A 121896-nucleotide genomic window follows, 5' to 3' on the forward strand; every position below is an offset into this window, starting at 1 on the left:
TAAAAGCTGCCTGAACGTGACCTGCGTGGATAAACTCTCGCTGAGTCTGAGAAGATGGGCAGACTCAGACTGGGCGAACTCGAGGGTAATTATACCCGATCCGAAATGTGGTTGACTCTCACAGAGCCAAAACAGCGGGAGAGCATCGACGCTGCCCACGGCGTGATGTGCCACCACTCCACGAGCGGCGGCGGTCAAAAAGAGGAGCAACACGTGCTGTTTCGCCCGAAGGAATGCGTTTCACAAATTTCTAGTCTCGCCTTTGAGAAAAAAAAAAAAGATTTCCTTTCCCGTCTTCTGCAGTGATTGCCACACAATACGTCCGCTGGGTTTCACTCAGGTGTTAGACATGTTAGGGTCTGGGTTGCACACACCCAAGACAGGAACCAAAACGCTTCCAGGATATTTTCACCGAATGGACTTTTTAATGCAGATACATCGTGCATCTGATGCTTTAAAACACTGCAAAAGATTGTGTTGCTTTAAGAAAAGCCTGTCTGTCATTTGTCCCCTCTATAGGGAGGTCAGAGGTCAGCTGAAGTCTTACCAACCCTGCCGCCTCCGTGTGCTCTACATAGTTCTGTCGCCCTCTCCATGTCCTGTCAACAGTTGATGCACAGGCCATGTTAGCTGCACGGGTGGGAGTCATTCCCTTTGTGGTCAGCAGCTCCATGAGCTCTCTGGGGTAAAAGGATTATTCACCCCTCTCCCACACTCTCTGTCTTTCTTCTCTCTGTCTCTCCTCCCCTCAGGGCTCGCCTTTTGAGTGTGTCCCTCGATGCTCTTCCAGTTGCCTTCTTGATCTTGACCCATCTGTGGCTCATTGCGAATCGCTTTTTAAGTCTTTGTTTAGTTTCTCTTTTTTTATTCGTTTTTTATTCTGTCACTCTGTCTTTCTGTTGCTCCGGTCATAATCCCTCTAAACCGACAGTTTCTTCTTCTTTTTTTTTTCCTGTGTTACCCGCATTTTGGCATGTTGTTCCTTCAAGATGCTTCAAGACACACACACACACACACACACACACACACACACACACACACACACGCACACACACTCGCGCACACAGACACACACACACGCGGGGGGCTCTGACAGATGCGTCCAGAACAGGCCTGGCTTAAGTCTCCAACCTCTCCAGCTGGGGGAAATGGTAGGGCAGCCAGGTTTCCAGAGATGGCATCATGCAGGAATGTCTTTCATCACAGCAACACATCCTGCAACATCCTCACTTGACCCCGCTGCCAATACCACTAGACGTACACACACAAGCACACACACGCACACACACACACACATCAATGCATGCACAACTTCCAGAGCTCCACCTGAAGCCTTTCTAATAGGAAAACAACAACAGGAAAAGAGTCCAGGAGAGCAAGGTCACCGGTATGCCAAGATGTTAAGGCATTCTTGTAATGTGTATACCCTTGTGTGTGTGTGTGTGTGTGAGAGAGAGAGAGAAAGAGAGAGATAAAGACAGAGAGAAACAGATAAAGAGGCAGAAAGGTGGGAGAATCTATTAATAATGAACAAATGAATCAATTTCGCTTGTGTGTGTGTGTGTGTGCACAATTACATACACATGCATGAATGTACACACACACACACACACACACACGCACATCTTGTTCCATATGACAGAGTAGATGGTGCTCTTTTATCCCTGCTGGATTTTTATCTGCTGGTTCCAGAATCAGTCCAATCCAATTTATTCCGTCCTTCACCCTCGCCGAGTCATTTACGCCTGCTCTAATTTCCGTATCATTTAATTCTGCTCCCTATCTTCATCTCCCGCCCGTTTTCTCCTGACACCACACTTGGAGTTCTGATTAAAAAAAAAAAATTCAAAATGAAGAAGAAGTCAACTGAAAAAGTTGCCAAAGACACACATTGCAGGGTTTGTTGCTGCACGATGGGGTTAATGCAAATTCAGGAGTCAAGGCAGGTGACTGCTGAATGTCACCCTGGTTCATAAGAGGGTTTACCGCAGATTGGCTGTTAACAGTAAAACATCTAATTGGCCAGCGTCCAGTCTGAATTGAATTTAAGCTCCATGAGTTGCAGTAAAGTACAGTCATCCCAGCCGCCAGAGTAAAATGGAGGCACTAGATGTTCTGCAAACCAAAGATACATTCACTTTGTGAGTTTCACTGGTTCCATTTTAACATTTTTACAATACGTGTCATCACACGCTGAGAAGACATGTATGTATGGGCTGAATTTCACGTCAGAGGGAGGGAGGAGGGGGTGGTGGTGGTGGTTTGACAGCGCGGCGAGAAAGTTGCCAAGCGAGAGGCTGCGGTTCAAAACGGTGTTTCGATATTAGTAAGCGTGACACCAGACACCGGGGCCAGCGACACCAATAGACTCAATAAACTCATTAAGAAGGCTGGCTCTGTGATGTTGTTATGTGATGTTGTATAGTTGTATAGATTATTATTTTTCATAGATGTATATGCATTATGTATATATCTTGTTTTCTATTTAGGTTATGTACAGTGTGTTTTTCTTTTTTTTTCTTTTCTTGGGGAGGGACCCACTGCTGCTGTGACAATATAATTTCCCAGTCTGGGACCAATAAAATAATTCTATTCTATTCTATTCTATTCTATTCTATTTTATCCATCTGGACAACTCCCAGCCATGTCTGTGGTGACAGAACCAAATAAGCCAAGATGTGATCTGTTCCTCACCCAACCCAACTTTTCCTTGTGCCTGAACCCAACCAGAGCATTAGCACAGCGCCGCCACGACATAACACTCAAAACTGAACATAAAACCTGAAAGATGCACGTATGCAAATGTAAAGTTAATATATTAGGATAAATCAAAGTTTTAACTCGTCTGTGGCTTGTAGAAAGATAAATAAAGGTGTAATAATAAGAACTGGCCACCTGTCGAATTCACAGTCCAAACAAATAGAGGGGCAGCGTATCACCAGAGGTAACTGTAACTCTTGTTAGCTAGTTAGCTCAGTTAGCCCAGCAGCTAGCGGCCCTATCAGCTGACTCAAGTCAAGCCAAGTCTCACCCGAGTCAGCTAGCTGGTTAGCATGCTAACCTCACTATATAACATCTGAAATCTCAACACAACTCATAGACATAACATCATAACTGTTATTTCTTCACATTCTGTTGGTAATAGTTCATTTCATAAAAGCTTCTTACGTGTAGCACCTTCAGATGAAATGCAAACAAAATAAATAATGTAAATAATCATTATTTCGTTGCCTGTTTTTTTAGTTTAGGTTCTAATCTTTTATCAGTTAAATATGAATAATTATTTTGAGCAAGTCAATAAGATTCTATTGTTGCAAAACGTAGCTTAAATTCTTCAAATACCATTCTATCAAGAGTCTGGATTATTGCCAGATTTTTTGACAGAGCCCAGCTTGGTGTGAGTGCAGCTGGTCCAAGAACACGGAGATGACCTCCAAAAGTTGCTCCTTTGTCCTGGGGGAGAGTGATGTGCCAAGTCCCCGGTCTTGTGCGCCCTGCGAGCGAGCGCCGACTCTGGCAGCGATGCCTCTCCTGAGAAGGGTAGGAGTTCTGCAGGCCATCTGGGAAAGCTCCAGGAGGATTCTTGGGAGAGCGTGGCGCTCATCTGCGAGGGCCTGGAATCTCAAACTGCAACATAATCATAAACAGAAATTACACGCACATGAACACGCCAGGACTTGTAAAAGTTGCAAATCCAAACGTGAAGAGCCTTTAAGGAACACAACAACAAAGACTGAGTGCAATGTGTACTTTGTCTATACAGGTCTGACTGAGAGAAACTGATTAAAAAAAAGAGAGAGCTCGTTCTTGCACTTTGAAAACACATCAGTAAACTCTGATCAGTAAAAGACTTCATCAGGGCACTCTGTCTGTTTTTGCTTCGTTGCCCCCCACACACACACACACAAAAAAAAGCAAGTTTATGACATGAAAATGATTCGACGGATGAAAGAGAATTTTTTAAGATGCCGAAACTCAATTTTTTTTTTCTCTTAATGGTCAATTTAAGTGGTGCTTAAAACTGTACTGCTTTGAAGTCTTTGAAATTTTAATGACGACCTTGATTCTTGTGCGAATCAAATGCTCCAGCGGGGAGGGGAGCGCACATCAATGTTTTCTCGCTCACGTTTAAGAAGGCCCCGCGCGCATGAACGAAAAAGTTGGGCTGTCCGACATCGTCTTCAAGGACACCGGTGGGTGGTGGATGTGGTAATTAATTACTCGGTGACGATGTAAACATTCCTTTTAGAAGTCGCGTTTTAAGCAAACTGGCTTGTTAGTGTTTATCTCGCCTTGGCAGTTAAAGCTGCTCTGGAACGCGTGATCTCTGATTTCAAAGGTAACATCACATACGTTTCGTGAAAAGAAAGTATGTGTGATATACGCAGACCTCTTCATTGTTTTATCTGTTGCGGAATGGTACGTAAGTCTGTTTATATGTCTTCTATTATATACCTAATTCAATGCGGTGGTGTGTTAAATCTTCAGACTACTCTTTCATCTCCCTCTCTCGCTCCAAGGGTCTATTGATCACGCAGCACCGTGGTCAATGTTACAACCAGCCCCCCCACATTCTCTGCTTAATGTAGTCAATAATCGTAATGGTGTGATCAGTGCGGCCCCCCGTGAAATGGCTGCACAGCTGCGACTGCATCATTCGACTGGTGGCAGAGCAGGGGGCGGGTGGCAGAGGAAAAAACGAGAGATTCTGAGTGGGACCACAGTGAAATTGGATTAAGTGATGGATGGGTGAATGGATGGATGGATGGATGGATGGATGGATGAATGGATGGATGGACAGATGGACGAGTAAGTGATGGAGTGGGTGAAATGCATGATCGGAGGCTTGAGATTTCATTTAGAAAAGTGTGGAGGAATAAAAAAAAAAAATAGTCTGGTTTACAGCGTAACAGATGGGAGGATTGATGGAATGATGGGAGAACGGAGGCGCTGAGGATAGAAAGGAGGGGGGGTGGAGGACTCTTAAAGCATAGTGGCATCCAGGCGTCCCAGAGGAAGGAGATTAATGGCGTGTGCCTCTCCGTCACAGTGGCACTTTGTGCCAGGCGCCCCCTCGTAAAGCACACCCCACACATCTGGCACGAGAGCCGGGCAGGGGCACCGATCCTTCGCTCTGCCTCTCTTTCACTGTGACTCCGGAGGTGGGAAGATCCTCTTGGCGCAGCTATACTGTGTGTTTACAGAAACATAATCCTGCCGGAGAATGTGTCATATTCTGACTAATGACTAGTTTACTGTCTTATCTGCGCCTCTGAGATGACCATGTGATACGCCACTATGAGGACAGAATTGTTTATCAAGCTCCTTTGTGTTCACCAGATGTATATCTGTCAATTAAAGCACTTAGTCGCCAACCTATTGGGAATGGCGTTCCATGTTACCCTCGTGTAGACCCGGTAATGCAATTACCATGTTAGTCAGTGATAGGATTACTCTCATATTGAATGCAAATTAATCCGAACAAGTATATGGTTTTGGTTGGGGCGCGCGACTGAGGCCATATCTCCAACAAAAATGTCAAATGTTTATTTTACATTACATGTATTGAGTTAATATTTTTCAGAAAAAATAATTCTCTCTGCCTTGATTATATTCAGTGGCAGCTGTGACACTGAATTACATTCTTATGCTGCACAGAAGCTGTAGGTGGTAAGTCGTGGTGAACAGTGGGATGAACAACGCACACAGCTTTGAGACTTTCAAAATAAAACACCCTGTGCAGAGATTCACCAGCACAACAAAGATAGAATTACAGACAGTAAACACACCTCAAACAAAGGAAGGAAGAAAATATTTAACAAGAAGCCTACTCACCCATGGCAGAATCACAGAAGTAAAAGTGACGAAAAGAGCACAATCGGGCAGGCGTGATGCTCCGTTTCTGAAACACTCCCAAACGGGAATGAAGCCAAATGGCGAATAGAACAAAACTGCGTCGCACAGGTGAAGTCTCAGGGACGTGACTGGTGGAATCGAGGCATCAGGCATAATTCCGGTTTGTGAGCTGGGTTTGCATTGTGCATCCCATCCTTATGTTAGGTTGAGGCTACACGTGGTTATCATCAGTGAAAGTTTCTGTTTTTTGGTTGAATCTTGAAATTCAATGCAAAACTTTCCATGCTCAAAGTCACTGTTGGATGTCATAGGTGTTCAGAATTTAAATTGACCTGACCTTTAAAAAGTCATTTGAGTTGCCTTGGACTTGGAATGACTATGCTTCAGATGCAGGACTGGATGTGTTGCTAAAACTTATTACTTCTTCATTTTCTCCTCACCATTACAGCGCCTTAAACTGTGTTGAACCCTTCTCAGTTAAGATGTCCGGTATGAAGTGTCAGTGCTGCTCTGGCGGCTTCCAGCTAGAGCCAACCAAAGTGAATGATCCGAGCTCAGTGAAAGCTGTTTGACACTGTCCGAATGGCAACTTGTCATATAGAGATTTGAATTAAATGCTGTTTGAGAGGTGTTGAAGAGTGTGTGTTGGGTGGTGAGAGGTGAGCAAAGGGTTGTGTGTACTGTATCAGTGCTTATATGTGTGTGTGGGATGAGTTTGAGGTTCACTGAAACTGTTAAGTAGACTGTAGCAGGATATGTGCATGCACGTTTTTGAACACAGAGTGTGTGTGTGTGTGTGTGCCCTCGCGGCCATGTGTGGATAACCTATCCGAGGGTTGGAGGCGATCAGTCTCTGGTGGATTACTGTCGGGCGCCGGAGAGCGGGAGCGTTTGACGGATCGGCCTCCCCCACACTCGGGACGCTACGTTCCTACACAGATGGCGTAATTAACGGGAGGCGAGCCAGGGAGGGAAATTTATCTTTGATCAGCACCTTCGCGCCAGATTGTCATCTATGTTAATATGATGATAGCATCAGTGCGCACGCGTGCGCACACACTCGCATGCACACACACGGCAAGAGATGGATGGTGATGGAATAGAGGCTAGGCAGCAGTCAGCCCTGAGGATATAGGGTTATGTGTGCAGTCACACGCGTACACAGACACACACATACACACACACACACACAGAGTCTCCTCCTAATCCTTTGTTCACTGCATGGCACTGAACTCCCCTGCTGCGAGGAGAGCTGGGATGATCTTTGGAGGGTGCCTCAGACAGAATCATACACACGAGCGTGCACACACACACACACACACACACGACTGTTTGTTGTAGTATGTATGCAACGATCAAGAAAAAGCCACTTCAGAGTTGAATTACCACTGTTTCTGTTCTGGAGTCAAAGATAAAAAAAAAAAAAAAAAAAGAAATACTACTTTAATACTGACTGCTCACATGATCAGTAGACGGAACATGAATTTGAAAGAATTTCAATAGCAACCATGAGCGTAGCCTCAAAAAAGACATTGTGTGTATGCATGTGCTTGTGTGCGCAATTGTTCCTGGGTTTCTGTGTGTGTGTTACAGTTTGTCACAGATGAGCTCCGCCACATGCATACTTCCACCCCAGTGAGATATTATGAGTAATGGCGTGTACGTGTAATGGCATGTGCCATAACATCTGGGCTACGGGCGGCCAGAGGAGAGAGGATGAGAGAGGGGAGGCTGAGAGAACAGACAGAGGTGGGGAGAGGTAGGTGGTCCGCCAAGTCTCCGGAGACCGTCCGCGTGCCGTGGAGGTAGCAGGAAGAGCCGATAGCGGGAGCTGATGCTGACGCGGAAAGGTGGAAAAAAAAACGAGAGAAGGGAACTGAACAGAAAAATCCAAAGAGGTCGCTTGGAGGTCAAAGTAAGACAGAGAGGAGAAAGTAGAAGTGATGAGGAGATAAAAGGGAAGAGGATGGGGTGAGCTGGTAAGTTTGGGAGGAAGGGGGAGCGCATCGGAGGGTTTGAAAAAAAACACTTTCCGAACACGCCGACAGGCAGGCAGGCAGACAGAAAGGTAGGCAGACATGCAGACAGACAAAAAACACGGGCAGACAGACAGCAGGGAGAACAAAGGCTGTGTTCCTCCGCCTCGCTCTGCTGCTCCCCAGTCCATCTGCTGCTTCTGCACACAGCCTCCGATCTGTTTCACACTCATTTTCAGCTATCACGCTCCTCCATCCTCTCCTCCATTTCCCTCTCTCTCTCTCTCTCTCTCTCTCTCTCTCTCTCTCTTTATCTCCCCGAACTCCTCTCCCCTGGCGTTCACACGCACGTTACATTTTTGCTCATTTTCATCCTCAACTTGTTCCATCCGTCCTCCCCACACTGTACCAACCAGACCTCCACGGTTCATCTTCCTCTTCGTTTCTATCCGCTACTTAGTTTGACTTATGAAACAAGCAGCAGCTTCAGGAGACGATGGGAACCATTGACATATAGACATTACAGTACAGGAGGAGGTACTGCGTTGCTTAACCAATATTAGACATTATCGCCACAAATAAAAGTGACGAGGAAACAGGGTGAGCATGATTGCTTTATGGCACGAAATCTGAAAATGGCACAGCAGAACACAACAGGGCACAGAGAAAATGTATATACCATAACAACTGTAGATAAAAATTAAGAAAGGGATATACTGGTTAAGCAAATTGCAGTTTTCAGAAAATTGGATGTCAAAACAGTTCAAAATGCTAAAAGTATACTTTTAAAGCCCAATCTTTCCTAACCACGGAACAAAGCCTGAGATGGGAGAACATGTAGACTTTACAGATGTTTGCTTCTGTTGAAAGGGAGGTCATGTGTGTTTTGAATTCTGCGGTTGTTAACCTAGCGGCCAATGTTCTTATTATATTTTGAGTATACAATACAGTGGGGACGTTGTCATGTTCGTTTCTTCATGAATTCTCAATGATTCTCACGGGCCTAAGTTGTTTTTTTTGTCACACACTGGGGAGACTGTGAAATAATCATTACAGTTCAGTACCCTAGCTATTTGATACCTTACAAAGGATTGTAGACACAGCGAGCAGAGTCGTGTGTGTTCTGATTCATGCCACTTTTGGGGGCAAACACCAGGGTCAAGACCGCATTTGCATGAAAATGTGTCTACCTAACCTTGGGCCTTGGGCTCCCTCATACATCCTATAAGTGCCTCTACCCTCCGCCCGCAGTTGCCCGCCTGAAGCAAACAATAGCCAAGAAAACATCAGCTCGCTTGACTGATGCACTTATGTCATCACTTGACGTAGACAACAAAAGGAGTGGTGCAGGTAGAGAGGGTGGGGTGCAATGGGCGGGGAGGCTGTGCTGGTGCTGAAGTGCGAAAATCGCTGTCGCTCAATTTGACTTTCAGTCAGGATCACTCAGAATCTCAAGATGTCAGGATGCGCAAAAATAACCAATATATTTTTGGCTGAAAAGTTAGACGGTAGTGTTCACAAGTTTTCCCACTGAGCCATTTTTATTTGCTGCGATATGTTCTGATGTAACCACAGGATCGGGCTCTCTTGTGCAGCCGATATTTCATATTCACATATTTCACCGTCATTCTATCAATGTTGATAATATCATACTTCCTTATTTTTAAAGCCTTGCCAAGTGTGTGTGTGTGTGTGTGTGTGTGTGTGGGGGGGGGCAATAAAGTCATTGGTCAAAGAGAAAAAAAGAAAAAAAGAGGAACAACTGGTTCCTGCCAACTAAAACAGGCACAGCTGTGCACCAGTGCCCTAAAAAAAAAAAAAAATCCTTCTGTCAAACACCTGAAACTCATTTTGCCTGAGCTGGTGGAGATGTCTGGAGTTCAGAGTGTTTTTAGGGGGACGCTTACAATCTCTCCGGAGAGAAAACGAGAAGATCGAGTCGGTGAGTGTGTGTATGTGTGTGTGTGTGTAATTTTCAATTATAGGACACAAAAGGAAAACAGAAACAAACAAGATTTCTGACCTTGCAAACTTTTAACACAATTTCAGTCACACGGACACGGTCTCCTTCCGTGCGATGAGCTTCCGTTAGTTTAAAGTGTTCCCGTGTATGCGTGTGGAGAACAGGAAGCTGTATGCACGAACATAGATGACCGCCGTGCATAATTACGGGCCAGAGTTATTCGGCCTGCCGCGCCTGTGCATCATGCGTGTCTGAATGTACATGCACACGCGCTCCTCATCTGGGTGTTTACATGCTTTTGCGTGCACGTGACCTCTCGCATCATTTAGTCGCTGGTGGCTCTCCAAACAGGGCCGCCCCTGCGACAGCCCATAATACAGTGTATAATAATGGGAGATTTGCTTTCATGAGCTAAGCTCCGGGAATGTTTGGACCTCCCATTTAGACTCAACAGGAGCTTGGCACCGACTCCGCACAGGTGCAGAGGAGAGAGAGGAGAGAGAGAGAGAGAGAGAGAGAGAGAGAGAGAGAGAGAGAGACGGGTCCTGCGAACAACATTCAACATCTGTGTCAATGGCTGTTGCACAAATTTTTCACCAATAAAACGGAGAGCATGGGGAAAGGGGCGAGTCGAACAGAGAGAGAGGGATAAGGAGCAGAGCGGGGATTCAACATCTGTCAGTGTCTGTTATGCTTTCTACTAAATTGAGAGAGAAACAGAGAGGAAGAAAAAAAAGGGGGGGGGGGGGCTAGGAGCTTAAAATAGCAGAGAGAGAAAGTTGGTGGCTAGCCAAGCCTGGATGAAGCAATTCACTTCCAGCTGTTGTACTGTTTGTGTATCAGGGAGAGGACAGGAGGGGGAGGCAGGGAGGAACGGGAAGGTAAGAAGCTCCTGAAGGTGGGGAAGCAGGGAGAGGACGGTTAAAAGGGAATGCGGCATGTAAGCAGGAGGAGGTGAGGACACGGTGGTTGCACATGTAACGCTGTAAGAAGGAAATCCACCGCTGCCTGCAGGGTGAGCTACAGTGTTTCGGTGTGCGCCTATTCCTGGCTCCGTCTCTTACCTGGACTGTAACACTCAAACTACAGCCTCCACTGACTGTTCAACTTTTTTCCTTCATGCGCACATCCAAAAATACACCCACTTATCCCATGTAAGAGCCTGTCCCAGCATGCTTTCAACATTAGGCACATGCTCGGCAACCCAATAAACACAGGTCGTTACAAATGTTGAAAAGAAGTCTTGAACTGCGGTCGCTGGCTCGGCGGCTTTGTCAACCTAACTCCCCCAAAGGAGTCGGGGGTCACAGCCACGTAACGGGAACGCGATACAACGCGCAGTGCAGAACTGTAAATATGGTACGTAGCTTCCTGTAAGGTGGCGTGAACGTGAACACATCGATGGTTTGCAGAGACGTTAAATTCTTCTGGCAACTGGGGTGATCCAGGACAGGTCAGCAATCTACTCACAGGTCTGTACTTAACTTGAACTCAGGAGCATCTTGCTGTGATGGAATAGTGCTAAATCCGCACCTACCGCATGTGCCGCACATTAACTGTTAGTATCCGTCGCAAAGAGTGAGCAAAAAAAAAAAAACAACTGCGAGTAGTTGCGGTTTTGTTAGATTTCATACAAAAAGGAGGATAACATCTGCAGGATTTTAGTTTCTGTATGGAGAGCACTAAAAGTCGAGTAAATGACGATGAGAATGGGTTTGTGTGGAGGCGCTGCATGTCCTTGAGCAATAACACGACCAGATTAACCCATCTGTGGGTACCGAATTTGAGTCTTTTTTTTTTCTTTTTTTTTTCCCCTCTGGTGGCAAACAACATTAATATTTACAAAACAAACCACCTCCTATTTTTTGTTTCGTTATTTTGCCATTTTTTAAATGAAAAGGAAAGAAACAGTCCATTTCGCATCACAAGAAAGAGAGAGAAAGATTTCTCTTTCATAGCGGCACCATTTAAGCCTCCACTGATTCCGCCTCTTTCATCTTTTATAATAAGCTCTGAAAAACATTTTTTTTTTTTTCCCGCTCGGAAAGCACGCAGGACACGCCAAATTGAAAATATTGCCTTGACTTATAAAAAAAGAGAAGCAGCCAGTTAATAAAAAAAAAAAAAAAAGTGGCTTCAGTATACATGAGGGACATCTTTTGACATCATGTCCTCGTTCGGATTTTAACACCTTCTGTCAGCTGTGACTGGTTCTTTTATCCGAGCGATGATCAGCGAGCTTCTGTGAGTGAATGTGAATAATCTTGCATGTTTTTTCCTTTCTTTTTTTTTTTCTTTCCACCACTCTCTAGACCTTGATACATAAGTGGCAAATGCTGTGGGAAATGCTGTTTATGATGAAATCATCAGGCTTTTGAAATTTGCCAAACTGACAGGCTTGAATGGGGGGCTGAACAGGTGGAAAGTAGCGCATTTGCACTTGCGATTGATTGCATGTCAGTATTAAAACCAGGCTTTTTTTTTTTTTTTTGCCACAAAGAGGTAATTTATTTGAGATATTTCATTCTAGCGCCAAAAGGCCTAAAAAATGAAGCAATTTAAAGCGGAGGAGACTGGAGGCGGGAACAAGCACAAGTAATGAAATAATTCATTTAAGAAAGTATTTGCAAGTTTTTCTTTGCATCGTTTGTTGCTAGAGTCTAAGTATTCTTGTCTACAGCTCCAAAAGTTGCCTGGAGTCGAGACATCCAGCCAGAGGGTTTCTTTTTTTTTCCCTCTCTGAACGATTTCCTCTTCTTTGAGTACCGCGCATCGACAATGCCTGTAAAGATTGCTTCCTGGCTGTTACCCATGCATAGAAAACGCTGCCACAATGTCGTGGATTGCACCCAATGCATAGAAAGCAGATATGACTGTCGTTATTCATTATTATTTTTATTTTTATTTTTTTTTGTGAACATGTTTTGGGAGTCTGTCAATACTGATAATGATGACAGTCTTTTGTAGTCAGAGAAAAGGTGTGTGTTTGTTCACTTTGATTTCCTCCCAGTCCCTTTATGTGCAGTTTATGTTTTCACTCACATTTAAAGAACAACAAAACTGCAAGGATGGAGGAATTATTTTTTTTCTTCTTCTTTTTTTTATCCTCTTCTAATGTGAGGAACAAAATTGTGGGTTTTTTTTTTCTTCTTTTTAACACCCCGACAAGATGAGAGGCAAATAGATCGATATGAGGCTGTGGAGTGTGTGTGTGTGTGTGTGTGTGTGTGTGTGTGTGTGTGTGTGTGTGTGTGTGTGTGTGTGTGTGTGTGTGAGCGGCCAACTGGAGCTTGGATGAAAGTGTGAGCAAGTGATTTGTGTTGGAAAGAAAGCGGGTCCGCTCAATCCACCCAGACAGATAAAGTTAAGTAAGTGGGATATTTTTCAGGATTGTAAGTGTAAGTGCAGCAGTGGAAATCTAATATCAACTTGAAGGGGACAACAACATGGAATTTTCTCACTAGCAGTCCCCTGAAGGGGGGGACGCCACGAATAGTGCCCTAAGTCTGCTAACGAACGCCCCGTCACCATGCTGGCTGAGGAACGCTAGGATTTGCTACTGCAAGCACCGGCGAACATTATCATGGCCCGATGGCAAACTAACCGTAAAGAGTGAGCTGCGATTCAGTGCAGGCAAAATGGAGACTGACTGAGACTGATGACTAAAATGGGTTTGTATTGTGTTAAGTGGGAGAAGTAAAAATGTTAAACAATGCCAATCTATAAGTCAAAAATGGTTAGGGGGGCCCCTCCAACCAGTGTTCAAAATGTACCAACTCCAAACCTTGTGTTCACATTAGTGGAATTTAAAAAAACAGAGCAATTGTAATATCTAACACTACAACAACACTGTCAGATTGTAAATATCCCTCATTATAACACATCAACAGATAGAGAAACTGAATGGCATGTGCCAATGTGGGCCATCAGGGGCCCCTTCTCCCAAAATTCTTTTCAGTTCTGCATTCACCATTTTCCTAATGGTGTGCCTCTGTTTGGTTGACTGCTTAGTGGAGGTTAGCTACCAACAACGATGCATATGAACACATACTTGGCAAAAAAAAAAAAAAAAAGGCCATTCTGATTCTGACCAATTCCACCGATGTTTCTGCCCTCCTTCTTTGCACACTCACAAGTTGTGTGAGCGTACGCTTTTCAAACACACACACTTTCTCCGGTCTTCTAGGCAGGCTATTAACCTGTCTGCCTGCTGCAGCATCTCTATAATTTGGACGTCAATTATTTGAATTCAACCTGCCGGCACGTGGCGAGAGAAATGGTCCTTGGCACTCATTCCGGACCCAAAAAGGACCGACTGCTAACGCATGCGGGCTAATGTGAGTACCGGGTACTGCAGGTTTGACACTGGGCCCAGCACGCTGAGTGGATAATTGTATATGCGATGAGAAGGGTGGGTGAAGAGGAAGGGCTGGCGTTTGATTAACAGTACGAATGTTATAATAAATTGGCCATCAGTTGTGTTACTGTAAACGGGGACAGAGTGGCATTTCTTGTACTATGTGTATCTTACAGTAACAAAGCCTTGGACAGTCATCCTGGACAAAGGGCCATAACTTCACTTTCTATGGTCAAAGGGGACGTAAAAACTGCATGTGTAGACTTTTATTTTTTTGAGTGTTTAATGGCTGTCTTTATTGTGTTTGTATGTCTGCAAGATCAAGCCAAAAAAATGAAAACAATACACAGATCCATATTGAAAAAGGATGAACATTTCGCCCTTTCCTCCCGGGCTAATACGAACCATGCACTCCCCCTGTGAAAGGCTTGCCAAGAACAAAATGGTAATGGTGGAACGTTGAGGGGGTGCGCTTGATTATTTATTTGTGCTTCAACAGGGGGAAACCGGAGCTCCGTCACCACTATGAAGCTATGAGTCATAAAAGCCTGTTTATTTAGAAACCAGAACTTGCCGCTCGACAGGCCGTTACATCTGGTGGCAATTATATCATTCAGCTCTCCATCCCACATGCTGAATTCAACTCATATGTGGGAGTTGCATCACAACAGTGTGTGCATGTGTGTGTGTGTGTGTGTGTTCTACATGCCTTGCTACATGGTTCTACTTGTGATCTGAAAGCAAAAACACACGTCAGTCCAAAGCCTTTTTTTGATTTGATACCTTGGAGGGGATTTCAAATGCAAAACAGCATATTTTGACGTTTCCGTCCCTGATCGATGAGCTTTTGCCCTCTGACTGAGAATGGCTGCATCAATAACTTTTCCATCAGCTTTTATCCCTAAACTGAATGAGCGGTGGGTTTCAGAGGAATGGCGTTGGTTTCTATTGTGGCTTCTTTTCTTCTGGGGCTTCGGTTCAGCAGCTGCTTCCCGCCTTTGCTAGAACAGAGCTTGGCCGTCGAGGGAAAACATCTTGTTTCATTTTAGCCGCTCTGTTGTTAAAGGACTTGGAGCGCTAGCTTTCTCATCTTCTCACCGCTCGCTCACTTGCCTCCTCCTCCTCCTCCTCCTCCTCCTCCTCCATCTCCATCCTCCCTTTCCCTTCTCCTCACCTCAGGTCCTGTCAAACCTCTCACCGGGGGAGACGTGGAAGGTGTGTGGCTCCTCGGTGAGCTCTGCGCTCGTATGTGTGTTGCGGCGTTCGCGCGTGTTGAGCATGTTCTATTCTATTCGTGCGTTCACGTGCTTCCGTGTGACTCAGTGTGTGCTCTGTTTAAACCCACTGTCTCCAGAGCCTTACAAGGCTCCCTGTGTATAATTGGTGACCTATTACTTTCTGCCCATTGCATTTGACAGATATGAATTGGAGACTGCCAAGCGGACATGCTGATTAATGACAACCACAATTGGTACCTTTTAATTGCCAGGGATGAGAAGCCAGGCACAGCGGAGAGAATGACGAACGCTCACACACTTTTTGCACACGTCTGTGATTACAGGGTTGGAGTGTGATTGTGTGTCATCTCCGTCTCTGCTCGTTCGAGCCATTTCCTGACACCAGGGTGGAGTCATTCTAATCAACCAATGGTATATCCAGCTGTTCTCCAATGATGCTACGTTCCCTGTGTGCGTTTTCATGTATATGAGCCCGTGGGGGGGGGCGAGTTGGGTCTGCAGGGAAATGGAATGTAATGTGTGTGATTTAGCACACATCTGGTCATGTGCGCTCCTTGAGGGAGAGAAGAGTTATATTAGCACACAGCACACACACTCCAACAGATCCACACACCGCTAATTAACCTGGTGCTTCTCACAGCTGCTGGCCCCGACTTTGCTCCTGCCAAGACGGACGTGGGTGGCTCTTCAACCTAAATCAATCGGCGCTAATTGCCGGTCTGCGCTCCCCTGCGTCTTTACCTTGCTGCCTGTCAGCATCCTATCTACCTGTCTGATTTGACGAGTAACTCCCACATCTTTCGAGCTACAGTGATCGCTCAGGCAGTGTTTTTATTTTGCCACAGTGTCAAGACATTGAGCCGCAGACTGGCTGTGCGCTTATCTGTGACCTCTAGCAGTCGTCAAGCGTCTGAACGAGGTAATGTGTGGACAAATTCATGTGTGTGAAATAGCTTAGTATTTTACTCACTGCACTTTATGTCCTTACTCACTGGTGGACTCGGGGATGGGGGTCCAGGGGTGACGATGTGCTCCCATGTTTGAAGAAATGCCAAGCAAGTGCCCTCTTTCATGCCCCTTTGGTAGACAAAACACAATAAAGTGCCCTTTTAGACAAGCGGTGAAGTGTCCTCTGTTCATGACTTTCTGTTCGCTGGCCACCCACCGCGTACATATGGTGCCCTTTTTTATTTTTTCCTCCCCTGCCCCTCAAACATCCTGAGTTCGCCACTGCTCTCACTGTGCAGGAGTTCACGTTGAGGCTGCCGAAACTATTCATCATATTAGTGCTGAGTGCATAATGGCTCAGTGATCCAGGGGCGAAGCTGCACACTTTAGATTTAGCACTGAGGTTTGGAGAAGGGCGAGGATCCGGATGGATGTTTAGACGAGTCTCCCCTTGCAGTTTTCTGCCTCTTTTACAGCCTCTCTGGCTCGCTAACCTATTCTTGTTGCAGATGCCTCAGATCAATTACACTCACTCCATCCACAGCTCGCAAGCCAACAAAGGACGGTCTTGTCATCAATAAGCATGTTGCCAGGAACCACGGCTTGAGAGCAGGACCAAGAATGGAGGTGGAGCCGAGGGGATTTATATGCAGGAAAGCTCCTTGCAGCCAACAGCGCCTTAAAAGGGGATAGGTATGAGGAGAAAGTAGCTGTTCTGTGTCATTTCCACAAAAGCAGACATCTGTCTTCTTTTGGCATCTTTCTGCACGCTGACAGAGGTCATGAGTTTGTGTTGTTAAAGCATGAGCGTAACAGCGATTCTGTCAAGCTCAATGGAATGATACGAATGCAAAAAGAAAGGCAAAGATCTCGCAGACATAACAACAGAAACATGAAAGAAGCGCCAGCAGAAGTCATTAAATTGTGAGGCATGCCGTCTACAGATGGCCATTCATTTCGCCTCAGATAGACAATGTAACTCAGAAATGCATGAAGATCGGTGTTTCCAACACATGGCTACCCATTTGAGCATTTTATAGGCCACTTTTATTCTTTAAATCCAACATTGTGATCAGTTAACAAGGTGACAATCTGCAACAGCCGTTTAGCATGCTAATAGCTAGCTTTGGCCCCTCCTATCATGTACTATCACTTCGAACCACAAGCGGTGATAGTCCAATGGCCTCTGTAGTTTCACCTGGGAGATATAAAAGTGACTACTTAGTATTATAAGTAAACAAAATGTAACTGGTCTTTTTCGCTTCTCTGCTGCCAAGAGTCATATTTCTGATTGGAGTCACTGTAAATCACCTCCGTACTGTCATCAAACTGGCATCTGTCAGTCTCAGAGGCTGTGTTCAGTCCCAGTCTGGTGTCCAGGGAGGCCGTTTGTCTGAGCTTGTTGCCTGTCACGATTGCCCCAATCATCTGAAGTTGTGGTACGGGCAGATTGGTACGGGTACTTGGTCAGGGCATCTAGTCCCTTCAGCCAAAGATAACTACAGCAAAAAAATAAAATAAAATCCACTTTTAGTGAGTAGGAGCACGCGGCTATGCTGCCTCCTATAGTTTGGAGCTACCTTTGAATTCTGTCTGTTCTATCTTACAAATTACACCTTTAACTACGTGAGCTTGTTTCACTATTGTCTCCCCTCGTTAGCTATTAGCATACATATTAGCCAAGGCTTCAGGTAAAGACATTTGGCAAAGGGGAGGAGGGATTATTTGCATGTGTGCGGCAGGAGAATTTGGAGAGAGTAAGTGGGCCCCCATGGCTCCCTCCTCCACCCCTTCCCTCAGACGGAGCTCTACTTTAAACAGCTGGAGGAGGGTCGCAGAGAGGCTACCGGGAGGAGGGGGGGGGCACCAAAGAAAAGGCGGGGGCGTTGCGGGTTCTTTCACTGGAGCGCTTGTGTGGAACCGTAAATCCATCAGCTATATTTCAGCGTGGATGGCAGCGCTAATAGACGCATGTAGTTAATATTTTATTAAGTGCATGATGTGTGTGTGAGCTCAGGGGAAGGAGACAAGGGGTAGTTTGATGGTGACACACCAGACAGTAAAATGCGGTGGCAGTTATGAGAGAAAGTGTCAGTGAGTGCAGGGAGGAAGACAGACTGTGACTCCATCCCATAATTCCTGTTTTGTGTGTGCTGCTGTAAAACGTGCCAAAATGCAGGAATTGTGAGGAAAGATGTGACAAAGTGTAGCTTGTGTGATTACAAGAGGACGATTCATTAAGGCTGAATGATATGACCATAAAACAATATTGAAATATTTTAGACTACATCATGCTATACTATGATGTTTTGAAATCTTCTCAAAAGCACTAAACATATAAATGCTAGGTCTCAGTGACAATGGATCATATCTAGTATCTACCACTTGCCTCTATATCACTGTTGTGATATTACTGTAAGGATGACTTTTATTGATACTTCTATGAACTATAAAAGGAGACATTTTCAAGTTCATTTTATTTGGTAACACTACAGTTGAATAGGTTTAAATGCTTTAATGCTTAAAAAGAAACTCTGTCTGAAGTACTCCTGTTTCTTTAAGGCCCCTACTGAATACCAAGTCTCCTCTGATTGGTCAGCTCACACACGCCTGACCAAGCGACACCATCAATAACAGACCCGCGCTAAATAAATTATTACATGCCAAACTCACAGCTAGCCCTTAATTATACAAATGTGTGACATGGTGAGGTAGTGTGAAGTCACAAAGTCACGCAATTAAAGGCGGGACTTCTGACGAGGTGTTCAGGAGCAGTGTTTTCTGTGGGAGAGAGAAGCTTCTGTTGGTGCAGACTTTGACCTTTTTAACTCTCAGGCTTTTTCACATGCACAAGAACACAGATAAAACACTGGAGGACGGAAAAAGTGAGAAAGCATAATGACTCTCCTTCAACACGATGAGATTTTTTTGGATAAATAAACATCAGTAATGTTTCCTTTTTAGTTGTGCGATTTCGTAAACGTTCGAGATAGTGATTGGTGACTGGATACGATGAAGATGACAGGAATGAATGCGGTGTAGAGGCTGTGAGACGTGTGTGTATAATGAGCATGCACGAGTGTGTGTTTGCGCGCGTGCGCATGTGTGTGTGTAGCCCTCCAGAGTGTCTGCTTCCCACATGGAAAACCTTGCCATTCTGGGCTTTTTTTCTGCCTCATAGACTCACAGCTGCTTTCCCCTATTTGAGGAGATTTGTCAAAACCGATCCGGTGCAATCAAATCCATTTCAACGTTAACGCACGCTCCATAGGAATGAGAGGGCGCCAGACAAAACTGGCACATAAGCACACACCTTTACTCGTACGTGAAAACAATCAGATTCAGGTGTGTTGTTAAATCCTCTGTATGAGCGCCATTACATATATGAGTGGCTCTGTCTTACATAGGAGATTTGCTTTTATTTGGCCATCGTATGGAATAAAATAAAAATAAACCACAGTAAAGTAAATAAAAGCATTCTGGAGGCGTTTCCTCCTCCACATCACTGCTTTTTTTTGGCCATTAGCAGGCTTGTGAAATGAAGCACTGACCAGCATGGAGTCGGGTCATGCTCTATCTAACCACCCACCTCGAGGCTTTCACAGTCCCAGAAAACCCTCCTAAAGTCAAGGGGACCGGGAGCAGCACACGCCGGGGCGGTCATGGACGGCTGTACACCGACTCCAGAGGATGACTGGAAGGCAGAGAGAGACAGACTTCAAACCCAGATGGGCTTTGATACGGACTCTGAACTGGTCCCTTGTCATCTAATGGATGGTGGCAAGAGAGAAATGGAGAAGGGTGGTGGGGTGAAGGAGAGGGAGAGGGGAAGGCGAGAAAAAGGCCTGGGGAGTTTTTGAAGTGAATATACTTGTATCATGATCAAAGAAAAGCCGAGAGAAAAGAGAAGCGGGAGAGCGACTGAGGAACTGTGTGCCCTTCAGACTTTTTTTTTTTTCAGCCGGAGCCGAAGTTAAGTTAAACTTTACTAAACGCTTAGTTCCAAAAGATTTTTTATTCTTAATTTTCAAAGAAACAAATATGAGGAGGAGCTGCAACATTTTTGTGCCACAAACCCTGAAGGGAGCAGTTGAATGTACTGTTAAACAAACTACTTGTTACAGTGACCTGACTCTAACACTCAAACGTCTTTAAAATATACAGACTTTGTGATCAAGCTGATGTGTTGATGCATGTTCGACACATTTACTGTACATCAGATATCCCCCAAGTAGGTACCTCATGTAGCCTCGAGGTCAAATTGCGTGTTCGTGTGTGTGTGTTGGGGGGGGGGGTTTATGGTCTGTGTTCTGACATCTGTTTTGGGTGAGAGGGCTAAATGGGTCTTGGACGGGCTCAATGACCAACTGTCTGTCCCAGAGCGCAAAAGCTTGACACTGTGACCGCTAAATCAGCCCAGCTGAAAAGCTGCCATCCAAGCTGGACTGTCTGTGTGTGTGTGTGTGTGTGTGTGTGTGTGTGTGTATACTGTGTATTTTATGATGCTGTGGGGACAAAAATCTGTTCACATCATTATTAGTGAGTGACTAACCTCCCATGTGTGGAACAGTATCTGGACATTTACGTTAATGGCGCGAGGTTGTGTTTCGAGATGGAGCGGTTTAGGTTAATGAATGTTGCGTCGCCTTACTATTGAAAGCAGCTTGTCACATTACAAGATGACTGGCATTAATAATTAACTTGTTACGTTACAGAGTTACCTAGTGTGAAAAGGTAACCCCTTAGACCTTTTGCATTTCCAATAATGAAAACCCCTTGTTGCTGCTCACATTGTCCAGAGGAAGCGCATTTTACTTTCAGTTTATTGACTATACACCGACAGTGAAAAGCATATCCACAACCCAAAATCTGCAACTCTGTACAGGAAGGACTGACACAATGACTCCTTCACAGATTTTAATATAAATATATTAGTTTATATGCTTCATATTTGATTACAAAACATCAAATTGAGTGGGTTCAGGGGCACATCAAATTTCACAAATTCATAAAACAATCTTTTGCAACAAAAAAGCTGATCACAATGTTAACTTGGGTATGAAATACAGCTTTAGTGGCTGACTCAATAAAAACAAGAAAGCACATGCTCATATAACCTACTTAAGTCATGTGTCATCGTGGGACCAATCAACTGGAGCCTGCCCTTTCTGCTCTGACCATCTTTCTCGTGTTGCGTTGCGTTACACGTAACAAAAATAAATCTGAATAGTTGAACGCGATGCTTTGTTTTGTTTGGCAGTGCAAGTGTTTAAAACCAGATTTGATTAGATTCAACTCTGTTGTCATTGCACAGTATATTAGTATTCAGACAATGAAAGGCAGTTTAAAGGTGCACTATGTAGTTTTGGAAAAAAATACTCTAAAAGTGAATATTAACAATATTTCAAAGGAAATAATACACTCAATGAAAATCATTGTTTCCTCTGAAATGTGGTTATACGACACCATAAAGAAGTGAAATAAGAAAGGAAGGAAGCGGAGGAAAGATGGGTTTACGGGTAAAAAGTGGTCTTTGGAGGAATACTTGTTATCTCGCTGCCTGAGCAGCACTCAGTCCTCTCTTGCTCCCTCTCTTATTTCCTCTCCTCTCCGCTCATTTTGCAGTGGGAGCAGAGGTGGTGGGAGAAAATGTGAGCTCCAGATGTCGAGCCTTCGCTGCAGATGTGCTCACTTAGAGGCCAAGAAACACTAATCTGCCTCGCTGCGCACACACACACACACACACACGCATAAGCATGAAAGTGAACACACACATGTACATCAGCCTGTATTTGAAAAAGAGGAACCGCGGGGCTGATCACAACTTTAAAAACCACAGAAACACAAAAAATGCATCAGGCCTACTTAAATCTCTGGAGCAGCCTGCCTTCTGCGTGCATCAAGGATTTGGGGTGAAAAGTGTCTCTGCTGCTTTTTATTTACTCAACAGTCACTAACCTCTGACTGCAGAATAAAACACACACACACACACACACACACACACACACACATACACTCACACGGAAGCCTAATGGTTTTCAAAATGGTTTCAAATATTAATGTTTCCTCTGTTCGCTACTTACATGCCTCGTGGCCCATTATTGTAGAAACAAGCTGCGTTCGAGAGACCTCGGCTAGCCTGGTCCAAGGACTTGATGCTAATGAAATGAGCGAGGAACTGCAGCATTGAACCACTTGCATTAAGGCCATTACAGAGAAATAAAATATGGGAACAACCAGGCACAGGAATCCAATTCCCACTTATGTTTTGTGAAGCATTTTTCATTGTAACAGGCATTGGACTTGTTCCGGTGAAGATGACAGCTTGACAGGAATAAACGCTGCAGCAGAAAAGGCTTCGAAACAGGCTGTTTTTTTCATCCACACTTTTAACATCTTACGATGATTCTAATGTGAAATGCCTTTGTGTACTTCATGTTGCTTTTGAGGGATGTAAGCAGAAAAAATGCAGTAGAATTTGGGCTATGGGATGTCTTCAAGTGACTTGTATTTTATAACAAACTGCAGATAGTCTCTCCATACTGTAGTGAAACAGGAGAAATGCGGCAAATCATGGCATTTGAGAAGCTTAAGCAAGGCATTTTGCAACACCTAAATCATCAAAAACATTGCCAAGTATCTTTTTGGTCATTAGATTAATCAACAACATAAAATAAATACAATTTCAGTTGATGAACCTGTTTTCTCCATGCTGCAGTTGACGTGTTTGCTGTTTCTCCGCAGCCTCAGCGTGTAGGTACGGGTGAATAGGTGGAGCTACAGAGCCGCTTTGGAATATTCAGTAGAGAACAGCACATCGACATCAAGGTGAAAAAACTAATACTTATGCGTGTGTGTGTGTGTGTGTGTGTCCTGGGCCTGTTGCTCATTATTCATCCTTGTGTCCTCCCGTCCAATGATTATTGATCGGGCCACGTTAAGTATGGAGAGGGCACCTTATGGTGACAGCTTGACTGGTGCTGCAGCGCCTTGATCTTCTCTGAAGGCGGGGAGAGACGAAGGGAGGGGTGGGTACGCTCTCGTGTGAAGGTGGAGGAAGATGTTTGGGAAGTTTGACGTGCCTAAAAAAAAGCGTTCCTGCGAGCGGGGGTGAGGGCTTTCGGAGAACTTACCTGCACGTGTTAGTCTCATAACTGGACTTCCAGCCGGATGCGTGCGTGTTTTTGGATTGCTGTAACAGAGGACTCATGAGGGCGCAGTCACTCCTGCACACATTGTACTGAGCGTGCTCCCCTTCACTCAGCAGAAGTGCAAAACAGTGAGTGAGCTTGGTTTATGCATGACAAGGGGAATGGTATAAATGATGATGATGATAACGATAAGAAGAAGTTCCAAACAGGATACAAACGCAAGTACTCTGAGTGAAAGTCCCTTACTTTAACCCACTCAGCCACATCTGCTTCATCCAGATGTGGTTTTTCGGTGCTGTCTGGTAAACAGTGATGATATTCCAGGAACAACACCAACATGATTCGCAAATTTATGACCTCACAGCAGCTGGATAAGCCTTTGTTATCATGTTTTTAGGAACAATAGCGACACGGCGATATCAGTGTATTTTCAGTAGCACAGGTGCTCTCTAGCAGAGAGAAGATGTTAATAAATAGTTGGATTAATTGATGATCAAACTATTAACATGTTCTGTTTATCATAGGCTCCCTTTTTATTGTATTTCTTTGTTTTATCTATTTATTACTCATTCGTTTTTGTGTCCACATATTAGTGTATGTTTCAGCCTGTCTGCACGGCAAGCTGTCTGAATCTGGATCTGGTTTATGAAACATTACAGGAATATTATAGCCTATTACAGGAATACTGCAGGATATGATCCTCTCTTGTAAGAACCCCTTTAACTTGTGACATCTGTCCCTGCTGCATAGGATCGGCAGCATCACATCTCTATGATCCTTCTCAATTTGATCAAGCTGTAACTACTCTACTATATATATATATATATATATATATATATATATCTCCAAGTAGACATAAGGGGCACGACTGAGAGAAAAAGGCACAATTACAAATCCTTCTGTGACTTCAGCACCACAGACAGCACCATCAATAAACAGAGCAGTTGGACTACTGATGTTTCAGAGTCATGGTCAGGGCTATAGATTCTCACTCGCGCAAACTCCAGTCCGTGAAAGGATCAATGAGCCGGGCAGAGTAGACTGACAAAAGCTCTGCCCCCAAAACTCCCTCTGCCACCCAGGGACGGGGGAGGTTAACAGGGAAGACGCCAACTTCGAATGGCTTCCCTCCCCGTCCCCCTTTTGAAAAATCGCCCACCGAGGGCAACTGTTGTCTTACCCCGAGCCGCAGCTCACGCTGCACACGCTGGGGTTTTTAATTTAAAGCAATTTCCTCGTCCCTCGTGTCGAGTGTCTTTTTAACTTAATCGTCGATGCTTGAAAAACCTGAGTCAGATCTGCTATGAATTTCGCCTGAGAAAAGGCTGAATCTACTTATTGCGTCTATTGACTCTGCTTGTTTCCCTCAGTGGGGTCGGATTGCCACCGATAAGAGCCCCGCTATTCATTCTGTTGGATTCGGAATGCCGCCCGTTGGCTTGCATCGGTGCCCTCGTGTTTGTTTTCTCCACGCGGGGAGATGAGTCAACTGATTGGCAGTCAGACGGCACACTACATGATAGCACTAAACCTTGGCCCGGGCGAAGCTGTTCAATTATTCACAGAAAGGGCAAGAAAGAGAGGGAAAGAAAAGAGGGGAGCGTGGGTGTCTGTGTGAGTGTGAGACAGAGAGGGAAAATGAAATGAGACAGCCAGAGAGAGAGAGAGAGAGAGAGAGAGAGGGCGACGTGAAGAAAGACGAAAGAGGCCGATCCAAATGCCGAGCATCACCTGTTATTACCGGATGAAAAAGATCTGCTTCTTATTATCACCCACCTTCATTGGTTGTGAGCGCTGCCTAATGCCTTAATCTAGCCGCTAGCCGCCGCCACCCACCACAGTGCGAGAGACGCGCAAACGCAATAAGGCAGCACCACCTCTGCCAGCGCTGCACACAACATGCACCAACACACACACTCCAAGCTACTCCAGCATATGGGTCAGATCTAATCGCAATAATTTCATTCCCCCCCCCCCCCCATCAGCTCCGAGCCAGATAGACTAAGTCCCATTTGTAGCCACTGCAGCGCTACTGGAAGGAAATATGACAGATAAGAGGACTCTTGTAATAAGGCTGTGTGGCTGTGTGGATCTGATAAATGAAGAGAGCTTTTTGCCAGTTAGCTGGAGAAATATATATTGTGGAACGGTGGAAGGAAAAGAAAAAAGCGCGGTCGGTAGCTTTAGGATTTCGGGAAAAAAATAAATAAATAAATGAGGAAACAAATTAACTTTGTTGATTAGCGGCAAGATGGAGGAAGCCGCTTGGAAATGACTCGACGCCGCTTGGGAAATCTTTGCGAGCGCGAGGCGGCGTTCTGATATCAAGGAGGGAAGGGGAGAAAAAAAAAACAGAGATGTTGTAAGATACAGTGAATCCTCGTAGGCATCTTTTCACCGACAGAGTCACTCCTCTCTCTTTCAATAACGAATCTCTTTATCTCTCACACACACACATACACACACTTTCCGTTCAAGAAAATGCAGCCTTTTCAGCTGTTCCCGCTTAAAAGACAGATGTGCAGCGCTGCTCGTGACGGAAAGTGTAATATCTGTTTAGAGAACAGGCCCCGCGTCGTGGCCATATGGTTTTCGGTGGGAGAGGTGGAGCCGCTCGAGTGGAATTCGAAACGTAAATAGAACAAAGGATTGTGGGAGGTGGTTAATTTCAGCTGTTTCCATGGCAGGTAAGCTCTGTCGGCAGTGAACCGCACAGCATGTGAAAGTGTGTTTGACATGCTTTGCATAGTTCTAGAAACATGCACGAGAAAAGGTTCAAAAAGAAAAAAAACAGTAAAGACAAAGTTGCACCACAAAAATCACAGTGACTATACTGCTCATTTTCAGGTTCAATTGTTTTTTTTTAATTTATTCTTTTTTTTTTTTTTTTACTACTAGGATAGGTTCAAATGCTTGAATGCTCAAAAAACGTCTTAGACACTTGGTTTTAGCTCCTGTCTCTTTAAAGCCCCCCATCCCGAATACCCAGCCTGCTCTGATTGGTCCCCTCACGCATGCCTGAGCCAGTGGAACTCTGTTGTGTTTTCAGCCTCCATTTAGCCTCAGTTCTACCTTGTATACACATGTAATACACTATGCAAATGTGTGACATAGTGTGATGTCATGGAAGCAGTTATAGAATTAAAGGCGGGACGGCTGACGAGGCGTTTCAGCGGCGGCGTTTTCTGAGGCAGTGAGGCCTTGTTTTTTAACTTAATGGGCCTTTTACGTGCTCAAGGAAAATATCCAGAACGCCGGAGAACAACAAGAGCATAATAGGTTTCCTTGAAGAGCAAGGCTGCAGGAAACAGGGGAAGAAGTGGGCTGAAATAAGGTCTGAAGAGTCTCTGAAGGGGCTGTTTGTCTTTCATGAGGGAGAGTTCCTAGATATTTTCTCCAAAGCATATTCCAATGAAAACAGGTCAAAGGGAAAGTCAAGGAAGTTCAGCTCTCCTTCTCTCTCTCTCTCTCTCTCTCTCTCTGGAGGAAACGCTTCAGTGCGTCTCAGAGAACCGTCCATGCGTGATCCAACACATAAACAGTCACCTCGTCAGTCACCTTGTCAATCAGTTAGTCAGTCACTCAGCAAGCCAAGCGCGCCAGTCCACCATCCAGCCAAGCACCCTGGTCGTCCACCTATCCGTTCCCCTCTCATCCGCCGCGGCGCCGACCAACCCGGTGTCTCCTCCACTTACTGATGCCCGTCACCACCCCTGCAGCCGTTCGAAGCTCTTGCGCTGTTTGACTGTGCGTCTCTCCCCAATCCTTTTTTTTCTTTTTCCGTCCCGTTCAGAGGGAAGATCTGAGCGTTGCAGTCGAGGCTCCACTAAACTAAATCCGACGAGGATGAAAGGAAAAAAAAATATTTGGAACGTGTTGAATATTTAAGGCACTCATTTAGTGCGACTTGACGTGGAAGTGATCAAATTGCTCATGAAGCAAGGATGTTTCGAAAACTTTATTCAACAGGAGAGCTTAAAGGTGCATTGCGCAGTTTTGGGGGAAGAAAGTTTAATCAGAAGAAAGAGAAAGTCTTCATGCTTGAACAAACTGAATAAGCTCTGTTCATTTTCATCACTGAATAAACTGAATAACCAAACTGACTTCAGAGGACAACACATTTCATATTGTTTTACCACTGCCACCTCTTCTAGCTTCAAACAGTGTTTTGGGGACCTTGCTTTTCCTCTGAGTTTGAATTTCACCCCCAAAACTACGTAGTGCCCCTTTAACAGCTGCAACACCTATCCGTCACCATCAGCGCCAGTGTAACACCAGATGCGTCTTTGTACGCAAATCAAGGGATATGTGTATTGTTTTAGCCACTTCCACTGTCCGCATATAGATTCAGAATCAAAGAGAGGAAAAAAAAGGAGAAATTGTTTCTGTCTTATTTCTGCTCTTTAGAAAAAAAAAACGAAGGGAAAAAATGAGTGTGCTTGTGAGGCCACTGAATTGGCATAATTACATGGGTTTAAATGCAAATTTACAATGTGCTTATTAATTCTATTCTGCTCATTTCAAATGACTGACTGCACTTAATTAAATCAGATTGATTAGACCTTTTCTCGACTTTCCCTTTACAACCACATAATTATGACAAATAGAGCCACTTGACACCCAATTTTACAGCCGAGGACCGAGCTTTCTTTCCTCTGCCATTCAGGGTCTTTCAAGTGCCGCATGTGGGATCTACCGGCGGGTCACAATAACGTCGAAATGGGCCACCGCATTATCCTGTAAGAACGCTGTTTATTTCCAGAGGGATTAAGGCCACTGACCTGTTGTTCATGTTCGAACGAACCGCACAAATCTTACATCAGCCATCTTCTCCACCCCCATTCCAGTCTCCAGTTGTCGGAAGGATTGTTCTTGTTCCATTGCGTGACGCTCCTCATCAGCACGCCCACATGTTTTGTGAGGAACGGGTGACCACACTGGTTAGTGGACGCTGGTTTCATGATGTTGAGTCATGCCAAGCTCCTGAACTAAAGCCAGGATGTAACACATGATGCAGGCATCACTTCGAGGCCGTTTCTTTAAAGGTGCAATATGTAAGAATTAGCCACCTAACTGTATGAATGCAGAAACTGTTAGCTTGTTAGCTCCGTTAGCCGTGCAGGTAGCCAGACTACAGAGGGAGTGTTGGGAGAAAAGAGGTCTTTCAGGCCCCGAGGGCTAGCTGGTTAGCATCTTCAGTAGATATATATCTGCAACACATTGCATAAACATCCTTGACATAGCATCAACTTAACGGTTATTTTATCACATTCTGTTGGCAGTTTTAGTTAATTTGTAAATGTTTTACATACTGGCCCTTTAATGTGATAGTATTCCTCGATTTAAACTCCTTTAAGGTGCATCCTTAGTGGCATTAGCTGTCCGTGCTGGCTGTATTTCCAACAGTCTAATGAGCACGCATCATTTCTGTGTTCACCACAGTGTCCTTCTCAGCGCGAGACAGCACCAGACGAAAAAAACACCCAAACTAGCAGCTCTCTCGTGATCCTTTGTCTAATACAGTCGAGCGAGGTCGTGCGAGTCCATACAAAGGAACTGGAGGGGGAGGAAAAAAAAAAAAAAAAGAGCCACTAAGTGCATAAACTTTTTAATATTCTTTTGTCGACGCAGTTACTCCTCTTGAATATTAATCATTCCCAAACAGTGCTAATGGCGAGCCGAAGACAAAGAGAAACACGAATGATAATTATGTTGAAGGGAGGGGAAAAAAAAAAAAAAAAACAATATTCAAAAAAACACATTGAAAAGAAATGTAATGTTTAAAAAGCAGCGCCCCAGGACCTGGCGAGTTAATGGCTGAAAGGGCTCCTGCTCCTCAAGTGTTTTTCTGAGCTTTGATTGCAATTTGGAGGAGGAATTATCTCATCGGGGTGCGTGGGTGGAGGGAGGTCGGCTCTGGCTGTGAAGTGCTTGTCATTACCAAGATCTCTCCCTTTCTGTTTTCCCCCGTTCCCTTTGTCTAACTCTTTTGCCCTCTACCCTTTGTCTCGCTCCTCCGGTTTGTGGGTGTTCTGCAACTGCAGCTCGACGGTGTCAAAATATTAGTGGGCGCGCGACCCGACACACACACACACACACACAGTCTTCTGCGCTCTGCATTTATATATCGAATGTTATGCTAAAAGACGTGTTGGAAGGGCTTCGGGATGTTCATTTGCAGGGAAATCTGACGGTTTATGGTTGAACAATAGTGAGAGCACAACTCCACGTATCTACACCCACATACCTGCAGTGCGTGTACTGTCACGGTCGCTCACTTGCCAACGTGCACATGCTTTTTATTCACCGATGTACTCCATCAAGACAGGTTCATTTTCCACACACCCCCCACCTCCACCTCCACCTCCTCCATTGATTTGACAATCACTGTGTAATCTCGGTCTTAAACGACTCTTTTTCAAAATGCCGTGGGCACCAGGGTCGTGATATTTTCCCCTTAATTACCGCGTCGCGTTATCGCCGTAAAGCGCTCTCCACCTCTCTCCCACTTCTAATTGCATTGTACCGATGGCCGTGACACATCCTCGCATTCGCCCCGACGCACCTCGCGTGCGAATGCGTGCACGTGAGCAACAAACGGAGAGGAGACAGCAAAAGATGCTGGAGAGAGACAGCGCCACTCATTAAAGAAATGCCTATCATGTCCACACTCACTGCACATATGTGAACTAAAACCTTAACACGTGGGCAGAAATTTCAAGTGATGACATTTTCACAAGGTGAGTTTCGGATGTGACGTGAATTGTTTTGTTTTTTTCGCCCGTGGATCAGAATTTCCGAGCATGGCACGTCAGAACCACGCGAAAAATCAGCTTCTCCTCACGGGATCTTAACATTTTCACACATGACAAAAACATGCACGTGACAAAAACATGTGAAAAAAAAAAACGTATAATGGAACTTGTAACCAGGGAATTTTTCACGTAGGAGTCAAAATGACACGCATTCATATATATAACGGGCTTGTTTGGCGTGCCGTTTAAAGGAAAACACGGCACGCGAAATCACATTAGATTTGTTTCTTCAAAATGAAAGTAGAATGATGTGTATAGGGTGTGGTGTGTATATGTGGCCCCTGCATGCACACAGGTGATTGGGTTTTTTTCCATATGTGAAAATTTCCACATTTACATTCTCACATGTGAATAACATATGCTCCGAAGAAATGTGCTATATTTCAAATGCAGACACGAGCCCAGACAGTTGAAAAGTAACTATTTATATGAATCATCAGAGCTTAACACAACAGAAAACACTGGAATATTTCCTCTGCTCTCAGTTTGAAACATGAAGACGCTTTTTTGTGTTGCGAGCCAAACAACAGACGAGACATGCCGCTAAAGGCTAAATTACTAATAAAGAAAATAAACACCTATGCTGAGAACACTGTAACTTTAAACCTGCATCGCTGGTATCAGTCCTGAGCTTACTTCTGTTCGCAGTCACGATGAATCCTCCCGGCAATCGCACACAGAGAGGGGGTTTCTGCTTGATATAAATGGGTTAGACGAAATATTAGAACAAACTGTCAGCATTAACTCAACTCAACACCTCAATTACAACAAAACTGATCCTTATAAACATTCAGGAGGCTGTGATTTGTTGTGTTAGACTGCATTACTTTTGGCTAGGTGCTAGTCAACTCTCTGATCAAATAGTGTGTTTCACAATCAGGACATTGTTCGATAGGTTTGATCAGACACTGGCTGTGTTACCGCCTGTAGCTATTCATTTTGACACCCATGTTCACCTGCTTTCAGTCTGGTGTTTTCGCATGTTCCAGCAGACTCAGGCTGGTGGGAGGCATGTTCTGTGCAACTGGCTCATTAGAGCAGGCAATTTAGCGGTGAGCACCATAATAATTTGTAAGCCTATGTGTGTGTCTAAACAAAGATAAGATGATTTCTGAGAGAAATTGTTGTGTCAATTTATTTATTCATTTATTTTCTTTTTTTTCAAATCAGCAGATTCAAACCTGTGGTAACTGTGGTACACACAGCCGTGGATCGAACACAAGCAAACGCTGTGTTAATTTATCTGCATTTGTGATTTAGGTCAATCAAAACAAGTTTATGTCACCAGGAACAAATATTGCAGAGAAAAGACATTCAAACGTCATGTTTATTTTCGAAAAGGAGTCACTACATTTCCTGTTGGAAAAAAAAAATACACTCAAATCTAAATTGGTATTTAGATTATCATCGTTCATTGTCTACACAGGTGACATTACTTGCCTGCTGTTTAGCTGAAGGTGAGACGTTGGAATTCATGAAGACATTTTTTATAAAATGTGAAATTCTTGGCTTTCCCATTTTAAACAGTCCCGCTCTCTCCACCAACGCATTCAACTTGTCAAAGCCATTATGAGGTCTTTCCAGTGGTTTCAGTGTGGGACTGGGAGGGATGAGGGCTCGGGCGGGGGGGGGTTGGCGGGGCTGCGGTTCCACCAGGTGGGCTTTTTGCTAAATGACCGCCGCTCGCTTAATGTGCCCATTAAAGTCAGTGAAGTGGCGATATTGTTGGACATCCCGTTCCTGTGCGCCCACTGTATGAACCCTGGCGCGTGGTGTCCATTTCTTTTTACTCCGCTGCTCTCTCTGTGCGTCTCTCTCTTCAAACCGAAGCCATTACACTACAGCAGTAGGAGTCATGTTATGTGGTATATAACTCTTCCAACACTTTGCATTTCCCCAGCGTGTCGAAAGGGCCATTACGGAGCAAAGCGTGGTGGGTTTATGTAGTGGGGTACGGAGGAGAGTGAGACATTTAAGATCATCTATTAAATGAAAAAAAAAGGTGAAACACTTCAGGGGCTGCACTTTTTTAATACGGAGTACGTGCACTATGTACTGTGTCTGTGTGTGTGTGTGTGTGTGCATGTGTGTGAGTTAAAGGAGGAGGGCATTTAAAAAAAAAAAAAAATTAAATGGAGGTTTGAGTGCTTTGTATTGAGCCAGAAGTCAGGAGGAGCGGAAAATAAGCCGATCGAAGGAGGATTTGTGTTCAGAGTTGAAGGTCAGCGCATCAGAGCCATTAGAGTCGCCCTTTAACATAATGTACGCTAAATGCTAAGTAATGCCCCTCGAGTAAAAGAAGTTACTTACGGTTACATGAAGCATGTCTCTGCACGAGTCTACATCTATTTCTACGACTAAATAGTCAAAATACAGTAGCATGTTACACTCTATGCCCAGGACTTTATTGCCACTGCGGCGCCCAGACAGCAACAAAAAGAACTGCCTCCTCAAGATTATGTTTAACACACAAATAAGAAATATTTTTTAAATATAAAAATCAAATAAAATCTGCAGTTTACAACTTTATTTAAATGTTAACATATTTATTTATTGTTGACTGTTAAACAGGTAAACTAAAATTTAAATGAATGAGGGTAATAATTAATTATGTGGCATTTTAATAATTGTGTTTGTTTGCCAAATATTAAAATGTATGTTTAGGGGGGCACCAAAGACATACATATATATGTCGTACATATAGAGTCTGCCTCGAGTAATCTATCCGTTTAATCCTGGATTTAGGCTGTATGTACTAGCTCTCCAACCTCTCATAAGTTTGTGATTTTATGTCAGCTTAAAACATTTCATAACAAAGTCTTAATAACTAAAAACTAAGAGTTAATCTTTACAATATTAACCCCAGAGGGCAATAAGCTAAGACAGCTAACTAGGCTAGAAAAGCAGCTACTGAGAAGGGACCAGGGGATAAAAACTGCATTTATCAGGTGCATCCAGTGATTGGAAATCAATCAGTGACAATTTTTCTCATCTCTCTTTCTCTCAGTCATTAGAATAAAATCCTCACTTGTACAATATTATTATTATTATTATTATTATTATCAATTGCATTTGTGTTTGCATGTGTGTGTGAAAAGCTACTTTGGTTTATCTGTGTGAAATTGACATTAGTGCTTGGTAAATGCTTTTAGAAAGACACCGTCTTCGCTAGAGATGCTGGGCAGAACAATTTTGCACGCCCAGCGTATGGGCTGAGAGGGCAGTATAACACTGGATGCCACAGTCACGTAAAGTGAGGCAGTCATCGGTCTGTTTTGGTTAATGTGCCTCAGGTCAAACACAATTAACCCAAATATGGAGTCCGTCCCGTGCCTTTCAGTCAGTCATTCTGACCCTTAGATATACAGATTAAATGCCTCCAAAGTAGCTTATTATCTCTGCGCTGGGCTATTTGTTTTACAGCCATTACGCAATCAATCAAAATGACTTTTAAATTGAATTCTGAACATCTTCCATCTTCAAAGTAAATCCAGCTGCTTCCTTTATTTTCGCTCCAGGAGCGAGGGAAAGATCTTTAGGGCAAAACAACGTCACACAACAGGTCATCTTTATTCATAGCTCTGAGGGTATCCTACATCCTCATCTGTTGAATAATCGGCATTCATGCTGTCCCATTACTGACGCGCTATTGCCATATGCTATTATTCCCCGTTGAAATGGAAAATAAAGCTATATGGCTCCTCCATGTGTTACTATAGCTACCATATTGCAGCTAACCATCCACACTAACATGCTGTATGCATTACAGGCATCACCATGCCATAGGTACTGTCCAAGGTCACATATATGCACAATACCCTGCAAACAGAACACATAAGACTTCACTCACCCTGGTGACTTTGTCAGCGGCTGCGATGACGTGGGGGGGGTGGATTGCTTGAAAGTGATGAGAAATAAACATTTTGGGTGCGATGGCAGGGTGTGTCCATTTGTCAGCGTGTGTGATTGCATCAGCGTGTGGGCACATTTATGTGTTTAAGCGAGAGCATGTAGCACGTTGGAGGCACCGAATAGGGGTTAAGATGAATCGAGGTGCATGCGCGTGGGTGCCGTGCGCGCGTCCGCGCGCGAGCGTGACTTGGGTGCGCGTTGCTCGCAGCCTTTGATGACCTTTGCGTGTTGCCACTGTGAGCAGAGTGACCCGGCTGTACTCATTAAAACCAATGGAACGGATCGTTCCCCGCTAATTGTTTTCCTCTGACAAATGGCTCCTCTGACTCCTGAAGACTGCTGCAGGGGCCCTGCCCGCCTCGAGCACACTGACTTCACTAATGAGAACTGCCGCTCTGTGAGTGAGTGTGTGTGTATGTGTGTGCGAGAGCGTGTATTTGTGTATACTGTATTTGTGTTGCCAGCCTCCCTCGCTGTGCACCGGCATGTGTAAAGTCGGATACACTGCTACATTAGGCTCAACATAAGCCATTAAGACATTTCTCTCTTGTCAATCACCCTAACACCGAGATATTGTTAACACATTAAGTATTGTATCGAGCTGCTTAAAAAGTCATTATTTACAGCCGAACACGTTCCATGCAATGTGGGGACGGCAATTATTCCACTGAGCTAAAGGTAATTTTATCCTCATTTAGACTGCAGGTAAATATTTTTACTGTGTCAGCTCTAGCATTTTATTTGTCCTCATTAAATCAGGTGTCTGCATTCACATCCAATCTTTCTCTTTCAGTTGCGTCAACACACACAGCGTAACCTTTCGTCCAACACATCCTCTGAATTAAAGGCACAAAAAGCATTGTAATGCTCCCCAGAAGGACACCGATGAGCCTGTTCTGATCTGATGCCCCAAAAGTAAAACTCTTTTTTTCTGGTCTAATTTTTTGGTTAGGTTTCAGCACCGAAATGACTCGGTTTGGGAACTATCAGAATTGTCGTTAGAAGACGCAGGTCTCACATGTCAAAGACACCAGGTCCTCCAAATTAAACTACAACAATTAAAAAGGACAACATACAGGCACATCATCTGGTCTAAATTGCTGGTCAACCACTGTCTCCTTCGATTAATTAGGGTTCAAACTCGGCGGGCAAATGCTTCCCAAGGAATACGTGCCACATTGTGGCGCAATTATGAAAGCAATTTTCAAAAGGCTGCAGCCGAAATACAGTAAGGCTGATTAAATTTAAAATAGGACACACAAGTCCAGTTCATGATGCTTAACAAAAAAGTCCCAGGTGCATGCGGGGCTGCCGTGATAGATTTGGTGCTAACTAGCATAAAACTGAAAAACAGTGAAGTGACTTTTACTTTTTCAGATTCGACTCAATAAACAACAAATTGGGCATACAGCATTGAGGTACTAAGATACACATATCTTACAAAATCAGTCAGAAAACATGTTGGCTATCAAATATCGCCTTGTCATAAGAGCCAACCATTGGTCCAATCATCTTAAATCTTGGTAGATATCTTCAGGCCGTGTGGGGAATATGTCAAGTTAAGCATTTTGAGCCATGGAGGACGCCAAAAAAATAGCAAAAATAAGCACCTCAGCAAGTGGTGGGCAGAATTTCGTTGTAACCTGCACATTGCAGCATGTGACTTAAGGTTCAACCATTTGAGCAGCTTGAGTGAAACCTGCTAATAATATCACCATGCAGCTATTTTGTTTAAGTTGGTGTTTTAAAAGGTTAGTTTGGATCCAAAGTATTGTGTTGCCCCCCCCCCCCCCCCCCCATCCACAGCAGTACATTGTTTAGCTTTGGAGGTGGGACCACTCCAGTCTGCTTCTCCAAACCCTTTATGGTTCGGTTAGATTTGGACACAAGCATGACTTGGTTAGGTTTAGGGAAACATCACAGATTGGCTCAAAATAAGGTCCTTGTTAAGGTTAGGGACACATTGAGCTTCATTAAGGTTACTGTATCTTCATCGTCCGTCAAGGTTCCGCCATTTTCTCCCCTTTACCTTTCAGCCACCTCTTTAATTTGCGCTCCATCTCCCTGTGCTTCCTACCACACACGGCCCTCTTTCTCTTTCCGTTGTCCTTCTCTCTGCTTCCACCTGTTCCATGGTCCACTGGACGACTGTGAATCCTATTAGGGGACAACCCTCAGCCCCTCCCCTGCCACACTACCTGGCACTAATCCATCAGAGGGGCAGTCAGGCTGTGCACCACCCCGCCACCCACCCATCCCCGATACCCGCCAGTGCCCAGTGCTGCAGCAGAGGCCCCAGCTGGGGGACCGCCAAAGCTCGGTCGTTATCAGATGACGGATAGCTTCATATCAGGTGTGCAAAGCGGGCAAGCATTGGCGAGGGCCATCTGGCCGATGATTTCGGGGAAGTTGGGAAGTCAGGTCCGCCAGCGAGGTATGGTGAGGCGGGTGATGATGATGGATGGGGTCGGGGGCCATCGCAGCCAATCACAGCCACCTTTGACAGCTGTTGTACGTACATGAGTGGAAAAACTGTTTCACAGCAACCACAGAAGTATGCAGGCACGGTTAGACACCTGCTGTGGTATGACTATTTATTTCTCACACACTCCGCCGCTCTCTCTCATCTCCTCGCAGTAATCTTTCTGCCTCCTCTATATTTCCTGGTACACGCTCTTCCTTCGCCTGTCTGCGCGGTGCATTTGCTGCTCTCGACCCAAGTAATAAAAGGTCCGAAATCTCATTCCAACATGCCGCGGCATCATTGTAAATCCAGCACCTAAGGTGTGAGTACTGCCTCGGTACCTTTACATGAGGTTCGGTGAATGTAGCGGGCTCCCTCAGAGGAAGTTTTGTTTGGTTAGGTGGTGTGAGGATAGAGCTACATCAGGACACTAATTCCACGACAGAGTGCAACTACAATTCAATGTGCATACACTTTTGAGAACCTGTGGCAGCGTGTTAATCTGCATCTATCTAATCTATAAGTATAAAGCAGTTATCATAGTATCACCCGATAAAGATAGGAGAAATGAACCCACCGTAAAAGGAAAGCCGCGTTTTGTCGCCATCGTACATACGTGCCGCCAGCGTATCCTTGTGTGATGAGGAATAAACGGTGAATATGTGCTCCTGGAACACTAGCGTTCCCCAAGACAAAGGAGCACTGTTAGGTGTTTAATTACTTTCCGAGTTGACGAGCAGTCTCATCTATTGAATTCTACTGTACATTTGTTTCGCCAACATCAAGTGGCTCAGAGGACGACTCATCAAGCCGGTGACATTATAACAAAGGGATTAGCACAGCTGTTGAAAAGGAAGCTATGAGGGTAGGAATTACAAAGGGCAACACCTTCGCATGGCAGCGAGGGAGATGCCTATATTGGGTTTTCGTAACTGAGCTTTCCTTCTCGTTGGATGAAAACTGGAGCTCCCGTGCAGTTTATGCGTATGAGCAGTTAATTTTACATGCCTTTTTTGTGTTCGGGCTGCGCATATAAAGCCCCGAGGAAACATAAAGCGTACCTGGCTTCCTAATTTGCCTATGCAACTGGAGAACCCTCCGGAGAATGTCGCAAAAGGTCTCATTGACTGAGTACACTTCCAGTTGTTAAAACACGGCCCCGTCTTGGCAAATTAATTCACTTCACATCATCCCCCCGGTGCGAAATCAGAACTCAAGTTTCAGAGGTTCCGCTCGCTTCCAGAAGGGAGGACTTTCTTCCCGACCGACTGATGAGGAAAGCACGAGAACATTTCTCATATCTTGCCTGTCAGGTTTTTTTTTTTTTTTTTTTTTCTTCTCAGGACCAGAGGGAACGCAGGAGTGATGGGAAGAGGAGGAGAGAGAGAGAGAGAGAGAGAGAGACGGGTGACGTGGTGCGCGAGCGAGCAGGGAGACGTGTTTTTCACGCGTTCAAATCAAATGCACAGAGAAAACTATAGCACCTCAAAGGATTGTGGGATACCCTCCAGGCCCCGGCACAGAAGCGATGACAGATGTATGCATATCTGATATTTTGGGACTTGACGTACGTGAGGGCGATTGGGGATGTTTTGATTTCTCCTCTCTTTTTCTCGATTGTCACAAAGAGAAACATCTCCTAAATGACAACCCCTTTGTTTGCCCATCAGACATGGAGTTTATCCTGTAATACACTGTGACATAATAAGACATCCTTATCTGCAGTCTGATTTGAGAGTCATTGTCTTACACGCGTGCAGGCTGTCAGGATATTTAGCCAGTCTTCCTCAGAAGTTGGAGGGACTCATTTGCATTCCGGTGGAAGGAGGCAAGGTTGTCAGTTTTCGCCCACTTAGTTCTTCTCCTCTGCTACACGAGCCAGACGGTGGGTTGAATTCCATAATACCCCAGTGTGTGAGCGCGATCCCTCTCCAGACACTGTACCTGCATAAGATGCTGCACTGCAGCTGCTATCCCATCATGCAGCTCTGTCTCTATTCCTCCCTCCCACAATCCCTTTCTGTCTCCGTCAGAGGACTGACTGAGGAATTCTGTTTAAATTGTTGAATTTAACGTAGTGCTTTTCAGACTTTCTCCGGGACTTGTAGAATAACATATGAGGCGCCGAAAATGTAAATATTCTCATGTTTTGATGATGATGTAATCAAAGAGTCGAGTCAAGTTAAATGAATTAGAGCCCGACTGATATTCTTCAGTTTGACTGAGCATCAGATGGCTGTCTTGCAATCTGTCGATTATTGGAGAATCGCTGCGTCGTTACACCGTCATTATTGTGGCCGACGTATCGTTAATTGCTCGGTGATTCCCACCCCGAATGTCGGTAGAGCAAGGCGATCATATAGACACGTTTTTTGACCACAGTATTCTAATGAAATTATAGTTGGGTGGAGGAAAATAACTACAACACAGAGTTGTAGGAATAGAAATGTCAGTTACGGTTACGGTATCATGCAACAGTGTTCTTCAGGAGATGTTTATGGACGTGTCTGTGTGCTGAACCTAATAACTCACACATTTTTTTGTATACACAGTGTTATGTTTGACTTCAGCTTCGACTTATGGGCTGCACCAAATGGGACAGTATAATAGGAGATCAGAGGCTGTGCCCACACCGCACAGCACTGCAGTAGTATTGATGCTCGGCGCTCAAACGCAATCAAAGCAAGTGGCCGATTTAATGGTCAAGGTGTCGCCTATGGCTGTTTACATTCACCCGAGAGAGAAAATTGGCCAATATACATATTTTTTTTAATTTACTCCAGTTTTTCTGAATGCTAGTCACCAGGGTGGAGAAGTCATGTAATCACAGCTCGAGAACAAAAGTTTATTTTGTCTCACGCCATAGACAGCAGCCGCCAGAATCAACGAAAGCGAGCATCTGATATGAACGAAAAAACCCCAAACTTTCTGGACCCGAAAGCAAGACTCGAGAGTTAAAAGTTCACTTTCAACTGCAAAAGTCGATATGAGACGGGCGAGGGATGGCGAGGCAAACTCTCAGCTGGAGATCACGCGAAGCAGGCAGAGACGGAGGCGGGAATGATAAGCTGGTAGCGCACCGGAGAATGAATGGGAACGGGACTGCATGTGAGCCGCAAGGCTAACGGGGGGTGGGCAGGTGGGGGTCAGGTAGGGCGAACAAAGGGGTTCAGCGGGGATTGTTCTGGCTTCGACTCCACTACCTCACTGTTGAAGTGTTTATCTCAATGCCCCTCGCTGATATGCATACAGCAGTGAGTTACTCTGGCTGCCTCTCGTCTCTTCCTGTTGCTCTCGATGATGTTAGGCCGCTTCAGGCAATGCTGATCTGCTGATCTAATGCCAGATAATTATGGGGGTTCGAATGGCACTTGTTTACTGTCAACTCCCAGCTTATATTTGTCTCATTCAGGCTTTGTCCCCATGAATGTAATATGAGTGTGTGTGTGTGCGTGTGTGTGTGTGTGAGACTGTTACAGGTGGCCGCCCAGTAGGTGGGAAAATGCAGGAAGTCTGCTTGTCTGTGTCCACATGTATCAGACGCAGCATGTTTTTCCCTTTCAGAGGCGAGGTATCCTGTGTGTGCGTGTGTGTGTGGGTCCTCACATGCGTTTGTGTGTGTGTGTGTGTGTGTGTGTGTGTGTGTGTGTGTATGTCGCCAATCACACTGGGCGGCTGACTTCCAGGAACCCCTGCAGCAAAAACAGGCACTGTGTGTTTCCTGCTCTCACGCACCGTTATCACAGGACACACACACACACACACAATCACACACACACACACACACGGATCATTGCCCTATTCTCTTTTCCCCTTGCAGGTTTCCTCAACGCCTATCCTTGTGCCTCCGGCCGTCAAGATGTTTCGCTGTGATTGTCATGAGAGAACTCACTCTCCGGGAACAAACCAGAGGACACAAATAGGCGAGGAGTGACGGCATCCTCGCGCCCCCCCCCCGCTCGCCACTCCGACCACGTTTAGTCAGAGTGGGCACCTCAACCTCCTGCTCTGACCACTCTTGTGTCCGAGTCTGAATCAAGCCACATTTTTTTCTTTTTCTTGTCGTTCAAAAATTCCCTCCCTTCCCTACTCCATCCCTCGCATTCTCCACGTACAGTGTATCTATTCACACATCCTGTGTAGCGCCGCTGCCTTTGTCTGAGATTGACAAAAGGACCCAGACTGTAAAAAAAAAAAAAAAAATGGAAGTGGAGCACCGAGTCCTTGCTCTGTGCTTGCGAGAGTGCCAGAGACTGTATCAATCCATATTCCCTTTGAGAGCACAATGCAACCCACCGCTGAAGCACTCCAGATAGGGGGAGCTGGGGGGAGGGAGGGGGGGGTAGGGAGAGAGAGAGAGATGAAGTGAAGGAGAGAAATTCACAATGGCACTGTTGCAAACAATTGCGATTAATGGCATCATCTTTTCCCCACAGAGATTGCATTGAGGGAACAATGAGCTCGGCGCTGATGGTACGCTAACAACCCGCTGGATGTTTTACATACAGTAGACGACGCACGAGATGTGACAGTGGTTTGTGACAGCGCTCCGTATGCCGGCCCCATTTCCATGGTGAAAACTCGCAGAGCGGCTTGCTTGCTTCTCAGGTGTCTCCTCTGGGCTGACCCCCAAGTCCCTGTTGCAACCAACTGCCTTCCAATCCAAACTGCCGAGAAGGAAAAAAAAAAAAAAAAGTACGGCCGCCCTGCCGAACGGGATCGAAATATTCTAATTTATGAGATGTTATGAACGGGCTATGGCGCATGACTTGTTCAACCATGCACTTGAAAGGGGGCCGGTTGTTATCACCGAGTTGTAAACGTAGCTTCTGCTCTGTGCTTTCACTGGCTCTGCGGGCGAGATGACTTCCAGATGGTCCGGGGAAAGTGTTTGCCTTGGGTTACTGCAGGCCAGCCTGTCTGTGCCTTTTTCAGCTGAGGGGAAAGATAGAGTCGGTGTGTGTGAGTGCAAGCACGCATCGCGCAGTCCCGCTTTTTGTGCACTCGCACACCAGCTCCTCGAGCACTCAGCTGGCTGGTTCTCGTACACAACACTCCACTGCGGTCTGCGAGAGCCGTTCTCAAAGTGGGGGTCCAAGGACCACAAGGGGCACACGAGGACGCTCCGAGGGTCCCGAGCACAAATGAATAACTAAACTGATCCACTCAAAGTATTTTGATCGCTGGTGTCAAAGGCTTAGTGCTCCCCACGTGAAGCCAACAGAGATTTAAAGGAAAGGTTCGCATTTTCGTGGCAGGGTCCGCCAAGGTTCCGCGTGACGCAAATATTTTTCATCAGAGGGAGTGTGCGTAGGCTCTCTGGGGCACCTGATGACCTTATATTTGATGTGACGGCCTACCAAGTATGCAGACTCATGTCCATATGAAGACAGCCCGCTTATAATTACCTCTGCTAAGAAGGTTTTCCCTCACGTCCATGCTCGTTGGTATGTTGGTTTGTCAGCAGGAACACACAAAATCTAGCAAATGGATTTCCACGAAACTTAGATGGAGGATGGGTCTCAGCCCAGAATAGCGCCCGTTAAGTTTTGGGGCGGATCCTGATAAAGGGACGTATCCAGGATTTTTCTTTTCTTTTTCAAGTTTACTTATTAATAATTCAACTCAAGAATGCGTCATCATACAAATAATTCACTGTCTTCCCAGAAATAGCACTCTAGTGGCATTCTCCCAAAGTTGAGTAATTTTTTTTTTTTTTCCGTTTCCATTTATCAGAAATCTTACCCGACTTTCCAGAAAGTCGGCGAAAGAAACTGCGAATCGCACAAATTCAAATCAGTAGATTATCGGCTTGGTGGATCTTATTCTTCGGTCGGGTGCCGTGAAGATGCCATGACGTGAAGAGCGCCAGGCAAACATGAAACTGCTGCAAAGAAGACACGGTGTCGACGTGAGTTTTCATGTATTCATTCGAGAAAAGTCGAAGTCAAGAACGCTGAAGCCGCCGAACTGCGGGACGCGTCTCTGGGCTGAATGAGGAGAGTGGATTTAGAGTTAAATTGTGGAAGAGATTTCGGGAGAAGTCACCTTGACCAGTTATGCACTGAATGTCGGCTACACATTGGCTGTTTGAGACTTGACAAAAAAAATGCGAACCCACCCCTTTTAATTCTTCGCTGATATGTGATGACACACACTCTCTGGATGAGAAACCTCAGGGGCAAATAATCCCCCCCCCCCCCATGAGGTGAAGACGCTTCGGGTGGCACAGTAGAAAAACACTACGACTTGACCTGACCCTGCGTTTTCCAACCTGTTTTAGGACACATACAGATGCTGGCTGCTGCCCAGTCGCCTCCTCCTCCTCCTCCTCCTCCTCCTCAGCAGCGCCTCAGTCCCGCCCACCGCCACCTGGCTCTGCTGCGCACCGCCGACTGGAGGCAGAGCGCCGCTACTCCTCTTCCCCACGCCAACGGAGAAGCAGAAAAAACAAGGAGCACCGTGACCGAGGGAGCGTGTGTGCGTGTATGCGTGCGCGTGAATTCTCGCATTTTTAAGAGGCGATTGCTACAAGGCAGAGCGACTTCCACGTTTGAAACGGATTTGGGTTTTTTTTTTGTTTTGTTTTTGCTTGGAGGAGGAAAAGAGCGACGGACGGACGGACAGAGAACCAGACGGCTGCCCCGCGCACTGCTGCTGCAGCCTCCTTCCCTCTCCATCTCTGCCTCCTCTCTCCTCCTGCTCTGCCTCTGCGCTTCTTCCTTTTTTTTATTTTTATTTTTTTCTTATGACCCCCCCACTCCTCATCCAGTGACTTACCACTTCGCTGCGAGCCGTGAGCTGACCCCCTTCTTCTTTTTGTCGGAGTTTGAACCACGTTTTCCGAGCCGCTGGAAGTACGCCGCCGGAGCCCCCGAGAGCTGGCCGGACTCCTGATAGCTTTTCGTCCTCCCGACACGAGCGGATCGCCGAGGGGACCTTGCGCGGCGTCAAAAGGGACTGGAAATTATTTAGCCCTCTCACATCAACGTACCGCATGGTGGGAATTTCTGCCTCTTTTCAGTGTAAGTGGCCTCTCTCCTCTCCTCTTTATTATTATTATTATTATTATTATTATTTTTTTTTTCACAATTACGCATTGGCTTGGAGTGTTTTGTGTGTGTGTGACCTTATATAGACATGTGTGCGCCAAATGAAACGGGGAAATATCACGGGGAAAAAAAGGGGGCTGCCGAGCGTTGGAGAATTTGACGTTTATGGTTTGTGTTTTGTCTTTTACGCAGAAATGAAACACAGACGTGAGGCGATGTGTGTTTAAAAACACAGAGCACGCACGGAGCCAACAGTCCGTTGTTGCTTGGAATGTTTCTTTTGTTGCTGTTGTTGTTGTTGTTGTTTTATTTTCACACTGTTTGACGAGGCAAACGTGTCAGACGAGCGGAGCGATGCGTGCGCGGCGCGTGTGCGCTTGTGCGTAATAGCGAATGTTGTGGTTCCAAACACGTTTCGTTTCCTCCTAATGGAGCTCAGGCTGAGCAGTGCAAATTGATTTTTTTTTCCCCTTTTTCATTTCTTTTTTTTTTTTCTTTTTGCATTAATGGATTCACAGTTACGGAAGAAAGGGAGTGGAGTTCGAGTATAGATCCAAGAAACCCAAATTAAGCGCGTTTTAAAAGCCCAAATCCGCATGTGGGTCTTAGGTAATTGACTCATTTCTGTGTTATCAGAGGGACAATGAGCTGTCCGGAAATAAATGAAATTGTTTAACTGGTGGAGGGGGAAAAAGCAGAAATAATTTCAAGAGCGTGACTCCAGGATGCTGAGTAGTTTTCGGGCAACAGGCAACTTCAGTTCATGGATCAAGTTCTCACTCCCGATCCGTCGAGACCATTTGTTTGTTTTGTTTTTTTTCTAGAATCGGAGCAGCCTTTCACTTGAAAGACGCTCAGATTTAGTTTATGTCGAGGAGAGATGCAGTGTGCCACAGAGGGCTGAGAGCATGCAGGTTTTTAAATATAAATTGTCTCGTATCTCAGCTCTGAGAGTCGTGATGGTCGTCCATGTTCGCAGTTCTGCTGGAAAGATTTTATTTTATTATCATTATTATTAGTAGTAGTAGTATGGATGCAGCGTCTTTGCCATCTCTCGGTGCTCAGTGCACAGCCTCTCCTCTCTCCTCTCTTTGCATTTCCACAGTTGGCATATGAAAAAAAAAAAGAAAAAAAAACTATTCTCCGGAGCTCTGTCACAACTGTCAAACGCATCTTCCCAAATCCATGTGAAGTTTTGCATCTCTTCCACCCGCTGCGACTTTGTCACCGAAAAGCGCAAAAAGAAAAAGAAATAATTAAAAAAAAAAATAGAAACGGATTCCTTTTTTTCTTTTCTTTTTTTCTTTCTTTTTTTTTTTTAATTGAGTGGCGTAAGGTTGAAATTAAAGGCTTTGGGACTATATTTTACTCCGGTGTGGGAGCTTTTTTGCTCCGACTTGGGGGGAAAGGAAAAAAAAAAAGGCGCAGACGTGCGGGTTGCATAGGAGGGAGGCTGCTGGGGCCGCAACCTTCTGTTGACGCTGCCCCGACTGTTCTCACGGCTCGGATTAGAGAGGGAGGAAAATATCTCCTGGAAACCCGCAGAGGCTTTGGATATTCTTTTTTTTTTTTTTTTTACGCATGCCGAATGGTCCCATGCGAAGCTTTGTCGGCGTCCTGAGAGGGCGATTGTTAACTCCTTCTCAAAAAAGGCTTGGATGTAGGGAGGAGAAAAAAAAAAAGGGGGAGGGTTGTTTATGGACATTTTTGCATTGATGTGTGGTGTGAATTTCAATAAAGTATAGAGCAGAGAACATCAGAGTTTCATCCTGCTGGGATTTTATTTTGAAGTCACCCTTGCATTTACAGCAGTGGTCATCCTGTCTGAATCGGTTACCCAGGCTGTGGTTTATTGTGTCATCCACTGTTGTTGTTTTGCTTTTCTGCCCCCTCCCCCCCCCCCCCCACTCCCCAATTCTTGAACCACTGGGACTTCCATTAAAGTAGTGACTTGACTGAAAAGACCATTACCTGGAGTGTGTGTGTTTGCAGAGATAAAGGGAGGGGAGACGGAGAGGAGGGAGGCAGAGGAGGAGTAAATGAAAGGTAAACAAAGCCGGTGATGAGGGGAGAGTAAATGATAAGTGCTGTTTGCAGGTTATCACTGTGTTTGTGTGTGTGTGTCTGTGTGTGTCTGTGTGTGTGTGTGTGTCCACGCACGCTGTACAAACAGGCGCGTGTCGGCCGCTTTGCTCTCTGCGGTCCGGGCCCTGCTGCAGCATCAGCTAGCTCTCCTCGGGGCCATCTGCCCAGCCACCAGCCTGCCTCACACCTGTTCTCCCTCCGTCCCTCCCTATCTCCCCCCTCCCTCCCTCCGTCCCTCCCTATCTCCCCCCTCCCACCACCACCCAGCTCTCAGGCTGTAGGGTCAAATGCATCAGACCGCTGCTCGCAGACACGGACGTGGCCTTGCAAAAAAATAAAAAAAAGAGAGAGAGAAAATGATGGCAACCATTTTATTCTCGCCTTCACACACACAAACACAGACACACACACCCCTGGCTGGCAGGTTGAGAAAGTGATGCCAACGGCATGGCGTGGCGACGACACACTCTCTCGCCGCTCTCGCCTGATCATTTGCATTTCCTCTCCGGCCGCAGATGATGGCTTTTCTGGTGGTTTACATCCAAACACAGCTTTCAGATCACAGCCTCGGCCCAACAATGAATTACAGTTATTTCGGGGGGGTGGGGGGGGGGGACACACTGATTCCTCCTCCAGCACAGCGTCACGTCGAGGCTCCGGCGCTGTGATGTAATTACAAAGCGCTCCTTTTAAGTGTGACACACAGACGTTTGGACGCCGTCCAAGTTTGCTATACGGTGAATAAGTGATGATGACTCAACAGAGTTAATACGCCGCCTACATCATGAAGGCCCCCCCCCCCCCCTTGTGTATTTTCATCTCAGCTGTTTCGGCTCGACTTTCTCAGAGCTGCACGTCAATATGAAGACTGTCTGACCGAAGGAAGCAGTCGGGTAATGGATGATGCGGCGGTAGGATTTTCTGATGCATCACCTGTGTTTGCTCAGGTCAGTCGGACCTGCTGTCATTCAGATTCTAGTCTGCAGAAGTTTTGGGTGTGTTTGTTTGCCGTATTATTCAGATCTTGGAGTTTGGTGGTTGTTTTTTCTTTGTTTTGTTTTGCTCTATCACTGGAAGAAAATCAAGACAAAACGTACAGTAACCATCGTGCTTTAAATTTTGTTTAAAGACGCAGTAACCTCAATGCACAATCGCTGCATCACTTCAGTTGATTTTTCGAGCAAAAAAAAGCTAAACATTCCCTAGTTCCAGGTCAATCAGTCTGAGGACTGTTGGTTGGACAAAAGGTATCGTTCGAAGTCGTCGTTCCGGCCCCTGGGAAATTGCGATGAGCGTTCTTGCAAGTGTCCTGTGATTTTTTTTTTTTTTTTTCCAGGCAAAACGATTCATTGATGAATCAATAATCAACCCCTCCGTCTCAGTCGCTTAAATGAGAACAAAGATGAGTACGCCGGGGGGGGTTTGAAGTAGGCACAGGTTGTATTTGAAGCCGTGCAATCAGGGGGGCAAATGTCAGCGGCGGAATTGGATACTAAAACCACCGATCCGTGCGCTCCTTCAAGATGTATAGATCTGTCCTGATTATTCAGAGCTGTCTCTTACCAAGTCCCAGAGTGAATTATAGATAGGATCTGTGTGTGTGTGTGTGTGTGTGTGTGTGTGTGTGTGTGTGTGCGCGCGCATGAAGGCACCTCCACACACACACGCACACATGCTTGCCCTTGTAGATCGATAGGCCCATTGATGGTTATCAGCGAGAGGGCAGTTCTCTTCACTGCTTATTGAATTTCATCACCCGTGAAAGAGCGGCAGCGGCATAAAAGGGAGTCGCGTGCACGTGAGCGCGCTTGTGCTCCCGCAGAAGCGAGAGGTCTTTGTTTTATTGTAGTCGCGAGTTGGCCTTTACGCGGTGCTCATTTAATGTCAAAGTCAACAGTGAGCGCCACAAACTGATTTTATTGGCCTTGTTTGGTGTGTTTTTTTTTTTGTTTGTTTTTTTTTTTTACTTTTTTTTTTTAACGCCAGATAACGTGAGACTAACAGGGCGAGTGAAGAAGAAGCCAGCAGGGCCGAGTGAGACGGTTGATTCTTCAGAGGGTTTTACGCTTGGAGGCATTTAGGGAGCAGGGAGGAGATCTTGTTCACAATAGATCGGGTCTTCTTCTTCTTCTTCTTCTTCTTCCTTTTCTCAACTGATGCAAAATAGCAACACAGACAGCTGGAAAATGTAGTTTTTAGACAGCTCACTGCATGTACATCATAGTCCCTCGACTAAAACACACTGAGAGACGTGTGCAGGACAACATAAACAAACACATACGCTCTCTGTCTTTCTCTCACACACATATACACACACACACACACACACACACACACAAACACAGTCGTCTGTATATAGACTGGGATTGAGTTGCTAATTAACTTCACTTTCTTGAACTGTATCGCACACTGGCAGGCCGCCACACACACACACACACGCTCAGAATCTCTCTCTTAGGCTCCTTCTCATGATGTCTTTCCCTCTCTCTCTCTCTCTCTCTCTCTCTCTCTCTCTCTCTCTCACTCTCTCTCTCCCACTGTTTATTTTCCTGCCTCCATCTGGAGTCGCCTGATATTGTAATCGCCCTAATGCACATTGCCTTCCCTTCACACACACACACACACACACACACTCTCTCTCTCTCACACACACACACACACACACACAAACGCACATTCGTACAATGTGCCATCCTGACAAGTCCCCTTTTCTTATTCCAAAAGATAAGCCACTGGGTGTGATTCTGCGACTGTGTGCGTGCACGTGTCTGTGTGTGTGTGTATGTGCGAGCAGCGAGTGCACCCATAGGTGTCTATGCAGGATGTCTGAGGGAAAAAATACAAAAGGACACGCACAGAAAAAGTGCGCGCGCGTCTCCCCGCGCTCCGCCAAAGGCAGCGGTATTGAATAGGCACTTCTTAGCGATGCGGCGCGGCGATAATGTGGCCGAGTGAAGATGTTACCCCTTATCGCTCACCTCCTCGATATTCACCTGTCAGCCAATTTACATTTAAGAAAAAATTAGACAGCGGAAGGGGAAGTGGGGTTAGAGGAAGGGTGTGTGTGTGTGTGTGTGTGTTGAGTGTGTGTTTGTACTTGCTTTTTCATGTCTTTTTGTGACGTGAAAGGGAGGCGTGTGTGGGCACATGTGGAAGGAGATCACCGCGCTGCCATCTCTAATAGCTTTTGCGTTTTTTGGGGGGTTTTTTGCGATTCAGGAGAGGTTTGGGATGTTGGCAGGCACACACACACACACACACACACAGGCTCTCACACCGCAGACAGGTTTGATTGATGGCGAGTGTGAGCTGTGAAACTGTGCGATTAGGAGCCCCTTTTATTTTTTTTCCCCCCTCCCCAGTTCACGAGAGGACGATTGTTGAAGAATAGACCGGCTTGCCTCGCTACCAGTCCATAAAACCCTGGCCATAAAAGTCATTTTGTTGTCCTTGTGTGTGTGTGTGTGTGTGTGTGTGTGTGTGTGTGTGTGTGTGGGAGAGAGAGAGTGAGAGAGACAGAGAGAGAGAGAGAGAGAGGGTTGGAGGGGTGGGCGCAGACAGGCAGCTCTTAAAACAAACAAACAGGCAGGCAGAAAATCAGACAAATTGACAAAGAAAGAGACAAAGAGAGAGGAACCAGAAAGAGGGAGAGCGAAGGGGTGGGGAGGAACCTCACCTCAGCCCCGTCATGCTTTGGCAGTTTTAATCACCCAAAAATCGAGGTCGCTACCTCCATTAAAAAAAAAAAAAAAAAACCCGACGTGGTTAACGTTAAACCTGCATGAGCGTGTGAAAATAATTCTCCTTCCTCCCTTTTGATACTTTTCTTTTTCTTTTTTGGGAAAACGGGACATAATTTACGACCGCCATCCCCTGCTTATCAGCCTGGATAGCCCCGATGTTTGATTTACAGCTCGGCTCACTCTCATTAATTTTGATGTATGGATTTGGACGGTACATTTTATGAAAAGGGCAGCCGCTGGAGTGGAGCCCCGGCTAGCCTGGTTAAGAAAAAAAAAAGAAAGAAAGAAAGAAAAGGAGTGTAATTAAGATCAGCAGACAGGGAGAGAGAGAGAGAGACAGAGAGAGAGAGAGAGAGAGAGAGATTGTCGATCGATACATGCAGACAGTGGACCCTCTGTGTTTTTTTCCTCCTCTGAGTATTGACGTGTTTAGTCAATTACAGCCAGAGAGAAGAAGAAGAAGAAGAAGAGGAGGAGGAGGAGGACAAGTGTGTGTGTTCAGACGTGTGTGTCAGAACACGGGTGTAAGTGTGAGTGGGTGCAAACAGCCGACACTCATCTGCGTTTTTTTACTATTCATAATGAAATACAGTCGACAACTGCAGGGCGGACACATCCACCGCCGTTTTTTTTTTTCCGGGACTTCCAGTCGCCCGGGCCTTTTTATCTACCATCGGCAGACACGACTAAATCATTGTTTCCTCCCTTTTGCTGGTTAAAAATCACGCCACTGCAGCCAAATAATGAGGCCCGTTTTCTTTTGTGGGGCTTGCATTTGACTTGCATGATGGGTATTGTAGGAAGCAAGGGCTTCCAGCTGTTGTCAGTTAGTGTCACGGACAAACAGGGAGGTGGGACAATGGGACGACGGCCGCTCGCCTCCGCCCGATTGTCTTGTTGTCAAACCGACAGCAGGTGCCTCGGATGATAAACGCGGAGTGTCAATTATTTTTCGTGGAAGGGCCATTTTGGAAATTGGTGCAAAGAGAGAGCGAGAGCGGGAGAGGAGACGGTGGGGGTTACATAAAGAAGTGGAAGGAGCTGGTTCATTCCCCCCCCCCAACCCCCCCGAAAATGGGGCCCGAGTAAAAGCCTCATTTTGTTTAACTTGCGGTGCGTCGTGTCCACAAATGCATTTCCCTCCCCGCGTCCCAAACCCTTCAATAGCCACGATTGCCGCTAGCCACCCCGCTAAGTGTTTGAATGCCCCGCAGTCGATACAGTCTTCGCCTGGGTGGGTGATGGGGGGGGGAATTACACTCCATTTTACCTCGGCAAAAATGATATTTGATGGCATTTTTCACCACCCCCCCCTGAAAAAAAAAAGATTATGTTCAGAATAATCACACTGAGTGGGTTTTTTTTTCTTTCTCAAAGGGGGGATAAAAAAGTCTTGGTTTTCTGGCTTGAAAATGGTGGTTAAGTAAAGGAGGGAAAAAAAGGAAAAAAGAGAGAGGTGGGCTGAGTGAGGAGGATTAGGTGTGAGGCTGTGTGACGGTGAATAGAGAGAGATCTCGAGAGCAGCCTGTCCTCAGGTAGTCACAGATAGAAAACCCTAGAACGTGGAGAGACTATCTATCTATCTGTGTATCTATGTATCTATCTATCTATCTATCTATCTATTTATCTATCTATCTATCTGGCTTAAAAAGAAACACATCTAGGTGTCTGTCTGCGCCTGCGCTGTCATCTGATATACATTCATGACCCCAGCTGCTCTTATGGATTTGCGATTGACAGCCCTTTCATCAAAGCATCTGTTCTTCCCCTCTGTCGTACTCTCACCATATGGACATGTCATCCTCAGCTGCGCGTTTCATCGTAGCTTAGATGATGTGTCTCCATGGCAACCAAACTCCACTTTTAGAAATGTGATACGAGTTTATGTTGTGTCGCCCCTGTGCGCACACGCCGACGTCTACACACGCGCGCACACGCCGGCGTCTGCATTTGCAACGCACCTTGACATTTACAACGTTTCATATCGAGTCGGTCGGCGCGATGGCGGACCTGCGTGGACTCGATAGAGCGCAGGGGTGGGGGGGAGTGGGCCCCTCTGAAGTTTTATGGCTCTTACGGTGTGCGGACGTGTTTGTCTTCCCTACACGATAAAGCCATTTGTGGAGGAATCTGAGCGTCTTCCAGGATTTAAGCAGCTCCAGATTGCCGGCGAAACTCTTTAGTCCTGGTGAAACTGCGAGGCGGCTCAGAGTGCGGGAGGGAGAAGGGCTCTCACGGAGCAATAAAAATCCAGGAGAGAGCATAAATCCATCTACCCTTGTAAGGTCCGAGATTTTTTTGCAGATGTTTCAAGATGTTTGGCCCTCGCGACGGTAATTTCTTGCCCATCTGTCTTTCTCTCCTCCCCCTATGTCTCTTTATCAACATCTGGTTTTCGGCGCGGCAGGGAAACAAGTATCCTTTATAAGCCAAGGGTTCCCAGTTCCCCCTCTGCTTGTGCTATTAACTTAGCCTCAACTACTGCTCTCTCTCTGTGCACACATATTCACATGTGCTAACCATTAGAAAGTCATACCATTCAGAAAATGTAATAACTTTCAGTTAGAGGGGGAGATAAAGTATTTTGGCCTTTTCCTTTATTCGTTCTCTCTTCACTTTTTCCGTAACGGCAAAGAATTTGTAGTCCTGTTTTTTTATGCCTCCCCTGCGAGAGGACAAATTACTGCCTGGTTGTTAGTTTGAGGATGCTTTAGCGAGAGCATTTGAGTGAGACCCTTGGGTCCCTGTCTGCACCTCCACTACCCATTCAGGAGTGAAGAGCGTAAAGCTCTCGAAGCCTTTCGGAGACACGTCGTGTCGCTTCGCTCGCCGGAAGACGGCGTGCTTATTCGGGAGCGGTTGCGCCGAATCGTTCGGCTGCGCACTGCAGCGCCGCAGCAAAACTACGATCTTAATTTGCCGTTTCCTCTTTGGCAACATTAAATTGTCCACGTAATAATTCACAGCTGCGCGGGGATCGCACATTGTGGCGCAGCTGCAACTTTATGTTTGCAAATTTAACTGTTTCACACACACACACACACACACAGAGCTGAACTACACATCCATCAACAGACACACAGGTGTGCACTCGCCGGATCGCTCTCTCTCGCAGGCAATAAGAAGTTGAACATGGCGACCAAGACACGCGGCTCAGCACCATACGGCGGGGTTGCCACGTCAGGCGGTGCACAATGGTTCCTGATGAGTTTTTTGATACCATTCCATCACAGGCCCTTGTCCTGCTTTTTCCTCATCTCGCCGCTAAACAAGAGCGTGCTGAGCTCCGTGTTGCCGCTCTATTAAACCGATGTTGTCCCTGTAGCACAACACCGCCTCGTTGATTATTTGCGAAGTGATCATTAGCAGCAAAGCGCAGCGTGAGAACACTTTCTGAGACCACAGCATGGAACGTTTTTTTTTTTTCGTTTTTTTTTTACCAGTTCGTCAGAGTGCAACTTTAAAGGTGCACTGCGTAGCTTTTGGAAGAAGAAATTTTAATCATAAGAGAAAAGTCTTTTTATTTTTCTCCCAACAAACTAAATGAACAGACTCTCTTCAATTTCACGACTGAGTGAACTGAACAAACAAACTGACCTTAAAGGACCGCGCAATTTCACACTGTTTTACTTTGTTTATATTTGGCGGACCCTGCCACCTTTTCCAGCTTCAGACAGTGCTCTGGGGACCTTATTGTCCTCTGAGAACAGCTTGATGATAAAATGAGTATGTGTAAGTTTGCGTTATTACCTCATTATTATTTCTTCTCTAAAACTACACGGTGAATAGAAAAAACATGTCCGACGCTCAAAGACTCGGCAGCGATGAAAAGGCTCTTTTCTTGTCGCTGCAGCAAAACACTTTGCGGAAAGTGTTTGCTGGCAGAACCTGCATCGGTTCTTAAGCTGCATCACACGCGCCGGCTCTCCGTCTGGATCTAACAAGTCTTTGGTTTTGCCACTTTGCCCGAGGCTGCAGGACACAATCACACAAACACATGTAGCCACACACGACAGATGCCCCTAACTGCCAAAGACACTGATGCATTAGTCGTGCACTGCCCGGGGCTTTTGGCTGGTGGGACAATAACAAGACTAAGTCACCAGCTGATCAAGGATGGAGAACACGCACACACACGAACACACATGCTGGTGCAAGCATATGTGTGTGTGTTTATCCTGATCCCATGTTTGTTTACCATAACCACATAAAAGGGATTAGACTTGTAGCTGAATCGTGATCACTTGTTTTGTTTGTTTTTTTTGCAGTTAGCACAGTTACCTGCTTTTTACACGCGCGTGACGGTAGCTGAAGTGGTTTTGGTGCAACAAATGTGGGGCCGGGTCGGGCTGTTGTGCTGCTTTTGTGCCTCCGGGACCTCTGTTTGCTCGCCATGTGCGTGAGCATGTCAAGGCCGGGCGGCGTCTTCATGAGGAATTGATTGCAGAGGATTAGATTGTGATTACAGGAGGAGGCGGGGTGCAGAAAGTAGAGACTGGTGATAAAGGAAGGCGATCGGCAAGGGGGGGGGCGCGAGAGGTGCAGCGAGGTGACGAAATGGGAAGGGGATGAGGATTTGTTTCGGAATATGACATCCATCACGCAGAGGGTGCCGCTCGAGTGAAATCTGGATGCAAAACACTTGCAAATATTGATCGAATTAAGGGCACAGACCGGTGGGAACGATTCAGAACGGGGACTTTTGGAAACGAAAGCCAGGTTATTAGGCAGGGCGAGTGAGTTCTATGTGTGTCTCATGTAAGCCCGGACGCCTGTGCCAGCTGGAGAACAAGGCCCTGAGAGCGAGGGGGGGGGGGACAAAAGCGAGCGGCGCACATCTGCGAGTGACTCTTCACAACCGCTGCAGACTGCCGCCAGAAGCCACAGCAGAGCAACAGAGGGAGACGGAGGTAGAGGCTGACAACAGAGAGAGATAGAGCTACAAGGCGTTAAACAACATTCATGAGTTTCCCAAATTGCCCGAGCTCCAGCTTTCAGACCTCTAATGTGTTTTTGTCGAGCTCCTCCGTCTCTCTTTTCCAGCAGCCGCTGATGTTAAACTGTCTCCGCACTGGAGGCCTTTTCAGCGTCTGCGGAGAAATAACATATGAAATCAGTCAACCTATATTTAACTAGTCCATGTCAAGGAGTTCGCACAACAAGCCTTAACCACAGCTACATGCAAGCCGCAGCATACCTATATATAGCCGCTGTACTGTAATAGAAAATTATAGTGCAACCGGGAATTAAGAGGTTGGGGAAAACGCTGTGTTCACGGTATACGGAGGAGAGCTTGTAAAAATGTGACACGGCCTGCAGCTAAAATAACTCCGTGCTTTTCAGATGATTGCCGATGTGAGGCTGTCGTGTTTCACGGAGACGGATAGAGAGGCTGACACTTTTGTTTACTTATATATATATATATATATACACACACACACACATATATTTGTGTCTATATTTATATATATATATATATATATATATATATATATATATATATATAGGAACAAAGACAAAACAGCTCCTGCGTTTGTGGGGTGGGGAGGGGGCGATTTTAAATGGATCGCTTCACCTTCATTGGAAACGAGCACCTGTGTTTTCATTCACGCCCTGCAAATTAAATCAGGATCTGGAATATTGATGCGACGGTGCGAGAAAATGAAATCGGGGGAGCTCGCAGAACAGCGTCTCACTGTAGTTCTTTAGAGGCGACAGTATAGTACACAAGTGAGGCCTCCACAATTCTGAGCGCAGATGGATGCGCACAACTGCAAAATCATTCACATCGGCACCCTGACACCTATCCCTCGGGAAAAAAAAAAAACATCAATTTGTGTGCGGTTGAGCACTGGGAAAGGTTGAACAGAGTCACTCTCTAGTGTCTGTGAGCCGCAGTGATGGCGCACTCAGTCTGGTTTCAGTGCAAGACAATGAGAGTCAGCCAATTAGTTAAAGAAAAATCACCTTTTTGTTCTTTTTCTTTGTGTTTTATAGGTTCACTGTTCATGTAAAAAAAGGTCAGTGTCCACATCGGCAGAAGCTCCTCTCTCCCACAGAACATGGCGCTTCTGAACCCTCGTCAGAAGTCCCGCCTTTTTAACTCTGTGACTTGGTGACTTCACACTACGTCGCCACGTCATGCACTTTTGTACAGCGATTTGCCCGTGGCTAGGTTGGCACGTAAGAATCGGTTTAGCACAGCCGCTCTGTTGCTGTTAGCAGTGCTGGCTCAGGCGTGTGTCAGCTGACCAATCAGAGCAGACTGGGTAGGCGGGGCCCAAAAGAGAACGGAGCTCAGACGGAGTGCTTCGGACAGAGGCAATACAGTGCTGCAGCAATCATGAACCCTAACATGAACGTAATATGTCTCCTTTTGGTTGTCATGCAAAGATGGCAGAGGATGCTGTTTGCAGCCTTTCAAGGATGGAGATTTAAAGACATCAGCTGGGAATTCTTCACAATTTTCTGACATTCTATAGACGCAACGATTCATCGGAGAATCTAGGAAATAATTGGCAGAGTAATCAATAGTGAAATAATTGCTAGTGACGGCCCGAAGGCAGGTGGAAACCATTTGTTAATGTGAAAACAGAAGCCGTTCTCGGCACTCTTAATACGATGGTTGAAAGAGTTATCGGACGCTGTAACTGGCAAGAAAACAGTTCCCTCCTTGAACCACTGCAGTCATTCTGTCCAATAACTCTCCTGTTTCCTTGGCGTTTTATCTTCCTTTCCTCTCCACCGTAATTGTCTCTCTTTCTGTCACTCTCCTCTCCTCTCTCTCCGTCATTCCAGCGAAGACAGCAGCCGGAAAAGTGCCAAAAACCAGCCCTGTCACACTCTCTTATCGCTGCCCTGTGTGTGTATGTGTACAATTTGGACGCGCATATGTGTGCACTTACGCGTGTTCATATGCACTTTGACAGTTGGGAGAGCATATCTGCTCCCCCTTGTTGTCATGGAAACAGTGGGCACCGTGTATGTGTTTCCCTAGAGACCCCCCGAAATAGCGCCGGGTGCAGGTCTGGTCAGGAGGACCTGGGTCACGTTTAGACCTCCTTCTAGCTTATTTCACTTTCACCACTTTGTTATGCTTGTCTCAGCTCGACGTTCACCCAAGGCGGGAGACAGGACGGCGGGGGTCGTGGGCTCCAGCGCCACTTCCCTGCTCACCCCTCCCTCATCCATCAACTGTTCTCCGTCTGCCTCGTATCCCACCGTCGCTGCTCTAACTTTAATTACCCGAAAACGAGCAAAAACATCCTGGTGGTATTAACGTGTTTGCACGCTTGCGATAGTTTCATGGGAACAAGAACAGTGCAGAATGTTCTGTCACACACATACACACACACGCACACAATCACTGTCCCCTTCACACACATCCTGACCCCGACCAGCCAACCATCCCCACCCTTCTCCTCTCCCTTGCTCCGTGGGTTTGCATCCTCTGCTCGGGCTCCCATCCTCTCTCCCCCCCCCCACCTCCCGGATTCCTTCTGGTTCCCTTTCTGGTTCCTGACCAGCGGGGCTATCTCTGGATGGCCGGCGGTTCCTCTCATTCTGCCGGCCCATTGTGTGGTGACTTGGGCTGGGCCCTGGGCCCCGGGGGCCGGGAGTGGAGCCAGGAATGGTCTGGTTCCTGTTGCTGTGCGAGTTGAAGGAATTGTGGCACTGTTTCCATTAGTGCGTCGCAACTGCTGTGAAACTGATTTTTTTTGTTTGTTTTTTTTTTAGGGCTATTTTTGTGGAAACTGTGATGCCCCACAGAGGTCGCCCGTGTTTCTGATATCCGTGGCTTTGACAAGGAGAACTGGACGGTTTAATTGGATGGCTCGCGTGTTAAAATAAACTTAATAATAATGCGGTTTGTTCCGCAGCTGTTGCTGGACATATCTGCGTTTTTGAGTGTAGAACGTGCAGCCTAGAAACAAACGGTTTCCTAAACGGGACGGGAGGTTGCAGCGCAGAGACCGACTGACTGAAGCACTTACAGTTACATGTGAATCTTATGGAAGGGCATCAGATCTTCAGAATTCCGACTTAACATTAGAAACATAACAAAAAGTCAAAAAAATAAATAAATAAAAAATCTGAATTCTAAGAAAATAGTCAGAACTCTCCTCTTTTCTTACCGTGGTCCCAATCCTCTTCCGTAGAATCTCCCAAAGACAGACAAGATAATGCCATTACCAGAAATAAAGATACTGCTGCACAGGAAGTCATTCGTGATGCTTTCTGAACACATTTCAGCTCTTTAAAAAAATGACTCCTCTTCTTACAAAATTTGGCCAGCAGTACTTTTTTGGGGGTTGGTCATTTGGCACCATATGGCCCAACGCCGACTTTATCGGCAGCCGAGCGACATCGCCCGTCCTCAGCTGAGTCATTTCTTTCCCCCTACTTTTAAGAACGGCATGTACTGTAGAGCCACCCTCATTATCTTTGTCGTTGAGCTGGCATGTCTGCTCATATGTACACATGATTCGTCGCACTCTCAGAGCCGCGACCCTCACGCCTTGTGGCAGCTCGGTGCAGCCCGATCCTCGCGAGCTCCCCCCCCCACCCCCCCCAAGTCTCACTCCCTGTGCCGTGTTGCACGGAGCGCTACGCTAGCTAGTGCACTCGGTTAATTATGACGGCCAAGCCAGGCTGTCACAGTGATTCACTGTGGAAAGAGAGGGAGAGGAAGAGAGGAAGAGAGGGGAAGGAGAGGGAGTTGGCAGGTGTACAGATGTATCGTTAGCGCCACCCAGTGATGCAGGGAGCGGAGAGTCGCAACTCCTCCTCGAGAAAGACTCGAAGGGGAGTTTGTTGTGACAAACTGTAAGTCATTCTGTCAGTATCGCGGCCCGTTTTTTCTTTTTTCCAATTCTCCCCCCCCCCTTGTTTTTTTTTTTGCTCTCCTCCAAACCTCTCCTCTCTTCCCTCCCGCTTCCTATCTCGCACTTCAGTCTCTCAACACAACACAGTCTCTTTTTTTTTTTTTTTTTTTTCTCGCCTACTTGCTCTTTTATTTTCCCTCCCCGTCGCCACTTCTCCCGGCCGGTGTCAGTTGTGCCGTCTCGCGCGTCCGCTGCGACAAATCAAGTGCCCCATTCATCTCGTGTCATCTCCGTTACACAGAGCTGGAAGACGTGCACTCTCTCTCCTCTCCTCTCCTCTGTCTCCGCTGACAGCCACCTCTCCACTCCATCATCGGACGAGCAGATCAGATCGGAACTGGGCCAAGTAACTCAGTGGCGGATGAATGGAAGGTGGCCGCGGGTGAGGATTTATGGGGCCAGCTGAAAAAAGAAACCCGGGTAATGCCCTGTTGTGATCATGTGGTTTATTTGCTGGAGCCCCCTCGGGGCACGGTGAGACAGCTCCCCAGGGTCCTCGTGGAAAAAAACCCCAAAAAAACGAGGGTTACCGGATGCGTTGGGGTTAGCTGTAGCACAAAGACATCACATCACGTGACCGCAATCTGCAGCTATTTTGTGCCTTCAGGTGAGAGGAGCAAAAAACAAAACAAACAACAAAAAAAATGGCTTCCGCTCAACCATTAACAACTCTTACAGCAGTTAAGCGAGCGGCTGAGATTGGGAGAATTCAGTAACCCATCCACCCACACATGTGCACGCACACACACACACACACACACACACAAACACACGCTCCCGTGCGCAGGGCCGCCCGCACACATGCACGCACCCGCAGCAAAAAAGTCATTTGTTCTACCTCATTAGCATGTATTGTGGCGAGCGGGCGTAACACACTGAAAGGTGAAATGGGTCCGCCATGAATAGCGCACCAGTCGGCAGAGGAGAGGAAAAGGAGGAGGGAGGAGAGCAGGGGAGGGGAGGAGGGGGAGGGAGGGAGGGAGGAGAGTGTCCAGATGGCTGGGGACCTGCCGCACACACAGGGAGTCTCTCGCTCGCTTTTTTACTCCGCTGATTGCACCGTTTCGACTACACTCGCTTTCGCTTGCTCTCCTTATTCAGCTCCCCCCTTTTCTCCTTTTTTTTTTTTTTTTTCCTCGCGCTCCCATCAACACACACACTCACACACACACACAAAGGCCGAGCCCATATGTAACCTCCCTTCCTCCGGAGTTGTTGTTCACATGCAGCCATCGTGCACGCACACACACACACACACACACACGCTCTCTCTCAAAGGCAATATGTGACCGGGAGGCAGAGTGCAGTTGAGTGCAGCCCACTGGAGCGCCTGTTGTGGCCCATTGCGCTCCTTTCCTCCTCTCCTCCTTCACGTCTCTTTTAACCTCCACCTCCCTTTCTTCCTCTAATCCGTCCTGCGACCTTGCTTCCTCATATAGGTGTCTCCTTTTTCCTCCCTCGTTTCCTCTCCACTCCATCTTGGCCATAAATTATGCATTTTTACTTAAGTGTGTGTATGGGGGGGGGGGTGTACGAGGTTGTTAACACACCCCTTAATTAACGACTCGCTCGGCCCGGAGTTTGTTAGATGCACTCGGTGTCCGGCGTAAAGTCGGACCCTTTTTTTTTTTTTTTTTGGACAGATTTCACAGAGCGTCCTCCTTCAGGTTTGATGACTGGGGTACGGCGGCGTTTGATATGCAGCATTGAGACTGTGTTTCTGGCGGGTTACATCAGATTGCACTGAAGCTGAGGCCATCGTCGGTCGATCCTTTGACTGCGAAAGAGGAGAGAGGAGGAAGAGCACTGACGCTCGCCCTGATGTTCCCCCTTCCTTTTCTCTCCGCATTGTGTAGCCCTGCCAGAATATCCGTTCATTTATCTTCCCATCTGTGTGTGTGTCTGTACATCAGTCTGCCAGTCTGTCATCGACTCTCCCTCTCTCTCTCCCTCTCATCCTTCTTCTCTTGATTCTAACTCCCCCCCACCCACCCACCCACCCACCTCATCCTCCTCTACACTTTCGCCTCTTTTTTCCCCGTGTCTCTCTCAGACCGTCTTCCCTGAGTGTCTGGCGGAGAATCGCTAATGGTCTCCACTGGGGTGTAAACTGTGTGGGGGTCTGTGTGCACACACACACACACACACATACCTACACATCAGTTTTAGACTGAGCACGCGCAGGGAAGACAGGAAGAGGTGAAAGAGGGGAAGGAGGCAGACATGTCTTGGTTGTGCAAGGATGCGGCGTCCAAACGCCACCCTGTATTTACATCCGTTTGCATATAGCTCGCCTCTTTTCTCTCTGTGCCATTTAGCCTGCACATGCCGAGCGGCCAGAGGCTGTCTCATGGGACTTCAGTGTATGTGTGTGTGTGTGTGTCTCACTCCATCACCCCCACTATTCAAGTCCACCTCATTGACTCATCATTGAGTGGGCCCTCCAAAGCTCCATTGAGTTTATCAAGTCTTCCACAAAAAAGTCACTCCCATTCTTTCTTATTGAAGCCAGTTAACCCCCCCCCCACCCGCATTTACACACACACACACACTGGCTGGCACACACAGGACGGCTCCGTCCCACACAAAACAGCCTCAGCGCTCCATTGAAATCCCCTTAGCAAAACGTTTTCTCCTCATCAGCATTGTGCGCCTATTCAGTTTGTTAATGCGCCTGTGTGAGGAGAGCCTTTTAGTCGCCTGCTTTGAATTTAAGCACATATATTAACCCATATGTGGAGGAATGACTCTTTAACGGCCTGAAAAGGGGGTGAAGGTGGCGCCGGTGGAGGGGCGTTAGGAGAGGAGACAAGGGTGCAGCGCGCCTCCTTAAAGCCGGGGCTGTGCTGCCGCTTTCCCCGCCGAGTCGACTTGTTTAATAACTTGAATAAAGCAAGCCCTTGATGCGCATTCGCAGACACACTCGCGCTCGCAGAGAGTCATTTAACACAGCACGCCTCATATCCCATACAATTCCGAACGTGGCATTTGGCGACGCGAGCGCCTCCGTATGTATTTGTCCCTTTTTAACAAAAGTGTTCAAATGGCAGGGAACGCCATTGTAACAAACAGGTGGAATTACAGGCATTACAAAAAAAAACCAGAAAAAACGCAGCCTGATGCAAACAATCATCGCTATTTGGACGCTTTGCTAAGTTTTTTGTTGCCGTCAGTTGGATTATGTGTTTGAGGCGAGCCTCTCGCTGAAGTATTTGTTTGGCTGCCTGCGTCTGTCTCCCTGTTATTACATGTTTTGTATTGTTTTTTTGTTGTTGTTGCGGACGAGATGGTGAAAGTGGGACTGATTCCAGGCAATCTGGGACAGAGGAGAGAGAACAATTCACTTGAAGAAGAGAATTCAGCGGCATCCCACCGGTGCCGCGAGCCAATGAATCCGTAGTCCGACTGGCCGTGGTGGTTGCTGGTTAGCCTTCCTGGCACCGGGGGCCGAAGAAGTGGTCGATGGCAGATCTCTGATTACGATAACTGGATGATACGAAGTTAAGCTCCCAACTGCTGCTTATTGAGTAAACCAAATCCTTCGTATCAGTGTCTGTTTATGAAAGGGAATATGAGCTTAAAGAGAGAGAGCACGCGTGTGTGAATGGGAGTAATTTTCAGGGGCCGCGGGTCCCGAGGGAGCTGGTGGGAGCCATCGCTGTTGTTTGTGAGCGTACACACACACACACACACACAGAGGCATATTTTCACTCTCATCCGTCTCTCTCCGTTTCTTATTATATTACTTTATCCCTTTCTCTCTCTCCTCCATTACTGGCATTTTAAGCAGCTCACTAGGGAGCGTGAGGCTTGTTGGCAATAATGTTAAGATGCTTTGTCTCTCGTCCTCACTGTGGCGGGCGCATGCACGCACACACACGCACGCTCGCACGCAAAACACACGCACGCACACATAAAAAAAAAGGGAAGGTAAACGCCGTTTAAAGGAGGTTCAGGGGAAATTTTTTTTCAGCGCCTTTTTTTGTTTTTTCGTCTTCCACCTTCACCCCCCCCCCAACATGAGACGCGGCGCATGAGACCGTGCGAAAAATGCGTGCGCCTGTGCGTGGGTGCGCACGTGTGTGTGTGTGTGTGTGCAGATGCCTGCAAGCTGACAGGGAGTGAAAGCCCAGACATATGTTAATCAGATGTTGTGATGATGGCAGAGCAGAAGGAGCGAGCGAGCGAGCGAGGGAGGGAGAGAGAGAGAGAGCACTGGAGGGAGGAACGAGGGGTGAGGAGAAATGAAGAAGAGCTTTTAGAAGACAGAGCGGGGGGGTGGGGGCCTGCAGCGGCAGACGAGGAGAGGGATGTGGAGGGGGGGAGGAGAAAAGAGAAAATGACAGGAAGCGGTGCAGTGATTCATTTCCTAACTGCAAGAACCGCTGCTTAGAATCGATCCAATCCATTAGTTTAACTGAACGGACCTACACTTTAAGTTTTAGGTCACTAAATAAAAAAAAAATTTAAAAAAGAAAGAAAAAGAGAGACGTCTCCATCAGGGACGGGATGCACGATCCATTTTCCGATTGTAGCGCGGCTTCAGTGTCGTTGCCCTGTTTTAGCCCCGTAGCAACATCTGATTTCCGTATCACGTAAACGAAACAAGTGTGGCGCCGGGGGGGAAATAATTTGACATTGAAGCTGCTGCGGTCGTTATCCTTGTTTTATATCAGCGCAACTTGTAACGTGAACGGGGAGGCCTGTGGAGAGCTGTGACCAGCTCTCCCTTCAGCGCGACAGAGCTTGTTCTTTTTAGCATCTTTCAGCACATTGTTATGCTTTTTATGGTCTCAACTTTACAATGCTGGTCCGCTCTCGCTGCTCTCATCAATGCCGTTTCCAGCTGCAGCTGCTCTCAGAGAAAAAAAAAAGGGGAACTGAATACACTGAACACTCACAGCCCAGACACACAGGTCAGACGGACAGTGTCAGCGGCTATTTAGCTGCTAAGTAGTAGCCAGAAGTACAAAAACAGAGCTCAAACCACAGCATTGGGTTTCATTCATCAGGTGGACACAAACACGACTCTTAACAAATGCTAATGTAGCCGCTAGCCACCGCCCATCCTTCCTCATAATACCTGCATGGCTAACTCAGCTAACTAGCTAACTGTTTCCAGCAGTTAGCAGTCACTCTTGTGATGCGCTGCCCCCTATTTGTTTGGAGTGTGACTTCGAGTGGTGGCCAGTACTTACATATTGCACCTTTAAACCTCTAATATCTTTGTGAAGTTTTAATCTAACGGGTTTATTTCATTAAAAATGATAAAGCTACAATATTTTGGACGCACAATTTCCATATCAAAATGTCACGTAATAAAATGACACCAACACGGAGGCCGAACATGACGGTCGTGCAAAGACAAGGGAGGAAGTGGCTCGAGAAACAGGTAAGACGGTGGAAGAGAAACAGAGAAGAAATAATTAGAAAGAGGGGAAATCCAAGAGGGAGCGAGGAGCAGGAGAGCGCTGGAAAGAGGAAGAGATGTGGGGCACTTCTTCTCTGGAGAGTTCGGGGGGGGGGCAGAGAGGCAGCAGACGGCTGCTCCAAATGGATTTTCCTTGTTTGTAATGAGGCTACTTCTCCTGCCGCTGTCAGAGCATGTGGTGTTTTTTCGAGGGGGGGGGCGGCTTGGACGGAGAGAAGAACCGAAGAGGCACGACGAGGACGAGTGGCGCAAATGGGTACAAGTGGTAAAGAGGGAGCGGAGATGCAGTTGCTGGAAAGGAGGTGGCGAAGGGGGGAGGGTTGATGGCGAGAGAAACAATCAGTTATTGCAAGGTAGCGGTGGCCGGTGGCTGGTGGGGGGGGGGGTGGAATAAATGGAGCGAGGAACAGGGAGGAGAGGAGAGGGGAGATTTGTGATTGAAAATATTACGGCCGTTGTGTTGCAGGGCCGGGAGGAGAGCGAATAAGCTCGGCGGCGCTCCAAAACTCAAGCTGTTAAACTGCGATGCCGGGATACAAATATAAAGATGAATTGGACTGCATCTGGAAAAAAGTAACATTTTTTTCCGGTGAGCCAAATCGCATGCGAACACACACACACACACACACACCCAAGAAAAAAAGAAATGACATGGTGTATAGCGCTTGTGTCTTTCCTTGGCCCTCGTTTCAAACGGTGGTTCGGCTGGGTTTTTAAATGAGAAACATGTGAGGGGAGAGCTTCACCCAAGGCGAAACTCTGGTAAAGACAGTGACCTGTTTTAGCTGCTCTTTGATGTGAATTCCACGGTTCTGAACTCATATTACCTTCCCACTTCTCTCCTCCTCCTCCTCTTTATTTTCCTCTCTCTGCTCTCCTCTCGTTTAAACCGCTGCTGTCACTCCATCTCTGCCTCTCTCTGTATTGGGTTTTTTTTTTTTCGCTCTTTTGTTCCTCGCTCTCGTCTGAAGAGGAAGAGGAAGGCTGTGTGATACGGCCGAGACGGAGAGACGGTTTTTTTTTCCCTTCTGTTCCGTCTACCACACATTCGGTCCTTTTGTTGCGTTGTGAGTCGCCTGTCCCTCCGGTTGGCATTTGATTGCGACGGGCCTCGAAGGCGTCCGCAAGGTGAATCGCAGAGATTGTGTCATTTAATGTCCCTTGTTTCCAAACGTCACAGAACGTCACCGACTAGAGGATCCACGCAACAACATGAGTCATGCCGAGTGGATGAATAACTCCGTGGTGACGTGACTCTTAGCTGTAGGCATGGCGGACAGGAAGCGTACGCCAAGAACGAAATATATTTGATGCAATATTGGGCTTTAAAGGTGCAATACGCGAGCACCGACTGTCGCATTCCAGAGAGTAACCGCCAGCCGCTGCCATTCGCCAGTGAGCTAAGCTAACCACGCAGCCAGATCTGCCTGCACTGGCCGTCAGACAGCTAACTTCAATAAAAATGTACTTCAGATCTTCGCGCCGTTTTTATTTTTGCTCATTTTTGAATGCTTTACCAAAAAAAAAAAAAAACCTCTCACGTGTTGCTGCTCTAATGGTGCAAACGGAGAAATAAGAAGGCTGTTCCGAGTCTGGCTGTCGTCTGCGTGGCATTTGAAAATTGGGGGAAAAGATTCTAGTTGGATCGTGGATCACGAATTTGTCAGCTGAATTGACAAATACTCTTGTCTTGAGTTTGTATACTGCCAAGGCTGCACCGCATACACATGTGTATTTCAATCTAGTCATCCACCTGAGGACGCTTCTCATTGTCTTCCAGCGAGAGGGAGGATAAGGGGGGTTCAGACGAGAGCCTCTGTGGACTCTCTCTCCGTCTGATTCGCTCCCAGGTAATTTGAAAAAGGGGCCTGTCAGGCAGCGACACATCTTAATCGTACACGCCACGTTCCGAGTAAATACAACGCAAGCGTCGACGCGCAGGTGGTCGTGACATAACGCGGGAGTCTGGCGAAATCGAGCCGACGAGAACGCGAGGAAGTGGAGGAGAGGGACGGAGAGTTTATGAAAGCAAAAACAAGGGCAGAGAACGAAGCAGAGGGAGAAGTCAGAGGCAGCGCGCAGATGGCGAGCTGTCAGCGGCCGGCTGTGAACGCGTGTGTGCGTGCGTGTGTGTATGTGTGCTCATGCCATGCATACGTGCGCATGCTGCATGTATGCGGAGCGCATCTCTTGCCCTTGCTTTCTTGTGTGCATCCATGCATGTGCGCGCGCGTGTGTGTGCCCTCTGAGCTGTGCGTGCGCGGAGCTGTTCTTCCCAGATGGCACTGGCAAACAGACACTGCAAGGCTGGCAGAGTTGGCACGACTACCCGGTGCACAGTTGGCACTGCCAGCCACCATGCTCTCCCCTATGTACCGGGGCGAGGGTACCTGCTGCCAGCCGCCTAAGCTCATCGACCGACTGGCGGGCTGTCGACCAACTGACTCGCTCGGTCGTCAGACTTTCCTCCGTCTTCGCTCGTTCCCAGAGAGGGCGCCCCTCTCGCCCTGAGTGCACGTGAGTCCTCCCGCCGACGACAGCGCGAGTCAAAGCGTGACGCGGCATCAGATCGCCCGTCACACCCGGAGCGCCGATGCGGCCTCAGCTGTACACAGCTGCGCTGCGCTTGCGTTCTGTTGGTTCGGCTGTTCCAGCAAGAGCTTTCATGTCTTAATTTCATTGTCAAATCATTAAACAGTGATGTGTCTTAACACACTCCTATGATCATGCTGATCTATAGGCCTCCGCTGGCAGGCTGCCAGCACTGGAGGCTTTCCAACTGAGTGCCTTGATGTTTTCTCTCTGTGTGTCGAGAAAACAAGCAGATACATACAAGGTTGAATAGCTACTGAGGATAAAGCACCGTATTATTGTGTGTGTGTGTGTGGATGTCTGTATGGCAGATGCACAGGAATGCATATGTCTATGTCTATGTGTGGTAGTGGTGGCAGCGTGTGTGAGTGTGTGTGTGTGGACTTTATACTTCCCATGACTGAAACAGGAAGTGTAAACTAAGCACAGATGTGTGTGTGTGTGTGTGTGTGTGTGCTTGTGTGACTGCAATCCTCCGTTGTGTGTGCGAGCGAGTCTATAAGTGTGTGCGCCTCTGAGGAAGCAGCTGTGCAAGCGGCAGCGTGTGCCAGGTCGGGAACACTTAAGCAGAACTGAGACACTGAGTGTGTGTGTGTGTGTGTGTGTGTGTGTGTGTCCGCATGTGTGTGTCCGTTCTCAAGCATATGTGTGTGCGCGCATGTGTCTGTTTTCTGGTGTGTTGGTGTGAATGCAGGAGGTGGCGGCGGCGGCGGTGTTGGAGGGGGCGGGGGGGGGGGAAGGGGGGGTTGGGAGTATTTTGGCCACCCATCTGCGCTAGGCTATTTCGCTACTGTTTCTGCAGGCGCACACACACACACACACACACACACACGCACGCACAGTCACACACACACGCAGAGCACTGTGCCAGGCAAGCTGTTCACTAGCTGGCGCTGGCAACGCTCCAGAGAGAGTGGTGGCATCCATCTGTAGCACTGGAGAGCGGTTAGGCTGTGTGTCTGAGCCTGTGTGTGTGTGTGTGTGTGTGTGTGTGTGTGTGCGTGTTTGTGTTTACTCCACAGAAAAACAAAACAATGGGATTTGTCGTGATGATGCTATTAGCAGTATCGGCGGCGGCGGTGGTGGGTGTGCGGACAGAGTTCAGAGTTGCGCTGGTTAAGAAGCTGCAGCCGTCTGACGGGCAGTGGGAGGTGGATGTGGGAAGGACAGTGATCCGCGGCGCCTCCCGCGGAACAAAGGCGGCAACATGTGTCCCGCAGGGAGGAGGCAGCTTTCATGAAGTCTGAGCAAAGTTTTACTGAGGATTCTGGTTAGTTGAGACTCGCAGAAGGCAAAGAAAACAGAGCGGAGAGCAGCCCACACGTTTCAGATACATTCTCACTTGATACAGAGGACAAACTGAAACGTTTTTTTAAAAGGCAAAGTTGTTGCTTAGCTGGATTTAAGTTTCAAAGTGAGATTCCCTGTTCAAGTTCTTAAAGAAGACAAATTGCACTGTTTTATAGTATTTGGGGTCCCGTCGCAGCAGCGACGCTTCAAAAAGTGGACCATCTAAGAGAAAAATGAAAGGCAAACCCTACCAATTTACACATTTAAGTGTGTTTACAGGTCTTGGGGAATGCGACTAAACGTGTGAAACAAAATAGTATGAAGTCCTTTGTGGCTTGAGAAGAAGCTGCATGTAATCTTTTGAAAGGGAAGAAGAATACGTGGACACAAAAACTTAATATTTCTGGTTTATAGGAGTGCAGGGCCCTGAAAACCTGGCGTCTACATTACCCAAAATGCAACTGCCATCGAGTGACATCAATCAGTTGTGCTCCCCGAGAACTGTAGACACACTCGGTGGAGTTACCTTCTAGATAAGTATTAAGAGAAATCTTGACTGAGCTGCAAATCGAGTAAATAAACCCATTATAGGAAGAAACAAATCCGGTCTAATAAGGCCAGTTTACAGGAAATCATATTTACTTCAGAATACAAGGCATTCAAATGCCGTCGGAGGACTCAGGTGGCCGTGGGGTGACAGAGAGCCGAGACAGTGAAAGGAGAAACGATGGGGACGAAGAGCCGAGGAGAAAGTGGGTGATGGTTAGATGAAAGGAGACAAAGACGCGTCGCTGACCTGGAATGGTCGTAGCGGTAGTACTGCATCTGTGTGTGCGGAGGCCGTCCCTGTGCCGCCTTCGCCTCCAGCCAGACTCCACTCTCAGCCACACAGAGCCATTAGCAAAGCATGGTCAAAACCATACAAACACACACACACACACACACACACACACACACCACGGAAGCCTGGAAATGCCCTCATGCGAGGTCACACCGACGACCACTCTCCGGCTCCCCGGTCACCAGATGTGACTAAGACCCCGTGTTTTAAACGTCTTCTCCTGCAGGGGAGGGGAGGGAGGGGTGGAGGAGAGCGTAAAAAAGAAAAAAAGAAAAGAAAAGAGAGTAGCGGTTTCCAGCAAAGGGGCGGCAAGGTTTTTTTTTTTCTGTTTTGCAAATCTGGTTCTACTTAGCGGAGCCCTGGAACACATTTCAGAAATTGCAGACATATTTTTTCGGAGCGGTTTTTGGGGAAGATAGTTAACCGGCAGTAATTTCCAACACATGGCAGCCGTCATGTGATATTTTGAAAACACCAGGCGGACAGGATCGTCCCCCCCCCCCCAGCACCACCACCCTCCTCCCTTACTGTTAGCCTCTGCCCTCTTTTCTTTCTGCGCTCGTCCTCTGCCGCTCGCGTTTGATTTCCCCATCTGTCTCTCACAGGCGCCTAATGTTATCTCTCGCTTTTCAGTCTTCAGCATCCTCTCGTCCCTTCTCCCGTCCCTTCCCTCTCTCTACTGTAGATCTCCACATCTGTTTCACCCTTTCATCCCTGTCTGTTTTCCTACCCATCAGGCACAGCGACCGCACTCTCCTATCACTCCATCCATCCCATCCCTGGTGCCTCTGTCTCTCTCCGCATAGTAAAAGATAACTGTCATGTAAAACATGAGGGGCTTTACTGTCTGTTGAAAATTGATTTCACTCTCGAAGACAGTTATATGATTCCCTCAAGCATGTACACATTGCTACAAACTGGCTGAGAGAGAGGGTCTCATCTAGCCTAAGGAAACCCAACGGGGAAAAGATGCAAATGCTACACATGGGCGCGTGTGTGTGTTTGTGCCGGTGTGTATCAGCATGTTTGTGTTTAAAGATGGATTGGATGCATCTGTGATTTTAAATTGTGCTTACACACCATGGGTGAAGCAAGAGGTTTGTGGATGTGTATGTAGCATGTATGTTTGTTATCTGTAGACCCACAAGTGCAAAAAGTAAACAGCCTGCAATGAAGTGAGGTTGCTGTTGTTTACTAGAATTATCTTAAAGGAGACCTCTAATGATTTTCTTTTTTTTTCCCCCCCACTTTCCTTCAGTGTTTTATATATGTCCTTGTGCGTGTAAAATATCATAAAGGGCCCCACTTACAGATGTTCCTTTCTCCCACAGAAAACACTGCTCATGAAACGCCTCATCGGTAGTCTGGCCAATAACTCTGTGACTTTGTGACATCACGCTTCCTCACCATGTCACACATTCACAGAATTAATGCCTATAATGGCTAGTTTGGCAATTGATTACATACAGCTGCCCTGCTGTTTGTTAGGGGTGCTTGCTCGGGCGCGTGTGACCCGACCAATCAGATGAGACTGAGCATTCAGGAGGAGGGGCCTCAAAGAGACAGGGGCTAAAACAGAGTGTTTAAGACATAGGGGGAATACAGTGCTGCCGCACTGGACACTATGGGAGAATTTGAGTATTTTTTGTCCATCAATGCATGAAAAACAATTCTAATAACAACCCAAACCAAAAAATTATGAACCTGAAAATGAGCAGAATATGTCTCCTTGAAATGTGCTTCTACACTACTAATCCACAATCACACAACACATACAGAGAGTGGAGCCATGTGCTGTCAGCATTAGGATGTGTGTCAAGTGTTTTGTATGAGTCCATCTCCGCTGGCGTGGAGTCTTGCCTGGGAAAACTCCCAGATCCAGTTGGGTTCACTTGGCTCTGTGTCAGCATGGCATCAGAAATGAACCAAACTGTATACAGAAGGAGCTTTTGAATAGCCTGGCTTCCATCACATGGCCAAAACATGGCTCACATCTAATTTGTATTGCCCCACTTCTTCCCCCCCCCAAAAAAAATCAACACTTCACTTCTATCATTATTTTGACATCATAATGGTAACAACGGGCCATCTTTAAATAAATATACAATGCTTTTGATGGAGTTTTGTAAATATGTTGAGCCCGGCTGTGGAAAAATCACGAGGATGGCAAATGTGTTTCTAGTTCAGCTCTCCCTCTTTCTGTCACACCATACATATCCTCGTGTTTTCTTTACCTTTACCTCCCCCTGACCCACTTCTTTCCCTCCTCCACCCTCTCCCTGCATGTTTTTTTTTTTTTCTCTTTCCACCACCCATTCCTGCAGCCTGTCTTTATTTTACAAGACCCCGTAGTTCAATTTTTGCCTGGCAACAAGATGTGGCAGGAATCGGTTCGATCTGAGAGGACGCGTAACGGGCACTGTGAATCATTTTTATTCTTCCTTAACACTTGCTTCCTCTTTCCCTCTCCCTCTCTCTGCAAGAAAGACTTTATTTCAACAGATGGGTAAAACAGACATAGCTGTAAATCTATTTCTTGAAAAAGAGTAGAGGAATCCTAATGTTGTACGCCACATATGTTTTATTGTCCAGTATGTGTGTGTGTGTGTGTGTGTGTGTGTGTGTTTTGAGTGTTCATGCCGTTGGAGGTGTTTAGCAGGATTTGTGTGTTTAGTTTATGTACTTTTGTGTTCGTGCGCGTATGTGCATGCGCGCGCACACGACTGTTTGTGTGACAGTACAGATGGTGTTCAGACCTTTATGTGCGATTGAGAAATCTCCTTATGTCTTTGCTGGCTTGACAAAGTGTAAACACACGATGTTACACTGAGAGGAAAATAGAGATATGGCGAGGGACTGTCAACACTGCTCAGGAGCAGATCTGTTTTCGCGAAGGCTCTGGTGCTGCATTGTACCATCGCTCGCTCACTCTAACAGCCTCGTATTTATGCCATCGGGGGAAAGACTGTGTCCTTATTAGCTGAAATGGAGACAAAGTACACTTGAAACTGAAAACATTAGGCGTAATGATAAAGGAAAACATTCATTCTGGATGCTGAAGATTCTCTGAATATACGTCTGCATTGTTGTGGGTTGTATTATTGTATTATTAATTGTTATTGAGTGTTTTTGATGTAAAAAGCGATTACTCTTATCATGTACTTAAGGTACATATACTCACATGTAGGGAACATTAACCCCAGCATTCCTCCAGTATTAAGGAGAAACTCACCTTTCCTGTGATCCATTATTCAGATTGCCAGATGGAGCATATTCCTACTCTATAACTGGAGGTTCGAGAGGGAAAACGGTACATGATATTCAGTGAGTGGATCCCATTAAACAATATAACAGCTCCACCAGCTCTACCAGTTGTCAGGACAACATTAGGCTGTAAAAAGTACACCATTTTTTTCCCCCCTAGTAACTAATGCGGTGCCCATTTATAACATGCTCTTCAGCACAGGTCATCTGCTAATGTGCACCTGAACCTCTCACAGAATCATCGGAGCCACTCCAATAATGTTAAACACGTTTGATTTTAAGGACTTAGATGATTACGTTGCCACTTTCCGAGCAGCAAAAACGAGAGGCATCCCGGAGCACTATACGTTCTCGTCCTTGTCACTGATGTTAGCTAGCATACTACAGGAACTTTATATCTAACCTCCAGTTCCTGCTGAAGAATTAGAAAACCTGTGCTGACAGCGTCTCCCCACTCAACCTGACTAGTTTAACCTTATGCTTTTGTTTGTTTTTTCTCTAACTGCAACATGTTACTATAGCAAACTGTCGCACCACAATAATTTACATTATATATAAGTGCACCAAATTTGACACTGCGCTTCCTTTGGTCCTCAGCGACAAACCTGCCCTAATGTGAAGTAGATCGGATGAACGGCTCTCTGGATATGCACGTAACAAACTGACAGACTTACAGATCATCCTTGTTTTATAATTAGGTGTGCTGAGTGACAAATTGCTTCAGTAGTTTGTTATGAATATGGACTGTTAGTATGACTATTACTCTTACTATAGCCTCATGATTAATTTGAAGTACTTTTTCCAGTTAGTTTTTTTTTTTTAAGACAGAAGCATATCCCTAGAGGTACCGCTAACTCCAGCTTCCGTTAGCTGGTTAGCTAGTTCAGCTAGCAGTCGAAACTAGGAGCTCAGAGAACTGGGTGCCTGTCTGCGTTTACACCACTAGCACATGAGCTTTCGACTGGGACGGGTTGGAGCAAGCTGGTTAGCATGCTAACTTAAGTATTCTTCTTTGCAAACACAATACACAGACGTCATACTGTCAGAACTGCTCTTCACATTCTGCTGATCATTTCATTGAACTTTTGAATGTTTTCCAATAAAATGTGCCTTTAATTGAATAGACGGAAAGTGTATCCTAACAATCTAAATACACATAACGGCGAGAAGGTGATCAAATAGTGTACTGTGCAAAAGGAGTGACACTAGTATTACATTTATGATGAGCCATAGCCAATATGCTGATTTGTTGAAAAAAAAGAAGAAAAAAACCAAGGCACGCACTGGCATGTTGAGACTGCATCACACTGTGCCCAAAGTCCCTGCATCATTTACTGTAAGGCTGCTGTGAGACGAGACGAAGCAGCAGCCAAGCGGACGACAGGAAGCTTCAGTGTTTCAACGTATGTTCGCCAGTGAGTGCTCGCAGCGGGGGGAGGAGGGGAGATGGGAGGAGGGGAAAAGAGGGTTGTGAGAAAACAGAGGAGAGATGAAGAGGGAAAAGAATGGGGGGGGGGGAGTCCAAAGGGACACATAGACGGTGCGCTGCTCCCCTCCGCATCCTGCATCTGCTGGGGAGGGAGATAAATAAGATGATGGAAATTAGATCCGTGTGTGTGTATGTGTGAGAGAGAGAGAGAGGGCGAGAGAGAGTTGTGTTGTTTTGTTTTGCAATTTGTGCATGCATCCTTGCAGCTGTGTATGCACTGGTGTGTGTATGTATTTGTGTGTGTATGTGGTAGGGCGTTGCATCCATACATCTTCTTGACAAGCGGGTGGAGTTTGATGGGACATGCTCGGCATACTGCTCCATCTGGCTGCCGATGATTGTGTGTGTGTGTGTGTGTGTGTGTGTGTGTGTGTGAGCATGGTCTAGAGGAGAGGGATGATGGGAAGAGAAGAGGGGTTACTACACTTGCATACCGATAGATTTCTCTTGTTTCCCCCCCCACCCCCCGTGTGCTCGTGGTCTGAATCTCAATCGCCTCACCTGTCCCTCAACTCCGTTCTTGAGCACATCTGTCCTCCCTCGCTCCCTCCATTCATCTCTCCCTCTCTCCCCACATCTGCACGCAGCACACAGAGCAATCACCGCGAGCCGCTATCACACCATCGCTGTATCGCTTCATCTATTCCATTACCTTTCTGTCCCGCTCCCTCTCCTCACACATTATTCTGTGCTCTGTGCGTGTGTGTGTGTGAGGGTATAACGCACCCAGAGGCACCATTTTGCACAGACATCGGCATGTTGTGGACATTAGTGCTCAATTCCCAGGCTTCCTGCGGCGCCGCTGCATCGCGGTTCTCACTTCAACACCTACATACCAATGTGGGCGCCGGCGGTATCATGCACGTCGAGATGATGTGTTTCTCGCCCGCGTGCGCGCCGTCCGTAAGCGGGTCAGCCTATATGCATTTTTCCATTTAACTCCCGTAATGATGAGATCTTATGTCTGACTAATGCAATCTTGCGCTTCGCACGGGCGACGCCGGCGCGCCGTAAATTGTTTATGTCACAGCCGCCAACTCTGGAAAATTCGCCCAGCGTGATTGAAATCCATTGTCGTTTTGAAGAATGGGATTTGCCTGTGTGAAGTACTCTCGAGTGGCATATTACTGCCACTGTTATCACATCATTTTCCGGGTCTCAAACTGCACGATCGCGGAGCGCGCATGCACCCGTGCAAGCACACGCGGCGGCAGTTCTAGCTTATGAAGTGTGTAATTGAGATTGCTGTATTGTAGACTTTGGAGTCATTGTAGCCTCCATGAATAATCTCACATATCAAGACTGGGCAACGCTGTCCCCATTTCGCAAGGTGATTTCAACACGAGAATGACCTCGTGGCCGCGTGTGTGATGATGAAATGTATACGCTTCTGGTACAACATTGTGGGTTGTTTTTTTTTTTTTTCCTGCCCCGGAGTTGTGGGTTAGCGAAGTCCTCCCTGTAACATATTGAGCTGTTTCTCAGGGACCACGTTCCTTCTAGATATCGTTCATTGCAACAACCTTGTTTTAGGCGAGTGATGTAACCCTCGTGTAAGGCGTGCATCAAAAGTCAGCGGGGGGATAAAAATCTCCTTTCTTTGAGCTCGGCTGGAAGAGAAGTGCGAGCGGGGGGGGAGAAAAGAAGGCGAAGAAAGAAAGAGAGATTTTTTTTGCAAACATCGGGGATCACGTAATCACGGACGATGCAAACGGGTGATGTAAGCGTGAAGACATCCCTGTGAGTGGCAGGTAGCAGTCCCGGGGTTCTGCCTCATTTCTAGGATCGGCCTGTGAGTCAGAGAGGGGGATTGTAACAGAGATTAAAGAAGCAACAAATAAGAGCAGATCAACTTTTTAACACGGAGACTTTGAGAGCGCGTTTGGGGAGATGTGAGGGCGGTTAGCGTATTCAAATCCTGAGAAAGGGTGTGGTAAAGACGAAAAATACGGCGGTTTATGTGGACTACCAGTCATTTGAAAGATGGGAAGAAAGAAAAAAAACACTTGGCTTGCCGCCTTTCTTGCTTCAAACCGTGTTCTGGGGACCTTCTCTTCCTCACAGCTTCTTTATTCAGTTATGGAAATGATACATATTTCTGAGGGTGCATTGTTACCACATTGATATTGTAGGCACTAAAATTCTGAGTTTGGATATTTTCTCCAAATCCACAAGCCGAAACTGTTGCAGACGAGTGGTGTTTGTGCAACAGCGCTGCAGCAGCACTTCCGCTCTTGAACGTAATCCCAACTTTGTGTAGACAAAGCGAACGCAACCTCGCCCCTCCCGGGAGCTCGTAATTCAGTCGGATATCAGTGTAATTACCTTTGACATGTACAATATGATAGCGGAGCGGCAATATACCAACTACATTTAATGAGGCATCACTGCAGCCGTGGTACTCTCCTGGGTTCGACTCTCACTCAGGCCACTCAGACTACAAATATTTGCGCTAAGAGCTCCTTCACGATGCTTCAGATGAAACCGCACGGCGAGTGGCTGCTGTGGGGCATTAATCACTGTCATCCGCAGGCATGAACGTCGATAGGTTTGGCACCTCTGCCCGCGCGGAGTGCGCCGGCGAGTCAGCACGCGTTTCAAAAGGCCTCTCCTCTGTTCCTTTACGGCTAATTGCAGCCTCTTCAGCAAACCGTCCTCATCCTCTTCGATCCATTAATTCCTGGACAACAGCACTTCTGAGAAGTCGTAAAAGCGAGTTAGGCAAAGTCAAAGCACTCATCGGCCCCCTTTCCATTAAAGCCCCGCACATCAATACCTGTCCGGGCGCGGAACACCATCCACCGCGCGGCCGCAGATCTGCAGCCTCGCCTCAACTACGTAACTGTAACGGGGCTAATAAATGGACGATAGACGTGCATTAAGTTAAGCCATTAACTTTTAACCGATGTATTAGACCGGAGGAGACGCCCGACTTTGTTTTCAAGGTTGTTTAAGGTTGCGCGCGTAGGTGGTGTTTTTTTGAACTGAATTATGCATGAGGCGGCGAGCACTTGCTCTTGTTCTGCCTCGCACTGTTGCTGCAGTGAAACCAGGGCGCGTCTGGCTGTCACCCGCACATACAGTACATTGTTGTGTTTTTAAAATATGCATGCTATATTAGCTCGTGAAGATTGAGAGCACACAAGCAGGAGCTGTTTTCCGTAATGTGCTCCAGTTGTAAGACGTATTTTATTTTATTTTTTTATTCTTGAGACTGGGTAAATTACGTTGCAGAGCGAGTACTGCTATCGATCTAAGTGGCATAGCGACTGCTGGGTGAGCGGTCGGATGCGGCCCTCGTTGGTTAGTATGTAGCCATCGATTTTGATTCTGCTCATATGCTTTGCGGCGCTCTCAATCATATCAGAAACCGAGAGGATGCTGCGTTATGAATCACAGGAGGCGGTGAGAGAGCGCGCGCGTGGATCAGTCGCGTGCATGCGTTTCACGCTCGTCCATTCTTTATCCGACATCTCCTTCCCTTTAGGGGACTGTGGAGTTTCACATGCTTGCGGGGTTTATGCTTCTCTCATCTCCACACGATGATTTGCCATCCAATCACAGCGCTGACCTCGGGTGTTAATCCCCCAATTACAAGCCCCTAACCAAACCCATCTTTTCATGCTGCCGCGGGGCTTGCAGCACCGCTCAGGAGTTCAGGTGCATCTCGGGGCCAGACCTTTGTGCTTTTTTTTTTTTTTAAACCCCGTTTACGTATTTCACATCATACTTAAATTGACTTTTAAAGTCAACAAGTGTTGAATTTTCGTAAAAGCATTTTCACACTCCGAGGAGCGATGCCCTTAGAGCGCCCCGCGCTGCTGCTTTGAACTGATTCATTTTTAAAAGGGATTACGCTGCACGCCGTGCACTCTGGGTACAGCTGGAGGTCAGCGTCTGATTTCAAATTCTATTGTGAGTCATCCACTTGATCCACTCCGCTATCTTGTCACAAAGATTAAGGTAATTACGAGATGATTTGGCCCCTAATGTGACACCGGATCACGTGCGCCCGGCCAAAAATCACCGCCCAATTAGAAAAGCCAAATACACAGAACGAGCGAGAGCGCAAGCTCAAAGGTCCAGTGAGGCGGGATAAGTGGAACCATGTGCAGTACGGTAACTTCTCTCTATTTAACTTGGGCTCGTTAAGTATATACATGCGGGGTCTTTTTTTTTTTTTGTTTGACTGGAAGATGATGAATTGCCTCGGGCCCTGTCACCCGCTCGTCTTTTTTAATGACCTTATATTTTGGTAGATCATATTTTAGGCAGGCGCACAGGATATGATAGCTGGCAGCCAGAGGAAAGAGTATATGTTTCCACGAGCTACTCCGCTATATCCAGAGTTTATAAAATAAATAGTCGTGTCAGGACTTTTTTTTTTTTACTGTGGTGGAATAAGAGGAGTAAACCTTTTCTCAGTCTGGCCAGGTCGGGAGGAATCGATGTAAAGGTGTGTGTGTGTGTGTGACAGAGAGAGAGGAGGGCAGTCGCTCTGTTCTCTCCATCGTCTCTTCACATTGACTCCTCTTTCAACTCCAGTCCTCCAATCACTCTGCCCCCCCGCTAATCTCTGCTCTGTGCCCATTCGCGCTGCTCTCTGCAATGCATCCCTCTGGGATTCGGCCCGAGGTGGACCCGGTCCCGGTGACCGTGAAAGGTTAAGGTCTGTTTCTCTGTCCGCTGGGAGCCTGATGAAGCCAAACTTCCCAGTGACTTTATCAGGCGGGCCCCTCCCAGGACGGCTCCGGAGAGTGTGCGGTTACTGAGGGGGACGGTCAGCTGTGGTTTGTAGGGGAGATAATTGGTCCTCTGATAGCGTCGCGCTGTAATGGGGTGGGTTCTGTTTGCCTTTAGGATCTTTGGAAGCTTCTGCAAACACACTAACAGTGTGTATGTCAGAGCAAGCGTGGCAGCGCCAGCCAGTGATATGGACACACCAATTATCAGCCAGGGCCTTTGGAACCGATGTTCAGCATTTTTCTGATTATTGGTATTTGTGAGGTTTTGGTGTTTTTTTTTGTTTGTTTTTTTTGTCTGATTCATAACTAAATTAAATGATTTAAGAAAGCTCTACTGTTGCTGTGTGTGACGCAGCTGCCTCGCGCGCTCTCTCACGCCCGATTCAAGCGAATGGGTCGCAGTCAGGCTTCAGCAGAGCTTGATGACGAGCTGATCGGTCGACTCATGTGCGCCGGAGCCGGGACGCATCTCAAACGCGCTGGGCTCCGAGGATACCTGTCCAACTGAAGGATACGAAAGCACTCCCGAAAAGACAAGCTTGCTGGAATTCCTTATTTATTCAACACATCGGGGTGTGAGTTTCACAGAATTTGACGTCGAATAAACGGGGGTAACGTCTTGCGCTTAGTGCCTCTTCACAGCACTCGCTCGTCCTTTTTCATGTATAATAGCCCTTAACGGTTAAAAATGCTGACCTCCCAGAGAACGCTTCTGAAGTCAGAATGTTTAAAGGAAGGGCACAACCACGGCAATTTCTGTCCAACCTGAGTATGTTAAGTTAAAAAGAAGTTTACACTGATGCAGCTTTTAGGCTCGTTAAAAGAAACGAACCTTCCCATTTCATGTATGTCCCAGTTCTTCTAACTGAACCTTTAAAGCTCAGAGGCTGTTCGTTACCGCTCCTGTGCATGTTAGAGTTTGTGACATGATCATCACGTCGCATATCGTCTCACTTGTTCCTCAATAAAAACCGACCTGAGCGTCGAGCTGCGGGAACGGAGCTGTTTGGAGCCCTCGGCGCTCAGACTTCCACTGACGTCTCCATCTCTTGCTCGCCCTGCCTGCTAAAAGCCGAGCCGGCATGACTAAAATACTTAGTCACAGTGCACCTCGGCGGCAGCAGCCAGCCGGAGTGCTAACTGAGAGAGTTTGGGGGGGGGGGGCGGGCTGGCTAACAGGCTTAGGCCCTCCTGTCTCCCTCACATCAGTACCTCTCTTTCATTTCACCTCAACTTCACAGCATGGAGCCAGGCGGCGGTGGCGGTGTAGACGCTCGGAAACACGAACAATGACAGAAAGTCTGCAAAATATGAGCTGAGATAATAGGGTGCATTTCCATCGTCTGTAGGCTCATGAGAAAAATTGCGTGACACCTCTTTTTTGTGGAATGTGCACCCTGATTACAGCGGTATGTGTGTGTGTGTGTGTGTGTGTTTGAGTCAAAGCACATGCCCGCTCCATGATTACAGCTGTATATTCCCAGTGTTACAGATAATGCTTTTGTTTCTCTTGCAGCTCCTCCCTTCCTCCTCCTCTCTTCTGTCCTTTCCTTTCATTTCTCTCCCCCTCCCACTCTCTTCCCCCCTCTTTCTGTCCGCAAACGTCGCTCGATAGCGGTCTGTTAACTCTGCGATAGGCCCGTCGCCGCTATCGGCCGGGGGAAGTTGTGTATCTCATCCTGCAGCCCTCGCGCCAGTGGAAGCTCTCCATGCATTTGGCGGGCGGGTCGTCAGAGAAAGCGTCTGGTTTTTGATTAATATTTCAATCCCTGAAATAAGCATCGTGTGAAATCAGAGGTGGAGGACAAGTTAGCAGTTAGTTGTCATGTGTGTTTTTCTTTTTAAATGACTACATTGAGTAGTTGCTTTTCAGCCCCTGAACAGATGTGATATAGTATCCAGAGATACAAGCATTGGGGCAGTGTGTGTGTGTGTGTGTGTGTGTGTGTGTGTAATGAGCACTGCAGTCGTTAGTGGGGGGGGGTCGCCGCTCTGTACAGCGGGCGTACAGGACTGCACAGATGGCGGTGGAATGAGAGGCGTACTCGCTGCAGATTTACGCTGCTCTCTCGGGCGTCTGTCAGCGTGTCTGTGAGTCGCTCTCGCTCCTCGTTTGACAGCCTGAGCATATGCATCAGTGTCGCCGTGGCACGCCACGCAGACGTATGACGCGGCGGGTCCATCCATTTCCAGCGCCAGCCAGTCTGTCTGAGCGCAGTTCGCAGGTGCTTTGTTATCGCGTTGAATCCGGCCGCTGTTCGAGTGCCGATGATGATACATTCTGATTCACACCGATGTGGAGTGCCTGTCGTGTTTCGGTGTTAAAATCCTAAAAAATGCCTTTTTGTTCCTCTTCCACGCAGATCGCACTGGGAAGCACTCCACCATGCCCGACTCACCTGCGGACGTCAAGACACAGTCCAGGTTGACCCCCCCTACTATGCCGCCCCCACCCAGCACGCAAGGAGCACCACGCAACAGCTCCTACACCCCCACCACATGTGAGTACGGATATGGGCGGGTGTCGTGCCACATTTACATAAAATTAGCAGTGCATCGTATCAGTGCAGATTCTGACTTCATGAAGGTATCGCCATTTGAAACTGTTTCCTTGTAAATGTCATCATTGAGTTCATAGTGTGAGTTACACTCATGGAGACAATGGAGAGAAATTAAAAAAAACTAAAGATGTGTCACAGTTGACATGATGGACTGTAGTGCTGCTACGCTCTCATTCATGGGCTCTCATTATGTTCCTTTTAGGGGCGGCTGCATCACATGCAACTGCTAGGGGTGAAATTCAGTACCACCTGTCCGGTCCAGTATTAAACCCTCACATCTAACCAGCTGGGAAAAAAAATAAATTATTATCTTGGCCCAGCTCTAAAAAACAGTCTTGATATATCTGGGTGAAATCCAAAAATAAACTACCGACGGTCTTGTGAGGTAATCATCACAATCTTCAAACTTGGCCTCAACTACACAGTAAACTTTTGTGACAGTACCTTGCCCGGCTGAGACGCCATCACACTTGACAAAAAGATGCCCACAGACAGACAGACAGACGTATAAACGCCTGGCAAAAACGCTCAAAGCCGCTTCAGTGGCGGTCCCTGCTACAAACTCCAGGGCCACATTGCGCCGCGGTGCCACAGAGACTCGCAAGGTGAGCCAGCTGAACACTGTCGCAGCCAGAAGTTGAAATGAATCAGCATCACAACACCGTCTTAACAAGTTGTATTGAGCCTTTTCCAAATAGCAGTCATTCCAAACAACTCACCCAACAAGTTCATTAACGCCCACGCTCGCGAACCGTTGGAGCTCTGCCATGACGTGCCCATAGCCTGTGACAAGCAAATTACACCCTGGTATTCACTTAGAAGTGCATACTTAACCACTTGCGTGAAGAGCACTAGAATCAAAGAATCGAAGGGCCCGCGGTTCAAAGTGCTCGCGGCACTCAAGTCTGCATTAGCAGCGCTGGTTCTCTGCAACACAGGCAATATTTTGTTCTCCTTCAATCACTTCTCAACTCCTTTTCTCCATCTCTAGTATTTACTTTCTCCGTCTCGTTGTGGCTGCCTGTCTCGCTCCCTGTCTGTTGCGCGCACCACAATTAACATCGGGGCTTCCGTGCGATGAGAGAGGAAAGGCCCGGCTCTCTCATTACGCACGCCGAAAGGTTTTAACAAAGCAGCGTGCTTTGATTTCCACCCCGACGTAATTGTTACCAGATGCAGTTCAAGTATCTCGTCTCTCTCCTCACTTTACAGTGGCGGCTTTGGACGGTGGCCAGAGGGGGAGTGAGTGGATCACTAGTCAAAACCTAATCTCATTAGAGAGAAGGCTTTATGCCGCCCCGTGTCTCCTTGTACACCAACTCCCCCAACATACACACACACACACACACACACACACACACACACAGGGCTCCCGTGCCCCTGTGCAACGAGTGGGTGGGGTGGAAGGGGGGAGGAGGGTTACACTGTCCCTGCTTGTTTAGACTGCACGGAAGGGGGGGGGCGGGGGGTTGCGGGGAGGCAACATGTCTCAGAAATATGTTTTTTTATGAGAGGATGCCACAAAGGATCAAACGAGCCTTGATGATTGGAAACAAATGTCGGGGATCGTGAACGTTTTCAGGGGAATGTAAATCATTTCAAATCGGCGGTTAGCTCTCAATGAAGCTGACGTCTGTCGTTTCCTTTGTGGCCCGTTCGTTTTAGACATATTCTTTTTCTCTTTTTTTTTTGTGAATAGTAAGAATGAGTTCAATGTTACTTTTGCACACAGAAAAGAAAAAGACTCATTGTGCTCTCTTTTGTCTTAACGTCGTGTTCCCGTGTCCTTGTCTCCCGCAGTAACCAATGGCAGCAGCCATTCTCCTACGGCGCTCAACGGCGCTCCATCTCCCCCGAACGGCTACAGCAACGGCCCCAGCTCCTCCTCCTCCTCCTCGCTGGCCAACCAGCAGCTGCCGCCGGCCTGCGGCGCGCGGCAGCTCAGCAAGCTCAAGCGCTTCCTCACGACCCTGCAGCAGTTTGGCAACGACATCTCACCGGAAATCGGCGAGCGGGTCCGCACGCTAGTGCTCGGACTAGTGGTGAGTGGCTACTGTGGATGTGAGCTTCAGTTCAAAGGGCTCGCGGGGGGGAGTTGACACCGGGGCCTTGAGTGAGCGGGAATAATCCATTCGAGGTCTGTTTGAGAGTTAATTCTGAGCATTTGCTCGGCAGATGGCAGGGGTTTAGTGAATTAAAAAAGTTTCAACCAGTGTCAGGTCGGTTGTCAGTCGCAGAGATGAATGCTTCAAAATACTTTGAAAAACTTGGGGCTGATTATGAAAACCAACCTCAGGGTTTTTTGGGGGGGGGGGGTTTTTTGCGCATGTGTCAGAAAGCTCACCCATCTGCTCTCTCAGGCGTAAGCGCAAAATAAACACTTGCAGATCTCTGCCTGCAGGACTGACATCCATCAGCACAAGATTCGGTGAAACGCAATACCCCGCGAAACAAAGGCGGTCCTCGGGAGACACAGTCTGACATCGAACCGGGAGACTAACGCCATTATGCGCGTGATCCACTTTGGATCTAATTGCAAGACATTTATTTAAGTACAAATACGACGTGCAACAACGCGGAACACCAGAGGCGGCGCGGGGAGATGCGATGATAACGCTTCTTTATTCTAACATCAGACTCTCTAAGATGGCGCTCGTGTCTGACAACCTCAGATGCACTCCTTCCTCTGTTGCTGCTTCTTCTTGAGTTTGTAAATGTTGCTTTGAAGTCAGTTAAAACAACGTGAACTGTATTTATTGGCTAGAATATCACTGATAGATAAGTGATAACAGAAATCACCAGTCAAATCTATACTCCCCGCTTCACTTAACTAACAATACACATAATTGCGGAATGAATGATGACTGTAGCTTTAAGAGGGAATCGCTAAACAGAGCACTGCCGACAATCACACTGCTTATCCAGCCCGTGTTTATTAATAATACGGTACGTAAACAACAAGCGTGCAAAGTGTAAGAAAAGCGAAGCCGAAGAAACGCGTTCTCTCCTCACTGGAGACGTACGTACAAATCAAACCCCGCAAATACTTTTTTTTTTTTTGTTTTTAACCCAACAGAGACTTTATTAGACAGATGCGTTGTGTTTATCTGACACGGTTACCCTGTGAAGGCTGTGTAAGAAGGGAAAAAAAATAAATAAATACACGTGCAAAGCTAAAGATTTACCCCGCGTCTGCGTGATCTGAGAGAATGCGAGCGTGCTGAGCGCGGGGGAATACAGAAATAGTGATTGAACGTTGCGCCGAATAACGGGGGGGGCGGAGGGAGGAATTTTTTTAATTAGCCACACAGAGCATAGCCTCCTTTTGGCTTCACCATGTTTGTTTTTCTCACCGTCTGCATATGCACATGCCTCTCCTGTGTCGTTTTTGGCTCGTCTCCCCCCCCCCCTTTACTCTCTCTCTTCCTCTCTCCCTCTCTCGCTCGGTGCCTCTCTCTTTTTCCTTCCCCCTGCCTTATTGAAAAAGAGTGACACCGTTAATTAGCTAGTTGTGTGCTGGGGAGAGGGGGGAAAGAGAGGGGAGAGACTCGGGAGGCTTCGCTAGCTGTCAAGAAAACAGCCCCTGCGCAATCTGGGCGAACAGATGTAAGGCTGAATGTAACAAAATTCAGGTCTGGGAAATAACGCCGAGAGTGCGGGGAGGAAAAATAATATCTGCTTCTTCTCTCTTCTTTTTTTTTTTTTTTTTTACGTTCCGTCTCGCTTGATTTTTGTTTGGGTTTTTCGCTTGTTGTGGAGCAGATTTTCTCCCATGTGCACGCTCACCTTTCTCTCCTCCTTTTCCTTCCCCTCTTTTCCGCTCGGCGACGCGGGAACGGCTCGTGCTGGAAATTAAATTATAAAAATAGTGTCGCCGCTGTCTTGTCAGCCGCGGAGATGAGTTGCGGGGAGAAGGAGACGGGGAGTTTGTCTGGGAGGCAGAGTTCCCCCCCCCCCCATACCAAACACACACTCTCACACACTTCTCCTCTTGCAAATACGCTAAATGTACCCCTATAAACTGGGCTGGATGGTGTACTGTACAGGCATGGGTGTGTGCATCTGCAAGCATCCGACAGAAATCGTGTGCAAACATCCGAATGAATGCCCCAGTGATGGGAAACAAAGGAAAAACAGAAAGAAGAAAAACATCCAGAGTGAAAAAATATAATATGTGTCTTGTGCCCATGTTCATAAAGGGCATATATGGAGGAGTTGATGAATTTCTCCCCCCCGTGCAGCATACTGTGTGTTCTGACGATGTGTGTGTATTTGCTTTGTTAATTTAGGATGTGTGTCTTTTGTGTTCTTGCGGCTCTTCTCGCTGCGGCTTGCCCCCACATGCTTCCCATTACGAAACCCCAAAACATTCACTCCAGGCCAGGATATAGCCTAGCTTCCAATAAGTAATATTATCACTTAATGCCTTCCACATGGATTCATGTGTTTTCTCTCCGCACCCCCCCCCCACCTCCCTCTCCCTCTCCCTCTCTTCCAGAATTCCACGCTAACCATCGAAGAATTTCACTCCAAGCTCCAAGAAGCCACCAACTTCCCCCTGCGACCTTTCGTCATACCCTTTCTGAAGGTAGGCATTTAAATATACGTTTGCTCTGCAAGAGCTTTTTTTTTTTTTTTTCTTTTTTCGCTCGCCCGCCCGATCGGCCGAGTCTGGAAAGCATTTAGCCAGCCCGGATCCAGATGTGCATCCTTATGTTCGGGGTTTTTCTCCCTATTTTTGGAGTCTCTCTCCTCCTCGCGTCTTAGCCTCTCTTTCCCACATCCATCCCTGACCTGTCTCTCCCCCCTCCTCCCTCTCGCTCTCAACGGCAACAAGAAACTGTTGCTCTCATTCTGTCTGTTTCTCTCCCCCTCCAAACAGTGCACAAGTCGTTTTTTCGATGCCGAGGCTCATCTCGCTCTTTCAGGTGGATACCCAAAGCTGGCAACGGATTCTCATTTTTCCGCACGGTATTTGAAAGTGGAAACAGGGGGCATGGAAACTTAGAGCAACATATCGCCCCAAAATCTCTAGGCTGCAGAGATGTCTGCCTAGTTTCCTCGATGGCAGCAGCAACAACAAAAAAAATACATTTAAAAAAACTAAACAGCAATTTCTCTTTCCAGAAATCATCAAGAGGCTGCCTAAGGCCACCTAATGAATATGCATACTTTCTGTTGGTGGGTGTAATTCGGCAGGAGCAGGATAGGTCTGTGGATTGTCTTGACTAACCTGTTCGTGATTTCTGAAAAGAGCTATTGAGTCTGAATCTAAACTTGGGAATTGGCACCAAAAACAATCTAGATGGACAGATAGCACCGCAGGTGAGAGGAAGAAAATATGGATTTTTTATTTTTTTTTTGTGGGGGGGTGGTGAACTGTCCCTTTATTCCGTACTTGAGCAGTGTTCAGTGAGCAAGATTCTGGCCCCACTGACGACATCCTCTTTCACGTGCACCTCTCCTCCACCTCTCTTTCTGTCTAGTCATCCCACTTAGCGGCATTTTCAGCCAGTACTTAGCGCGGTCTGTTACCACAGGAAGTGCCGCTGCGGCCTTTTCTCCAGCCCGTTTGTCACCGGTCACCTTGTTTCCCCTCACGTTCTGAACACGCACGCCATCAGAGGAGCTGAAGCTGGTCCGAGAGTTGTTCCCGAAGATGACGAGCGGGACGGGGGGGGGGGGGGTGTATATTGAGAGATGCACTGTAGCGCGGCAGCAGTTCAGATCGCGTGTAGCTGAGATCAATATCAGTGCGGTGCTGAGAGATGGCGAGCAGGGGACGGGCGTAACGCTTACCACAGGGCTCATTTGTTTCTATTACACGCCTCCGGCAAAAAAAAAAAAAAAAAGGCTCTGTTTTGTTTCCTCGCTTTCTTTTCACTCCATCCCCCCATCAGTCCCTCCTCTCGCCCTCCGTCTACCTCCTCCTCCTCCTCCTCCTCCTCTTCGCCTCCTCCCTGTCTCTCGTCCCTCCTCCGGCTCTATCTGCGCCTCGGTGACAGGCGACGAGGCAAATGTTGCTCGCGAAAAACAAAGACAGCGCACTCCTCCCTGAGCGCAGCATCATCTCACGTTGCTCTTACTGTCTCGTGGGCGCGTGCCCGGTTTGCAGATGGCGTGCGCGTGTGGGCTGACATTCACAAGCCTTTATTATCCACCGAGGTGCAGCGTGGATGTGGGCAGCGGGAATGGCTCCCACTAGAAACCCCAGCAGTGAGCGGCACTTTGTGGCCCCCCACTTCATGCCGCGCTCTTATTTTCAAATTTCCCCTCATCCCTTTTTTTTTCTTCCTCGACTCACCTTCTCATTTGTTCTCCCTCCATATCTTCATCCCCTTTCCTGTCTCTGTTTACTGTTCCCCATCTATCCATCCTCCAGTTCCGTCCTTCCCCTCTCCTCTCCTCGCCAGATGGTTAGTGTATCACTGGGATGGCTGCGGAATCAAAGATGCGACTCCTTTTCTTTTTTCTTTCCTCCTCCATCGCTCCTTCTCTGCCTCTCTTTCTCTCTCTCTCTCTCTCTCTCTCCCCAGTCTAATTTTAGTGTCTTCCCACTGCGGGGCCTTTAATGCCAGCTACCATATGGCAGCGGAGAGCAGTTGGAGGTGTAGGGGAGCTTTTATAGGTGCGTCTAAGCACAGCTGCAACAATGCACGTCAGGCCTCAGAGTTTTTCATTACGCTAATGTTAGACCGAGCCGAGCCCTCCTCTTCCACCCCGGCCCACTCAACTCCTTTCCCCTTCTCTTAATACCAAACCACAAATTGGTTGGGAGTCTTTTACTGGAAGGAGGCAATCACAAACCACACAGCGCCAGTGACGTGATGTGTTGGCGGGACGCCTGCCACACAAGACAACAGGCTTCCAGAGTAACTGTTTCTCTGGTTTTTTTTTCGAGCTAAAGTTGTGCTTTTTTTTTTTTTTTTTTTTTACTTTCCAAGTTGGCTCTCGTCTGAGCCGTCAAGTGTTTTTTTTTTTTTTTTTTTATTCTCGCGTTGTGCCGAAATGAGAGGAGCGGCGTGAGACGAGGGAACAAACACATTTAGCTTAACAGAGAGAGAGAGAGAGAGTCGTGACAGGAAATAATTGAAATAGGACAATATAGAGTCACCTAGATCCCCCCCCCCCAACAGCAAATGACGCTGATGAAGTGCAGCACATCCTAAACGCAGCAAATTCTGAATTGGGTTTTTTGGCACCATTTTACAAAAACGACAGATCCAGTATTTTCACAATAAATCATCCCAGGTTGGATTTTTAGCTGCGGCTGCTGAACGCTACTTGATTTTTTTTTTTTTCTCCCTTCTCCCCCTTTTTATGCGAGTGCAGATGTTGGTTACCATAAGTGCACGGAAGCAAAGCGCCGCACTTTATCAAATGAAAGATGAGCCCGCATTTCTTGACTCAGTCTTTTTTTTTTTTTTTTCTTAATGCATCCCACATCTCGCTGGCAATTAGGATGACCTCTAATTAATGAAAGATGAGTTCGGCGGGGTCAAAGCAATCTATTTCATGCTCTCTTTTTTTTTTTTCTTTCAGAGGGTAATTACGATCATAAACTATTAACGGACCATTAACTCGGGCAGGTAAAGCGAAGGCCAGCGCTTGGCATTTCTTTTTAACCACAGCCAATTACTGGAGAGGGATTTTTATTTTTCTTTTGTATTATTATAAAACATACTGTTAATACCACAAAAAAACAAAAGAAAATATCTGGGTTGTGTTCTGCGATTGTTATTTCTGTAAGCATTCGTCAAGGACGAGTCAGGACGGTTAAAGCATCTACACCAGCGGGATAAAGAGAGGCTGAAAAAAAGCTTAGAGATTAGAAAAATTTTAAAAGAAGATGATAGGGAAAGAAAAAAAAAACGAGACTTAGAGGTAGATTATCTTCTTGAGGACAAAACAAAGCTTAACAGACCTAAACTTGCAAAGATGGCCTCCTCCAACGGCTCCTGTGATGTGCCTCGCCAAAACAGCCCCGGCTCTCGTCCCGAAAATCCTGCCTGACGCAACGCTTTCATCTTCTTGCTTCAAAAACGCACCCCATCAGATGTCTTTGAAGCCGATGCGCGCATACCTGCGTGACCCTGTAACGCCACACAAGAAAGCAGACCCCCCCCTTGTTATGTCAAAGAGATTGAAAATAGCCGCCGTTTCTTTATATAAAATGGGCATGGAGACATTTTTTGCGGGGGGAGGGGTTGTTAATGCGGTCTAGGTCACGGGGAAGCGCCGGCAGTTCGGTGGTAACGAGCGAAGAGAGGGTGGAAGACGTGGAAGAAATGGGTTTTGCTACCTCAAATTGGTGTTTTTGGAATGAAAAGATTGAGGGGGAAAAAAGCTCTTGTTCTAACAATACTTACCCATTTTTTTTCAGGTTTTGAATGGATGATAACACACTTCCTTTTGTTGTTTTTCCTCTGAAAGCAAGCCGGGCGTCTAATACGCAGCGTCGAGCTTTACGTTTTGTCTCCGATCAAAGAGACGCATCGGTCTGGTTGAAAGGTTGTTGTTCTTTTTTTTGGTTGGAGTATGAATCATCAGCAGCGCATTACATTTTGCACAAGGCCACGAGCAGAACTTACATATTCCGACTGCACATTTTGCCTGGGTTGACTTTGAATACTGAGACATATTATGCTCCTTTTCAGGTTCATGATTTTATTTTGTACTTTTCTTTTCCACTATAATGCTTAAAAAAACTCATAAATAGTGTTTTTATCTCCTGTCTCTTTAAGGCCCCTCTTCTATCCATTCATGTTTCTTGCCAGTGTTGTCTACAACCTACTGAACGGTCGTTCACTCTCCCCCTGGCTGTGTCCTCTTGCAGGCTAACCTGCCGCTGCTTCAGAGAGAGCTGCTGCACTGTGCCAGGCTGGCCAAGCAGAACCCCGCTCAGTACCTGGCCCAGCACGAGCAGCTGCTCCTGGACACCAGCACCACCTCCCCGGTGGACTCCTCCGAGCTCCTGCTGGACGTCAACGAGAACGGCAAGAGAAGGACGCCGGACAGGTGGGCGAACCAGAGAGTCAGAGCGCTATTTTTTTTGCCGTAACGCAACAGCCCCAAACACCGAAGCGGCTCCTTCTTTTATTCGATCTCATGCATAAGTCCCTTTGAGTCCGCCTGCACGGCCCCCCCCGTGCACCCGAATGTTACTCAGCAGACGCGAGCTGAGCCAATGCGAGGCAATAGTGTGATGTGTTAATGTATGTATGGGAAGTGTCTGTCAGTGTGCCACCGGGCCTCATGACGTGCTCCGTTGGACATCTCAGCTCCCGGCTCCTGCTCTTAATGGGCCAGAACTGAGGAGAGGAAGAGACGGGAGAAGTAGACCTACGCACACACAGACACACACACACACACACACACACACACACAGACGAACACACAACTTGATGATAGAAAAAAACAAGGGAGACAGCTGTGCCTTCGCAGGGAGTGTGAACATGTCGATGAATGTGTATGAATACCCTGTGTATGTTTTTTAAACCTATGCATGCTCAAGCGGACGTCTAAATACACAGCGTGTGTGTGTGTGTGTGTGTGTGTGTGTCTCTCTCTGCATCGGTCCAACCTCCGCTGCATACTGTACCCCCAGCCAAATCATTACATCCATTTGTTGTCACGGACTTTGGTAATGGCTCAGTGTTCCGCGCTCTACGTTCAGTGTGACGTGTGACGTTCAGGAACACACAAGCGCTGTTTAAAAAAAAAAAAAAAAAACTGTAGTCCTCTCTCCAACAGTCTCCCCTCAGACCAGGAAACAAGCGTAAGAAATCCATCCAGACCAGCGGCGAGCGTGTGCGATCATAAAGACGATTTAATGCGGAAGAGCTGCGATACAACTAAAAGATGAACGTCGCAGTCTACACAGAGATTTGAATTCATTATTTCTACAAAGGGACTCTACTAATCAGAGTGATAAGTTCAGCTACAGATGCATGCAAAAGTTTAGTAGGCATTCGTGTTTGCGCGTGGTCTTTTGAACATTTCGATACAGGTAGGGGACAGGGAAATGTGCTTTTTTTAAATTTGCTGAGGGACAAAAAAAAAAAAAAACGCCAAACGCGATATTAATAATTCTCACCTCTCTTTTCCCCCAGCAGTCGGATCGGCAGACTTTTTCTGTAATACCTGCATATTTGCAGGCCGTCTGGTGCACGGGGGAGTGAGCTTAGGGGAAGAGGTGCGCGCGTAAATGTGTGTGAGGGAGAGAATATGTGGAAAAGTAAGTAGGCATCTGTATTCGGTGTGAAAAAAAATGGTGTGACTGTTGGCGTGTGTGTGTGTGTGTGTCTATTCGGTGTGAAAAGTGCGAGTATGTATGTGCACCTCTGTACATGTTGGTGTGTGTGTGTGTGTGTGTGTGTGTGTGTGCCTGCCTAGGGAGATGGGGCTGATAACACATACAGATGAGGCTCCAGCACCAATATGGCTGGCTAAGCACCTCTGTTTTTTTTTTTGTTTTTTTTGCTTACCTCTGCTCTGTATTCCCCGTTATTGGAGGCCCTTGCATCGGAATATTGGAATTTGAATGGGAATCCTTAATTACAGACAACAATGCACCATCAGTGCATCCTGATTAATACCACGGACTGCAGGAACCAGTACTAGGAATATATGAATATGAGAATAAACGTACTGTACGTATGCACAGTATAATGTAATGGCATGTATATAGCACACATTCTCCAACAAAAGCATATATTTGAATAATAGCTGGGAGTGCAAAATTACCGGTACCTGTACTCTAATGGCTTGCACGGCAAATTAAGTATAATTCAGCAAATTTTTCCACCATGAATTCCATCAATGGCACACAACACATCTAAACCAGACTCAACTCAACTTTTAAGCTGCTGTAGACAACATTGTCTTATTAAAATAAGTGCTATAGTCCAGCAGTAGTCACTGTTACAAAGTGTTTGGTCAGTAACCCATGTCTTCGCCCTGCACGCACCGTAAAAGAGAGAATATGTTTTCTGGTATCCTTGCCGACTTCATCCAATCAGAACACAGAACGTCTACTCAGGTAAGATGCAGAGAACAGGATCCCTCCTGTTCTTGTTCCGACACCAGTAATGGTGTAACTGGGTAAGCTATCGACTGCTTATATTACCAAACGCGGCAAGTGAAGATAAGCGCTTTGAAGAAGGAGGCGAAAAGGAAACAATAGGTGCAAGTATGGTGACATAGAACGGAGGGAGCTGATTGCCCTGAGTTTCTCTTTTACTACCTGCTTACTCTTAATGATCGCCTCTGATTTGTTCTCCTGTTGTCAATGAAACGCCTGTTGCAGATAATTCACAGTTAAAGTCTTCTAGGCCGAGGGCGACCTGAAGAACTCCAAGGTTTAAAACAGGAGAACCGTTGAACGAAGGGGAACAGATGGAAGAACAGGGAGGGTTTTTTTTTTTAATAAAATATAACCAAATGCACTTGTTAAACATGGGGAATTTGAAAATAGTTTAGTTTTTCTTAGCTAACGTCTGCTACTGTTCCTCCCTGTTAGCTGAGCGGAGTGTTGCACCAAGACGAGGCGCTCGAGAACATGCACGAAGCCCAGTCCTGCGGAAAACTCGACAACAAAGGAGAAAACAAAGGAGAATAACATAAAAGCCCTTTCTCTCAACTGCCAGTTTCAAATGATGGCAATTTGCACACACATGTTTTCCAATATGAGATGCTTTTTTTGATTCTCCCTGAGATCTTAAATCTTGCACGTATCTACAGTAGCTGTATTAATGTGCGCACACATCGGTGCATTGTATAGGTGACTGTGTGTGTGTGTGTGTGTGCGCGCGCACTCAGGTGCCTGTAGATACAAACATTGTTGCAGCAGGAAGGCTGGGGAGATAAGAGTGGTTGGAGGGGGGTGGAGGGGTGTGTGTGTGGTGGATGGATGAGTCGAGGGAGGCAGCCAGAGACGGACGGATGGAGGGAAAGAGCATATGGAGAGCTGTGGATGAGCATTAGGAGCCCATAAAAACAGCTCATTAAGAAGTTCAATCTGTTCATCGCAGAGAGAGAGAGAGAGAGATAGAGAGAGAGACGGGGAGGAAGAGGAGAGAGGAAGAGGAAAGTGGAGGATTGCAGATGGGGGGGGGGTTGGCAAGATTTAACTGTGAACTGACAAAGCTGAGAACACACACACACACACACACACGTGCAAGCATACGCGCACACACAATCACACCTGGGCGCATTAATCTTCGGAAGCAGGCGAACAAAAATCCACCTGATCCCCTGGACGCTACTTGAGAGAGTATGTACTGTGTGTGTGTGTGTGTGTGTGTGTGTGTGTGTGTGTGTGGAGGTTTTTCAGTGAATTCCGGGATGATTCCCGGAAAAAAAAAAACAAAAAAAAAAAAACAGCCATTCATTGCAGTTCTTTAGTCTGTTAGCAGGTCAACTCCAGCCTTTACTGCAGCACAAAGAGGAGGAGCAGTTATCCTCATGACATGTTTGGAGTTTGTAACAACTGTAAAAACACATTTTGAATCAGACGTTCTTACAAAGATGGTGTGATATCACCATCACACTGATTTGCGCCTGTGTTCTCTCCCTCGCTCTTATTTTCATTTTTCCACTGATCCACCGCGCCTCGAGAGATCTTTTGTCATATGCCAGGCGTTCACTGCGACAAGAATGTGTTGAAGTCTGGTAACAACGGCAAACATCACAGCCGCATTTTGTCTCGTATTCAGCCTTATTTTACTTGGAACTAGTTAAGAGTGATCAAATGAAATTGTCTGACGAACGAGGCAGACTCAAGAGTGCATCTCTTTCTCCCTCTCCTCCACCCAGAACCAAAGAGAACGGCTTCGAGCGAGATGGCGCCCTGCATCCCGATGTGCACCCAAGCAAGCGGCCCTGCACCATAAGCCCCGCCCAGCGCTTCAGCCCGTCCAATGGGCTCTCCTACCAACCCAACGGACTGCCCCACCCGGGGCCGATCCCCCCGCAGCACTACAGGCTGGACGACATGGCCATCGCCCATCACTACCGTGACACCTACAGACACCCCGCCTCCAATCATCGGGAGATCCGGGAGAGAGCCAGACCTATCGGTGAGGACGCGGCGGAGGGATGGAGGGTGTATTTAAGTGTGTGTGCATGCATCAGCAATACTTCCGAAAGAACTAACGTTCTTAATTGGTGATAGACACACACTATTCAAATGAGTTCTGATATTTAAAAATTCTACTTTGGAGTTTATTAGCAGTTAGCAAACAACTGGTTTTCATTGTGGGTTCAAGCAACCCCCAGGAAGAGCACCAGGCTTTGAAACCAACCTTCGCCAAACCGTACAATCGCAACGTCTGGCGGTGGTGTAAAATGGCAGATTTTTTTAACCCCCTCAATCGCCCGCCATTGGGTCCAATGAAATTTGTAAAGTCAACAAGGGCCGCAAGATTAAATCGATCAATCTCTATTGAAGTCAGCTTGGTGATAAACCAAAAGATGGCCGGCTTGGTCGGCGGAACACGGTAATTTTATAAACAGGAAGTTGAGGTTTTTTGGCTTTGTGCGCCACTGTGCAGCTTTCACTGGAATGAACGGGGCAGCATCCCCAATGTGTCCAGATTTTTAAGTGTTATATCGACTGTTTCAAGATCTTTACCTTGTCTACTTTTTATTACAGTCATGTGTAACATAGCCTATATCGCCATCTTCCGATGAGACCATGCTCATTGTGGAGCCTAGTTTTTTATCTCCAGACCCGTTCTTGGAATCAAAACTCGGCTAGTGTGTCCATACATTTTGAGACGCAAGCCAATAGTCCCAAAGCAAAGTACTATGAGAAACCTAAGGAGGATTTCATATACAAAGGTAACAGTTTCAAGAGTTACATCATTTTTACATCATTTCTAAGGCCTCTCAGCTCTTTATGTACCACTGAGATCCATCGTCTGAATAATAATGCTACTCAGTCAGTGTCCAATTCAGCCCGGTGGAGGCTTGTTGGTACAGCAGACTGACAAACAGCCTCTCAGACCGCAAAGGCCATCCAGCCGAGGCCACCGCAACTGAGCCTGATGGCCGGCTGAAGGAACGCTCCGCGGCGTGTACGAGCGCACAACAGGAGCACACTTAGACGCGGCGTTCTTCATTTCAGGGAAATCATCCGGCGCAGACCGAGCTTTGATGAAGCTGTAATGACGACTTCGGCTCAGTTCTAAAAATAGGGGAGACATTTACCACGTCTCGCCCCGTGATGGATGTTTATTGGACTGGAAGCTCAGTCATTTGAGTCCTGCCCTCGGGGTGGTGGAGAGAGAGAGAGAGAGAGAGAGATACGGAGACGGCGCAGAAAAGAGGGAAAGGAATTGGAACGGAGAAGGGGGGGAGTTGCAGCCAGGGACCAAATAAAAGAGAGATCAAAGTGAATGTAAGGGAGTGATGGAGTGTTGTTACATTGATTCCCCTCCGTCATACTAACCTTCCCTTTATTTATCTTTCTGCCCTTCCGTCCATCCGTCTTCCTCTCTTACAGGCATGCATACAGGGACCAGGCAGGAGGAGGTGATCGACCACAGGCTGACAGACAGAGAGTGGGCTGAGGAGTGGAAGCACCTTGACCATGTAAGAAAAGTAATAACATTTTTTTATTACTATACTTTACAGTTCTGTCTCTCTGTAAGTAACAGGGACTAGCTTTCTACCAGTCCTAGTAAATGATCATATATCAGACTTTGTTACTTTGTTATTTATCGTGCATGTGTGTCTGTTAACTGCTAGACCACAAGATAAGAGTTCTATGTTTTTGTGCACGATTTGAATAAAGATTTCAAGACTAATAGTGAAGCTTTCTTTCTTTTTATGTGTGTGTGTGTGCGTTTGATTGTAAATATGATTGCTGGCAATGTAACAAACTGATAAATTGCTGTTTGTTATGTTCACTTACAGCTCCTTTAAAACTTTCTGCGTGTTCAAACCTAATGTACGACGGCACATCTGGTGTCGTACAGTGAAAGATTAATCAACCAATCACGTAATGGGAGCGCAAATGTAGTATTGACTGAAGTAATTAAGTGAGCATCAACCGGGGAGGTCTGACCTGACAACCCCGGTCGATATTTCAGGGGGTGAAAATGTTCCGCCTTGCGTTTCACTCCCGAACCTCGCGAACGACGACGAGCTAACCAAAAATAACGTGACAGACGTTGCCTTCAATTTAGAAACCCCCCCACCCCCCGTCCCTACACCACTGCTGAATTTAAATCAATCCCTCCGTGTCAATGTGTAAACTCAGCGCCTCTGCACGCTCCCTCTCACCCCCAGCTGCTCAACTGTATCATGGACATGGTGGAGAAGACAAGGCGCTCGCTGACCGTGCTGCGGCGGTGCCAGGAGGCCGACCGCGAGGAGCTCAACTACTGGATCCGGCGGTACAGCGACGCAGAGGAGCTGAAGAAGGGAGCCGCTAGCGGGCAGTCGAGGCAGCAGAGCCCGGCGGCACAGGAGAACGCGCCATCAGGTGGGCGGGGGGGGGGAATCACACACACTTGTTCATGTATTAGGGGTATTAAAGGGTAACAGTGGCGGAGCAATTAGTATTTGTGCATTTACAAGGCTGCCGAAAGCTGCATTCAAGTGAGTTTACTGGATTGCGTCAGTGTTTCCATTTCAAGGCCTCTTGGTTCTGTATTTACTGTAAGACTGTCTCCACTAACATTAGTCTTTCTTTGCCGTCATATACTATCATAAATGTATAAAATGTTAAATCCATCACTTATCTTGATCCCCTTCCCAACATATTTCTTGAAGCGTAGCAAAAGTAATGGCTTCCTGGAAATATTTCCCACTTCCGAAGCGGTAGTTTTCAAACTACTGTCATAGAAGTCCAAATCCAAGCATGATTAAATATTACATTTTTACATTTACGGTAGGAACAGTTTTGGGGTTCAGTGTCTTGCACAAGGACACTTCGACATGCATCAGGGTGGTTTGTTGTCTCCAGAAATTTAAAGCCCAGTAAAGCTCACAGTGAATATGTGAATAGTTCCTCAGGGTTCAATTCTAGGCCCTCTGCTGTTAATCTTATCCATGCTCGCCACCAGCCTGTACCTCCTACATTATACCTAAGCAAGTTTACATCTTGTACTTAGTGAATAGTAAACTGATGCAGCATATCACCAGAGTAAATGCTAACTGCTGCTAGCTGTATTCTTCACATACATCCATGACTGAAGCTGTTGTTAGTTTCACTCGGAGAAAGAGGTTTTCAGGGCTGGGGCTAGATGGTTAGCATGCTAACTTCAGTAGATGTATCTCTTGTTTTAAACCCAAATTCTCATGTATTGCCCCTTTAAACCTCTTGGCGGGGAAAAAAATAAAGCACAAAACAGTTTGCGACAAAATGCTGGTTTGAAGCAGCGGTTTTCTGATTACCAGGCGCTGTTTGTTTGTGCCTCCCCAGAAATTCACAGGGAGCTGCTGCACCGGCCTGTGTCTGGCTACGTCCCTGAAGAAATCTGGAAGAAAGCTGGTGAGCCTGCTCTCATCACACAGACGCACATCACTGCCTCTCTCGCGCTCTCTTTATCGCGGCGCGGGTTTTTTGACGACACCTCGCTCCGCAAGGAATCGAGGCCAGATGAGTCAGGGCTGGAAGTGGATGTGAGGCGCCCCTTTAAACCCCATTCTTCCCTCTCGTCCCGGTGTGGGCTGCTGTCTGCAACTTCCCACCCCGACAGACTTGAATTAATGTGTCAAACTGTGCTCAGAAAATCATTTATACTTGATACAGTAGGAAGTTAAAATAATGAGTGTCTCGCCACCGCACACTCGACGCGCTCCAAATATGATGTCAGGTCGTAAAACAATTTTACTGCCCCAGTCAAATAAGGGACATAAGTAGCTTTTGCAGCTGGCCCAGTGGTTCTGCTGTTAAAAAGTACAGTAGCAAGACTCGGTATCTTTTTTTTTTTGCTCTCGGCGCTTTGGTAATCCCCTCAGCGACGGACACTATTCTATTTAACGAAAGCGTCGTAAAAAAAAAAAAAGTCGAGGGCCGTTTGTGGAGCCAGTGGAGGTCAAGTATTGAAACAAACTCGTGGCTTTAACGGCTTTCATTGGCTGCCGTTAAATTTTTAAGAGTACACAAACAGCGTTCTTTCAAGTCGCGAGCGCAGCTGCAATCGCCATCACCGCTGTCCCGAGAAGACTGAAAGAATTTTCCGCCGAGGGGCTCGGCGCTCGAGGAATCCATTTTGTATTCCCCGTCAGTGATCCAGTGTATCTGCTTTTTAAGCCCCTCGGAGAAAAGAAATTGTCCCCCTTGCTTGACCAAGCATGATGCGTGAGATACTCAGAACAAGTAATATGCATTTAAATTGAATTGAGTATCACCACCGGGACTCGGGCCTGCTCTGCGGTACCCCCCTCCCCTCGCCAGCTTTGATCGATCTTCCATCTAAAGCATTTGGTGTGTAATCTCAATTCCATGCGCAAGGCGTGTATAATACATGGCACCGGGGCGATTTCCATGACTTCAGGCAGCACGGGTGGGTTAAAGAACACCATGGTTTTAAAAATGTCGCTCAATCGGGACGGGGAGAAAATGTCTCTGTCTTTACAAAAGCACAGAGACCGTCTGATATTGAAAACAGATTTCACATTTGTAGCACAAGTGTATAAAGGAAGTGTAGTAAAGTAAAGCATAAAGCTTGTATCTATCTTTTGTCTGTGGGATAAATGGTGCCAACAATTTTATTCTCCCCGCATTCCTCTCAGTATTTCTGGCAGCCGTGCACAGTCGTGTGTATATATATTCTGGCTGAGGAGCGGCTGATCTGAATGTGACCCAGGGAGGATTGCAAAATAGGATTTTTAACACAATGGAGTGCAGCGGTGAATACGCCGGTTTGAAACGGGCAAAATGTTTACAGTTGGTGATAAATATTCAAGCACCTTGCACGGTGTCCTACCGGTTTCCCACTTCCCCTCACCACATGGGCCTCTGGGATCACAATGGAAATGCATAATTTAAATATAAATTGCCTGATTTGCATACACAATTAGTCAAGTTTCAGGCTTGACGGGAGCAAACAAAAAAAAACAAAAAAAAAAAAGCCCTCCTTTTGCTTTGACGTTTAGTCGGAATTCCGCCGCTTAACACCCGCGCGGCGAGGTTATTCACTCCACAAAACAAGTATGAAATAACACGTTGCTCCAGCCAAAGCAGGTTTTCTGAGTGATTACCTGGGATTACTTGGCTCACGCTGCTGACTCGAGGATGTTTTTCGCATTAAAAAAAAAAAGAAAGAAAGAAAAGATGTGTTTGGTTTGCCGGCCTTCAGATGAGATCATTTCAACTCCTTAAAAGAAAACATCTCAAATTGATGCATTAGAGGAGCCACTGTAACTGATTAAAGGCGCCCGCAAGTCCCACAAGAATGTAGTAATTAGATAAGGACTTGCAAAAGAAATATCGGTGAATATTACTTCCGTAATGCCTTAATAATCAAATGAAGGCAACCAATGCGGTGTGAGGTAATGTGCCTCACTCTGCTGTATTCATCACATTTAAACATCACTTCTGTGTATGCAGCCGATGTCGGAATTGACAAAAGCTAATAACGGTAAAAGCTGAGTGAATTTAGTCTGCCACGGGAGTCGATGCTCATCTTCTGCAGAGCAGCCAAAAAAAATTACGTCTCTTCATCCGTTGGATGGTAACAGTTTCTGTTTGCAGATGTGAAGATGCAGATTTTGCTGATGAAACAGCCATTGGAAAAAAAACAAACAATTACATTCTAAAAAAAATTACTCCCCTGATATGAATAACATATATATCTGCAACCACAAGATCTATATGAAAAATAAAGGTCCCACTGGGTTGGAACATTGATATAAATACGATGCTAAATTCCCGCCTTACAAAATGCTGCAGTTGTGAAAAGTGAAAAATCCTCTTGGAACGATGCAGTTGCAGCCTGAAACCTCTAGGAAACCGCAGCACAACATCTGGACGTCCCTTCTGTCAGGGCTGATGCTCATAAAGTGCAGCAGAGAAAAGAAAAATGTTTAGATAACGACTCCTGTTTCAGCCAATTTTTTTTTTTTTTTACATTTTACCATAGGCATTTGACTGTTGTTGCTTTTTCTTGGTGTTGTGTTCAAGTGAAAAATGGTAATGATGTGCTTTTACCTGAGCTTTTGCTGCATGTTGCTACATGATTAGCATGCCCTTTTACAGTGTGTTGTGTAATATGACCCCATGTACAGGGGCTGCTAGCTTTTTTCAGAAAAAATAAAACATCTATAATGGCAGACAAGCAGTCTGGAATGCATGTCAAAGAATCTGACCTGATGTAACATGCTTACTCCATGTAAATACAAAAGGGAATCACCGCTGCACATAAAACGTGATGAGTTCCTTCCCTTCTTGTGCGAGATGTTCGTATTCAGAAATGGTGACTGTTTGTCTGTGCGCTGTACTCTGTGAGCAAACCTTCGACGACACGGTGATATAACACACGTTGTATTGCAGGTGCGGGAGGCTTGACTTCCTCTGTCTCCACACTCTTTCCAGAGGAGGCCGTGAATGAGGTGAAGCGACAGGCCATGTCGGAGCTGCAGAAGGCCGTGTCGGAGGCCGAGCGCAAGGCTCACGAGATGATCAGCAGCGAGCGGGCCAAGATGGAGCGCACGGTGGCCGAGGCCAAGCGGCAGGCGGCCGAGGACGCTCTCTCCATTATCAACCAGCAGGAGGACTCCAGCGAGGTACGCGCAGACGATTCAGGGAACTTCCAAGAGCGGTGCCCTCAATCTGTCAAGATCGCGGGAATAAAAAAAAAAAAAATATATATATATATATATATATATATATATATATATATATATCACCACCCTCTTGTTTGATAGTCTTCCTTTGTTGTCACTCTGTCGAAGCCTTTGTTGCCAGCTGCTCTAGTGACTCCCAAATGGCTCAGATGATAAAGTCTATTGTATTTTATTGGCGTATTAGTAAAAAGCAAAGCATCGCGAGTGATCTTATAAGATATCAGAGAGGTTGCTTTAAAAGCGTTCCTGCAATTGGAAGTCATCTTATGGTCAGGAGATAGTGGGAAGTCAAAGGTCCATCAAGCTCCCCTCCTTCCTCTTTGTTTTTCGTTTCGAAAGGTGCTTCCCCCCGCTCAGCTCGCAGGGAATGAGTGACCGGGCTTTCATTCGCTAATCACCGTTGGAGGCCCGCGATGTTTTAATCAGTTAAGTGCGAGGGAAATATCGCTCACATCTGGCATTAATTGCAGGAGTGATGTTTTATGACAGCGAAGGCGCCCCAGAGGAGAACTTTCAGAAACAGTTTTGTAACCCTGTTCTCCCGTTTCCTGTGGATATGCGGCCGCTAGGACACGCGCTCCCTGTGGTTTCTGATGCAGATAAGAGGCCCTGTGTGTAATCGTAGATGGGCTTTTGATCCGTCTGCGGTTTGTTTTAAGCTCAAGTGTTGTGAAAGCAGACACTAGTTCCTGCTAATGTGCAGACTGGTTGGCCGATATCTGTTGCCGGTCTTCATGTGGCGTTCAGCAGTTCTCTGCTTGATGTAGCGTGATGATGTCATAAGCAAGAAAGGGGTCCTTATTATCATTTTGCTAACACTTAATATATGTGCGCACAACTTCTTCTTATATTAGTAGCACTTTAGTGGCATTTATTCCACACAGCCAGTAAGCTACTAATATGCATTCTAATAAGCAGCTTATCAGTGGTTGGTATCCAAAGGTCAGCAGCCTTGATTGTAAATCCTTCTGCTGTATCGTTTTTGTGTGAGTTTATTGTTTTCGCTCTCTGTCCGTCAGAGCTGCTGGAACTGTGGCCGCAAAGCCAGTGAGACGTGCAGCGGCTGCAACACGGCGCGCTACTGCGGCTCCTTCTGCCAGCACAAGGACTGGGAGAAGCACCACCATGTCTGCGGTCAAACCCTCCAGGCCCAGCAGCAGCAGCAGCAAGCCAGCCAGCAGCAGGGAAGCGTCCCCGGGTCAGAGACCCCCGCCCCCATCAGCTCCTCCGCCTGCACCCCGAGCAGCGGAACCGGGAGTCCGGCTGCCACCCCGCCCGCCGCCACCCCTCGCTCCTCCACCCCCAGCACCCCGTCCTCCTCCGCCCTGGATGGCACACCGCGCTAAGAGACTCGAACGGAGGACGGAGGCAACGAAAATGCCTCCCGGGGGGGGGGCTTAACATCCAGCCCCCCCCCACCCCCCCAACCCCCACAAACAGCATGACTGTCTACATTGCCTTGCAAAGATACTAAGCTAACGTGGCTAACAGGAAAAGATGGCAATGCTTCTGTCTATCTTGCAGCGTAGTCATAGGAGGAGGAGGCGGAGGTCCATAATCAGGTCATATTGACTTGCCATGACTTTAAAGAAACGCAAAGATATTCTTTGTTTTGAATGAATGAATTTAAAATATTGACATCCTTTTATCGTTACACTTGCTATTCTCGTTGTCCGTTCGTCGTACGTGCGTGTTGTTGTTAAACGTTGTCGTCATCGTAGCTGATCTTGTTTTCTCCTGTAAATACTAAGAGACTGAGCAGAGATAGCCGTGAACTCGAGACAAGTATATCTGACCTCCCCCTTTTTATTGAGTGTTTTTTTTTTTTTTTTTTTTTTCCCATCCTTGAATTTATGCTTCTTATCCTTCCTGCACCGGGGACGTGAGACTAGTCGACCTCATTCACCAAACAGCATACCAAGGGAACATGTCCTAGCTAGCAGAGCGACAGACGTCATTGATACTCTCTGTAAAGAATGACATCCGATTTAAATACCCTGAGAGACACACCGACGGATGGATGGATAAACAAGTTTGCTGCCTGGAGAGAGGAGAGATGGACTGAATCTCTGGCCCACAGACCCCCATGAAATGGGCAGATGTGCAGCAGATTGCGAGCGGAGCCAGCTGTTCAGCCAATGTTATTTCCCTCTCACTTGTAATAATATCCAGGTCAGTGGGCTGGGAAATACAAATCCGTCTCCCCGAAGGACGTAAAAGGCAGAAATTCTTGGACAAGATACAAAACTTTGCCCGCTGCGCGCGTGGAGAGGATGTACTGACTCGCGATCCGCACGTCCGCGCTCGGTGGGCTACAGGAGCTCTCAAACAGGGAGATAAAGTCGTCGTCCCGCCAGCGAGACTGTCAGATCACCGCGACGGCGGCACCCAGAGCCGAAAAGAAAAACCCACAGAACTCAGCAGGAAGCTCATTCTGCGCCCCAGACGCTCCCCTCCTGTCTCAACTCTGACAAACATTTTCATCCTTCTTCATGTTCCGATTCTTTTTCTGTAGCTGTCATGGTGTTTAAGACTTCTGTCCTGTGGTGTCACCGATGGTTATTTATTGTATATGTGTTGGACAGTTGTGACAATGCATAGTACTCCAACCGGTCACAACTCTCAAGTCCTTCATAACTCTCTCTCTCTCTCTCTCTCTCGCTCTCTCTCTAGCTGGTGCAAAAAGAGATGAAAAAAAAAAAAAAAGAGGTGTTATCTTTTTTCCGAGCTGCTTTTCTATTCTGTGTGTAGGTGGTAGAATCCCTCGTAGTTCTATGAGTTTTGCTCCCCTTCGTCCTCAAGAAAAGACACAAGCTATATCTCAGAGCTGCTACTTGAGTCCGACCCAGATCTTTTCTGAGAACTAGCATGTTGCGCGGAATGCTAATTGTTTTGTACAAGGGACATACATAAATGTATTTGCACTGTCACAGAGGTTATTTCAGCATGCTTCTTTTCAGCATACTTGTGTTGTCGGTATAGAGCCATAACCCATCAACCATTTTGTATGTAGTTGATAGCATTACCTGTTTTTTACATTCTGTGGGATGGGGTGGGCAGGGGAGGGGCAGTTGGAAAAATGTAAAATCACCAAAACCCACTTTCTTTTACTTTTTTTTTTTTTTTTGTCGTCTCAACATGCTAACGAAAGCGGCCATAACACTTCTTTTTGAATAGTTACAGACAGTGCATGCACATTACTGAACGTTTGTTAAATATTTGTTATTTTTTAGAAAAAAAAACCTGGGGGGGGGAAAAAACGACCAAAAAAAGTACAAAAAAAAAAAATATTCTAACAAACTAACTTTCCAAATGCAGAGGTGTAGACTCCGATTGACAGCTTTAACACTGCAAAGCACCAGGTAACACACAGTATTAACACAAGAGATAAACACAAAAAAAAAAAATACAAACAAACACCAAAAACAGCCAAAGACTGACACCAAGGACCAAAACCCGATTTAAAAGATTTTTCAAAAGAGGTTTGTTCACACGGAATATTTGGTTATTTATTTTCTGCGGGTTTCGTTTTCACAAAAATACAATTTCTGTGGCATAAAAAAAAAAATCCCTTTTTTTTTTTTTTTTTTAAATCCTTTCTGGAAACCAACGGCGCTCGTCTTACATTGTGAAATGAGAAGGTGCGAATGAAACATAACAGACGTTTCGCAGCCGTGTTACATTCTATTCTAACCGGAGCAATAATAACTAATGTGACATGAACACTGATCACTTCTTTTTTCGGAAGACAACATTTTTTGAGATTATTTTCTGATCCCGTTCGTGCATTTTTCTCATGACGCAGATGTCGGATTAAGCGCCCGTTTCAGCTTTAAGCAGTTCCGTTCTTTATTCCCAAAAGAAGTGAACGTGAGACAGGGCTTTCGTGGCGGAAACACTTTTTAATTATTTATGTCAGATTACTTTGCTGTCGGGATGGAGAATCAGTCGCAGCTTTGTTGTAAATCAAACAAAACCTCTCGTTCGCAGTAAGAGAGCACTTAACCCCGACGCACACGAAAAAGGCTCTTCACCCCCAGACACCTTGGTGCTACACAGAAGCGCGTTACAAATTCTGACCTCAAGGAACAGGCGGAGGCCCCGCAAAGGTTCCCCCCCTGGGGGGGCCGTTTGCTCCCTCTGTACTTCCTCATTGCTCCCTCCTCGTCTAAATAGAAAAAAACACACACCTGCATTTTTTTTTCTTGACTCTAAAGGGTTAAACAAATCCAAAAAGGTGTCTGACACCCAACTAGCGACTCCTCAGAAGCTGTGAAGAAACAGCCGAGCCTGTTTTAACACTAGTGTATTTGAAAAGTATACAACAAGTGACGTGTGTGTTCAACGTTATCAGGGCAAAACCTGGGTTTGAAAAAAAAAAGAGAAAAAAAAGGGTTAAAAAATACGATTATCACTCAATGATTCTTTGAGAAGCTCTATTTTTTTTTTTCTTTCTTCCCTCCTCTACGTGTGTTTTGCTACAAATTCCTCGGTGGCAAACAAGTCTCACTCTACCTCTTACAGCACGATAAGAGCATCAGTCGCGGCGCTGATACTGGTCTAGTCTAAACCAAATGGGCACAAGAGAACAGGAAAAACAAAAAAAAATTTAAAAAACCCAAAGTCGAAGCTCATACAGCTGCAAAACCATATCACTACTTGGTAACAATGCAGACCTCATAAATAAATGAAACATAAATGAATAGAAACGAGAAAAAAAAAAAAGAAAAAAAAAACTTTTGTTATGTTCCTTTATGCCTGTGGCGTTTCTAGAGTACATCAAGAGTTTTGAATTGTTTGAACAGATTTTAAAAGGAAAAATTGTGCTGATTTTAAAAAAAGGGAGGCGTCGTCGCATTTCGCCGGCGCGGCGCGCTTAAAGGTCGCGGATACGAAGGTGTCGTTTCTCTCTCGCTCTTTTTTTTCTCTCCTGTTTCCCCCTCCGCCCTTTCCTCTCCTCTTCTCTCCTCTGTCGCGGAGACACGCTCAAAGTGCTTGTCGACTTGTCAGCGGAGGGTGAATTCAAAAAAAGGGGGGGCGTACACAAAAAGCTTGTAAAATCTCAAATAATAAAAAAAAATATATATAAACAAAATAAGGCCATGGATTTAGGCATGCCTGTTTTTTCACGATAGGGGGGAAATTTCCTACTTATTAAGAAATTATTAAGTTTTTGGGGGGGAGGGGTGAATGTGCGAGGCCGACAGTGAACAGCGACGGCCGTAGCATTAATACGGGGGGGAGTGAGTTGGACTTCAGGGGTGGGAGGGGTTGGGTTTTGATTTGTTGGTCTTTTTTTTCTGCGTTCTCTTAAGAAAAAAATTATTGTGGAAAAAAAATAAATAAAAAGAGCTCAAAATGATTTGAAGTTGTTGTGCAATACTTAATTGAGACATGAAAACCACAGGTTAGTGGTAGGCTGACGCTGGGCGGTCTCTCCATCGCCTGGGGTCAGTGTCCTCTAGAGAGCTTTCCGGTCTACTATGTCAGAACTGTGGTTTCTTGTTGAGTTTTTTTTTTTTCTTTTGTTTTGTTTTTTTTTTCTCTTTTTGTTTTTTCTTTTTCTTTGAAATTCTTTTTGGGCTGTAAACTATGGTCTGTCAGTCTGTGAAACTTTGCAGTATAATTCTGGTATTGTTGTTCTCTTAACGGTGTAATAAATATGTTAATACCTGCCTCTGAGACTTCTGGGCTTGTGTTATTTCATTACAGTGGATGAATGGCGGAAGTTAAAGGGACATTCAGCTGTATGTTGCAAGTGCTACTACCCAGCCTGAGAAACCAGTTTCATGAAGGGATGCGTGCTATTGGACTTTCCATGATATCCGTTACGCCGATATTTTCCAAGTGTGTCTCTTCTTCAGTGGAATTATATTATTATGCTCACTCTCTTGTCTCCTCAACAATAAATGAAGACTTCTAAGTCAGTGGTTTGCCAGTGTCATCTTATCGGCCTGTAATATCAAAAGAAACAATCAATTCAGGCCGGTGCTGATATTTTTATTTTAAAGCCCTAATTGGCTGATTGACATGTCAATATAATAGTGCAGCTCTAGTTGGCTGTCTTCTACTGGTTTAGATGCCGCTTTTAATAGTTCTTGCCTTTCAAATGAAGTTAATGAAGAATGAAGTGGGCATCGAGGACGGAACAGTCTGATGAAAAAATGCTATGGAGTTGCATTATGGGAAGTGTAGGGTATAGCGGCGTCACACTTAAATGCAGCACTCAAATCGAGATACTGTGTTGAACTAAGAGAAGTATCTGATACTAAATTTACTTCGGTATCAAAAGTACGTGTAAAAGTAAAAGTAAAAGTTTGCTGTCTGAGTCTGTGTGCTCCAATGTACCTTTGACTTTGTTCCTGAAGTTCATCCTGTCACAAAAAAAAGAGACAGACAGGCCTCCAGCTCCATGTGAAGCAGCTGAGGCCCGTCCAACTCTTTCTTACAAGTACAAGTCAAGTATACATACATTTTTTTTTTAACCCCATGGCCGATTAATACATTTATTAAAAACATGCTACTTTAGCTCTGATGCAACATGCAGTCTGCAAGACAACTAGCAACCAAAGTTGGCAAATAAAGGTAGTTGAGGAAAATGTACAATGTTTGCCTCGAGGACGTAGTGGAGAAGAAGTACAAGGTAGCAGAAAGTAACGTACAAGTTTTTCAAAATTGTACCACATCAACAGCTAGGATGTCCTTAAGGCAAAAGCTAGACACTGTATATACCTGAAATCACAGAAGGCATCATTCACCTCGTTGGAAACAGCACGTTGTCGGCTATACATTTCAGTAAAGAGCTGAAGACGGTCTGAAAAGACAACGGCTGCAGCACAGACTGAAAAAGAATCCACCTGTGACACAAAGGCCCACCATCGTGTACCAGTAACCAGATTAAGCAGCCCCGCTATATAATAAGTGATATCTTGTTGTAGTTTGAGATATATTCAGCCGTTTGTGCTGTCTGACTTGGACATCCAGACTTCCAGTAAGAAGTGGAAAATCTGTTAATGGTCCTGAAGGCTGAATATCTGAAACCCAAAGTTAGGCTGCTAAGCACAAACACAGCCTCGTCGTTTTTTGTTTTTTTTTCCACGCTGCTGGTTATTTTTTCCTGTTTCCGTACCTCGAAGCTCACCGTCTTTTATCAAGACGCACTTCCCCACTATTGCAGTGCTTTCTAACGGCCTGCTCATCCTTCACCTCGAGAAGCGCCTGATCCTCTACTGCGATAACGCCTCACATGCGGGAAGTAGCTTTCGAATATTTGGAATACATAGGCGATAAATTCTGTGAATGGATCGCGGCGAGTTCCTATTTGTGAGAGAATACGTGTTAAAACCTTCTAATCTCAAGCCGGAGTTCATTCTAGGGACACTGGGACGTTGCTGAAGTGCTTTTACAGTAATAATTGATACTGTAACAGAATAATCGTGGATTTGAAATGCACTTCTTCTCTCCCTCTCTCTCCCATGACTGCTTAATTTCCTGTGACTGACTGCCTGTTTCTCCCATCCTCTCACATTTCCCGCAGTGCCTTTGTCGCAGCAGATCCGGTCTGAACTCAGATCCAGAAAGAAATTTTATCACATTTTATCTATAAGACGAGATCTAGTCTGGGAAATGAACGTACTCTTAACAAACAGTATAAATACTGAATGAGAAGAGGGGAGGACCTGTATTTATTATTATGCGTGTCTCTATTTCCTTCTTGTAAGTATATCAGACAGGTGTTTTGATCATTTGTGGCACGGAAGGTAGCGATGGAAAGAGATTGCTATTTTTCAATTTGAGAGTTTAAGTGGTCAGACAACTCGAGATCGCACATAACTGCAGAAATGGCACATGCGGGAGCACCACATCCGTGACATTTATATTGATTTGTCTTAAATGTTGGACTCTTAACTAGCCCATTTTAGAGAGAAAAGGCAGCACATTTGCAGCAAGGTCTATATAAAAGCGAGGTGTAATATTCCTTCTTTTCCAAAAAGCCGCCACTTGGCCGCCACTGGGGTAGGCGTGACGTGTGACGTGTGACGTGTGACATGTGACGTGAAGCACAAAATTGGGCGTTAAGGGAAGCAGGTCAAATTGTCTTCAAAACAAGAGCCTTACATTGCTCCCCATGTGAGGCTAGAACTGGGTTCTTAGCGGGGGGGGCTTTTAATTTGAAAGTAGCGACCGTTAGCAGCTTGCTGCAACAACAACAAACGAACTGGACAACGAAGACAGCTACAGAGACCTGTGATCAGCTGTTTCATGGTTTTAAAACTCTGGGTGGGTGTGGGTCGCACAAGAGTGCACGTCACCGACACCTCCGCCAATCTGGGATTTAACACCTGGCTCGGATTTACATAGCAATGGAGGTGGAAAAAAGTGTACCCTCCAAGGCGTCAAATTGCCGGATCAAAACAGACCCCCGATTTACCGCCTTCTGTCTAAATCCGCGGACCTAGCCGCAAGAGGGACGGCCAAATTGGCGGCTTGCTGCCCAGTATAAAAACGGCTACTGTCCTGGCTGGACTCCCAGCCTCTGCAACTCAACCGTGGCAGCGTATCCAGAATGTGCAGCGTGCCTCGTTTACAATCTACCCAAATTCTCCCATGTGACCCCCCTCCTGGTGGTCAACACAACTGTATCCATCTACTTCCAAACAACGGTCAGACCGCACAGCCCCAGCGAGAGCACTTCACTCCACTACATCAGCGGTCCGGTTGGTACCGCCATCGCTGAGAGCAAACAAATCCCGCTCCAGTCTTCTCTGTTTTGGCGCCTCAGTGGTGGAACAAAGTCCCGACCAATGTCAGGACAGCGGAATCACTCTCCATCTTCCGCAGAAGACTCAAGACTCAGTTGTTCAGACTTTGACCCTGCATAGCATGACTCCCTGTAAGTCGCTTTGGACAAACGCGTCTGCCAAATGCCCTGAAATGTAAATGTCCTGGAGCACCACGTTTGTTTGCATTTCCAGCAAATACAGAATACGACAATGCATTTTCAACCATTTCCATATCGCTGAAGGGGGATTCCAGTGGCAAGGCTTTTCTTTGAACAAACCTTGTGTTTTTGGTTATAAAAAAGGATCTTACAATTTAGCAAAAGGTGTACTTCCACAGGAATTGTTCCCGCCATGCTGTCAGACTTAGAGCAACAACATTATTCTGTCAGCAGCCAAAACAAGCATGTCACGTGGACGTAACTTTGAGAATTCCAGTTGCCCCAAAAGGACCACACTGCAGCCACTGGCGCCGTGTCGCGGCTGCCAGCTGAGGTGGTCGAGTAGGCCGATTGCAAAATGTTTCAAAAGTATGAATCATTTACACACCAAAACATGAAAAATATAGGCAGCGATTGTAATTGGAGCAGTCAGACAAATCCAATTTCACCTGTTAGCTTGAAAGTGTTAATGTGAAATGGTCGGCAAATTCATCTGAAATATCGCAGTCGGAATCTCTTCAAATGTCATGTCTGACCGGCTGTTAACTATTTCACTAATTGATCGGGGCTCAACAACCAGCCCGAGCCTGTGTGCGACCTCCTCAGTCGTTAATATTTTTCACTATGTGTGTTCTGGAGATGTACGACTAATTGCTGACTGGCATAAGAGCCTAATCAGGTCCACTGACTCCACTAGAGACCTACCGAGGTGCATCTCTCGACACTCGAGAGGCTGACGAGATAACCAGCGGAACAACCTCACCCTATATCGCACACTGTCGCCGGGCGCGGTGACAGGAGCCAAAGAAGGAACTGGTAAAAATGAAGTGGAGTGACGTACATTACAACGCAGCTGTTAAGATATGAGTGATGATGGAGCCGTTTATGTGCCGCTCTGTCACCGGGACAATTAACCTCCCGACTAACCTCAGGTTTGCTGCCTGACAAGACCGCGTCGGGCCTCAAAGAGCCGGGGATCAGCTGCTCCCTTTCAAAAGCGAATGACGGCGAAGCCACAAAGCAGCTCGTCAGCCTCTGCCTTTTCACCGCTCCCTCCTCCCTCCCCCTCTCCTCCCTCTTTATCTCTGTGTTGAACCACTTTGGAGTTGATAAAGCCCAGGGATGAGTTGGACTACTGTGATATTCCTGCCACATTCTTCCACATAAAGTTCATTGTGGCCAGGGCTCTTTTCTTCTCGCCCCCGTCGTCTCCCTTCCCTCCCTTCCCTCCCTTCCCCCTGTCTTCTCTCTCTCTCTCTTATCAAGCTGAGCAGAAGCAGACAGCGACTTGAATTAAGCGCTGGTCGGGTGGGGGGGGGGGGGGGGGCTGCTTGGAGCCGATAACAATACAAAATGGATTTTCTCAAACAGAGAAAAACAGCTGTCTCCATTATTTGAATGCTTCACCTTTCCCCGCTCCATTAATTGGCTCTTTGATCACAGGCAGAGGTGCGCGGTGACTGATAAGGAATAGGTTATTAGTAAAGTAGCCTGGAGGACTGAGAGGCGGCCGGCCATGCCGGGCTGCGGGAGATGAGATAAAGGCGTGGTAATGCCGGTGTGAGGGAGTGCCGGTGAGTGATAGGGCCGCGCCGTCTTGGCCCTCTGGCTCACGGGCGATGCGGGGAAGGAGCAGCGGCAGTACGAGGTGTGATACAGCCGCTAATGCAGGATTGTGATTCGGCTTGTGGGTGGGGGGGGGTAGAGCGTGGTATTTGATTCCATAACGGCGTGCTCCTTTAAGTGGGAGATCTCTCTCTCTCTCTCTCTTCCCTTTCCTGTTCGGCCTCACTTACCCGCTCTTACAAAAATCAAACTGTGTGACAGGAAATTTCCCTCTGCGCCGCTCATAATGGCCTGATACGTGGTAAATGTTAGCCCTACGATAGCCTGCGAGGAGAGAATCGAGGAGGAGGAGGAGGAGGAGGAGGAGGAGGAGGAGGGGAGGGGGGATATGACATTAGCCCATCAGGGGCTTTTTTTTTTTTTTTTTCCTTTTTTAAAGATGGGCGTCCCCTTTGATGTTACGCTGAGCTTAATTCACTGCATTAAATCTGATGGAATTCTCACCATAAGCCTGTTTATGTATTTTCTCACATCCGTGGACAAGGGGTGATTTGCCACACTTCTCAGCGGAGGAAAAGGAATCTTCAAGAAGTCACTATCTTGTAATCCTCCCTCTCTTTCTCCCTCTCTCTCTCTCTCTCTCTCTCCCTCCCTTTCTCGCTCGCTCTCTTCAAGAAATAGGACCGGAGGGGACAAGCGGGGTATTTGTGTGTTGTAAAGCGTGGTAAGAAAAGAGGGGAAGTGTTGATATTAAATTACCGAACACAAGGTTATCTAGTTCCTGCACATGGCTAGGCTGCCCTGGGCCAAGGGTAATCTGCTAATAGCGTTCACACCGAATGACATTATTAAGGAACTGGGCCCATGTGTCAGGCCTCTTTCTGTCTCCCTCTCTATCCCGTCTCCCTCTCTCTCTCTCTCTCTCTCTCAGACACACACTGGGAACAGCAGAGAGGAGAATACAAAAAAAACATACAAAATAGCAAAAAAGACAGGGGGGAGAGAGACGGATGAGGAGAACTGGAGGAAGAGATAGGAGCGGAGGAACCTGGCTGAGAGGGAATGAAGGCGAGAGTGAAGAAGTCAGGGGTAAAGGATATGAGGCTGAAACGCTTTCTCCTCCATCAGTGGCGTTTGTTAAAAATGAAGTTCGAAATGATTTATGACTTCAAAACGCTTCAAGCGCGGGGGAATTGCAACCCACCGAACTTCTACGTTTCCCTCCTGATCTGAGGGAGGTCATCCATCGCGCTCGCATTAGGGAATGGGGTGAAGCGACGCGGCGCAATGACGGACAGAAATCGGACGCCAACTCGCGATCACATCGCAAGCGCTCCGAAGCTTGCTGTACAATCAGCGCCCTGCACGCGTAGTGGCATATACAGGCCAAGGACAAAAAGCCTGTGCTGTTATCAATGTCAAGTAATGGCCTCCATACACTGCCCAGCAGGTGAGTGGAGAGAAAAATACACCGCGCTTCCTCACGCCCCTGGGGGGATGGCGAGAACTCAACGAGAGGATTCAACAGGGGGGAGAAGGAAAAAAAAAATCGTTCTCCTTTTCTTTACACTCGCTCCCACCCACCTCCTCCAATCTCACCCCTAGCCGCGGCAGCATCCTGTAATCCGGCGTGCAGTTGTTCTCCTTGAAACAGCCACAGTTGTTTCACACAAATGGAAGTAAGTATACGCCGTCGCAGACACACGCGCTCGTTCGGCATTCAACAAAAGCAGTGCACGAGCAAGTCAAAGGAGACCTGTTTTCTTTTTTCTTCAGTGTTTTGAAGGTCCTTAAACATTTGCATAATTCAAACCCAGCAGCTAAGTTTGGCTCGTAAGAATTGGATGTAGCACAGCTGCTCTGTTGGTGTTAGCGGTGCTGGCTCAGGCATGCGTGAGCTGGCCAATCACAGGGGACTCAGAAGGGGGGGCACTTTCAAGAAGACAGGGGCTAAAATAAAGCGCGTCAGACAGAGGGGGAATACACCGCTGCAGCACTGGACAGTGTGAGAAGACTACACCGAAACATTGCCCTGATAGCATCATGGTCACTTTTTACTTCCTGCTCCCAGTGTTCTACTCCCCCCCCACACACACACACACTCATACACACACACACACACACACACACCTGTGACGAATCAAACAGCCTTGTTAGTACTCCCCTGTCCCCAGTGTCTCTGCACCTGCACCTCATCTTTAAGCCTCTGTTGTTTCCTCCCTCTTTGCTGGTTTATCAGTCCTGTATCTCCAGCGTCTCCTGGGCTCCTGTGCCTGTTCCTCAATCCCTGTGTGTTCCCTGTGTTCCCGATTTTGTTCCCAGTAGTTTGTTGTTTTTTTTTTCCCCCCCGGTTTGGCCTCAGTTTTTCATATTGCCATGGTATTTTCCTTCGCCGCCTTTTTATTGGTATTTTGGATTTTTGGACAGTCATTAAAGCCTGCTTTATGTGATACTACCTGCCGGTCTGTGAGTCTTGTGTTTGGGTCCTTTCCGTGTTACTGTGACGGGTGGCATTGGACCCACTTTGACATTTTCAAAATCGCATCAAACTGTGCAGGACAAACAAGCTTTTTATCGTCAAGAACTGGCAAATAGCCAGCACGGCTTTCTCGCAGCGACTAACCTCTCGGTAAGCAAGAATTTCTCTCAAACTCCTTATTTGACATTGACTTCACAGGGTGAGCAAATCTCTCTCTCATTCGTTTTTTATATATATATATATATATATATATATATATATATATATATATATATATATATATATAGAGAGAGAGAGAGAGAGAGAGAGAGAAAGAGAGAGAGAGAGAGAGAGAGAGATACATAGAGATATACATTTTCACCCCTGTGTGTGTGTGTGTGTGTGCCAAAGTGAACATCTTGCGAGGACGTGAAGTCGGGAGGTCTCTTCCCATGCAGGCAGCCAGTAGAGAGGAGGTGATTGATGGCTAATGAGGGCTGAGTGAGGAGCCGAGGCCAAACACACTGTATGCTGCCTACTGCGGCTTTACCGCGTGATGGATGACACGCTGAGATACAGTACCCACGCACGCACACGAGACTGATTAAAGTGCATGTGGGCACGCCTCTGTGTGTGCGCTGTGCATCTGTAAGGAAAGGTTCACTAATGTCTCCGTGATTGCTTTATGCGTACATCGGCGAGCGTCCTCCGTTCACCAGGTAACACACTTCACCCTGACTGTGCAAACCACTGACATCAGCTTATTTCCGTCTATCACCGCACTCCGCGCAGTAACTTTGGAGCCGCGCGTCGCATTTTCAATCACAAGCCATTCTGTTCCGCTCCTCAGCCCACCGAGCCAAATCGCATCCCGAAACAGTTTACCATGACACTCAGTGGGACATCACACTCCATCAGTCATCGCGAACCCCACTGTTTCCCGCTCACTGGAGCCGTCCCATACCATTCAAACGCCGCGCAGGCTCATCCTATGGACACGGCGTGAAGCCTCGTATAAACCCCGCAACATATGGACGGCTGGGAAATCGCGTTTTATCTTCCAGGTTTAGTTTGATCGGTGACTGATCGGTCCGTGCGTCAGAGCCTGACCTTGACTGTGATGTTTGTGCGCGCGAAACAACACGCGCGACTCAGAACATACAAGTGATTAAGGCGGTGGCAAATGATTATTTTCATTAAGGTTTTCATTGTGTTTTTGATTAATCTTTTAATAGTTTAAAAGTTCCAGGTGACATCTTAAAATGTCTTATTTTGTGTGGCCAGTATAATTATTATGTAATTATGGCCGTAACCAACGGTCATTTTTCGTATCGTTACTCTGTCAACAATATTCTCAATTTGTTGAAAAAACTTTTTTTTTTCATAACCCAAAGATATTGGGTTTACTGGCACTGAGGAGTAAAGACACCAGAAGTATTCACATTTAAGAAGCTGGACTGAACCATTTTGGGATAATTCTTCTTAAAAATCAAAACAATTAATCAGTTATTTAATTAAAATAACTGGGTCCACTTACAATGATATAAAGCAAAGAAAAGCACAAGGTTTTTAAGTGACATTTCTTTTTTCCTACATTTCCATAATCATGCTTGTGTGTTTGTGTTTATTATGACATGGTAACAGATCGAAATACACAAAAATATACATATTGTATATCATGGGAGTCAAATGCATTTTTCTGAAGGGATAACAAAACAAGAGAAAAAGACCAAACAGGAGATGCTGTCAGACTTTTAAAGGTGCTGTATGTGTATGTGCTGCATTTTGAAGTGATCAACACAAGACAAGGCAGCGATATCTACCGTAATTAGCATGCTAACCAGCTAGCCACGGCCAGTCCGTGTCAGACTGCTAGTTAAATCTGAGCTAACTTGCTAATGGCAGCCACAGTTAGCGACAGCCAGCAGTTACTCTGGTGATATGCTGCCTCTGGTTCTTTAAAGTATAAATTCAAGAGGTGGCTGATTCTTACACATTTCACATTTTATGCCTTAAAACACAAACGGGTGACAATCGGCAGAGTTTATAGAATAGCCAATAAATGTGACAGTAAAAAATGAGAAACTTTGGTCATTAGTTGTGTTTTCTGCCTCTGGGCTAGAGTAGTTTTTACTTCGGCTCTTGACTTTATCCGGCATCTTTAATCTTTCTGTCTCCATTCGGAGAAGCAGAACATAAACCGGCACGCTAACGTGGTGCACAAAGAATGGTAGTGTGTTTCCAGTTACTCATTCTGGAGGCAAGTAGAGTTCACAGTTAGACACTACTTGCATTCTTTGGGCTAAATCACGCACTTGAGCAAAATATCAAAACATTAAAGTGACTGATTGTTGGCCACGCTGTGCGCTTAGAGCATCTGGGACCATGCAGAGTAGGTGATGTATCCTTCTTTCGTCACTTAACGCTTCTTCTCTCAATCCCCACCGCTGTTTTGATCTCTCCGTTGTTTACAGCTGCCTGCCTCCTGACACACTTACAGTAGATGGAACCTCTGCTGTTTATAAATGAACAGCAGAGAGCGCAGATCTTATGAAAAAAAAAAAAAAAGACAAGAATATCTGATGAAACCGGGCTCAGCGCCACAGCAACACCATAGATTAGCGCTGCTGTCCGGACAGACAAGGAGACGCCAAAAGCACCCAGAGCGTTCCTGAGGAAATTTATAGCTTACTCCTGAGCATCCTTTACACCCCCTGGCCCCACTTCCATCCACCCATCCCTGGTCCTCGGTCTCCCCCATCCCTCCCCTCCCGGCTCCCTCCCCCTGGCTTCCCCAGCTGTTGTGCACCTGGATGCTGGCCGAGGAGAGGGATGGGAATACATGCCATCCATCTCTCTGAGGGGGCATGTGAAGTGTGTGTGTGTGTGTGTGTGTGTGTGTGTGTGTGTGTGTGTGTGCGCGCGCGCGTGTGCTGTTGGGGGTTGCTGAAGCTTTCAGGACAGTGAATGGATGCGGGGGAAGTTAGGTTGTGGATAAAACTACAAGATATATCTCTGGGTTGGCGCGGCATTGAATGTTTGGTTTTCGAACGTAAACAGATCCAACTCCATTCTGATCGTGGGAGGAATGACTGACGTAAAAATCCACAAGATGGTCGAGTGGATGTGGTTTGGTTTCATGCGTGAGTCTGTGAGGCCTCACCAGTGGGCTCGAAAAGCTTAGTGAACGGGAAACTGCGACACATAACCACCGGTATTTATGTGTTTTATTATTTGGGTTGACAAACGACTATTCGTCACTTGTCCTTGTCCAATTCAATGAACAAAGTGAAATGAAACGGCAGTTCTGATAGGTAGGTGCAGAACTACTCATGTTTATCGTTACCACTTTGGATATTACACGATGAAAAAGCAACATCCTTTTTCTTTGGAACAAGGAACATTTTTTCTTTGCGAATTGAGGCATCAGCCAATCACGATGAATCCCGTCACAACTCACAAGAAAGGTGGATATATTCATTTCTGCAATCACCAGGTCTTAATAATATGTAACATTTCTGCATCAAAATGTCTTAAAATGACTCAAGCTTTGTCATATATTTCGTTGTCTTGTTAGTATCATTTTTCTCAAATGATTCCAATAACAATCAAACCCAATGAAATCCGTACTTGTATTCATTCAGTCGCCTGTAGCTATAATTTCCACAAAGGAGCCAGAGATGGAGGGGGGAAGTCGGGCGAACGTGACTAAACACAACGTGAATGAATCTTTAAAACGTTGCCTGGTTCACGAACACTTCTGCCCACTTCAGTAACGGTGGTTGTCTAACAATGAAAACAAAAACTCCCATGATCCCTCACTACGTACATCTTTTTTTTTTATTTTGAGATCTCTAGCAACAGAAATCACATACTGTTCGTTTAAAGATTGAAGCAGTCGATTTGTTAATCATATTACATGCAGTTTTTATGCAGTATCAAGAAAATGAGACTGTGGGGGTATATGATTTTCTTCTTTGGCAATAAAATCATGGCTGTATTGCACACAAATTGCACTTTGAGTCAAACTAAACAAGAATTCTTTAAAAAAATAAATAAATAAAAAAAAAGAGGGACCTGCCCTATTAGTTTCCAAGCTGTCCTGGGGAGAAATTAACGCTACCTGCATTCCTGACTCCTCATTATTTCTGCACTGTGCAATTTGACTTGTTATGTTTGTGTGGTTTGTCAGGACAAAAAAAAAGAAAAAAGTTTACCAAATTAACGAGTCGATGAAAGTTTGAAGAAAGCAAGAGCGGATGGAATATTTATGGCGGTGCACTTCATGAGGTCGTCCCCGCGGACGTCACCAAATGAATTCATTCCAGAGCCACGTATTAATGAAAGCGTTGGAATGGGTGGCACATCGGAGCCATCATCTTGATTAAAAGCTATTTATTGGTGAACGGTTTGTCTGTGAAATCAATTTTTCATCTCCAAATGTCACTTTCTACGGCTCTGCAGTGCGGATCGGCGGAGATGTTTCGCTGAAATATACATGGGACTTCTTTTGCCCTCCCGTGGCTCGCAAATTTTGATTGGTGTGAGAGGGAGGGAAGATGGATGAAGACTGTCTGGGGTCGGTTGTCAGGAGACTTGGGGGGGGGGGGGGGAGGAAGGGGCTGCAACGTTGTTCTATGTCTGCGTGAAAATGTCTCATATCGGAAATGGCAGCTCCCGTATGAATTCAAATCCAGACACAAACCGCATGCTAATTAACAGAACTGCACACGGGCAGGGAAGGTAAAAACGATAAAGTCCGCCTCAGCTCAGATACAGTGCTATCTTAAAACGTTAAACCCTCTGTGCTAAAAGCATATAGCTGTCTACGTATTATAAATAAGAGTTCATATTTAATGAAATACAGTTTGGATGGACGGAATTCGACACAATGCATTACTGCATCAGAGATTCCCTCTACTTCCACAGCACCTGAGGTTCTGTACAAACGTTACCGCAGATCCTTAAACCTCATCTCACTATGTACACCGTGTTCACGTTTCATATACTAATAAGACCAAAAAGGACAATTACACAGACTAACTGCACCCGTAATTGTAATACACACGTGGTGTCTTGTCCGACTCAACTGAGATTATTTACTCCAGCCAGCTACAAACAATTGCTAAACTTTTGTTCGCCCGCACTCCGATTTCCTTTTGATCAGACCGACTACAACGTATATCTCTGCCAAGTCAAACTTCTTGAACTTTTGCTCCTCTGTCTCCCACACAAACCCACACAATGTGCCGCTCTCCTGATTTTATCATCATTTTGCGCTCACGTCGGCACACAGCTTCAGCTTTTCCTCCGAACAGCGATACCTTGCCCCGCATTAGGTCAAATATCTACTGACAGGCATCATGAAGCGATTTCCTCCATCAGTCCTCTCCACTCCGTCTTTCTCTCTCTCTCTCTCCTCTGACATCTTGACTTCATCTCTCCTCGCTGCTCATCGCTCCCGCCCCGCTCGCCGCTCTCCTGCAACATCTCATATTCATCATTTCGTCGGCCGATTTCTTCCCTGCCCTCGCTCTTTTGTCAAACGACATCTTGCATTTATAAATCCATCCTTTCCCGCTGGAACATGTTTAACTCATCCGTCCTGTCTCTCTCCTCTCCCTCAGATCTACAGCAAATGTTTGACCAAGCTGTTCCGCACTGTATTATTCAGCGCCGTGTGTGAGCCGCCGTCATCAGACATGTATGCCTGACATGATGCATTGGCTCTGTTTAATTATAGAGACGCTGAATAAATATTTACAGATGGCCGATCCGTCTTCTCCCGGTCAGGCCCACAAGTGTGATTTATGAACCGTCAGTTAATGCAGAATAAAACGGCTGTCATTGTTTCTATATGGAGGCTGGGTATTACACACTGCGTGTATGCATTACAGCCAGACATATATGGTATTTCAGGTCTTACACGCTGCCGTGCTAATGCGTGCAAGTTGCTGCTGCTGCTATGAGCCTGAATAGAATTTGTTCCGCATTTAAACAGGTTCTTGAGACGGCATTAACCTGCAAAGATACTCCAGCGGTATTAGCTCCAAAAGCTGTCAGGTCTTGTCAGATATGGTGGATGGAGATGGGTAGGAGAGTAAATGGAATACATTAAAGTTTAAAACTCCGACCTGAAATAACCTCGCTCGACCCGGTGTTTTTTTTGTTTTTTTTCACCCACGCTGAACAGAACTTCACTGCTGGGATATCCAAAGAGTTGCTATAATGCTTTTAAAGGAGATATATGAAGATGATTTTCAGGCTCATTGTTTTAATTTGTATTAATACTAGAACAGGTTTACATGCTTTATTGCTCAAAAAACACATCAGTGTAGCTCAGACTGTTTAGTGCTGCAGCAGTATATTCCCCCTCTGTCTGTTTTGGTTTCCTGTCTCTTTCAGGCCCCGCCTCCTGACCACCCAATCTGCTCTGATTGGTCAGCTCGCACACACCTGAGCCTGCTAAAAACAACTGCCAACTTCTACATGCCAAACTAGCCACTCAGGCATATATTTGCAAATGTGTTGCACTGTGATGGTCACACAGATTTAAAGACGGGACTACTGACAAAGCGCTTCAGGAGCAGTGTTTCGGTGGGAGAGAGGCACTTCTGTCGGCGTCGACTAAACTTTCAAGGTATTTTACACGTACAAGAACACACATTAAACAAAATAAATGGAAAAGGCATGACAGGTCTCCTTTTAATTCTTCTACAATGAGCTTGTAATTGAAATAGGAGCTATTTGTTTACTGGAGATTCTGCTCCTCAACAGACCTGATTTCAGACAAGAGTTGGGTATTATCAACCAACCCGAACATCAGAAATGACAACATCAGATGAAGATTGCTGTCAAATACGTTCTAAATATATTTCTATGAAATCAAAATTAATACACACAACTAAATTGTGCTCCAATTTAGGGCGAAATGATGAATAAAATTAAACCTAACCTAATTCAAGCCGGAGGGAATTAGATCCAGAATCAAGCCAAACCCGAAAGAGTCAGACTAATCGCGTTTGGGCTGAGATTCAAAGCTCTAGATTAACAACCCCTGGATCCAAAGCAGTCTATTACCGGCGTGGGCGGCTGTGTGGAAACAGAGGGGCCTGCGAGGCTAGTTATGATGAACTGCTGGGATGCGAAACACTGTGCCTTTTTTACATCGGGTGTCGCATGATGAAAAACCGAGACTTGCGGCCAGTTTGTGGCCCCCACACACGGCTGCTCTCCGGTCACTTTTAACTCATGGCTCAGGCAGCTTGAAAAGGTTCAACTTGCACAGAAATCTTCGGGAAGTACTCCACGTTAGATCACGTTTCCACACAGCGTTGCTCGGTTCAGACGCCGGCTCCTTTGATAACAGAGCCAAATCTTAAGAAAAGCGCAATATCTTTGTTTGGGTTATCTTTTTCAAGCTAGTGCCCCTCAGCAGGTTAACTCAAGCGCCACAGCATGCTCGTGAACTCTCTCTCTCTCGCACAGGCCCTCGCTAAAAATCCATCCCGATCTAGTTCAGCTTTCCACTTTACGAGTGACGTTTATGCGAGCTCGGAGGTGGAGTGGGTTGTATATCGCCGCGTTGTGCACGAGTTAGAACTCGTGCCACTGGGAGAGAGGTACAGTAAAAACACATTAGGCATTTCACTTCCAAACTCACCGGAGGGCTGCAAATGTTTCCTAATGCTCTTTTTACGGCGCGCGGCACGACAGAGTGTGTGCCTGCGTGGGCGCGCGCGTGCATCTGAGGTGTGTGCGCGAGAGAGGAGTCTGCTTGCGTGAGTGACTGCATGTGTTCTCGTGTGTGTGTGTGGGTGTGTGTGTGTGTGTGCTCGACTGCCTGCCTGCCCGCCTGCTGGTGCTCCGCGGCCATCTGGTATCTGGTCAGTCTAGCGAGCCTCTGGAGGGCACCTGGCCAGCAGCTTGCTCACCTGGCTCCGCTAGCCCCTGCCAACCGCCACACCTGGCCTGGCCGGCACGCAGGGAGAGGGAACAGATTGGGGAGCGCGGCCAAAAGTAGTTCTACATCGCGGCATGAAATAATGCAGCGACATATATATTCGCCGCGAGGATAGCGATCTGCGTTTCACTGCGAATCTGCCATTTCTGAGATGGGACAGCCGCACGAAATGATGTTTCAGATAACAGTCGGCAGGCCGATCCGAACGCGCAGCTCATCATCCGAGACTGTCGACGCTCATATAAGATCCCATAATGAGTGATGTCGACTTCTGCTGCATCTGTCCCCAACAGTTTGTGCCAGTCTGTGCCAGCCCATCCATTTAGCATACGATGGCACTTCCTTCCTGCAGGTTGTCCTCTGCTATCAATTACACTTTTTCCTCTCCCGGCAAGAAAGATGCTCTTTGTCCCCCGCACACACACACAAAATGCATGCACACACACACAAAATGCATGGACACACACATACACACACACACGGCGGCCGCAGAGGGACAGACACCTGCAG

General features: G+C 46.5%; 1 protein-coding gene and 1 long non-coding RNA gene across 7 annotated transcripts; one reads left to right on the top strand and one right to left on the bottom strand.

Annotated features, from left to right (window-relative positions):
- The first annotated feature begins 43114 nt into the window (after positions 1-43114).
- Positions 43115-105613, top strand: runx1t1 (RUNX1 partner transcriptional co-repressor 1). Of its 6 annotated transcripts, none has more exons than XM_037093348.1 (11): positions 43115-43705; positions 80461-80598; positions 82459-82700; positions 85157-85246; positions 89495-89676; positions 93475-93737; positions 95165-95262; positions 95953-96148; positions 97091-97159; positions 100166-100398; positions 101478-105613. In XM_037093348.1, the coding sequence occupies exons 1-11, from the start codon at positions 43678-43680 to the stop codon at positions 101802-101804; spliced, it is 1866 nt and encodes a 621-aa protein (XP_036949243.1). In that variant the 5' UTR covers positions 43115-43677; the 3' UTR covers positions 101805-105613. The 6 variants fall into 6 exon arrangements, with proteins under 6 accessions (XP_036949243.1, XP_036949245.1, XP_036949244.1 ...); XM_037093350.1 differs by having other exon boundaries at positions 100208-100398; XM_037093349.1 differs by having other exon boundaries at positions 95165-95253.
- On the bottom strand, positions 88070-121130 carry LOC119016967. The gene is made up of 4 exons (XR_005074308.1): positions 121087-121130; positions 95111-95244; positions 88583-88751; positions 88070-88467 (listed from the first exon to the last, which is right to left on the bottom strand). It is a non-coding gene; the product is annotated as an uncharacterized LOC119016967 (long non-coding RNA).
- Between the last annotated feature and the right edge of the window lie 766 nt (positions 121131-121896).

This window comes from Acanthopagrus latus, chromosome 3 (assembly GCF_904848185.1).
Source record: "Acanthopagrus latus isolate v.2019 chromosome 3, fAcaLat1.1, whole genome shotgun sequence".
NCBI classification, from domain to species: Eukaryota; Metazoa; Chordata; class Actinopteri; order Spariformes; family Sparidae; genus Acanthopagrus; species Acanthopagrus latus.

Bases quoted from the DNA above. Each gene is read 5' to 3' on its own strand.
- runx1t1 (XM_037093348.1), top strand. From the start codon at position 43,678: ATGGTGGGAATTTCTGCCTCTTTTCAGT. The intron at 93,738-95,164 runs GTGAGGACGCGG...CCTCTCTTACAG, and splicing joins GGAGAGAGCCAGACCTATCG to GCATGCATACAGGGACCAGG. The intron at 97,160-100,165 runs GTGAGCCTGCTC...GTTGTATTGCAG, and splicing joins AGAAATCTGGAAGAAAGCTG to GTGCGGGAGGCTTGACTTCC.